The sequence below is a fragment of the Pectinophora gossypiella genome, chromosome 8, assembly GCF_024362695.1.
Source record: "Pectinophora gossypiella chromosome 8, ilPecGoss1.1, whole genome shotgun sequence".
NCBI lineage: Eukaryota > Metazoa > Arthropoda > Insecta > Lepidoptera > Gelechiidae > Pectinophora > Pectinophora gossypiella.
The window spans coordinates 10726564-10870742 of record NC_065411.1 but is presented as its reverse complement, the minus strand read 5'-3'; the positions used below and the strand labels follow the sequence as shown (position 1 = coordinate 10870742).

The 144179-nt window shown below is 36.4% G+C and overlaps 14 protein-coding genes across 20 annotated transcripts; 7 read left to right on the top strand and 7 right to left on the bottom strand.

Moving 5' to 3' along the window:
• Positions 1-7714: 7714 nt before the first annotated feature.
• LOC126368802 (Golgi to ER traffic protein 4 homolog) lies at positions 7715-9769 on the top strand. Its single transcript, XM_050012959.1, has 4 exons — positions 7715-7929; positions 8000-8282; positions 8599-8909; positions 9019-9769. The coding sequence occupies exons 1-4, from the start codon at positions 7817-7819 to the stop codon at positions 9263-9265; spliced, it is 954 nt and encodes a 317-aa protein (XP_049868916.1). The 5' UTR covers positions 7715-7816; the 3' UTR covers positions 9266-9769.
• On the bottom strand, positions 9701-14091 carry LOC126368807 (uncharacterized). The gene is made up of 4 exons (XM_050012966.1): positions 13830-14091; positions 12847-12938; positions 11259-11469; positions 9701-10690 (listed from the first exon to the last, which is right to left on the bottom strand). Exons 1-4 carry the CDS (start codon positions 13933-13935, stop codon positions 10317-10319), a joined length of 783 nt encoding a protein of 260 aa, XP_049868923.1. The 5' UTR covers positions 13936-14091; the 3' UTR covers positions 9701-10316.
• A 13091-nt stretch (positions 14092-27182) lies between these two features.
• Positions 27183-28886, top strand: LOC126368806 (uncharacterized). The gene is made up of 5 exons (XM_050012965.1): positions 27183-27398; positions 27497-27630; positions 27734-27825; positions 27909-28119; positions 28339-28886. Exons 1-5 carry the CDS (start codon positions 27316-27318, stop codon positions 28710-28712), a joined length of 894 nt encoding a protein of 297 aa, XP_049868922.1. The 5' UTR covers positions 27183-27315; the 3' UTR covers positions 28713-28886.
• A 4168-nt stretch (positions 28887-33054) lies between these two features.
• Positions 33055-45192, bottom strand: LOC126368812 (uncharacterized). 3 transcript variants are annotated; one of them, XM_050012972.1, is made up of 3 exons: positions 45021-45192; positions 44086-44169; positions 33055-33178 (listed from the first exon to the last, which is right to left on the bottom strand). In XM_050012972.1, exons 1-3 carry the CDS (start codon positions 45114-45116, stop codon positions 33056-33058), a joined length of 303 nt encoding a protein of 100 aa, XP_049868929.1. In that variant the 5' UTR covers positions 45117-45192; the 3' UTR covers position 33055. The 3 variants fall into 3 exon arrangements, 2 of the variants coding, with proteins under 2 accessions (XP_049868929.1, XP_049868930.1); XM_050012973.1 differs by lacking the exon at positions 33055-33178 and adding an exon at positions 42878-43017; XR_007566634.1 differs by lacking the exons at positions 44086-44169; positions 45021-45192 and adding an exon at positions 37727-37980.
• A 6634-nt stretch (positions 45193-51826) lies between these two features.
• Positions 51827-76443, top strand: LOC126368810 (class A basic helix-loop-helix protein 15-like). Its single transcript, XM_050012970.1, has 5 exons — positions 51827-52009; positions 70457-70634; positions 72059-72297; positions 73233-73372; positions 73756-76443. The coding sequence occupies exons 2-5, from the start codon at positions 70469-70471 to the stop codon at positions 73871-73873; spliced, it is 663 nt and encodes a 220-aa protein (XP_049868927.1). The 5' UTR covers positions 51827-52009; positions 70457-70468; the 3' UTR covers positions 73874-76443.
• Positions 76444-82326: 5883 nt separating this feature from the next.
• LOC126368800 (casein kinase I) lies at positions 82327-90687 on the top strand. Of its 3 annotated transcripts, none has more exons than XM_050012955.1 (8): positions 82327-82682; positions 83082-83192; positions 83935-84127; positions 85045-85187; positions 86028-86230; positions 86470-86629; positions 87394-87474; positions 87644-90687. In XM_050012955.1, the coding sequence occupies exons 1-8, from the start codon at positions 82607-82609 to the stop codon at positions 87700-87702; spliced, it is 1026 nt and encodes a 341-aa protein (XP_049868912.1). In that variant the 5' UTR covers positions 82327-82606; the 3' UTR covers positions 87703-90687. The 3 variants fall into 3 exon arrangements, with proteins under 3 accessions (XP_049868912.1, XP_049868911.1, XP_049868914.1); XM_050012954.1 differs by having other exon boundaries at positions 82328-82682; positions 87641-90687; XM_050012957.1 differs by lacking the exon at positions 82327-82682 and adding an exon at positions 82831-82946 and having other exon boundaries at positions 87641-90687.
• On the bottom strand, positions 90683-93919 carry LOC126368809 (D-erythrulose reductase-like). The gene is made up of 5 exons (XM_050012969.1): positions 93789-93919; positions 93464-93716; positions 92091-92205; positions 91446-91648; positions 90683-90840 (listed from the first exon to the last, which is right to left on the bottom strand). The coding sequence occupies exons 1-5, from the start codon at positions 93838-93840 to the stop codon at positions 90729-90731; spliced, it is 735 nt and encodes a 244-aa protein (XP_049868926.1). The 5' UTR covers positions 93841-93919; the 3' UTR covers positions 90683-90728.
• Positions 93920-94042: 123 nt separating this feature from the next.
• Positions 94043-96473, bottom strand: LOC126368808 (L-xylulose reductase-like). Its single transcript, XM_050012967.1, has 5 exons — positions 96305-96473; positions 95857-96109; positions 95444-95558; positions 94844-95046; positions 94043-94562 (listed from the first exon to the last, which is right to left on the bottom strand). Exons 1-5 carry the CDS (start codon positions 96354-96356, stop codon positions 94451-94453), a joined length of 735 nt encoding a protein of 244 aa, XP_049868924.1. The 5' UTR covers positions 96357-96473; the 3' UTR covers positions 94043-94450.
• Positions 96474-99361: 2888 nt separating this feature from the next.
• Positions 99362-101600, top strand: LOC126369182 (UPF0764 protein C16orf89 homolog). The gene is made up of 4 exons (XM_050013476.1): positions 99362-99552; positions 99937-100072; positions 100455-100615; positions 101158-101600. The coding sequence occupies exons 1-4, from the start codon at positions 99381-99383 to the stop codon at positions 101442-101444; spliced, it is 756 nt and encodes a 251-aa protein (XP_049869433.1). The 5' UTR covers positions 99362-99380; the 3' UTR covers positions 101445-101600.
• Positions 101601-103768: 2168 nt separating this feature from the next.
• Positions 103769-108179, top strand: LOC126369138 (uncharacterized). Its single transcript, XM_050013431.1, has 6 exons — positions 103769-103934; positions 104050-104205; positions 105033-105233; positions 105729-105861; positions 107151-107311; positions 107875-108179. The coding sequence occupies exons 1-6, from the start codon at positions 103769-103771 to the stop codon at positions 108177-108179; spliced, it is 1122 nt and encodes a 373-aa protein (XP_049869388.1).
• Positions 108180-108679: 500 nt separating this feature from the next.
• On the bottom strand, positions 108680-128871 carry LOC126369043 (uncharacterized). The gene is made up of 5 exons (XM_050013328.1): positions 128715-128871; positions 112562-112816; positions 111996-112072; positions 110232-110391; positions 108680-109721 (listed from the first exon to the last, which is right to left on the bottom strand). Exons 2-5 carry the CDS (start codon positions 112746-112748, stop codon positions 109621-109623), a joined length of 525 nt encoding a protein of 174 aa, XP_049869285.1. The 5' UTR covers positions 112749-112816; positions 128715-128871; the 3' UTR covers positions 108680-109620.
• On the top strand, positions 122864-134005 carry LOC126369038 (uncharacterized). 3 transcript variants are annotated; one of them, XM_050013322.1, is made up of 5 exons: positions 122864-122950; positions 130755-130901; positions 131891-132087; positions 132324-132482; positions 132757-134005. In XM_050013322.1, the coding sequence occupies exons 2-5, from the start codon at positions 130764-130766 to the stop codon at positions 133982-133984; spliced, it is 1722 nt and encodes a 573-aa protein (XP_049869279.1). In that variant the 5' UTR covers positions 122864-122950; positions 130755-130763; the 3' UTR covers positions 133985-134005. The 3 variants fall into 3 exon arrangements, with proteins under 3 accessions (XP_049869279.1, XP_049869281.1, XP_049869280.1); XM_050013324.1 differs by lacking the exon at positions 122864-122950 and adding an exon at positions 125143-125388; XM_050013323.1 differs by lacking the exon at positions 122864-122950 and adding an exon at positions 128939-128971.
• Positions 133992-138422, bottom strand: LOC126369040 (protein yellow-like). The gene is made up of 4 exons (XM_050013326.1): positions 138297-138422; positions 136673-136833; positions 135672-135850; positions 133992-135121 (listed from the first exon to the last, which is right to left on the bottom strand). Exons 1-4 carry the CDS (start codon positions 138315-138317, stop codon positions 134217-134219), a joined length of 1266 nt encoding a protein of 421 aa, XP_049869283.1. The 5' UTR covers positions 138318-138422; the 3' UTR covers positions 133992-134216.
• A 399-nt stretch (positions 138423-138821) lies between these two features.
• Positions 138822-143470, bottom strand: LOC126369039 (protein yellow-like). The gene is made up of 4 exons (XM_050013325.1): positions 143366-143470; positions 142041-142212; positions 141141-141322; positions 138822-140190 (listed from the first exon to the last, which is right to left on the bottom strand). The coding sequence occupies exons 1-4, from the start codon at positions 143367-143369 to the stop codon at positions 139241-139243; spliced, it is 1308 nt and encodes a 435-aa protein (XP_049869282.1). The 5' UTR covers positions 143370-143470; the 3' UTR covers positions 138822-139240.
• Between the last annotated feature and the right edge of the window lie 709 nt (positions 143471-144179).

Genomic DNA, 144179 nt, shown 5'->3' with positions numbered 1-144179 from the left:
TGTCAATGCGGACTGCTACAGCGCAATTCATGATCGACTCCCCTGACGAATATAATAATATCTACTATACCGATGATTGCTTTGTCCCATACGATTACAACTATGAGGAAAACTATTTCACCGCGCAAGATGATTTTTCCGAGAACTGCGAGGGCGTTCCTCCCCCTGAATCTGAGCAACAAGCTGAGGGAAGTGAATTGACTCCAATGGACTTGCCAGCTGAAAATTTTCAATTAAAGGCCTCAACAAAACCCCGTCTCAAATAATCCGAATAAATTGCGTAAACGCATTGAAATTACCCCATATTAGAGTACCTGAAATTAACGCTTCATTTATGATCGATACCGGAAGCTCTAGGTCTTTCATAAGTCCCAAAAAGGCAAACGAATTTTTTGCAAAATTCAAAATTCTGGAACCATTCGAGGTTATCAGCACACATGCCCGTAGTTGCCATAATGAAGTAATACAAATTCCCCTTTTAAAGACATTTAAAAGCAAGTTACAACAAAAATTTTATGTCTACGATGTTGATAGTCGCTATGACGGTCTAATCGGCTCAGACTTATTGAAAAAACTGGACGCATCCATAGATATGAAACACCAAGTACTGCGGACCCGTGACACCGAAATACCCATACTATACGAAGCACCACACGAGTTGATTTTAGGACCTCGTACCGAAACTAGGGTTCGCATCCCAACTGATCTACAAAACGGATATGCAATTTTGGACTTTATAGAGTTCACCAAAGGTGTCCGCATGCCAACCGCAATAGTGAACTGTGTAGACTTTATGGCTACGTCAGTTATACAAAACGCTACTGACGACACCATAACAGTGACGTTTAATAAACCTCTGCCTGTAACACCATTCCAAAAGAACGAGATCATAGTAAATTTTACTGATCATAGTTACGACGTTGACGACCTATTGAAACAAAATTTACAGAGACTAAGACTGGACCATATGAACCAAGAAGAGAGAGACAAAATATCAAAATTATGCTACGAGTTTCGAGATATATTCTACAGTGAAGACATCCCGTTAACCTTTACAAATCAAGTAAAACACGAAATTCGCACGACAAATGAAGATCCAATTTATATCAGGCCTTATCGTCACCCACCTGCACAAAACTTAGAAATTCAAAATCAGGTTGAAAAGTTATTGAAAGATAATGTTATTCGAGAGTCGCACTCTCCATGGAGTGCGCCAGTGCATTTGGTCCCCAAAAAACAAGACGCTTCTGGAAAAACCAAATTCCGTATGGTAATTGATTACCGTCGCCTCAACGACATCACAGTCGACGATAAGTATCCACTTCCAAACATCAACGACTTATTTGACAAACTAGGCAAATCTACATACTTCAGTACCATCGACCTAGCGAGTGGATACCACCAAATAGAAGTAGCCGAGAAGGATCGACACAAAACCGCGTTCTCTACGCAAGCCGGTCATTTCGAATTTACCCGAATGCCTTTCGGTCTTAAAACCGCACCCGCGACGTTCCAGCGAGCAATGGACAATGTCCTCCGCGGTTTGCAAGGACTACATTGCTTGGTGTATCTCGACGATATAATCGTCTATTCATCCAGCCTACAAGAACACCTAGAAAAGCTAAGAAAGGTATTTGAAAGGTTAAGAGCAACAAATCTTAAAGTCACACTTGATAAATGCGAGTTTCTTCGTAAAGAAGTACTCTATTTAGGCCATGTAATAACTAAGGAAGGTTTGAAACCAAACGATGACAAAATTAAAGCCGTTTTGAAATTCCCTTTGCCAAAAACAACTACGGAAATTAAAAGCTTTCTTGGTTTAGTCGGATATTATCGAAAGTTTATAAAAGATTTTTCCAAATTAACACGCCCACTCACTAACTGTTTAAAGAAAAGAAATCGGATTCAGATCAATCAAGAATACATCAACGCATTTGAAAAGTGTAAGGAGCTTTTGGTAAATGCCCCTTTGCTACAATTTCCGGATTTCACAAAACCCTTTGTACTTACCACTGATGCCTCAGACTATGCAATAGGTGCAGTCCTATCTCAAGGACCAATCGGTTCGGATAAACCAATCGCATACGCTAGTCGTACTTTAAACGATGCAGAAACCCGATATAGCACAACTGAAAAGGAACTTCTTGCCATTGTGTGGGCCACTAAATACTTCCGTCCATACCTATATGGGAATAAGTTCACCATATATACAGATCATCGCCCACTAACATGGTTAAAGTCCATGAAAGAAACCAATAGTAAATTAACTCGTTGGAAATTACGTTTGGCAGAGTTTGATTACGATGTCGTATATAAAGCAGGAAAACAGAATAACAATGCTGATGCATTATCCAGAATAAGGGTAAACGCAGTAGGTAACGATTCGGAATCCATGCGAGTCAATGTTGACGAAAGTGAACATAGACTCAGATCCTACTTGGATGACGTGGTAAATGAAGTAGTCAGACTAGGAAGCCGACCACAAAATCGACGTAATGAACAAGTAAACACAGATGATATAATAGAACTCTCATCGGACGATGGAAGCGAGACCCCAAGGGCGGGACACAACGAATTGGAGTCCCAATTCCCAATCGTCTCACCATCGGAAAGTACCATTACAATCCCTGAAAACACTAATAGTAACACCGATACGATCCATTCCGCACGCGATATTGATACCAATGGAATCCCCATCTTGAACGAAGCGATCGACAGCAAACCCAATCAAATACTGGTTTATACCTGGAACAGAAATGAAACATCAATTAATAATTTGTCCAATTCAAAGCAAAGAATAATTGAAGTAACCTTACCTTTAAATAGACCGGATCTAGTAAAAGAATTCTTGAAAGGTTATGTAAGACCCAAAATAAAACAATTCATTTACTTCGAGAGTGAAATTCATCGCAAACAGTTTGTACAGGCATTTATATCCCTATTCAAGAAGGGCGCCGTACATCTCATGGAATGTACCAAAAGAGTAATAACCGTCGAAAATGAAGAAGAACAGAGACAGATAGTGCTGAAATACCATGAGGGCTCTACATGTCATCGTGGTATAAAAGAAACTTTAATGAAATTAAAACGTGTCTATTATTGGAACAATATGGACATTACAGTAACCGCTATTATCAATTCCTGTGAAACATGCAAAAAACTTAAATACGATCGGAAACCCTTCAAACCGGAATTACAGTTAACGCAAACTCAGAATAAACCGTTTCAAGAACTTTTTATGGATGTATTCTCTATAGAAGGACAATACTTCCTCACAATAGTAGATGCTTTCAGCAAACTGGGACAAGCTATCCCTATCCCAAGCAAAAACACCCCTGAAATAGTACGCGCATTAATTTCGTACTTTTCTTATTACGGTACCCCTAGAATCATAAATGTAGACCCCGGCACAGAGTTTAACAATACCCTTTTGAAAGAAACCTTATGTTTCTACAAAATAAACCTTCATATCGGAACTCCGCACAACCCAAATTCCATGGGAATAGTAGAGAGGTTTCACTCTACCATTTTAGAAATCTATCGTATCGCAAAGTATGAGCGAAAACTTACCGACGCAGCCTCCGTCATGACGTATGCTATCATGGCATACAACCATACAATACACTCTACTACTGGATTAACCCCATTCGAAGTAGTATTAGGACACACAGATTCCTCAAACGCGTTTGATGTAGACTTTAATAAACATTACACCCAAAAACTAATCAACGATCATGCGAACCGAACAAAATTCTTATATAAATATCTAACAGAGAAAATGATAGACCACAAGGAAAATATTAGGGAAAAGCGAGGAGGTGAGAAAAACATTAACTTAGACGAAGGAGAGACAGTTTACATCAAAGGAGTGAACACTAGACGTAGCAAAGACAAACCACGTTTTGAAAGGGCAATAGTATCTGGAGATATAGTTAGGAACACTGTACCCATCCATGTAAGGAACCGCGAAACTAAGGTAACTATTAAGGATATTCGACGGCCCCCACAGGTTCGCGACCGTGCTGCTGGTAATGAGCATCCAGAGCCAGAGCCAGGCCCTTCAACTGCAGAAGATTGAACGAAACCCTGGAATACTTCCTGTGAGAAAGGGACGCGCCATTATTACCTACGATAAATGGTTAATTTTTAAGACATTAGATTTAAACCTTGTATATGAAGATTTAGAGCTCAATGTTAATCGACTTGCGGATCTAAATGAACATGTGCTACATTACTTTAAACAAAACATTACCTCCGAATGCACTGATATTAAAGTGCAAACTGAACATATAAAGAACATAACCATACAAAAGTTTAGACAACTTATTCCTTCTGTCAGACAAAAACGAGGACTGTTAAACCCAATAGGTTCACTAATTAAAGTTTTAACGGGGAACTTAGACAACGAAGACGCAATAAGGTACGATAGTCAGATCAGTAAATTACAACAACAACAACATAGTGTCTCTATGAAAATCGCCTTGATAACCGAAATTATGGGATCTGTTGCAAATGTAACAAATGCTACGAAGAACAATTTTATCCAGCTCGATAAAGAAATACACGATTTGAAAATACTACTAAATGAATCAATCCAAACAAGCCAAAGTATAAATAAAGTTATCCATGTCTATAGTCTCTTCTTACATAACTTCCAAATGCTCTACATAAAGCTGGACGAAATTGAAACTGCCGTTGCATTTAGTAAGGTAGGAACTTTACATCAATCGATTATTGATACCGATGAATTTATGACTGTACTTAGGAAAATAGAATTAACTGATAAATTGGTTTATCCCGTAGAATTAAATAATTTGATAAGAATTGAACAATGTGTAGAGTTAAAAGCGTTTTCTAAAGAAAATCAGATTACCTTTATTATTGAAGTTCCGTTAGTCAGATCCGAGAGTTATCATTATTATCGAGTCTTGTCATTACCTGTAACAGATAACCTAAATCTAACTACCCTAATAATTCCTAAATATCCTTACCTTATTGTGAATCAGTCGAAAGCTCTGTCGCTCTCCCACTCTTGCCTGGAAATAGAAAGAAGCATCTTCATGTGTCATGAAGACTCCATTGTTCCGGCGACCATGGAAGATGCCTGCATCACCGATCTACTGAAGTTCGTCATTAATACCACCATGTGTTCCCCTATTCACGTGGATATAACAAAATTCAAGTTACAGCCAATAGAGTCAAATCGTTGGATATTCTACTGCAAAACCGCTACCCTAATGACGTCACAATGTGGAGAGGATGTCACTAGAACATATGTAGAAGGAACCTATATACTTACCATTGAAGACGCCTGCGAAATAACAATCCAAAATGTAACTCTGAAACAACACCGATCGAAGGCGGGCAACGTTTTATACGAGAAACTTCCAATAATTGATCTACCATCACTGTCAACGTCAAAGCCAGTCGTCTCGAAGAAACCACTTAACCTGGATGAAATAGATTTACAGACCCTGCAAAGCCTGTCCCATGTCCTGAAAAATAGTGAAAGTGAATTAGTCAGTGAAGTGAGCACATATGGAAGTGTAGTGAACGCAAGAAACATTAGTATAGGGACTCTACTTCTCTATGTAATCATAATTTTAAGTATTTTCATATATTCATTTAAACGTTTTAAGAATTTCATATTATCAGATCGGAATCATCAAAGGGCTGAAAACCACCCCTCCGATAATTCCAATCTTATGGAGGGAGGAGTTATGTATTCCGGACCTACCGCGGGTACTGTAAGAGTCCCGACGTAAGCTTTCTAAGTATTGTATGAAGCGCATTCCCAGACCTCCGGCGCAGACGAACAACATCCGTCCTGCGCATTCAGCTATAGATAAGCCCGAACTACCGGGAGGTATTGTTGTTTGCATAGCTTTCTTAGATCATAGAACTAGCTCATAAGTTTAGTCTTAAGTTGATCACTGTAAAGTACGCATTAAAACTTTAAATTCAAAATTCAATTTTTGCTTTTTAAAAAGAGTCCCTCGCTCCGCGGCAACTTAAGTAGGTATGTTCCTTGTATGTTCCAAAGAAAACAGATAGTACAGGTAAGCTTATCTCTAAACAAAGAGATTTCTTCCAACTGACCTACGTGACAATAGAGACATTCAACGTATAATAATATTATAACAACAACAACGCCATCTGTCGTATTTTTGGGGAACGCCGATTGGAAAGTCCCTTTTTACGTAACGTGATAATACATCGCGGATTCCCATGTTGCCTTAAAGCTAATACGAGTACCTACTTTGGACGAATAAATCATCAAACGTTATGCTTTAGACGATGTGGCAGGCATGGCATGAAATCCCGGCATATCGTGATCTGCCCAGGCAGATCTCAATTAGCCCACGCCACATGTTATAAGCGGTCGCCAGAGACTTTAATCGGCGTATATTATATCTATCTTACTATTGTTACTGTAAAAGCCCGAAGTACGGGTAATCTACATTGTTTTAAGTTTACGCGGTTATTTCGGTTGGATCTACCTACTCCACTCCAATCTCATCAGTCATCCCGTGATCATGGCACTTGCAACAGTGTCGAAATATCGGGAGTCTCATATCCCCATTTAAACGCGGTAAGAACCCGTTATTCTGTGCTTTAAATACGGGTAATCTGTTACCTATATTGTGTTTATTCTACTGATTTGATGAAATATTATAAATAAAAATACGCGCCGCACCTCAGAATAGAAAATATTGATTATAACTAGGATTATTAACACAAGGGTCCTTAACAAATATAATATTATAAGCATTGATGTAGGATTCCGATTGTCATCGGACGCAACACTTTGCTACTGATTTAATCGAATCAGTGAATCAGTACATAGCAAATTTAATGAAGATGACGTCCCTATCAAAAAAATAAAAAAAATGTCTTTGAAGGTTGGCTATGGTTATATGGCTTTTCGGCGGGAAACGGGAACGGGACAGTTGCTTTCTTCATTGAGTAATCTAAATAATTAATACGAAGTGGTGTTTTGTGGTTAATGATCGCATTAAGTTAGTCGGAAGACATTCGCGAGTGTTATTATATTGGAGTATTCAATAAACAAAGTGTATCTGCCTATTTTCGTTTCGTGCCGGGAAGCCGCTTCATAACTCAAAAGTTTATGCGGACTTTTGAGTTAATTCGTTTGGGGTTCGGAGTAGGAGTCTACTCCGAGGGTGGGGGCTTAGGTTTCATCATCATCACCTTTCATCATTTCATTAATCATCAAGAAAAAAAATACGTCAGACATGGCTGTATGGGCATAGTTCCCTTTGCCTTACCCTTCGGGGAAAACTAAAACAAAAAAAAAATGGCTATGGTTAGGCTTTTTGGCGGGAGACGGGAACGGGACAGTTGCTTTCTTCATTGAATAATCTAAATAATTAATACGAAGTGGTGTTTTGTGGTTAATGATCGCATTAAGTTAGTCGGAAGACATTCGCGAGTGTTATTATATTGGAGTATTCAATGAACAAAGTGTATCTGCCTATTTTCGCTTCGTGTCAGGAAGCCGCTTCATAACTCAAAAGTTTATGCGGACTTTTGAGTTAATTCGTTTGGGGTTCCGAGTAGGAGTCTACTCCGTGGGTGGGGGCTTAGGTTTCATCATCATCACCTTTCATCATTTCATTAATCATCAAGAAAAAAATACGTCAGACATGGCTGTATGGGCATAGTTCCCTTTGCCTTACCCTTCGGGGAAAACCAAAACAAAAAAAAATGGCTATGGTTATGGCGTAAATTGACGAATGTGAGTTGTGAAAAAGACCAAAATTGTGGGAAAACAGATACTTCTAGAAGATAAACGATGGCAACAAGAGGAGAAAGAGGCGTCGGGAGAGTCTTAGATAAGCTAGAAGCGTCTGTGAATTCGGGTCAATACTACGAAGCACATCAAATGTACAGAACTCTGTATTTCAGGTAAAGATCAACATTCCTTCGCAAATGTGCTATTTCGGGGACTACTTTACATAATTAATGCTTGTTTCAGGTATCTAAGTCAAAAGAAATACGCAGATCTATTAAATTTATTGTATAAAGGGTCGACACTGCTGTTACAGCGTGACCAGCAAGGCAGTGGCGCAGATTTGGCCATTCTCCTCATAGATGTTTTGACAAAGTCAGATACGAAACCATGTGAAGAATGGATTGACAAACTAGCAAAGTTATTTGAAATCATGAATTCCAGTATCCCAGAGCGGGAAACGTTCCTTACCAATTCTGTAAAATGGTCTATGGATAGTAATAAGAAAGGTCACCCATTATTACACAAGGTAAATAAGACACTAAGCACTATTTAATTAAAAATGTTTATAAGCTACTTTGGTATGTAATTAAACTATGAACTAAGCCTACACGGTGAACAACTATATTTTTTTCTTTCTTTTTTTTATGTGACTGCTTATCAGCAATACCAGACATAAGCATTATATTTGTATTAATATCAAGATTGTATAAATATTAAAGTATCACATTTGATAATGTGTAATAAATATGTCACTTGACATTTCATAAGTAAAATCTACCTTCTTATCAGATAGTATTTCTATTCATGATAAAAATTTAATCACATGTTCTATCAATTTACAGAGAATTGCAGAAGTATATTGGAAAGAAAAGAAGTATACAGCTGCCCACAGGCATTTCTTACACTCTAGTGACGGGAATGCATATGCTAACATGCTGATTGAGCTCCACACCACTAAAGGCCTCAAGTCTGAGATAGATATGTTTATTGCACAAGCTGTTCTGCAGATTCTGTGTCTACGAAACATTCAGATGGCAACAGAGGCTTTCAACAAGTACACGGGCTCACACCCAAGAATAAGGAATGACAAAGGCCCTCCTTACTTATTCCCTCTACTGAATTTTCTGTGGTTTTTATTGAAAGCTATTGAACAGTAAGTTAAAATCTAATATATTGTATTTCTATATTTATATGGAAAATACTTGTGATTGTCAGGATGCTAGTCAAATGTCTTACTCACATGTTTTTGTCAATTGTTGCAGGAAACAATCAAATCAATTTAAGATACTAAGGAACTGGTATGCAATAAGTATAAAACGAGATCCCAACTACTCAGTTTACTTAGACAACATTGGCCGCATTTGGTTTGGTATTGAAATACCACAAGACAACAAGAATACTGGCTCCCTGTTTGGTGGCCTCATCAAGTCCATAATAGGAGATGCTGAAAGTTCTGATGACGAAGGAGACTACCTGGGTGCCAGTGCTTCTGCCCCTGACTTAGATTGAGTTAGTGATTAGACAAAAAAAAAGTTTTTTTTTGACTGACATATCTCAACTCAGTTGGATGAAGTTATTTTGCCTAACATAATAATTTGTTTAATAGTATTCCATATACAATATCAACACTACATCGGGTCTTGGGCCTAATAATTTATAATTTGTTACATGTATGAAATCATTCTATTCTCTAAATAACTGACCATTAAGTTCAATTAATTATCCCATTTCTTTAGCCTTGGAATTTGGAATATTTTAACTAAGGACAAAGTTTTAACATGTTTTATAGGAATCATATAAGTCCCTCATAATTTATTTGACTCTTTTTATAACATTGTATTCATGTGTATTATTACTATTTCCGTATATATTACAAATACCTATCTACCGTCAACTCATAAAACTGATAACATAAAGGTCTGGGTTTGGATGTAAAAGATGTAATGACTTTTTAAAAATGTTTTATTGTCAACAAATCCAGTTAAAATAAAAATAAAACTATTTAAAACAGAATACATTTGTTTGGTGATAAATTACTATACATGGTGTTAGTGATATCGTAACAATACTGAGGGTGATTCAGACCATGATTCTTAACTTGATTTCAAAAATTCATGAAAATTTAAGTTTTTTTTTTTAATTATTTTCAGTTTCATACTTTGCGACGGAAAATTCCACTTGATATCAACACAGAATCTTGGTCATGAATCATCCCTAAGGTTTCGCTACAATGTCACGAACACCTGTATTATTTTATTGGGGGAATGTTATGTCATATGTACATAAAAATATTAAAATTATATAAAAACAATGACTGCACTACTAGATGTAGACTAGGATACAACAACCATTTTATGGTCGTATCTTAATACCTACTAAAACCATTATTTGTACTTGAAACTGGTTATAATAATAACATAACAGTATAAATTAATACTGGTAACAACCACCTATTTACACACTTCCCATAAATTAAATTAATAATTATGAAGGCAAAAAAACCGTTTTACGTAAGTTATACATTGGTGCTACTCAACAGTGTTCCAACTTCAGCCCAACACTATTCAGTATCTTCCAGCACTAGAGCTGTAATTTCCCGCGACCAAGTTGATATCTTTACAGTACTCTTCTGGAGGTTTAGCTTTATATGTCTATTCTTCAAATCCAGAGCTTGATTTACAAGAAACCTGTTAAATTCGTGCACATGGGGATGGTTGAGGAACTCCTCTAAGTCCATCCACTGGCAGGCTTTGATCTCGTCTTCTGACATAGTGATAGCGTCTGAGGTTGCGCGTAGTGTTACTACGACGTAAATATCAGAATTACCGAACATCATGTTGTGGGTGTGTCTCAGAGTCACCATTGACTCGTAAACAGCATCGACGCCAGTCTCCTCTTTTACTTCTCTTACAGCGGCGTCCTTTATGTCTTCTCCTGTGAACATTGATTTATGATTATGGGCTTGTACATTTTGTAGTGCTACATAAACTCGCGGTCAGAATTTATGCTGCCCTAAGTCATCTGTATCTGGTATAGATAGTCAACTACTTTTGCATCTAATGAACATTAATAATACACTACTGAACAGGTTATTGAATAATCAAGCTCGAACTATCGAATAGACATACATACATAAACAGCTTATATACGTCCTACTGCTGGGCACAAGCCTCCCCCCAATCAACCAGAGTGGGTATGGAGCATACTCCATCACGCTGCTCCAATACGGGTTGGTGGAGGTGTTTTTAAGGCTAATAGCCGGGACCAACAGTTTAACGTGCCCTCCGAAGCACGGAATCGTCTTACTTTTTCGGACAATCAGGTGATTCAAGCCTGAAAAGTCCTTACCAAACAGGACAGTCTCACAAAGTGATTTCGACAATGTCCCCGTCGGGAATCGAATCCGGACCTCCAGATCGTGAGCCTAACGCTCTAACCACTAGACCACGGAGGCTATTGGAGGCGAATAGACACAAGTAGTATAAAAAAATACCTTACCTACCTCTTTCGACATAACCTCCAGGCAGCTTCCAGTGTGGATAATCGAAGTGTTTTTCAGTGACTACCAATATTTGGTTCTTATCATTGAATACCATTCCACCGACTCCTAAATTGGTGTGACACGCTGGGGGCAAGTGTGATATGCTATCTGTTGGCAGCCATTTGTACATCATGACGAAATTATCCCGTGAATGATGGAAGTTAAAACCTTCCTGAAATCAACACAAATAACTACCTATTCAATATATTCGGACACAGACAACTTTTCTTATTGGATTCTCCTATCTATTATACCTAATTATAAAGGTCAATACGTCTACACACCTAACCCTATTCGGGCGGGCATTTAATACCTACTCGTACTTTTATTTCTTAACTCGGAATTTAATAACTAGCCAAAGCATCTTAGATCTGTTTATGATCCATTGAATTACTCACCAAAAAAGAATGTTTATTATTTACCTAACTAATTTGATTAAACTCAGTAGGACCTAGGTAAGTAGGTAGTTTTAAATGAAGTACAATGTTCGGGTGTGGCGCGAAGTTCAATCATTAGTCGTTTTTAAAGCTTTGAGTCACGTCAACTTACGTATAGACGTAATGTAGCTCGTATTAAAACTGACCACACCCAAAACCCCCACCCATCTCAATTTAAATAGATAGGTATAACTAGCAACCTAATGTAATGAGTGACTTTCCACGCGACATTCCCCTAAAAAAATACAGATGACGCTGTACAGATTTGCCTGCGTTTAACCTTCTAATTTCATGGATAAGATAATAGACATTATGCATCTTTTATCTTTGTTTTTGGATATATGACCCTTTGTATTACACCCAGACACAATTACATCTTGCAATAATGGTATTATTCTGACCAAAATAAAGAGATAACATAATTTTATACATAATATGATCCAAATATCAAGCAACAATTATTTTTATAACATGCTTCTGCCATTACATTACATTGTATTTTTAAATAATTATATGCCTGCGTAATGAAAAAAATGGTAATTAAAAAACCTTTAATCTCGACAGTGCCATCTATATTACTTTTAGGGAACATAGCCTAGAGAGTCCCTTATTCTAAAGTCAAATGTCATTGCCATGTTGATAAGTATAACACAAATAATTCAAGTCATAAATATATGTATGTACCTATGTATGGTATGATAAATAGATGTTCTACTTGTATTAGGTTCAAGATTGACATAAAAAGGAGACAGTTTAAAATTACCATTATCTGTGTTATTAGGTATTCCATTGATGTACTATCACATTTTAGTTCATATACTTAAAGTGAAAAGATTGTTCACATCTACAATATATTCAGTAAGAAGTAGGTAGGTATGTACTTTTTACACTCATGTTTTCTAAATTTGACCTATTTTATGTAGATAATTTTCATATTTACTTGGTATCTATACTTTATGGTTACAAAAGTAGTGGTAGGTAGTATTTAGTGAAATAGGTATGTTCTGCATTCATTGTAAAATAGGTAGTTGCCCATACCTACAAGCAGTTAACATGGAATACATTTGCATTATGAATACATTTTTTATATTGTTAGATGTGATCTCTCTTACATTTGCTAAAAGAGGCACCCAGACAGCATCTGTTATGTTGACTTTGAACCATATACACCGTCGCTTATCTTCAGACCATTTCTTCATAGATTCTGTAAGGGAATACAAAGAGTGATTGATGTATTGAAGTGTCTTATCAAAGGGTATCAAAGAGCCTTGACTTGAAACATTTTAACAAAAGCCTTTATTGAAAATAACTCCAATGACCTTATGCAGAAACACATACATGAACTCACGCCCTTAATCCCTAATGAGGTGGGCAGAGCTGCAAGTAAACAAAGACAATTTGCACCCAATCTTAGTTAACTTATGCAAATATTTTCTTGTTATCAGGATATATTTATTTAATTAAACTAATGATGATGAAACTAACAAAGCAAATATTTCAAAGAATATAAATATATTTTTAAGTTAATGTATGAAGTAATAAGAAAAAAATAAGTTACAAAACATAAAACAGGTTAAACAGGCAATATTTTGTTTCATTTCTTAATATTTTATGACGAAAATAATTTAGCAGGAAAGTACCTATTTGATATTATTGCCATGTATACTCTTTATATTCATTCCATATCTCGAGACGATAAGTTAATCCAGTTGGTATCCCATCATCTTTTGATTAAAATGTTTTATAGTATAGAGTCAATCAATCATTAATACCTTATTGCACAAGAACATATATAAAGGACATAAACATACGAATAAAACATAAGCACAACAAGAGTCAACTATTCGAATAATAAATATCTACTTCTTCTATCGTGTGGGTTGTGAGGTGCATTACCAACCCCATCAACCTATAGACACTTAATAGATATTTTTAATACATTATTCAATTTAATATAATTATGAATACAATTTAATATTTAAAAAGAAGAAAAAAAAATATGAATACAATAAACAGAAAATAAAAATAAAATATTAACTTAGAATTTTTATAAATGGCACTTACAAATTGACGAAATATTGTTGAAATATCTTACCAGATAACCGTTTTAGGAATTGATTTGTTTCACAAGGTTCTTCCTGTGAGTCCACTGTTATTCCTTTGAATCTATCAACAACACCTTGAAAAGTTTGCGTTGTCATTTTTATTACTAAACTTAAATATAAAAGTGATCCTTTAGGTTGTAATAATATAATGATCGTGTGTTAAATTAAACCACGTAAATTCGATAATAGTTTCTAGCGTTCCTGATCTACGAAGCGCAAACAACGTGAATTGACGTGAATGTGTGTGTAAGTGTGTATGACATGCAGTGTTCGGAAAACCCATTTAAAAAGTTAACCGATATAAAAGGTTAACAGATTCAATCGGTATCCTTTTATTACGGTAACACGTTAATCTGTTAACCTATTGAAACCTGTTAACACATATCAAGGGTTAACCTCGGTTTTATAGGTTATTACTAACGAAGAGTAAAATATTAAAACAAACTCACCTGGAAAGAGAAAGATGGGTATAAACGGGAAACAAGCGTTTTTGAAGAATCGGCTATATTCGACAAAATTGAATGGAATCGTTAAAAATCGGCTAAAATCGTCTGGATTCGAGTAAAATTTACAAAATTGATTGAAATCGATAAGGATGGCTAGATTCCACTTCACTCGACTGGATTCCAGGTTATTCACCTACCTTAATGACACATCGGAGTTGGCAAAGTGGAGTTGGTAATGCGGAATATAGTATCCCTCAACGCAACTTTTTCTTCTGGGGGACTTCAACGCCTGCCATCAAGAGTGTTTGTACCCGTTCCAGCAGACCGACCATGCTGACAAAGAGGTGCAGGCTTTTGCCTTGTCACTAAGTTTCTCACAGCTGGTAAATTGCGCTGCAAGGGTACCTGACGTTGCCAACCATACCGCCAACTGCTTGGACCTTCTGCCGACAACTGATCCGGACCGATATCAAGTATCAGTGACTTTCCTTTAGGAACTTCCGGCCATTGTTTGGTGAGATCTCTATCTGTCTATCCCCCATCTGATCTTAACCGCAGAGAATCCAGGCGAATATGACGATACAAGTTAGCAGACTGGGATGAGATGCGGCACTTCTTCGCGTCCTATCCTTGGAGTGAGGTATGCTTTTCTTCAGAAGACCCGTCGAGCTGCGCAGACCCGCATACCGGGTGTGGGGTGAAGAATATACCTGCAAAGCTCCTAACTCTGAAGAAAACTCCGAATAACGCCGCCAAGTCTTGCAAGAGGACAATACGCGGAGCTCGTTTCGACCATATAAGTAGGCCAAATCGGTGCGAAACTGGCTAAGTACCCAACTGGTATTTATCTAGCTAATTTCTGCCGTCTGTTGTTGCCGCCATTGCTGAAACCTGATGGATCGCTGACCTATACCGCGCACGAGAAGGCAAATTTATTTATCTCCTCACCTGCGACTCTCGTCTAGATGCTGAGAACAATATTCCACCTAGTGTACCTCCTTGTGATCTGGCAATGGCAATACTGGGCTGAAAAAAATTTGAATGCCATCGAAACTACAAGAAGAAGAAGAATGGCAGAGATCTGTATCCGGCAACATGAGGTCCTAAAAATGCTTCACATTCTAGACGTGAATGAGTTCCGTGGTCCAGATGGTATTCCAGCAATCGTACAGCAGAACTGTGCACTTGAGTCGTCTCCAGTACTGACACGGCTCTACCGGCTCTCTTTGGGTTCAGGACTAGTCCCGAACCCATGTAAGCTTGCCTATGTGCAGCTTGTGTCCAAAAAAGGTAGTCGTGCCGTGCCGACCCTGCTAACTACCGCCCCATTTCAGCGAACTTGAACAATTCCCTTCTAGCGTACCTTCACCAACGATCTATTTAGTGACCGCCAATTTGGTTTCCGCCGTAATAGGTCAACTGGCGAATTCTTGTGTACGCTACACACTTGCGAGGCTCTTGCCGTGTCCTTTGATATCACAAAGGTTTTTGATAGGGTTTGGGAGAGTCTTATTGGAAATATAGCCATAGGCTTATTGGAAAGCTTCCGGCATATGGGATCCCTTCTAGCCTGTGTAATTGGATATCTGACTTCCGGAGGAATAGACGGATTTGGGAAGTCGTCGATGGGTGCTCGTCTGATTTACATGGTATTAGTGCCGGAGTCCCTCAGGGATCTGTTCTCTCTCCCACTATCTTCCTGCTCCAGATCAATTATCTGCTGATTTATGTCCTATGGGTATGCAGACGATAGCACAGTGACGGAGAACAAGCACCAGGAATGTCAGCGTTATCAGAACTTGTTATCAGAATCTTATGAATCGTGTGAATTTGACCCTTAAGTCCGTCTCAGAACGGGGTGACAACAACTTGGTCGAATTCAACGCTTCCAAAACCCAGGCATGTCTGTTCACCGCGAAACGAATCTGGCTCCAATGTTCCGGAGTGTACCCATTAGTGATGTAACGAATATTAGCATTCGCGAATATTTTTTGCAGATATTCGTATACGCATTCGCGAATGTCTAAAAATTTACATTCGTTACACCATCACTAATATCCACGTCAATTACCAACTATCTCGAGCTCTATGGTACGGACCTAATTGCCAACCTAAACTTCGGCTGCTACACCGAGTCTATAACAAAATTGCAGCCAAAAATCAGACATCCTTTCTAAAGTCAGATGATATTTTCCCTCAGAGCAGTTGCTCGATCTATACACAGCACAGGTTCGTTGTAGTATGGAGTACTGCTGTCACCTTTGGCAAGGCTCTGCCAGCTCTCGGTTGGCCGCTCTCGACTTGGTGGAGCGTTGAGCATTAAAGCTCGTAGACAATGAGTCGTTAGTGAAGACTCGACTCCAAAGTCTAAAACACAGACGAAGGGTAGCGGTTTTTTATAGGATACACTTCGGTGTGCGGTTCAGTGTGTGCAGGAACTTCATGAGTTAATTCCACCCACACTATTCCATCTTCGAACAACTAGTCGTCGGCAGACATTTCATGTTGTTGATATACCACCAATCCGCACTAAACGTTTTGCCTCTTCCTTTTTGATGCGAATAGCAAAGGACTGGAACTGTTGTCTGCATTTCCAACTCGTTATAATTTGGCATTCATCAAGGCTAGGGTGAATAGGCATTTACTAGGTAAGCGTGATTCACCCTAGACCACATCGTCCCATACCACCAGGTGAGAATGACGCGGTTTTCAAACGTGAGCCTATATTATTAATAAAAAACTGTCGATTTTAGTCGTTTCCAGGCGATTTTGTGGAATCCAGTCTAGTGGAGTGGATTCAAGTCATTTGTGTCAGTTTAAGTCCATTCAAGCTGATTGTGACGATTCTAGGTGCTTGTCAAATCCAGTCCATTTTAATCGATTCTAGTCGAATCCAGTCGATTCCTCGACAAAAAAATAGACTCGATTCAAGTCTTTAAATTAATATACGCATCATACAAAACCGTAACGTACCATACGCCTAAACCATGCGATACGGACTTCATCCTATGGCTACATATTAAGATGCATCCCAATTCCATCTCAGATCAGAGTAATATTCAAGATCACTCAAACAAGTGAGTTAGAGAGCGTTATTATATTGTCTAGATTCCATGACGACTACCTTCCGACTTCATACTAGTAACCACATCTTGCGTCATTTTAAAATGGAGTTCCTATAACCATCTGGTTACCATCAGATCTTGAATACTAACCAGAGCTAGAATGCTCGTCAAGGCAAATTATTTTAACATCGAGTTTCTAAGTTGACAATACAAATGACCACCTGGTCATCATCACACCCTGAGTATCAACCAGCAACAACCACCTAGAGTCAGAGTTCTCATCAAGACAAATCAAACAAACCCAAACTTCCTTTTGGTTATCATCCAATCCTAAATACCAACCACCAATAAAGTTCTCATCAAGACAATTCAAACAAGCCCAAACTCGAAGGTTACGCGTTATTTTAATATCGATTTCCTAACTTATGACCACCTGGTCATCATCAGACGCTGAATACCAACCACCAAAGCCAAGTATAGCTAGAAGGCTCATCAAGACAAATCAAACAAGCCCAAACTCGGAGGTCTAGCGTTATTTTAATATCGAGCTCCTATCCTTATAACCACCTGGTTATCATCACACCCTGAGTATCAACCACCAACAACCACCTAGGGTCAATAGGGTCATCAAGACAAGTCAAACAAACTCAAACTCGGCGATCTTGCGTAATTTTTTTGTCGAGTATATATAATAATATAATATAACCTGGTCATCATCAGACCCTGGATCCTTCCGTCATGTCTACAAATCTTCTCGTAATTATCACCTATCAAACAAAAAAAAACGTAACCAAATCGGATCATGCGTTCTGCAACTACGTTACGACCTTTCCGCGTAGCGTCGCTGGTTAAAAAGTAAACGTCGAAATAGTAAAAAACAAAGCGCGTGGAACGATTAAACGACGCCGACAAGTGCCTGCAGGTTGCTTGGCGCAGCGTTGCCAGCATTCATTTCGCACGACGGAATGGCAACATGCAAAAATAACCGTTTGTAAAGCGGTTAACCTATCATTCCTGTTAACCTTTAATTTCTGTTAACAGTGTTCGCAATAACCCCCTTGATAAAGAATACCGAAATGTTTCGGTATACGCCTGTACTGTTAACACATATTTATTTCGGTTAATAACCGAATTATTTCTGTTATTAACCCTAACCGGAGGAACACTGATGACATGTATGAAATCAGTTTCAGTTAGTGATGGGCAGGGAAAGAAAAAATTGGGTGGGAAAGAAAAAATATCGGGAAAATATGGGAAAATAAAATAAACACCCGAAAAATTCCCGAATCATGGGAAAATATTTTTTATTTCATTATTTTTAATCTTATTATTATTTGTATGTCGTTTCCATGTCTCGGGTCGGGTCTGTCATGGAGTCCCGGACTTTTGGAAGGCGTGCGTGGGGCCGAAGCCAACACGTGGAGTCCCCTTAAGACAATTTACTCTAAATGTGTTGTGACATCAACCGGCGATTATCCCTGTATGCACTATGGGAGTGCACCCAAAGACAATCCCTGCTTCGTGTAGGACTATTGCAGATTATGGGAACAAAAGGAACGGGGCTATTGGGTTGGGGGTTAGTGAACCGGGATACTGGGGCTATGGGGGACTATGGCGCCTGCTCGACCAATTTTAATAACAGAGACACATTGGGCAGGCGGTGACTCGTCACTAACTGGTTGGGTCACCTATCTAGCCGACGCGACTGGACGGCAAGGCAACAACATGGTTGTGAGCATCTCAGGATGTCAAGAGGTGTACACCGCTTTCTGCGAGGCGGTTTACCCGCCTTACCAACTCGCGACTTATGCATCTTTCACTTCCACCCTGCGAGCGTATAGCTCTAACGCCCCACTCTGGCTGGCCAATGAAGGCAAGCCAGAGGTGAGAGTCCTGCGGCCCCCGCTAAGGTCCACTCCGGCCAGCCAGTACTGTCACCATCTTTGTTGCTCTTCTTTGGACTCTCTCGAGTAAAGAGAGATCTCTCTCTAGTAGAGTCCTTCCGATAGTAAAGTCTCCATATTTGAAACCCATGTTCTAACAGCGGTCTGACGTAAGTAAGTTTTGTAAAGCCTAAGAAACAATTCCGTATCTATATGATAAAAAGCTTTTCTAATTATGTATAAGAGGGAGTTATCCTTATTAGTGATTCCAATAATGTGTTCGTCCCACTTTAGATTATGTGTTATCGTTATTATCTGAACATTTTTTACTATGACACCAGAGGTGTATGACCATTAATTTGGCTTTAATTGGATTTTAAAAATCTCGATTTTTCATACATTTTGTAAAAAATAATATTATGTCCGTTGGGAAAAAGAGGTATACAAGCGTATTACAAAGGACCGTTAGAACATTTATTAGTATGGCGCCAAACTTCTATGACCATTATTGGACTTTCAGTTTTGGTTAATATGTTAAAATACCGGCCATCGAAAAAAATATGTCGAATCTGTCTAATAGTTGCTTCTCAATATTTTTTAATAACACCAAACATCTATGACCATTATTTTGACTTTTATTGGAATTTACGTTTTAGTTCGAATGTGAAAAATGCTGACCAGCAAAAATATCATGTTGAGAGTATCGAGTAGATGCCTGTTATATTTTTTTTCTATAGCGCCAAACTTGTATGACCATTAGTTTGGCTTTTAGTGTATTTTAAAAATCTTGATTTCTTATTTATTTTGTATGAAAATAAAGTGCTTTGGGTAAAAAATGCGGTACGGCGGATTACAAAGGACCTTTAGAACATTTAATAATCCGGCGCAAAACATTTTTGACCGTTATGTTGACTTTTTATTCATCTCTCTTTCCGTTTTGGTTCAAATGGGAAAATGTCAGCCAGCGAAACAAATAAGTCAAATCTTTTGGTAAACGACTTGAAACGTATTTTTACGATACTACCAAATGTCGACTTTGGCTTTTATTTGACTTTAAAAAAAACTTGTTTTATACATTTTAACAATGACAACAAGCAGAGCTTTCCCAATGACTAGTTATTAGTCAGATAAATACTTTGTGTTTTTGTTTTGTGTGTTGTTAGGTGAACTTCTATATTAATACTATCTGATTTTAGATATGACGTTGACTGTAGTTTTTGCATTCGACTCAACGTTACGGCCTAAGTTTAGGTTGAATTATGGTATTGATTCACCTTGACCGTAAATGGTTACCACCCTCCAAAGATAAGCTTGCCATCTAGTGACGAAACTCGTATTTTGGCATGACGCCTGAAGTATCTGTTAGGGAAAACAGGAGTCGGGTAGTTGTACTTATAATAAACTTTTTCTATTCTATTCTACTTTGCAAGTATGCCTATCACAATGTCCTGGTGCTACTCGGCCGATAACATAGTACTTACCTCTATCACCCCGCTGTTTATTCCTTGTATACACTTTTCTTTAAAAAAGTAGCTTCTTAAGCGTGTATCACCATCAGGTAAGGTAGTGGTCAAACGTAAACCTATTTTTCAAAAGACGACCACCATATTACGCCTTTAGCAAGATAGTTCCATTATCACTAGATAAAACTTTTTTTTGATTTTTGAAAAATCGAATTAAGTTCAAAATATTGGTCATAGTCGTTTAATGCCATAGTAATAAACATTCTGACGATCCTTTAAATAACGCACCTGTTGTATTTTATTTTTATACAAAATGAATCAAAAATCAAGTTTTTTTTAAATCCCACAAAAGCCAAACTAATTAATGGTCATACACGTTTTTGTCATAGTTAATAATGTCTCGATAGCTTTGACATGTGTTTTTTGCTGACCGGCACTTTTCACATAGAAACTATAACGTAAAGTCCAACAAAAGTCAAAATAATGGTCATAGACGTTTGGTGCCCTAATAATAAATGGTCAAATGGATAAGTTCTAACGGGATATACAAATATTGTTTCATGGCCGGCACTTCACATTTTCACCAAAAATGTATGAAAATTCAGTTTTTTTTAATTCGAATAAAACCGAAAATATTGACCCTACAGCTTTGGTGCCATAGTAATAAATGCTCAGACAGATAAGTTCTAAGAATAATACCATTATTGTTACTTGGCCGGCACTTTACATTTTCACCAAAAATGTATGAAAAATACAGTTTTTTAAAATCGAATAAAACCGAAGATATTGACCCTACAGCTTTGGTGCCATAGTAATAAATGCTCATACGGATAAGATCTAACGGAATATAGCAAAATTATTTTTTGGCCGGCACTTTGACTTCTGGGCCGAAATCCGATGATCTCCTTTAGATAAGTTTTTTAAGAGTTCATACGACACTACGACAGAAAATAAATTGGGCATAAGTAGGCATACATTATATTTAAATGGTCTTTGTTGGAAATCCTTACTTTTAATATAAATATATGCGATAAAAAATATTTTCCCTTGAAATGGGAATTTTTCGGGTTTTTTCCCTCAGAATTGGGAAAATTCCCAAAACGCGGGAATTTTCCGGGTAAGAACCCAACACTAGTTTCAGTATGATACAAACCACAGACTAATAAGAAGATACTGCGTTACAGACTTCCATAAATATTTTTGTAAGGTTAAATGGACTTGGCCTTGGGGAAGAATTGAAATTGGCATCTAGTAGTTTTTTGATTAAACTGAACCTTTAAGCAAAGGCAATAAGCCAAATTCATTCTGCCAATTTCACCCGGTTAATCCGCGTAATAAGGGAAGAAAACTTTTCGCAGCTGTAAATTGTTAAAGAAAACAATATATTTTTTATTTTTAACATGTATTTTTGAATATAATAAATGTTTTTTCTTATATGGCTGACAGTGGCGCAACTGAACTTTTAATCCGTCGTATGTTCTTTATAAGTCTATTTATAATCTTGCTCCAATTATAGCAAGTCTTATTCTTGAATCAAATAATCATCACGAAAAAATAAATCACAAGGTTAGTCTACAGAGACGAAAACACATTAAAGCTTTTGAATATTGTCACTGTATAATCTCGACACAAAGGCGGAGGAGCAAGGCTCAAGACCGCACTAAAGAAAAACCTGAAGTCAACGTCGTCAGTACCACAGACTACTTAGAGAACCTAGTTGTCAATACCACTGAGCTGTCATTGACATTAAATACTACCTTTGTGCAAAAAAATCATAAAATATAAAACAGAATTAAAAAATAAAATGTTAAACAAGTAAACTGCAGGCTTTTTTTATAAATCTTGTTATCAAAATTTAAAGTAGGTTAATGGTAGGGTAATCTAAATAGGTTAAAGCTATCACTACCGCCACGCCGTGCCATATCATGCCATGGCAACCGCACAATTATTTTTGCGCAAAAAAAAGGTGGCAATATGATTTCATATGTTAAATCAAGTGTCAAACTCTAAATTCTGAGGCTTTTTTCTTGTATGAGAGACGTTCGTCTCAACCGCTAGGTTCTCTTAGTAGTCTGTGGGGTTGAAGTTGGGTGCGCGACAAACTTTTAGTATGAGAGTGAATCAGCCGTTGATACAAAGTACTCTCTACTCTGTGTCAGCCAGCCCAGCTGTCAAAGAGAATGACGAGAATGCAACGAGAATGTAATCACTCACTATCACTACAAAGACTCCTTGAAAGATTTCGCAGACCCAAGACTATACTCGTGAGGATGTGTTCGCGTTACCCAAGTGTAGGACGGATATATTGTGGGGATGTTCGATCCGATCCGATACTTATGTGGATCGATACAATGTAATACGATCCACTCGATTTTTGTATCGATACAATGTCATTCGATCCGTAGGCGGATCGATACAGAAGCACGGTGGATCGGATCGAAAAATCGTATTAGGTTGTACCTGTACCAGTACAGCTTCTCTGGAAAATAATTGTTTTAAACTTAAAGGCAGGGTTGCCGATGACTATTGAGTGAACTTCCCACAAATCCAAGACAAATTCCCCAATTTTGGGAGAAAAATCTTTTATCTTCTTTTTACTCACTTGTTTACTACAAAAAGTTGTTGGTCGCGTCAAAAATAGAAGCCAGTTTCTTTCCAGCATTTTATATATAACATAATACTAACACTAAAAAGAGATTCTTATTTCACTAATGTAAACATTTATTTCTCTGGCGGTAGATTTTGATAGATGAGATGTATTATTATATTTAAAAGTACCGTCAATTTCGGCATTTGTTACCGACATTTTATTTTTATGTAAGTAGTACTTTTTAGTCGCTTGGACAACCAATAACTTATTTTGTTTATATAAACCAATTGTGATTTTGCTATGGCTCCGCCTAAAAATCCAATGTATGGTCGTTGTTTGTGAAAACGGATACTGGAGGAAAGTACAAATTATGTCATATCGAGGTGAAAACTAAAAGAAACACCACCAATTTGGCAAAGCACATAAAAAGGCATCATAAAAACACGGAATTTGTGTCAGAAAGTCAGCAAAAACACAACATCTTTTATTTTTCTAAATATTTGATTCGATACTGGATCGATCCAAAATATCGTAACGAGTCAATAGGATCGATACTAGGATCGATACAGTACATTACGATCCATTGCGATCCGGAATATCGATACAACGCTACCGGATCGAACATCCCTATATATTATATTGAAATATGCCCCACTGACGACGGCGCTGAGAATACTCAACGGGGTCTCTAAGGAGATTGATTTGTTTGATTGCTCGTCCACGAGATTCGCAGAAACCACATTATCCTATTTATGTAAAAATCTTTGATAGTTGTAATAAAAGAAAATTGTATCTAATTTTATTATATCTAATTTGATTTAATTCGTAAGATTAGTTTACGATAATTTAAGGATTTGACATTGATTTTTTTTTATTAATTTTTGATTTGATTTTATATGAATGGCATGACATTTTCAAGCATTATCGACTTGGGATTTTACCTGTAATGATAAAGTGTTTGTGATCTTAGTGAATAAATAAATAAAATAAATAAATACATTCCAGATTCCAGCTGTCATCAGCTGATCATTCTTTTTTTTATAAATTTTTTGAGTGTTTTTGACTTGGTTACTTATTTTTTGTGTCTTATCAGTGTCCACAGACCAAGTAGAGATGCCAGTGTCATGCAGTGCAGAAACTAGATATAAATATAAGAAAACCAAAGACCTTGTATAGAATAGACGGATAATATTTTAGAGTGACGATCAAACTATCACAGCTCTCTTTCTTCCCTATGGCAACAATCTCTGTGGAAAAAAGAAACAAACATAGACAAACACCGCTGTCTAGAACGTCAGTGTTTAACGTTTTGAGATGTTGTGGTAGTCAGCTGGATACCAAACCTGCCGTTAGTTTTTTGGTGTTTTGGGACATTATTTTAACTTTTTATATAAACAATCTGTGAAATAGTTATTCATTATGAACCATGGCTTGCGTAGCTATTGGTTGTGAGAGTAGAATGGGTGTTATAATGGAGAACGATCAAACAATGTCTCACCATGGGTAAGTTATCGACCACATAATACATGTTTGTGTGCAAGAAACACATTACCTGGTCTGGTTTTTGTAAAGTTTATTGAGCCCTAAACACGATGCAGACGCATATTTTCAGCAAAGCCGTCACATTTGTACAAATAATTGATTTCACATTTTACGTTAATCAGCTTTGACAGATCATGTACCCAAAGTATTATAAGTAGTGTTGTCCTTTGATATCGATAACATAATATTATGTTTGAATGTAACATCTACATGTTGCGTTATTCTATTCACGTTTAATTTATTTTTCGACCTGTTTCCGATTTGGATGAAGATTACATAAAGATATTGTATTTTCCAGATTTCCTAAATATCCTAATTTACGAAACAAGAAATTAAGAAACAATTAGATTCAGACCATGAAACGAGATAATTCTCTCTTCTGAAGGACGCCTTCTCCTTATTTAAGCCTGTGCTAATTACATTTCGATGTATCTTGCTTTCTATCGAGCAGGATACCAAACAAAAATATTACATAGAGATGCTGTACCAACAATATTCACTCACATATCTCACATAAGGTGAGTTTAAGTTTAGTTATAAGTTTATAGATAAATTTGCAGCTATTTCGTTTTTGTATTCTACATTAGCATGGAAAAAATATTTCAATACAATACAAATATTCTCTATTGCACAAAATAATTAGTATGAATAACTATTTTTGTAATTACCTGTGATTATTCCTTCTATGTGCAATGTGTAAACATGCAATGCTTGTATATTTGTGTGCTCCACGTTAATATGTGCCATTCTTGCAGGTAAAGTTATAACGACCAGAGCCGACACTATACACTTCTAAAGAAAGTGAACAAGAGGAAATATTTTTTTTTATCACCAAAAGTCGGAATTGTTCAGTGCTTCGTAGTCATTGTATTCTAACTATATTGAATAAAAATCTTATAAAAAAAGTATTTGCTTTTATTCTTTAATCGCATCGAGATAATCCCCGAAATATACTAGAAGGTCGTCTACTTCTTGTATCGAGAGCCGATTCGATTTCCGGTCAAGTCAATGAAAAACGTGTATTTAATTTTTATAAAAGGGTAGGTATGTGATTTATAGCAACCAAAGGGTGGCCGCAATGTCGTATTAAAATGATACTATAGTATATGTGGACTAGATGGACCGTCCTCGACCTCCTCGGCCATAACACCTTGCGAAATGACATAGATTCAAAAATGATAAATTGACCTTTAACAAGTTTGTCCATGATAATTACGTTGAATAAGTGGTTCTGAATCTGTCACCGCAACGTACGGTTCTTCTTAGGTATCTTTCTATCAGGGTACAAATAGGTATCATTTTAACTAATTTACTTGTGGTTCTACCCACCCAGGTATGGATACTAGGTCGTTATTTCTGTATTTAATTAATCATTCAATTTGTAATGTATATTTTTTTAGATCTTGGACTAACATGAAATATTTAGCCAATAATAATGTCGATAAAGACATGGAACGGCACTAGTGGTTCTGATACAAAAACATATACTATAGGTACGTTTCTATAACAAACCCGCTACACGAGTACAAAAGACGTTACGACGATAGTATATTTATCTCTTTTTAACTTATGACGGCTCACATGAGTGCGAAAGACAAAACCTATGTTTTTCTTTCGTCTTAAATATGCTCCGTCTATTCTATACAAGGTCTTTGAAGAAAACCGAGTAAACCAGATATATATGCTCAAAACTGACAGCGAACATCTCAAGGTTAGCCCAGCTGACGTCATCCCGCCCTGTATTGCCATTTCATAAGAAATAAATTACCTACGACCAATGTTTTTATATTTACTTTGCAAGGGGCAAATCTACTCGGTATTTTGGGAAAATTCCATGAAACATCTCAATTGAAAAAAGATGCCATAGAGCCACATGGCTGAATGAACTAAGCTTTTTGCATGTATATATATAAAAAAAGTTTTGACAGTGACAGACAGCTGGCATAAATAATGAGTTCAAAATCCAAAAGGCTTTTTGGCGGGAAACGGGAACGGGACAGTTGCTTTCTTCATTGAATAATCTAAATAATTAATACGAAGTGGTGTTTTGTGGTTAATGATCGCATTAAGTTAGTCGGAAGACATTCGCGAGTGTTATTATATTGGAGTATTCAATAAACAAAGTGTATCTGCCTATTTTCGCTTCGTGTCAGGAAGCCGCTTCATAACTCAAAAGTTTATGCGGACTTTTGAGTTAATTCGTTTGGGGTTCGGAGTAGGAGTCTACTCCGAGGGTGGGGGCTTAGGTTTCATCATCATCACCTTTCATCATTTCATTAATCATCAAGAAAAAAAATACGTCAGACATGGCTGTATGGGCATAGTTCCCTTTGCCTTACCCTTCGGGGAAAACAAAAACAAAAAAAAAAAAAATCAAAATCCAAAATCCAATTGAATTTTGGGCGCATTAACTAATTTCTTACTAATTAACATTACACACATATATAATTCTTCATATTTAATTAGTTTACTTGTTTATTATTTATAATGATGTTTTGTAGATTGTATAACCCTTTTACGTTTAAATATGCGATCTTGAGTTCTTCTCAAATGAAGTCAAGAAATATGTTGTGAGTATTATATACCTATTTCTTTTTTATTCTTATCTGTTACTTTATAAGGTCTTTATGATTGAAGTCCATACTATTACGAGTCATTATCTTTACAGAATATCTTGTTATAAATATTCCAATCAAGTTTCGCAAGGAACATTCGTTGGAGCGCCAGATAATTTCAAAGGTGTTATAGTAGACTTGGCTAAGGAGAAGTATGTACAACTAGACTTCAATAAAATGCTGACAGGTATGTTTTTTGTAAATTATTTAAATTAAATCCATTGACCTATTATAGAACCAATCTCAGATGAAAAATAAACAAAAACTTGCTCATCTTTTTATGATTTCAGATTCATTAAACAGATGGCGTAACGAAGGGAGAAGATGTATATGGTTCAAAGTAAACATTAAAGATGCCGAACATATCCCAGTTTTAGCAAAAGTAAGTATAACAAATTTGTACTGAAATAAATTCTACAGCATAAAATTAAGTACCTATATTGTTTAAACGAAAGCTATCTTTAGAAAGGTTTTAATTTTCATCATGCCAGAGATGACTTTGTCATGATGTGCAAATGGCTCCCGACGGACTTCGAGCCCAACCTGCCTCCGTCCAGTCATACAAACCTGGGAGTAGGAGCTATGGTCTTCAATAAAGATAGCAAACTGTTAGCAATTTCGGAAAAAAGCTATGACTACCCACATTGGAAGCTTCCTGGAGGATATGTTGAGAGGGGTAAGACATGTAAACTTTTATAATATAAATTAATTAAATATACAGCTTGTTGCATACTTACAAAGTTATGATTGCATGTTAATAAGATTTTTATTTAAAGAATAACTTTTACAGTCAGAACAGCTACAGTTATTGTCATTTTCTTATCCAATTACGTATAATATGCCACTCATTAAATTCTTTTACTAAAAAAATATATTTTGCAAATATATATTCCAGGTGAAGACATAGTACATGCAGCTATAAGAGAAGTTAAAGAAGAAACCGGTGTTGACTGTGCTTTTGAGTCACTTGTCACATTCAGGCACACACATGACATGACCTTTGGCAACTCTGATATCTATGTCCTTGTAAGAATGAGTGCTTTGTCTGACAAAATACAAATTGCAACCAGAGAAGTGAAGGATTGCAAATGGATGGATGTTGAAGAGTACACCTCTCACCCTCATGTACACAAATTCAATAGACTCATAGTGAAAAAGGCTCTAGAGTACAAAGAACGAAAAATAAAATTCAATTTACAGAAAAAGACAGTTCAGTTTTCTAAGTATGTTAGGGATATGACATTCCTAGTACTAGAAGACATTGAATAAATAACTCTAAAATTATTGTAATACCAGTGTAAATATTTGTATTAAATGTACATTGTTACTTGTACTTATGTTGTTGTCGAATATATTGTATATTATATAAGTTAGTACATAGTATATTATAGTAAGTAAGACATTGAAATAAGTTACATGTAAATACACAAATTTTGAATTAAATTTTTTGAATTTTTATCCCTATAAACTTACATGACATAGCGGCGATATCAGGAGAGCGGGCATTTTGAAATTAAAAAATAAGTTCCAGTTTGTGTGCTACGCCTCGGTACACTGCAGATAATATGCAAAGTTATTTTTTGTTTGACGTCATGTCATGTCCCCATCATCGGGATCAGAACGTCTACCATGGTTGTGAGTTAGACTACCAACCCCACCAACCCAGTCAGGGTTATCATAGAGCCGCCATAGGCCCCTGACATGACTCATATAACAACTACGTACTTACATCAGTAAGTAATAACCGGGACTAATAGCTTAACGTGCCTTCCGAAGCACGGATCATCTTACCTTTGGACAATCAGGTGATCAGCCTGTAATGTCCTAACTAGGGATCACAAAGTGATTTTTTTGATTTGTCCCCACCAGCATTCGAACCCGGGACCTCCGGATCGTGAGCACAACGCTCAACCACTGGACCCCGTAGGCCGTTACCACCGAGGACCGGGATCAGAACATAGGATCTTGGGTTAGTGAGCCCAACGATCTAACTCTGATTTGCGTACAGTTTATTAATTATAGAAGAATAACTCTTCTGCGAATGATATTTCCTGTCCAATATCGTATCTGAATATTGTTCAATGAAAACCCTACTTGAGGTTCCGGGAAACAGCCTTCGAGCTATTTTTAGTGTTTGCCCCGTGCATGCGCAGTTAGTTGCACATCGTCAATATTTAAATCTAGGGCTCAATTGCAACTACAGTGGGGCTATCTAGATTGATAAATTGCTATGACGCTTCTCACAGGGGCTCGAAGATCGCTGACCGCTCTCGTATTCATTGGGCTAAGATGCAAGCTTCGAATGATCGAAGGATTCAAGGGTAATAACAATAGTGATTCAGTTTCCGGACTCAAAATTACCTTTTTGAACATGCTATTGAATATACTACTGTATTTCCGTAAAATGTTTTTCTTTGTACGTATACTTAAGTAAATAAGTACCTAGGTTATTTTTCATAAAGACTTAATCTCTAACAACATAACTCCACGTAATGTAAGCTCACAACTATTTTCTCAGTTGGGGGCTAGTTAGAGGTACCTACCTACATCCTACGCAAGATGAACTTCTTCTTCTATCGTGTGGGTTGTGAAGCGGAGTACCAACCTCATCAACCCTGGTGTCAGGGTTACTATTGAGCCGCCAAAGGCCCCTGACATGGCTCATGTAATGACTACTTACTTACATCTGTAAGTAGGAACCGGGACCAACGGCTTAACGTGCCATCCGAAGCACGGATCAAGATGAACTAAGCACCCACGCTTCACCTGAGTTTGCTGTTAGACCAACGTGATGATAGGTGGTGAGTCGTATCACCGTCATCTAAAATATAAAATTACAAATATCCTAGAAATAAACCGACTTTGTGAAATGCAGTCTTCTAACAGCCTTCTTAGCCGTCTGCACACAAATATACACCTGAGCGGTAACCAGAGTTACGAGTCATTTCCTCTAAACGGCAACTGGTTTCCACTTTGCTATAATACTTTCTTCTAAATAATATAATTTTACTACTTAATAGAGATCTCACCTAGATATTATACATCAATATAAGTAGGTTTAAGGTAATTCAATTTAGACAAATAAGTAAGTAGATTACACCCTTATTTATCTTATAGTAGGTAGTATTTATAGCAACACGGACTTCTGCGTAGGTCCGTGTTGCTCTGGGTGTTATTTATTATACACACCTAGTAACATAATTAATTTTACATTAATGGTCTAAGTTATCTTTATAGTTATATTGTCTATCTATATACAGGGTGTTAGTGTCATCGTAACGAATACTGAGGGGGATGATTCAGACCATGATTCTGAGTTGATATCAAGTGGAATTTTCCGTCGCAAAATTCATGATTTTTTTTTTAGTTTTTTAAAATTATTTTCAATTCTATACTTTTGCGATGAAAAATTCCACTTGATATTAACTCAGAATAATCAGCTGTTTCATCCCCCTCAGTATTCGTTACGATGTCACTTACACCCCGCACAAGTACATACTGTACCCATACAAGTAGGTATGGGTGTTAGTGACACCGTAACGAATACTGAGGGGGATGATCCAGACCATGATTCTGAGTTGATATCAAGTGGAATTTTCAGTCGGAAAATTCATGAAAATTTTTGTTTTTCTTTTTATTATTTTCTGTTCCATACTTTTGCGACGGAAAATTCCACTTCATATCATCTCAGAATCATGGTCTCAATCATCCCTCAAAGTTTTCGTTACGACGTCACTAACACCCTGTATATACACAGATATATAGATAGACAATATAACTATATAGATAACTAGATTGTTGTTGTTTTTTAATGTAAATAAATCTAGGGCTCATGGACCTAATACCATGTACGTAACAGCTAACTGCTTGTAACTTTGCAATGAATATTTGAATATGAAAATAAAATGCATTGGTTATAAAAGGTTTTGTATTGTAGGTATTGTATTGTAAAAGAATACAATACTGAAACCTTTATATCATAAAACATCTTATTCGTCTAGGTCGTGTTAATATCCGTCTGCATAGGTATCAGTTTTCTACGCGTCGTGGTATTTCATGTTCTAACAGACAAATAACGGCGTTTACGCCAGTTTCTGTCGAAAAATAACTGTACGAAAACGTATCACAGTGTATGAAAGATAAGGTTCGATATTTGAGGTTTCGTGTTGCCACTTACTGCGTACTGTTGCCAAACATAGGCAGTAGCTAGGCTCTCGTTACATGCATACACTGCTCACTTGTTGATATTCCTGAATACGAACTACGTGATTGTTGATAGTAGAGTTCAATCCTGCCCTACAAGCATGTAGTTTGAACTCTACAGGCATGTAGTTTGAACTCTTATTGATTGCGACGTGGAGGTATTTAATTGTCTCTTGTAGGTACTTACCTATCTGTTTATCTCGTATCCTATCATTCCCTCACTATTTGAGACTGCCAAAAACGTATTTTTTACTTATTTAGAATCGTTGTGTGTAGAGATACCCATAGGGCTACATTACGATAATAGATAAGTGCGTACTGTGGTAGGTGTAAGGCTTTAATAGAACTTAGTGTGTATGGATATGAATTACATGTGTAATTACCACATTACACACATAAACTCACAACAAATAAACGGAGACTATGGAGTCTCCATAATAAGGATATACACAAAAATACAAAAATATATACATGAACGACATAGTAATAAGTATTTAAAGTTTCGAGAAAATCAAATCACTGATGATGATGATGCTTCACAGTCGATTTCGACTACAGCGACAGCAGCTGATGGATTCATTGACGGTTGTCATTCAAGAGCTTGGAAAGTCTGCTCTCTGGTGTGCTCTGCGATGGCTCGTATAGCCAATTTTATGTGAAAACGTGCGCGCACATTTTGGGCACGTCAGCACACCCCCTACGTAATTATAGGTGATTGCCGCAGGTGATCTTGGCAGGTGGTGGGCTTTCGGATCATCATGTTTTCTGATCTGACCTTCATTCTTTCAAATCACTAACCATTTACTTAGCTGCCTGCTCATCTATTGATCCACAATAAGCTACGTCTACAGATGTAAGCCGGTTTAAAACCATTTAAACCAATCCGTTTAAAATGAAAAAAAAGTTTAAATCGAAATCAACCATTTATTTCGGCTGCTGTTGATGACTGTTTTTCTTAATTATAAGTACATTTTCTTGATTTTACCGAGGTAGGGATATAACGGAGTACCTACTGTGTAAAGAATATTTGAATGTGTAATAAGTATACTGTTATTGATAATAATATACTTAACGTGTTTAGTTCTATAGGTACTTTCTGGTATTGATATTCTATAAACTAATAATACGAAACGTGACGTCAAGTGATCAAAACTTGTCCATAATGAAGTTTAAAACATACTTCTTTTACTGTTGTAGGCGAGTTTTCAACGGTTTAAAACGTTTTATTTGAGGTTTCAAACGGCAAAATTTGGTTTAAAACGTTCTAAATCGGTTGTTTTACATCTATAGCAACATCAAAAATAAAATGCTCCGAGCAATATGAAAACGAAAGTATCCTACTTAGCTTGTACATACTAAGGCGGTACTACTTAGTTATAATTAACGACTATAAAATAAAAGTCATATAATCACTGATAGAGTTTATTGTTTTTACTAGCCTGTTCAGGGCAATACAAGCCTGCTGGCATGAAAACACGCGAGATCTTCTTCCATGATAGAGCCAGAGAGCTGCTGTTTTGCGGCGGATGGTTCTGTAACAAAAAAAGAAAAATAAAAAATCTATACATAGACGCCGTACCGAATAGTGAGGGGGATGATTCAGCTCATAATTCTGAGTTAATATCAAGTGGGATTTTCCGTCGCAATGATTTTTTGTATATTGCAATGATAGAAACCATCTAGTATTAACCCAGAATCATGAGCTGAATCATACTCCTTAGTATTCGTTAGGATGTCACACTGGCCAAGTACGTACAGGTACGTACGGGTACGGTCACGAGCAATAATATGTATACACTTTGGTACCATGTCACATTAACTTTTTGACAAATATGTTAGTGCGACAGAGTCCTAAAGTGGGTACATTATATTGCTCATGACTGTGCGTATAGGTGCTAGAGATATACTATAAACCCATACTTAATAATAATGTAGGTATATCCTATCTTTTGTAGGTTGTGTTGGTAGGTAGAGCAACATGTCCATAGAGAGTTCTAATTTGTGGTCATGATTAATGTATGAATAAGTAGTTTCCGGCAACACACCCACCGCTTAAGAGACAAATCATTTAAGAGACAAACACATCAGTTAAAATCATATTAGACATTAAGATATCTACATTTATTCTTAAAGCAATAATAAAGTGTGAGTTGTGTGTAAGTTGAGACATAATGATCTAAGTCGATTGCTTGCAGTCTCTACTAAGGTTGCTTGTAAGAAATAAGGCCACCTATTCTCTAAAATACATCATCTAATTTGGACAACGGCTGACTTACATCGCAAGTACTTATCACTAGTTCAAATCTCGGCTCGGGCTCAAAACCACTGAATTTGATTCGTTATTAATTCGATTTCGTTCGTCTGCATCACCGTTCGATAACTTAATTTTGTTAAACCTCTGGCGGTTTGTATAAATACTCCTTAAATGTTGAGAATTGAGCAGTGGACTTTTATGTCGGCTCATGGTTTAGGCTGATGATGGGATTCTCTTAAAATGCATAAATGTTTTTGTCATAATTTTAGTTAAGTATCATAATCCTTTTCGCATAACGTTTTAAAGCATAATAGTACTTTCCCATAATAACATCTAAGAATACTGGTTTGTTACATATAACTTATTTTTGGACTAATATTTGTTGGTATAAATTTGATTCGCATATAAATAGGTATCCATAATCCTTTTTTAGACTAAGAGTATTTTGTCATAATTTTTACAAGGCATAACAGTAGGTTAGGGTGCGGCGGGGGTGGCCCTTGGGCCACCCCTACGCCGCCAGTATGTTTATCTTACACACGAAAAGTATACTGAATGATCACCAACAGCATGAAATAGAGTCATAAAATATAAAAAGTCACAATCATGAATCAAATGCAACCAAGGAAAAAGTAAGTTTCGGAAATGTTCAAAGTTGTGCCAAAACTTTTCTTATTCGGAGTATAGTTTTTATGCTTATAATACTTATGCTTATATGTCATTATTTTCATTAATTATTATGCTTATGGTAGTTATGAGTTTCAAAATTATGCTTAAAAAGTTATGACAAATTAATATTATGCGTAACTAATAAAAGAACAAGTAACATTATGCCATGGTAAATTATTACATAAAAAAATATGCGTAAAAATAGAGAACCGCTGATGATCATAAATTATGCAGGTGTATCAGTGACCTTTGAACAGTGACAATTGTGTCTATAAAGATCTACGACGTTTTCGCTAATTTAGCCAAACGTAATCGTGTGAATACCATACTTATTGTTCCTAGAAACGGAATGCCCAATGTCATTGCCCAAACCTACAACATCCAACAAAAACTGTAATTTGACACATCCTGCACGAATCATAGGGTTCCTGTGTTTATCGCTGCATTACAAATGTAGGTAAATGACAAACAAATTGTTTGACTGTTTGTTATTCTTTATAAATAGGTTATATAGCCATGATTCTGAGCCAGACTGGACGCAAATAAAATAAAATAAAGCGCGTTGAATTGCTCCGTAAAAACCAACAGAGGGTATGTGTTACGTTAGACGAAACGAAATTATTTCTTTGCCATTGAGTCAAAGAGAGATTCAGCATTTTGCCGACGTAGTTTATTAGCATTCCAGACTTATATATTTTTTTTATTACTTATTTAAACATTTATTGTAACAAAATATTGGTACAAATGTTATTAATTTAATACGTTAAACCCCGCAAGGGCTTGTCCCACGTCATACCAACAAAGTTCACTGGACATTTTAAGATTTAGACTAAGACTAACTAAAATATCTAACTGTCCTCACAAATATGGCTGAAGGTGGTCTTCTGACTCCTTGCGGCTCTGCTCAACCCATTACGGATTACGGATCTGAGTTTATTGTATGTATTTTAAAAGAGAATATCTAGGTTCGGTTTCGGTCGGTTTCGGTTTCGGACATGTTTGATTTGATAGTTTTAAAACTAAGGTTCTTCAATAAGATTAGTACTTAGTCAATCTTTTTTTTTTACGTGACTTATTGTAGATTTGCCGCAGATGTCATTAATTACTTGGCCGGACAAATGGCTGAAAGCTCTCACCAGGTACAACGTTTAAGACAACAGGCCTGAGGGTGCCCAGTTGAACGCGAACCTCGGCTCAGGGCGTCTGAGAGGAAAAATATTTGAAAGAATTAATCGACCCTAGTGGGTCGATAGCGATAAGCGCTGATTGAGGGAGTAGTCAATCAAGCACCTATTTTTAAATAGGTAATAAATGAGCTTCAGTGATTTTGCTAACTCATTCGCCAGTGGATCAACAAAATTGAAAGGTAGGTACTTCCCGTAGTCCTATGAGATAAAGAAAAATAAATGGACTTTACCGATAAACCTAGACAAAAAAAGTATCTTACGGTCACGGGTAAGCCTTTGATTTGTTATAGGTACCAATGCCACATAGTCAGGTAGGCAGGTAGGTACATATATCATATAGGCAAATATATCAAAATTCCCGTCATCATTTGCGTACATAGTATGCGTATGAGTTTTATGCCATATTGATCACTTTCCTTTGAAGGAATGTGCAACTATCTGACCTTTATAAGATACGTCCCTAGCAGGGATGTTATGGATATGAAATTTCGGATACGGATTTAAGAATGATTATTATACCGGATATGGATACGGATTTAAGAATGACTATTATACCGGACATGATTACGGATACGGTTAATAAATCCTCCTCCTCCTCCTATCGTGTGGGTTGTAAGGTGGATTACCAACCTCATCAACCCTGGTGTCAGAGTTATTATTGAGCCGCCAAAGGCCCCTGACATGGCTCATGTAACGATTACTTACTTACATTAGTAAGTAGTAATCGGGACCTACGGCTCAAAGGCTCAACGGCTTAATAAATTATTTCGGATTATCCGTTAGTTTCGGATAATTTCGGTTACGAATATTATTTTTTTGAAGAATTTTAAAAGGAAAATACAAATTTTAGGATTTATTTAGGTATAACGTCAAGTTATAATAATATAATATTATAACGAAAAAAACAAAGAAAAAAAAAACAATGCGTATCGGCACTGGTGTCTCAATTAAGCTCCACCCCTATCCGATATTATCCGAAACTTTTATTTCGGATTACTTATACTTTTATATACGGTTACGGATGACTTTTTATATCGGATATCCGATAGTTTCGGTTACGGATACGGAGCTCCCTAACATCCCTGCTCCCTAGTATATAACTATGTTTAAAGTATTCATAATTTCTTCTCTCAAACGTGATGCTATGAATAATTTAACGATTATAAATTAACAATAATATATTATGAACACATCGTTTTCGTGTCAGCTCGATTACGCATGTCTTACATGCGTTACTACTTAGTTATGACTTTCCAATAACTTGGGTACGTTCAAGGTGTAACTAGACGGTTTTAGATATATAAGACATCACGGTCCTATCGGGGTAGGCTGAGCGAAAAGTCTTCATTAGACAAACCTGTAGATAACCTCAATGAACTCGATAGTAACGAAATGACAATGATCCGTTATAATTTTCCCTTCAGCTTGTGGAAGAAAGATATTTTTTTGTATAAAAATCGATTAAGTATAGGTACTTACGTAGATGGTCCAAAATTAGATAGATAATAAATAGTTATTAATGAACAACATACGACATTGAAATATCAAAAAAATAAATTAATCTACTTAGTATCAAATAATTTAATGGCATGACATCCTCTTTATTAACCCTGAAAGGTTGTGTGGTAAAGATTGGAAGTAAGTTCCAAAGTTAAATATATAGATATGATTATATCGTAGTCATGATCAATTTGATCTCAGGCATTTCAGTTCACCTTTCTAACAACAATAGAAAATTGTTCTTTTATTTCATTGTTAGACTTCATTACGATAGCGATAGGTACGAAGTTTATGGTTGTTTAGGAATTGTAAATCATTTTCACTTTGATAACGGTAGAGTGCGTTTCGAATCAGGTGATCGTATTTGAACAGCTTCTAAAGTCAAGTCATGGACGCTGTGTATTGTAACCACGATTCTCGATTGCAAAATGTTAAGACTACGGGTACCTATTGCAATAGCTTCCACTTACCTGCACCGCTTTAGGGTTCCTCTGCTTAAGAGTGAAATACAGAGAAAAACTCAGGAAGAGCAACTTAAGGGTTATCGCCACAGACACCACAATTATGAACGCGTAACTCATGTTATTGTTTTAAATATTTATGCGTGTTTAATTAATAATTCTTTCACAAACAAACACTAACAACTGCACAGCCACTACTTACAACACCAACTGACTGTTGATTTTTTTATCGGAGCCGCAACTGGAATGCCCGCGAAGCGAATGCTAACAAACTACTAGATGCGACAGATTTTTTCAACTTCCTGATAAATTGGAATCATGGATGGTCAATCAAAGTCACGTCATTATCTGTGATGAGATAAAATAATTACTAACAATTATTGTATTAGAATTCGCTAGTGTTTTGTGATGATGTTGTTGAAATAATTTTCAAGGCTGTCTGACTGTAAGATGTAAAGCCAACCAAGCGGTTAAAACCGGTTGTTTTCGTTTTCAAACGTCGAACACCATTTTCAACGGGTTGAATTGAAATGGATAAAGACTATTACCATATAATAGTGGAATCGTTTTTAATGGATAGAAAAGACCAATAATATGTATAACTTACGTAGATATAAGTATTATTTGTAAGTAAAAAATGAAATATATGTAGGTACTTCAGCATCGTTAAGTGTTTTTTTTTTCAAATTACTGCTTCTGAATTAAATATGTACGTAGGCACCATATCTATCTCGTGCTTGGAAGTTACAATGTACATCACACACGCCTGAGCACCTTTATTTTGTATTTTATTAAATGTCCTATGGTAATGGTTAGGTATGTTTGTAGTTCTGTCAAGTTTTTCACGCATGGATAATTTAATAAAATTTCGTACTCAGAATGCATGATTGATTTTTATGCGTCTTACTATATTTAATGCAAAGCAACAATAAGTTGACATGCGTGGCCAAAACACCGCAACGAGGAATGTGAAAATATTGGCAAACTCAAAAGAAACTGCAAATAACCTGTTTCTTAATCTTTAACACATTTCAACACATTAATTAAGTACAAGTCAGCGAAACTACTTAAAAAGCAGTTATAATATTTATTGATGTCACTATGCTCGGCAGAATTAATTTGGCTCTCCTTATGCACTGCAAACGAAGTCCGCGAAACGAAAGGCCGCAGCCTTTCAGAACCCCGGTACGGACCCCGCCGGCGTGGTCGACGATTTCCCTCATTCAGCGCTTATCGCTATTGACCCACTAGGGTCGATTAATCGAGATATTATCCTCTCAGACTACGCTCTAAGCTGAGGTTGGCGCCCAACTGGGCACCCTCAGGCCTGTTGTCTTAAATTTTGTACCGGGTGAGAGCCCTCAGCGCTCTCCATTTGTCCGACCAAGTAGTTAACCATTTGCGAGGTTGGTAATCTACCTCACAATCCACACGATAAAAGAAGAATACTTTATGTAAGAAATAACACAGTTACCATAGTTTTTATTACGTACGCGATGTTCGTGTCTATGCATTCATAAGTCATGGATTGTCTCTGGGTTGCGTGGTGGCCTCATAATGACATTCGCCCATTGTCCGCGCCACTTCTACTCCAAAACATTGCTCAAAACTTTGCACAGCTGCCAGTTTCTATCGTCATGGATCTATTACTTTATACTTCACCAAATCAACTAAGTACTTATCGACAGATCGCTTCTCTTGAAATATATTGCATTAAAAAATGCAGCCAGTTTTTGTTTTGTATCATTAAGTATAGTAAGTAGTGAGTAGAATTGTTGGTACAGACTGTTTGGTTGTAAAGAGGACCGTGTAAAAAGTAGGATAACGCGAGGGAGATGGCGAGGAGAAAAAAATAGGTTAGGTTAGGCTAAGTAGGTACAGTCATGAGCAAAATCATGTACCCACTTTAGAACAGTGTCGCACTATCATGTTTGACATTTAATGAGACTTACGGTTTAATTTGTCAACAAAGTTAATGTGACATGGTTTCAAAGTGTGTACATACAGGGTGTTAGTGACATCGTAACGAATACTCAGGGGGATGATTCAGACCATGATTCTGAGTTAATATCAGGTGGAATTTTTCGTCGCAAAATTCATGTTTTTTTTTTAGTTTTTTTAAATTATTTTCAATTCTATACTTTTGCGATGGAAAATTCTGCTTGATATTAACTCAGAATAATCAGCTGAATCATCCCCCTCAGTATTCGTTACGATGTCACTTACACCCCGCACAAGTACATACAGTAGCCATACAAGTAGGTATGGGTGTTAGTGACAACGTAACGAATACTGAGGGGGATGGTTCAGACCATGATTCTGAGTTAATATCAAGTGGAATTTTCAGTCTGAATATTCATTAAAATTTTTGTGTTTTTTTTAATTATTTTCAGTTCCATACTTTTGCGACGGAAAATCCCACTTGATATCATATCAAAATCATGGCCTCAATCACCCATCAAAGTTTTCGTTACGATGTCACTAACACCCTGTATTAGTACTCGTGACCGTACCTATGATAGGTATCTACGTAAATGAGTACCAACTAATCGCGATTATTATACTTTATAAATGCAATAATTTAAAAACTTAAGTAGATTTCATATTTATTCCAAGTTCCGTGGGAAAAATGGAAAGATACACCTAATCGTACTTAACGATTGTTTCGCTATTAACTTTATTGTAGACCATAAACAACATTTTATGTGGACAACCATTGTGGGATTCTACATAAATTTATAAGTTATAAATACTTCCTACCGGTACCTAAATCAATAGTTAAGAATAAAAATGATTAAGCGGGGAGTTGTAATAGGCAAAGTCTCCCTAGACTTTGCCTAAGATGGGTGAAGAGCTCTACATTTTGATTATTTATTACTTAAAACTACTGTACCTATAACTTCTAGTCGTGAATAAAATTTCCATTCGCATCATCACTAATGTAAGAGCCACGCTCTTGTCGGTGTAGCATTCTTCATGCTACTTTTTAAGGAAAAATAAAGCAGTGGTTTCCCTTTTACAAAATAAATTTAAAAAAAAATGTTAATTTTCCATTACATGTTTTTAAATGCTTCATCCCGCACATCCGCAGCGTGTTGGAGTAGGTATGCTTCATAGATATCTACTCCTTGTGTTTGCTCGAAAAAAGATCTGTAGGTATACGCAATAGTAAAAATGTAAAGGCACTTTTTCTGTTGTCAAAGTCAAGGAAAAAGGTAAAAAGTATTCTTTCCTAAGCTTTCCTTGTAAAACAAATATACTTACTTAAATCTAGTTTTCTAGAAAAATCTCCGCCCACGACTGTTTTATCTTACATTTCATTTGCTGTTTTACATTTCCCTTCAATTTTATATGCCTGGAAACTTTTTCCTGCTGGAAATGTTCCGATCAAAGATCAAAAAAAACCTGCACTTAAAATGCTTGTTTATTATTTTTTTGGTATAAACTATACCTAGAGTTAGTGGCAATATTGAGCAAGGTAAGGTGATATAAATCTTCACGAAAAACAGCTGGTACCTATTTTGGAAAATGAGTCTTGTCTTCTGTACGTCCTGTTCTGCATGGATCTTTAGAGATCGCTCTTAGTGGTAAGGCCTCCTTTGGCCACCTTAGAATAAGTTTTTGCTGTAAATGTGTGTTCGATATAAAGTGTTATATTATTATTTGAAATGCATAATGCAATTTCATAGCCTCTGTTGATACCAGTAGGAAATGGGCGTGATATATGTACATACATAAAGTATGTATGTATGGATATTATAGTATGAACTTACGTGACCGGACTTCTCCGCGCTCTGCAGTGAAGAGGAGTTGATTATTGTTTGTTTGTAAATAATTGAATTGTGAGACAGTGGTGGTCCGAAGGCTAGAGGGAAAACGATTTTTCCTCACTAGCGACATCGAGGTTAATAAAAAGTGTTCTACTAGTATTTTATAATTAAATGTTACATTATGTAGGTATGGCTATAATATGTATTATGGTTATAATGGACCTGAAAGGAAAATAATTATAGGGGTGAACAAAATAGGCATCTCGCTCATATGCAACCCGATTGACGTGTGTTGGCAACGTAATTCAGTCGGGTTATTGGCCAATATACAAATTTGGAAGGGCGTTTACGCACACTGTAAGCATTTTATTATAAAGTCTCGTTATAAGATCTATTAGTGCATAAATTGTGTATTCAATCATTTTTTTTCTAGAGTTACCTGAAAATCGTTATCGAAAACTAAGTATTTCCTTTTTTGTTATCATTCATTTCTGTTTTTTGTTTGACGCCAAAGATTAGATAATGACATCGATAATATTTGAATCACTGGAGATAAAGTAAGATAAAATGTACTCATTTCATTCAAATATGACAATCATTACTTTTCGGAGGCCGACAATTTTATGACGTTGATAATTTGTGTTGATTTTAGCAGGTGATGTCGGGAGTCGGGAAGATACTTTTCTCGTTATTGTACATACCTCACGTTCACGTTGTACGTTTCTCAACTAGTTCTTGTATTATTAAAATTGCTTTACAAAGAGAATGAAAATTGCTTCACTTAGTACCTATGTCATAGTATAAAACAGTTTATACGTTCATAATCAAAGTTTTCCGTGTCTTGTGAATGTTTTAGGCTTGATCTGTTGTGTGTGCACACAACCGGGAGTTTTCCGGATTTTTGTGCAGCAACTATTACTTGGGTTAGGAAGAGGTTGAAGTATGAAGTTTCCAATAAATTTTATCTACCAGTAAAGACCTTCGGAGCGAAGACGGACAGTCACAGTGCGACTAGTCCACAAATTCAACGTTGCTCAGCTTTTTTTTTGACGTGACTTATTGTAGATTTGCCCCAGATGGCATTAACTACTTGGCCTGACAAATGGGGAGCGCTGAAGGCTCTCACCCGGTACAATGTTTAAGACAACTGGCCTGAGGGTGCCCAGTTGGGCGCGAACCTTGGCGCAAATGGGGAGCGTTTTTGAAAGAATTAATTGACACTAGAGGGTCGATAGCGATAAGCGCTGATGGGTCGGTTTTGTGGTCCTGAAGTGAAAGTTGCTCAGCGAGCTATGGAGTGGGCTATGCTTGGCGTCTCTCTAAAGGATCGCATCAGTGATGAGGCGATCTGGCAGAGAAGCAAAGTTACCGAGAGGATTAGCAAGCGGAAGTGGCTGGTTACATATTCTGAAGAACCGGCAACCGTTAGGGAAGACGGGTTCTCGAGTGAAGACTGCGTTTTGGAAAAAGTAGTGTAGGACGCCCTTGGACTAGACGGTTTGACGACATCCGTAAGGTGGCTGGCAGCAGCTGGAGGAGAAAAGTCGAGGATCGAGCACAAGAGACCTATGTCCAGCAGTGGATGAGCGTGATGAACTGTTGATAATGATAATATATAGGCACATAGTAATGGATACATAATAATTCAAGCAAGTAATAACAGGTAGGCAAAGCCCAAAATTGTAAGGAAACAACTTGGCTTTTTCATTTGTATACATTTGTATTTTACAATGAAACACAAAATTGAATATTTTTCTGTCGTTTTAATTGTATAAAGAAGAAAGAGAAACTACGTAATTATAACGTTAAGACACTCTTATGGATAATACTCGCGTGCAGAAAAGCTTTCACAGGTGGCATCCTGCAGTAAAGAATGCTCCACACGAAGGGTTAAAAATTCCACATTCAAGCGATTCATCTAAAAAAGCAATATTACATTTTTTCATTTGCGCCTATAAAAGTAAGTGCGCAATGCAAACAAATGTCAAATACCAAATTTGCTTTTTTAGATGGATTGCTTTGATGTGGCCTTTTTGATGCCCAGAACTTTAGTATTGTAGTTGCCAATTTAAAATCTATTATGTGCAATCGGGTAAATTTTACAGAAATTAAAAAAAAAATCTTCCGCCTGATCTTTTTGTATGACTGTGTGTTAACAAATATTAAAGATAATTGATATTTACGTAAGTACGTAAGAGTTTGTACTAAATGTTTTAGGAGCAAAATACTATTCGATCCTGACAAAAAAGAAATTTGGTGAGGGCGACACATAAGAGTTTTTAAATTGGCAACGACGATATGTTGTTTACGTACTTACTAAAATTAAGAAGTAGAAGATGAATCGATCATTATAGACGGCGATACGACTCCGCACCTATCACGTTGGTCTCACAGAAAGCTCGGTGAGGTGTGGGTACTTAGTTCATCTTGCGATGGATGTACCTCTGACTACCCCGATTGGAATAAAATCGTGAGCTTATGTTACGTATGTTGTAAGATGTAGGAAATACATAAGTGTGGTGAATTGGTGGGTTTTCTTGGTACACCTGTGTGTTAATTGTGTTTGCTCAGTCTTGCGATGGAGTCGTAGATGATCACCTGCGGCTGCAGACTGTGCTGGCTGCGGCAGCTCTGTGTGGACAGCACAGATGGCGCTATCGACACCCTAGGGTTCGGTTCCTCCTAAAAAGTAAATAAATACATAACAAGTGAATAACAACGTAACATAGCTCACGAGTATTGTATATATGTATATATCCCAATGGCATAGTCAGAAACACGTTCATCGCAAGATGAACTAAGTACCCATACCTCACCGAGCCTTCTGTTAGACCAACATGATAGGTGGTGAGCCATATCGCCGTCTATAATGGTCGAGCCAACTGTGTTAGTAGAAACTCTATTCTGCTAAATTTATCCTTGTAAAGAAATATTGATTGATTGAAATTTATCTTATTATGTTATGTCTCAGGTTTTAGAATTTCCATAATATGTTCTATGTGGGTGTATATATACTATACTTCTCTGCCTACCTTTTCACGATGCACTACTTATATGAAAAAACCTTCTTTAACGGAAGTATGTCGAATATTCATCATCATCACCAGCCCATTAACGTCCCCACTGCAGGGGCACGGGCCTTCCCTATGGATGGATAGGGAGATCGGGCCTTAAACCACCACGCGGGCCCAGTGCGGATTGGTGGTTATTAACGACTGCTAATGCAACCGGGACCAACGGCTTAACGTGCCTTCCGAAGCACGGAATATTCATCATCGTTCAAAAACGTTCTTATCATCATCCTTCTGCCCTTATCCCACTCTAGGTGGGGTAAGCACAACATGTATTCCTCTTCCATTCATTTCTGACAGTCGTCATCTCAGTACTCATACCTTTCACACACATATCCGTCTTTACATAATCCATCCACATTCATACTAAAAACTATCCTCGTTATATATTACATAGTTTTCTTATAGAAATCAGAATTACCTAACATTTAAAAAATGAAATACTCATATTTAAGTACTTACCTTATCTTTTGAAAGCAAAGTGTGTGCGATTGACGATATGAGAAAAGACAAGTTTATAATTAGAAACGCTAGCGTTATTATTTGAAATGCGTCCATATTTAATATAATAATTAATACTTAGTATAATAGGTAAAAAAACGTATGTGAAACTTTTAAATGAATGACAGACTGATAGCAAATGAGTGTTTAATTATTTATATCCTATTTATATCACTACTTGAAAGACCGATAAGTGATAATTTATCTATTTGTAAAATCCAAGAATCTTACAGATTGATGTATGATCGTCGCTTACAAATAGGTAAGCTGATTACACAGTTAATACATAATCATTGATATCTAGCACACAAAATAAGATTTCGAACTGGTAACTCATTATTTTTTTTGACGTGACTTATTTGTTAGATTTTCCGTAGATGGCATTAACTTCTTGGCCGAACAAATGGGAACCGCGGAGGGCTCTAACAGTGCCGCAATAGAACCGAGACGATGCAACTACTGAAAACCTAATGTGTATTCCACTCCATAATAGTTGCGGTCTGCCACAGTAGAAGGCTTCATAGCATTGTATATTTGTCTAAGTTGGCATTAACTACTTGGATGAACAAATGGAGAGTGCTGAGGGCTCTCACCATGCCATCTGCGGCAAATCTACAATAAGTCACGTCAAAAAAAAAGAGGGCTCTCACCTAGGGCAGAAAGCAGTAAGTATAAAGCGTAGGTCGATGGTACAGGTGGGCGAGGAATGAACAACGAGATTACTCCACACAAAGAACTTCAAAGACGCTTTACATGGAACAGTTCTAAGGGATGTGTAACAAATAAATCTATCAAAGACCGAATAAGAGCTTTATAAAATGTTCAATACATGGTCAAAGCAAAGCTTAAAATGCATTATGCTATTGTGTACAATAATGCACTTTGTTGCGACGGAATATATAGGAACTTTACATGACATAAATAAGGTAGGTTAGAGACATTTACACGACTTTATTAAGTACTTACTTTCATTTAAACTTATTACGATGTAGCAGTAGTACTAATTAAAGTACCTAGCTAAGTAAGTTTAAGATTTTGCACCGTGAAATGACATGTTAAAAGTTGTATTAAGTAGAGTTACTTTTGAAATGGTCATTTTTAAAGATGGATTTTCCAGGATACGTTCTCAAATTATATAATGGCTTTGCTGGGGTACATAATTTATTCAAAAATAAAGGATGTTAGTGACACCGTAACGAATACCGAGGGGGATGATTCAGACCATGATTCTGAGCTGATACATAACATAAATAGCCTATATACGTCCCACTGCTTGGCAAAGGCCTCCTCTCAATCAACCGGAGAGGGTATGGAGCATACTCCACCACGCTGCTCCACTGCGGGTTGGTGGAGGTGTTTTTACGGCTAATAGCCGGGACCAACGGCTTAACGTGCCCTCCGAAGCACGGAATCAACTTACGTTTTCGGACAATCAGGTCACAAAGTGATTTCGACAATGTCCCCATCGGGAATCGAACCCGGACCTCCAAATCGTGAGCCTAACGCTCTTACCACTAGACCACGGAGGCTGTTAACTCCTCCTCTGAGCTGATATCAAGTGGAATTTTCCGTCGCAAAATTATACTTTTTTGAATTATTTTCTTTATACTTTTGCCATGAAAAAATCCACACACAACCGCACTCAGAATAATGAACTGAATCATCCCCCTCAGTAGGTACTCGTTACGACGTCGCTTGCACCTCGTACAAATATGTACAGGTAGCCATACAAGTATATACATACGGGTGTTAGTGTCACCGTAACGTATTTAGTATTCTGAGCGGGATGATTCCGAGTTGAAATTAAGTGGAATTTTCTATCGGAAAATTCATGAAAATGATAGTGTTTTTTAATTATTTTCAGTTCCATACTTTTGTGACGGAAAATTCCACTTCATATCAATTCAAAATCATGGTCTGAATCATCCTTCAAAGTTTTCGTTACGATGTAACTAACACGTGTAAATATGTAGACTTCTCAGTATTTAGATCAGAATAATAATGGGTGGAAAATTTGTTGTGCCTGGTTGTAATAACAAGGGTCATTTATAGCCGTAAACAAAAATAAAAGATGCATAATTATGTCTGTTATCCATGAAATTAGAAGGTTAAACGAAGGCAACTCTGTACAACGCCGTCTTTATTTTATGGGGAACGTAGCCTAGACAGTTGTGTATAAAGAAGAATTTATAACTAAGTAACTACTTCATATACAGGGTGTTAGTGACATCGTAACGAATACTGGGGGGGATGATTCAGACCATGATTCTGAGTTAATATCAAGTGGAAATTTCCGTCGCAAAATTCATAATATTTTTTCAGATTTTTTTAATTATTTTCAATTCTTTACTTTTGCGATGGAAAATTCCACTTGATATTAACTCAGAATAATGTGCTGAATCATCCCTCTCAGTATTCGTTACGATGTCACTTACACCCCGTACAAGTACATACAGTAGGGGTGTTAGTAACACTGTAATTAATACTGAGCCGGATCGTTCAGACCATGATTCTGAGTTATAGATATCAAGTGGAATTTCCTGTCGGATAATTCATGAAAATTCTAGTGCTTTTTTAAATTATTTTCTCTTCCATGCTTTTGCGACAGAAAATTCCACTTGATATCAACTCGCAATCATGGCCTGAATCATCTCACAAAGTTTTCGTTACGATGTCACTAACACCTTGATAGAGATTGTATAGTAGATAGACAACGATACAGCTCACCACCTATCACGTTGGTCTAACAGAAAGCTCGGTGAAGCGTGTGTATTTAGTTCGTCGTGCGATGGAAGTACCTCTGACTAATTGGGAATTTAGAGGTGAACTTGTGTTAGGTAGGTAAGTGTCAATAGGAGAATTGGTGAGTGATAAATAGTGAGAAGGCAAATTGTAGTGAGTTTTATGTAAAGCTACACTTCGATGGTTCGGACGGTGAAAAGGGTTATAAAGTCAGGGGTTATAAATTAGATACCTATAAAGTTAATGTAGAGTCGGAGGAGGAAGGTTTATGTATCAAAATCAATTTGAGGACAAGGCAAAGTCGAAAATAAAATTATGACAATGGATGAGACTATAAGGCTTGCCCTGTCTATGCGTATATGACCTTCTTCCAATGAGTCTTTCCAAATACAACATAAGAGATTAAGGTATATTATAAATATTTTAGTTTCATTTTAAACTGCCGAACTTAACGCCTGGTGTAATTTCTTTGCAATATTCGTGATCCGAGAATTTGTAGTACCTGTAACCGTAGGCGCTTTCACAATAAATTAATTTGGATATTCGGATTTGCATTATTATGCAAAATACCTGTTATATAGTAAATATATTATGTAGAACTAGAATCAGGTCTTGTACTATATACAAGACCTGATTCTAGTGATAATATAGTTATCATGTCTTCTTCTATCGTTGTGAAGTGGATTACCAACCTTATCTACCCTGGTGTCAGGGTTAATATTCACCCGTCAAAGGCCCCTGACGTGACTCATGTAACGATTACGTACTTACATCGGTAAGTAGTAACCGGGATCAATGGCTTAACGTGCTTTCCGAAGCACGAATCATCTTACTTTTGGACAATCAGATGATCAGCCTGCAATGTCCTAACCGAACTAGAGATCATAAATTGATTTTTATTATTTGTCTCCACCGGGATTCGAACCCGGGACCTCCGGATCGTGAGCACAACACACAACCACTGGACCACGGAGGCCGTTTTTATACATTAAATATGTGTATATATTATCATGTTAAATAGTTCTATACAATAATTATACCTACTTACCTGCTAATGTGTTTGAATCTATCCTTAGCTAGGTTAGTAATAGTAACTAAGTAGTTACGTCAGGTGGGATTGTGTTTCGACCAATTGATATTAAACCGAATTTCGAATTTAATATCGATTGGTCCGGTCAGTTAGAAGGGATGGGCAACCGTGCAATTTTCTCTGTTTTTAAGTACCTACCTTTCGTACAACAAGTTCGGATTGTAGTAGAGTCCAAATAGCCAAAAAGCTTTGATAAGTAAACAACTGGTTTGGACTGAATTAGTATCATAGCAAAGTATAAACAGAAATAAAGATTTATCTTAAAATAGACTCCGCACACAGGTTGGCCGAAGTAAAGATAACCTGTCCAGGTGGGGTTTTCTCATCGGATCGGATCTGAGCTGCGTGCGTGGTGTTACGCCACAAACTATGGCTCATCTGATAACTTACCCCGCGTGCCCTGATACCTGCACGCGAGAGGGGCTGATGAGTGCCACCGAGGATGCTGTTCGAGTGGCGGAATACTGGGCTGAATAAATCTAATGCCATCGAAACGACAAGAAGAAGAAGAATAAACAGAAATATATTTTTGAACTCGGCGTGATTTTTCAGTTGGAATATAGAATTTGCGTAATACGTAATAGTTTTATAATAGTAAGGTAGGTCAGCAGCAATCTTAATGGTAAAATCATTGACTGTCATGATGATTCATGATAGAATAAACTGATGATTAATCGATATGATTCCACTGATTTCGCAGCTGTATTTTTGATTGATTCTTTCTCTCAGGTGACGCTCTGAGCCGAGGTTCGCGCCCAACTGGGCACCCTCAGGCCTGTTGTCTTAAATTTTGTACCAGGTGAGAGCCCTCTGTGCTTCCCATTTGTCCGACCAAGTAGTTAATGCCATCTGCGGAAAATCTACAAGTCACGTCAAAAAAAAAAATAGATTTTTTATTTTCTTACGATAAAACCTTGTGCATCCTCGCCTGACCATGTCCAAAACGGCCTTGATCATATGATATCTCTTAGGTATTTGAAAAACAATAATCTGCGATTTATCCTCAAGAACATGGCTAATGTATTCAACCCTGCATACATAAAGTATAATTTATAGTTCACTAGCATGTGCTCGCGTCTTCGCTCGCCTTAAAGTCGGGGTAACACGGGAACCTTTTCCTAAGCCAATTTGTAGCTTTCCACCATGAAAATTAAGGAATGCTCTATAAAAACCTCCACCTCCCCCATTTTAGGGAAGTGGGGGGTTAAAATGAGATAAAAAATAGCCCATGTCACTCTCTATCACTTCAACTACCTCCACTTAAAAAAGTCATGTCAATTCGGACAATCAAACAGACATCACACACATACACTTTCGCATTTATAATATTAGTATGGATTGTATTGTTAGTCGTGTTTAATCAACCTCTCTGTACTTGCTTTTTGAGGAGCTTTCCGGTGGACTCTACTAAGCAGTAATTAGTACGTCATGCGATCCTCATGCGATCAAGTAAAAAAAAGTAGAAATGTAATAGGTTAGCACTGCAACAACTGAACTGGGCACCCTTAGGATTACTGTCTTAAATGTACCGGGTAAGATCCCTCATTGCTCCTTATCTAATGCCATTTGCGGCAAATCTACACGTCACGTCCAAATTAACTATCTAATGCAAGATAGATCCAATCTAAACTTGTAAGTAGGTATGTACATAACATAACATACCTAGAATCTAAAGTCCATAAACAAACTGAATTAGATACATGTAGGTACCTAAGTAATTGTAGGTAGTTCCGCGGAATATTTTAATTTCCAGTCAATGCTTCTAAATACAACTTTTCTTTATCCAATTAGGAGTATAAAATAAAGCGCGAGTGGGTAAAATCGAAAAGATGGCGGGGGTGCGTGCCCACGCCGGACCACTTGTTGCTCTGTCGTCCCAGCAACCGACTCAGGCAGGATTACCTTGGTACTTAGGAACATGTTTACACGACTCAACAAAGGTCGAGCCGTTTCCAAACACCTCTAGCTCTGCTCTTGATACATATCTATCTCTTAGCGGAAACAGTGTATTACTTACAACTTTTGTTCTCGACTGTGTCTTTCTAAGATGCAACAGGTAAGAAAACTTTGGCGAAGTAGAATAGAGAATTTTCTTCATTGAGATTTCACTTTCTTTTGTTTCCGTACAAAAACTAAAAATACTTTTTCCTTGTATTAGGTAATGGATAGGTACCTATATTCCCTCCAAGAAGGATTTTGAGACCTTCTTTTTCTTTGGAAGAAGGAAACTTTTATGTTACAGTATACCTACTTTCTCTTGTTGTGACGTTAGATAGGTAGAATTCAAAACAGGCCCCGATTCCTGCAGACATCTCTTAATTTTACTTTAAGTTATACCTGTCATTTTCTTATCCGCCGAAAAGGAAAGGGACGGATGATTGACAGCTCTTAATTTTAGGAAGAATGAGTAAATAAATGAATAACCCGGGCGAATTTTTAGACGGTTGTTTTAGATTTGTGCTTAAAATTGACGTGTGTTCCATAAATTTTATGCTTGTCGATTACCCGTCCCTTTCCTTTTCGGCGGATAAGAAAATGACAGATATAACCTAAAATAAAATTAGATGGTATTTACAGGAATTAGCACCAATGTTTGTCTAATCGAGTATTTTACTGTATTTAAGTTGCAGTTATTTATAAATTATTTACTGCGACAGAATTTTCCAGTTCCATTCTACTGTAAAGTCAAACAACATTCAAAACGAGCAAATCAGAACAGCGCGCAATATTACGTTGCTTTTGATCCGGCACGGAACTAGGTACATACAGAGAAAATTCTGGGAAATCGAGAGGTTGCATTTATTAAAATCAATACGTGCATCCTGCCCGGGCAGGAAGGGCTGGATTTAATTATAGCATGAGCAGAGAGGTGCATAAGGGCGGGTAGCGGGTCGGGGCACGAGCAGAAGCCGGGCCGGGCGGCTCCGGCGCGCCAGCCAGCACCTCCACTTCGGCACTGACCGTCGCCGCGACAGCGCGCCGCGCTCACGTCTCCCTCTCACCTCTTCTGTCCGGCTCAAACCGCGCCAAACGCGAAAACTTACACAAACTTTCCTCCCATCAACCACCATGTTTATTTAAACTGTGACCATTTCTGGACTTTTATCACCGAACACCGGTAAGTCATCATTACTTAATATTTGATTTGCGATCCGTAACAAAATTAAGACTACGTGTCAGTTTCGAATGCTAAGTGAAAGGCAAATTCTTTGTTAAATTACGTGAATAGGTTGTCAACAGACAAAACGTTTCATCTTATTATTAAATTGCGGTTAATAATGCGCGTTCAAAAAATCCTTACTTGTGTCAAGTGCGAAATATTTTTGGAAAGTTTAAGTTCGTCAGCCAATGTTCCTGTCATCTTCGTGTTTAGAGTTTTAAATGACACACCACCCTTCAATTTCTTTTTCCTTTATCTTGTTTTGAGCGTGTACTTACCTACTCTTCATTAAGTAGCATGCAACTGGTATGTCGGTGTGACCTACATGTTTGGTAAATCTAGATCATTTAGCATGTCCTTGGCATTTCAATGCACTGTACTGATATCGTAAGCGATATTAGTTTGGAAAAAGTTATAAAAACTTTTTACATTCACTGCCTACTTACTTAATTACTTATCAGTAGTTACAAATTAGTAATTGCAGCGAAATTATTTATAAACTAAAAGTTATCTGGTTGCAAATAAGTATCCAATTAAAGATATTTAAAGTGAATGAGAGTTATAAACAAAATAGTGTTTATTGTAACAGAAGTTAATTCGGGTTTGAAGTCGTCAGGAATGGTGCGATAAGTATACTATCGCGTTAGTAATGCTTGTCGTAAATCAATAATACAAGGTTGTCAATACATCTATAACGTACTCTACCTATTTACAAGAATATATAAGATTTTATTCTTAATTATTACCAATAGTAATATTTTTGGGGTTCAGTCTTTCGCTTCGCCTCCCCGCGTTCCTGCGCTGGTCCATTTTACCTAGGCAAGTTCTAGAACAAAATGGCGTCCTAAGACTTAGGTAACAATAGTGAGATGCACCTCTGCGGCGCATGTGCAGTGCCCAGGATAGCGGGGTGAAACTCCCAGCTTCTCCCATTTTTAGCTAGGGCTTACACCATAGTGCATGCGTGCCAGTATCATCATGGTAAAAGTTCACTTTTTTGATTTCACAGCTTCAGATAGAGTGAGTAGATTTTTAACATGTATTTTGACTGTTGTATTTATAGAATAATCAATTGTACAGTCGGGAAGAAAGGTGTTTTTATTATGAGGTCTTAATCTTTTGCGCGGGATTCATCTATATCTCCCGTTTGCGCCTTTGTGATAATTGTCTCAAGTAAAGGCCTTGAACTGCCCTATATCAAATAAAGTGTCTTGTACTGGTGGTTTGTTCTTACTGTTACAACTGTCCAAAACCAATTTTGAAAACTCGTTTCCAGAATTAAACTAACCGGGAATGACACTTGGGGTTTTCTGAACAGCCTTATTAACCACTACACCACATACCTAATTAATCATCTTTCTGATGAGATTGTTAACTTTAAGACACGTTTTTAATCCGACCGTACAACTTACATTGACGTCGTAATAGACCTATTATCAACATTCGTTATAATGACTTTTACTAATTACACGTGGATTAATTCTTCATCACGATTTGTACCGGAATAGCTTAATTTTATTAGTCTTTCTATTTGTCGTATTTTGCATATTATGAAATATTTTACTTATCTATTAGGTATATATAAGCGGATCCTGGATTATGATGTTGTAATGTGTGCGTACAACCAGCGTGAAATACATAGGTACCCAATGGGATAAGTGAAGAAGAAGAAAAAACGAATATATAAAACTTCCGAATTAAATCCGTGTAAGGCCAGGCACCAAAAGGGAAACTTAAAATGTTACATGATTTTTTTATTATTCCTGACATGTAGAACTCAACAAAGGGACGAATGCCCGCCCTGGCTAACAAGATGATTTTTGGTCAATTTACTAAAAGTGGCTGCAAGTATTGTGACCACGTAAATAATTCCATTTTTAACTCACCCTATCGACGGAGACGTTGTAGTCATATCAAGAGAATCCAATACGGACCTAATTATCATTTACTTAATGTTTGTTTTTTATTAAATAACATCGTGACGTTGATACTTTATCAAAGGAAAATCCATTAGTTGTTACAGGAAACCGTATCTCTTCTACATTTCATTTATCTGATACTAACAAGCTGCAATAAAATAACATCAATTTATAATAAAAACAGTAGTGATAAACACAAAATATAATATTCGGAAATAACAACTCGAGCCACAGAATTTTCTCTCCCACTTTACAAAACAAAAGCAAATATAGACTTAATAAACAGTAAGTACTTACTAACTATTATAAAGGCACAACTGTTCCTAAATTCATTATAATCTTGATGAAAATTTAGATAAACAATATCGCTTCAAAACTCAAGACTAGCTGCTGAATAGATAACTGTCATTAGCAATTACTTAATCGTATCTGGAAGTCGATAAAAAATCAAGTCGTATCTCGTCTATCGCTTATAGAAAGTGAGTAGAGTACTATAATGGAACGAACAAAAACCTGAGCGTCTGTACCCCGCGGAAGAGCAGCGAAAGTGTTACCTTCACTTTTAGTATTGATGGTATCAAACCGACTTATGCGTTTGGCAAACTTAAATATGGGTCGTTAGAATCTGCTTGAATGTATCGTTTTAGCATGATGAAATTGGCACATGGTTAATACCCGGAATAAAGATAAACTTGCTTTACATGTCAGTCGATTGCATAAATCTTTTAATGGGCAATGCATACAATGAGAGTATACAATGTCAATGTTTTTACAATAAGATTCCCATTGACTTTAAGAATTTACCTTTCAACAGTTTTAAGACAGTAATTAAACAGAAACTTTGTAAAAATGGTTATTATAAAGGTAGTGATTATTTAGAAGATAATGAATGCATGGGATTAACTGTCTAGGAACTGATATTAGGCAGCCAAATTACTAAACTGTAATATTTTATGATTTTTTTTAAAGAATGTCTAGAGTCCTGTGCCGAGGTTTTGCAGCTTCTTTTCTCCGGCTATACAGGTTGTAAGAAGCTGCAGTAGTTTTAGGCGTTCGTTATGTAAAAATGACGATTCAAAAAACGTTGTTTTAGTGTTGGTTTTAGATGTAGGATTATACTTAGTAAGGTAAATAGGAGCAGCCTTATTATCGATACTTGAGCCCCAATGACATTTGTCTTGGAGGGGGAGAACGGTGTATTTTATCGGATGTTTTGGTAGAAATATAAAACCTTATCTCAAATTCATACAATGAGAGATATAATGCTGCCAATGAATACGCAAAGCATCGAAAAGTTCTCGTAAAATTATTGTACAGATTTTACAAAAAAAAAATCATGTCAATTGTCTGTGTGACAATTTTCAGTTGAAAACAAGGGTTTGAAGTTAGATATAGTCCAGTTCAATTAGCCCCGACGTTACCCACTCGGCTTAGCACATACGCGCAGGTAATCTGAATGAAATAGACCATGATTTTTCCCGTGAAACTTTAATGGAATTGAAATCAAACAAGCGAAGCCTTTCGTGGAACTTTGCTCTGGTTGCACCGGTAGCAGGGGTTATGGAAAGGGAAACGTGAAACTATTGCTAGTAATACTAGGGCTGTTGCGCTTGGTTTTCGGCTGGCTATAGTTGAAGAATATTTGGTGCTATCAAACAAAACGCCGTCGGCGCTACCAGTGAGCTAGCGTGCGTCGGAACACTATATGCTTCGATCTCTGACAGATGCACAAAGCTGGTATTTGTTTGTACGTAACTACATGCATACCTAATGGGAGTTATACAACTTCGTAGCCGGCCGAGTTTCATTTTACTACATCATATACACAGTATACACATGATTATGCCAAAAGTTAGCATCGATTTGATTACTTAATTCATTCTTTGATTTTGACCAAATTTTCCGACAGCTACTTACCTGTGTGATTTCTTTTACTATCACTAAGACAGAGACATGTATAAAAAAACATTATTTTTAAAGAAAGCATCAATAAATCGTAGTATCCTTAGCTAAGTTAGGAAACATTTATACCTGATCTAGTCACAATAATTATTTAAGTGCCAAATATCTATTGAAATATTACTTCATGTAAGACTTTTCAGCACAATAAAGACATTATTGTTATTGTCATGGGAGATAAGATCTGGAAATTACATATTTGGAAGGAAAGCGTAAAATGTAGACTACCTACTATAGAGTGTTATCCACATAACGACTTTACCTTTGCATGCATGTGATGTAGAAAGGAGATCCAATTCAATATTTGCATTAGGGTCATCAGCGCATCCTAGGGGTCTGTAAATTCATTGCTTATAATCCCTTCACTATGACGTACTTAATTATTCTCAACGTATGCATCAGACCGTTTTAAGATCAGACATAATACAATCTACAACCCCTCTCAGGTTACATTATATCAACTATAAATATAGCAAAATAAATTGCATCTCTTACTTGATTCTTTTATAGAATATTAGATAATTTCCAATAGTTTCTCTTAAGCCCTTCGAAAACTCTATTGAGGACGCTTGGAAATAACTAAATAGCATTTCCTTGGAAATCCTCTCTCCACCTGCTACAGAGAAAATATGGAAGGTATGCGAGGAAATCTAGCTACGCTTTGAATTCATATTTCTATGAAAGCATTTATGTTGTTAAACTCTTACGAATGAAAACCATGTTCGGAATTTCACACTAGTTCTTTAATACTTTTATGTGTTACGTCCCATACTCCACAGGAGTTGCATACTTTGTACCTATAGTTTCTATTATATCTCTACGTATAGTTTCTTTGATAATGCTGTGTGAGTTTCAACAATGGGTCTGCAGTGTAGATTTGATACGAGAAAAATAAGTGGGTATTTTTTAAATATACCAATGCAATACCAGTGCACCGATAGCAAATAAACGTATTTCAGAAATACGAAACACAAATAACTCAGACATGCGTATCATCAAAATAAAAGGTTGGATTTAATTTGGGGTTGGAGGCTAACAAATATGGAGGATTGACAACATTCCTATTGATATATGGCACCTACATTAAGGGCTTTTTGTAAAATTAAATTTATTCGGCAATTTTGTGCCGATTCAGCTTTTATTTTGTGTTTGGAATATGCATTGATGATACGTAACTATTTCGAATTATTGATCGTAATTCATTATGAAAATGGCGTCACTAAGTATATAACTACGTGTGTTTGTATTGTATAGGCAGATACCTCTAACAGACAGGAGGCAAAAATATATTTTATTATTTTAATGATTTGAAACTCCTTCTTTTTTGGTCAAGTACTTATATATCCATGCCTACTGATACTACAAGAGACCGCTAGAGCCAGATCCAAGTGCACATATCTACATTACAAGTGCATAATAAAAGAGTACAAAAAATACGTCGTTTAATAACTTACAATGGAACCTTGAGTTACAAACAGAAGCATATACACAATTACTGGTATTGTTTAATGTTTAACCAGCTGATATCGCAGTATACGCACACCTCTCTCAATTAATACACATTGATACACGTCCATATGTATAGCTAAACGTGTTGTCTCGGCGTATTATCGATAGATAAAGCATGTTTATGTCTGAGATGTCATTATTGTTTTGTTGGCGTAGACGACGGCGGTAAGACTGTCTCCAAAAACGCAAATTCAGGGTTACAATAATGACTAAATTTGGTAAGCTAGTTTTACTTTCCACATTTAGGTACATAACATGAATACTATATATATACGTTACTCAGCTAGACACAGGCTTCTCCTCAACCGGAGGGGTATGGAGCATACTCCATCATGATGTTCCAGTACGGGTAGATGGAGGCGTTTGGGCGTGTAGCTCGGGACCAACGGCACACATACACACAAAAAACACACACAAACTTTCACATATATAGAATTGAAATTATCGAGTTATTATAAAGAGTTCATAAAGCCACGCAAACTGTCGCGACAACGCACAGAAAATTGACCGAAATTGATTGGAAAGGACGTCAAAGGGATTATTAAAACCAGCGTCAACACAGAGCGAATCGTGTAATAGGATACTGCAATAGTTCTCTATCATATAATACGTATTGACTAATATGCTAGTATGGGTGTATTAAGTACCTATCTAAATGAATTGGTTTTGGCTAAAATGTTTCGAATTCATGTTTCATTTGCTGTTTTGTTCGAGGAATTTTGAGGATTTATTTAACGAAATAATCTTATTTAAGTAGTTCTAGTAGTTCTAGTTTTCTTTTCCTTTATACACCTTTATTGTAAAATATTGAAAATAAAAGAAAATTAATTATTTCAGTTTGTCTTCATTTTTTGCTATAGGAATTTTATAATTTTACTAATGGAATCAATAAAGCCGAAGCTTCCTAAATAACTTCTACTTTGCCAGGGATAGGTCCGATTTTGAGGATTTTTTCTTTCGTAGGACTAGTTTTTTAACATCTTGAGTGGCGCAAATAAATATTTCGATGTTTTATTCCAACGAAAAATGGATTTAAAGTACTTTTCTGATTCTTTAAAGAGACGGCTTCCTTTATTAGTAGCCCTAAACTGTTTTTGCGTCTGTCAAATTCAAAAATATCTTTATTCAATAGGCAACATAGTGTTACACTTTGAATCGTCAATTTTTACATAACGAACGTCTCATCCACCTAAAACTACTGCAGCTTCTCACAACCTGCATAGCCGGGGAAAAGAAGCTGCAAGACAAACCTCGGCACAGGGCCCTAGACGTTCTTTAAAAAAAACCGTTTGTCTGAGGACCTGTCCCTAGTAAGTTGGAAGTGAAACTCTACTATACCTATAGTAGATAGGTATTTTGTTCCCACGCTTGGCTAGACAAAATAGATCACTATTATAATATTATTATTTTTTCACTGTTTGTTACATAGCCTTTACCTTTAGCTACATTTTAATAAAGAAATGTCACACTTACTTTTTATATTTTCATTGATTACTGATTGATTGCTATTATGAAATAAAAATACTTAATTGATTATTGGGGATATATTGTTGATAGCCATGAAAGAAAGGTTTACTTTTAAAATATAATTTCGAAGGTAACGGACGCTAGAATTTAATAGCACTAAGATTATTTCCATAGAAACAACTGTTATCGTCATCTGGACGGGGAATTACTTTTTATCATAAGCGAAAGTCACGGTTTGTTGAATGTTGTGAATAATTAAGCGAGTCCTACCTTCTTTTCTATACACAAGTAAAGTATTAACAGTTCACGATTTTGTCCGCGTGGAATTTCGGAATAATTTAATTTAAATACATATATACGTCCTATATACGTCCCACTGCTGAGCATAGGTCTTCCCTCAATCAATCGGAGAAGCTATGGAGCATACTTCATCACACTGCTTCAGTGCGGGTTGATTGAGGTGCTTTACATCTAACAGCCGGGACCAACGGCATAACGTGCCCTCCAAAGGAAATCTTGTTACTTTTTTGGACAATCAGGTGATTCAAGCCTGCAATGTCGTTACCAAAGAAAAGACAACCTCACAAAGTCATTTAGACAATGTCCCCTTCGGGAATTGAACCCGGACTCGTGAGTCCAACGCTTAAACCACCAGACCACGGCGCAAATTTAAGTAAAGGAACAGAAAACAAAATTGATCAGCGTGGGCGTTTGGATCATCAACGTGGGAATAAATGACATAATCATCACGCCTATGTCCCCAAGAGGTAGACAGAGGTGTATAATATATACACCCACTCGTCGCTAGCTATGTTTAAGTCCCGTGATTACACGGGGGCGATTGGCATTATCCGGGCACAAATCCTGGAAACCACATGACAATGACAATGACAATTATGATTTATTCAAACAAGAATTCAAACTCATAAAGTTGAGTTCAGTGGTTTAGAGCTCCAGTCGGGATTGATGCATGACACTTCTTCTTCTATCGTGTGGATTGTGAGGTGAATTACTAACCCCATCAACCCTGGTGTCACGGTTATTACTGAGGCGACAAAGGCCCCTGACATGACTTATGTAACGACTACGTACTTACATCAGTAAGTCATAACCGGGACCAACGGCTTAACGTGCCTTCCGACGCACGGAACTTTTTTTACTTTTTGGACAATCAGGTGATCATGACAGTACAATGTACCTAAATCACGCGGTGTCCGAACAGGGTTTTCACGAATTTTACATACTACAGTAATTTTAGCCGGATCAGACGATCGTCATGTAAAAAAATCGATTCAAAGCTATGTTACTGTGTTACCTATTGATAGAAGATATTTTTGAATTTGTACATAAGTATCAAATACATTTTACAGCTTCCTTCTTCAGTTGAATCATCGAGTCTGGAATCAATATTTCGTCTATTAGTGATTCCTTTACATTAAACAAAACTTTATTGTCTACCTTTTACCATTATGAAAAATATTTATTTGAAAAAGATGGGGTACGTATGTATTTTATCTCATTTTTATTAATTATATTAATTTTATTTGATTTATATAATTTAATTTAATTTTAATTTATCTAATCTAATCTGATGTACTTATAATTATGGATATTAATCTGAAAATAAAATAATTTGAATTTGGATTTGAATTAGGCTACTAGTTAGCTACTGAATTGTTTGTCCTAAACCTTCAAAGCAAAGGAATGCGCGAGGTTCAAAGATAACGCACTTATTAATGCCTATCTATGCCGCTATTGCGAAAGATAACACTAGTAAGTACTAATATTATTAAGACCATTTTAGGTATGAATTAAAATATTATCATACTAACGTAGGTATCTATAACGTTTATTTTTAATTCAAAATTATTAGTTATTTTTTATTTCCTTCCTTGCCTATTGTGTCCCATGGCATTCAAAATATTATTCAAAAATAATTGCAGAAAGAAAAATAACTTTCTTACTTTTAAATTTTAACTTCTTCACTTACACATACACATAAGAACTCTCTAAATAAAACATACTTAATAATATTATATTTTACTACTTTTTTTCTAAGTTCCCTGAGAAAAATCTTTTGGAATTCCAATACAAACGTGATAATGATAAGAATGTGGTTATTTAAAAATGCAATAACTTTATTAACACAAAATTTAGTCCCTACGTACTTGCATAGTTTTATGTCTTTATCTAGGTATCATTATGTTCTTTAGTTACATTTTCGTCATTCCTGTAGATTTGAGCAAATATTTTTGCCTTGGACTAAATGTTATTTAAGTACAGTCAGATAACTTTGCTGCTCCTAAGATAACGACCTCTATGGTTCATTGGATGAGTGTGGAGCTCACGATCCGGAGGTACTGAGATCGTATCTCGGTGGGGACATAATCACAAAAATCACTTTGTAATCCTTCAATTATCCGAAAAATTATGAAAGATGAACCGTGCTTCGGAGGACACGTTAACCAGACGGTCGTGGCTAATATTTACCTAACTAAGTAGGTACGAGTACATGTAGTCATTACATGAGTTGTCTTGATGAGATTGGTTATTACGTACAACCCAAAAATTTTATGGAATAAAATTATGTTGCATAACCCGATTTATAAAAGAATGTGATAAAAATAGGCTGTTCATATTATATTTATTTCACCAAAAGGAATAAAATTTCAAAGACATAAAATTAACGTCATGCCAAGTCACATGTTACTTAATAGGTACTTTACTGCACGAGTTACTTAATACTTTTTAAACTTAGGACTTACTTACTAATTATTCGGAAGAGAAAATTATAAAACACTAGCTTTTGCCCGCGACTCCGTCCGCATGGCGTGTTATAAAAGAAAGATCTTTGTGTGTGTGGGAGAAAGGTTAAAAAATGCTTAATTTTATTATTTTTAAATGAGGTTACAGTATAAGTAGCTCAGTTAAATAATGAATTGTTATTAATTTCTAGATTATTAGTTTATGATTTGGTTTGATATTTTAGGAAAATACGATCAGTTTCGAAAATTTAAACAAAATTTATAAATTACAACAGAAATACGCCGTGAAACGTCCGCCTGGAAAATTCAACAGAAAACTACCTACGAAAGATTTGAACCATCCAAGAATAGTGAAAAGTTCGCCCGCAAAATTCAATATTTGACACGACCATCAACGACGTCTGCCCTCACGCGTCTGCCGCGTTCCGGTTGATCACTCGGGTATCTGCCCCCCTCCGCGCCTCGCCACCGCTGTCGCCGCCCCACAAACGCCGCCGCGGCCGCGACGTTTCTTGGTTGCCACTACCGCGAGCTATAAATTTCAAGCCTCTAACTCGCTTCCCGTTCCCAGGGAATTTTTTAACTTTGCATTCACTAAGGTATATAATATATGCATGTCAAATTTCAAGCATCTAACTTATGCAGTTTAGATTTTTTCATACAATTTTTTTTACCCGCCAATTCCCATTTTTCAAAATACAGCCATAACTAAAATTTATATTTACCTACTAAGGTATGCATGCATGCTTTTATTCGTAGCATGCATGCTAGATTGAAAACATCTATCTTACGCGGTTTAGATTTTATCATACAAATGTTTTTTCCCGCAAACTCCCGTTCCCGTAGGAATTTTGCAATATTCAGTTGCAACTAAGCTTTAAGTTAACTATGGTACCTGCATGCCAAATTTCAAGCGTCTAACTTAAGCGGTTTAGATTTTTTATACAAAAGGGTTTTCCCGCTAATTCCTGTTCCCGTGGGAATTTCGGGAATTCCTTTCTTAGTGCACCTCTACGGTACCTAAGCTACGTCCCTTTCTAATTTCAAGTGCCTACGTTTAGCCGTTTAAGCTGTGCGTTGATATGTCAGTCATTCAGTCAGTCAGCCTTTTATATTTAGATATTTCCGTCATACATGATTTCTATGTAACTTTAACCATTAAGGCTGCTCACGCGACGGAAGCTTAAAAAATGGAGTAACTTCTCCCGTTTTCCTAAAATTTCCCTCCACTACTCTGCTCCTATTGATTGTAGCGTGATGAAAAGTATACTATAACCTGCCCAGGAGTATGAAGAATAATTGTACCAAGTTTCATTAAAATCCGTCCAGTAGTTTTTGTTTCTAGGAACATACAGACAGACAGACAGACAAAAATTTTACTGATTGCATTTTTGGCATCAGTATCGATCACTAATCACCCCCTGATAGTTATTTTGAAAATATATTTAATGTACAGAATTGACCTCTCTACAGATTTATTATAAGTATAGATCTGATTTCGCATTTTAATTTCAGTTTACAACATGTTTTAACTACAAGTTCATTAAAAGCGGCGTCACACCACCGTCACTAATTTGTCTTACGTACTTTGTAATAGGATTCGTCACATAAGGGTTTTATTTTATAAACTGTGTCGTTTCTAAAATATACTTTTATAAGTACATAATCGATTTATCAAGTTGTACGCCTCCTCTACACTATCGGCGATTATAGGTGGTGACGGGCGAGCACTATCAACAACCACTGACAATCATAGACCAGAGGCGTAATTTTTGAATCGTTTGCATTCTAGTCACGTTCGAAAATATATACCCATTTCACGTTGCACATCAGAACTTGTCATTTGCAAGATGAGACAGGTATACCTGTCTCTATAATTTTTGTTTTCTGTCTGTATATTTTCGCACGCTAGTTGAAGGCGAGCGATTCAAAAATAAGGCCCCATGATCGGCGAGCACAGTTGAGTATGCTCTCTAATCGCCGATTGTGTATTTAATTACGTATAAAGGCACTCATCTACATACTGAAAGGAAACAATGTACCTACCAAGCTCTTCTTTGCATTCAACTGTGGTGTTTATAGAGCATGCTAATACGATTTAACAACAATTACCGATTGTAAGTCACGCGAAGGTTGTATACGACAACGTCCGAAATAACAATACTTACAGGACACCCATCCAGTTGCTGACCTTGCCCAACATTATATTACATTGACGGTTTTACGTATAGGTCAACGATCTTGTTGATAGTTTTTTCAATAATAAAGTGTAAGAAAGTCGACGCGACATTGTCCCATGAAGTTTGACAATTGTTCTCAGTAGATTATATCGTCGTAGTAGGTTATGCAACAAGTAGAGTATGAGCACAAAGATTGTGATAAGCGGCTGCGAGCAAGGTGAAAGCGAGTGAGCGAAGGTCGCCTCGGCCGGCCCGTGATGACGTATCCACTTGGTATCGTCTAGCCAAGCCACGTATGTGAGCGATATTTATTCTTCTACTCTGATTTAGTGAATTGTATCCCAATCGAAACCGGCAAGTGATATTTATTAATCTACTCTGATTTAGTAGTTTGTATCCCAATCAAAATTGGCAAGCATATAGATTTTTTGATAGTGTATGATAGCAAAGGATTTCCGTTTACCCCTGATCTTATGGACTTATCAGTCTAAAAGCGTAAACTGTTATAGTTGTTCGCTTTCTAAAGGATGAATTTTATTAATTTTCATCATCAGCTCTAGACCTTTAAAACAAAACGTATATTAAGTAAGTATACTACCTACTTAATAATTATAAAATAAAAAGCTCAAAGGACAGTCTAAGAATAATACAAGATAATCAGGATAATATTTTATTGCATTTATTTATTTATTAGGAAATATTATACATTGTAAGCACTCCATAAAAACCATCTTGAGTTGGTCATGGAATGGCAAAAAATATTCAAATACATTCAGAAGCAGAACAAGTTATTGACGCCGCTGCCGTGATCTTTATAGAAAGGAAAAGTAATCAACGCAATCGCTACACTAAAGTGGTTATACATTGCTACTTTATTTGTATAAAACTGTATGTTTTTATTTTTTTATTTTAAGTAAAGTGGATTAATAAAATAAATAATTTATTATAAACAACTTGTTTTTAAATAAATTAATTGTGTACGCTTCGGCACATGCGTAGTCATCGTTACTAACATTACATCCGAAATGTCACGCAAATGTCACATTGATCGTGATTTTATACCGACGCGACGCGGCGAGGTTGACGCCTAAAAATGAAACTTGTTACTTATTTATTATACAAACATAACATAAACAGCTATATACGTCCCCCTGCTGAGCACAAGCCTCCCCTCAATCAACCGGAGAGGGTATGGAGCATACTTCACCACGCTGCTCCACTGCGGGCTAGTGGAGGCATTTGGGCGTGCCTTCCGAAGCACGGAATCATCACTTTTTCGGACAACCAGGTGATTCAAGCCTGCAACCTTACCAAACAAAGGACGATCTCACAAACTGATTTCGACAATGTCCCATCGAGAATCGAACCCGGATCGTGAGCACAACGCTCTAACCACTAGACTACGGAAGCTGTTTGTGTTATTTTATTTATTATATTTACTTACAATTTCATATTTAACTAAATAACTTTACTTATCTATGGCTACTAGTTTATATTCAGTTACTATTAATGATTATTAATGCTGTATAATACCCGAAGAAAATAAAATAAGTAAAAGCGAAATTCAAATTCATAAATACATATCTTTATTCAGTAGGTAACATAGTTACACTTTGAATCGTCAATTTTTACATAACGAACGTCTCATCCGCCTAAAACTACTGCAGCTTCTCACAACCTGTATAACCGGGGAAAAGAAGCTGCAAGAAAAACCTCGGCATAGGGCCCTAGACGTCCTTTAAAAAAAAATTACATAAAATATTATTATATGTAAAATAGTGTATAGTGATATATATATATATATATATATATACTTAGTGTAAAATATTGTATAAAATGTTAAATAAGACTTCGATGAGCATGTGAGAAGCGAAAGTGGTTTGTCAGGATCGTAGTTAGTGGACCTCGGTGGTCTCTGTCTACCTCAATAAATAGGCGTGATCTTTTCTACGTGTGTGTAACTTAATAAAAATCTCTTATATATTTAATGTCTGTAAATATATTCATTTTATGTAAGTGATTCGGGAACTCGTTGATGTCTTTTCCTCTACTTCAAGCCGGTCCTGTTAAAGATGGCAACGCATTCATTTTAAGTTCTTTAAAAACTTAAGTTTCTTATTTTTACGATACTGTTAGGTACCTATAGGTATTGTGAAGAAAGGAAATTACTTATATTATTGTGGCATATATAAAAATACGATTCTATTAATATAATATTTGTTTATCGTCTATTTTTCGTTATACAAGAATGCATGTTAGCCTTCAATGCTGGCTTATATTTTCTCAAACACGCTATAGTGAAAACTGAAATATATTTCATTTATTTATTTAGACAAGTGTACATGACGTGACGCACAATATTGTTTATTAATTAAATACAATATGGCTGCCATAGAATGTTGACAGAATGTATTATGTATAACAATCAATGAATTATTTTTCCTTTCGTTATTAATGGCAGTTTTTGTATTTAATATTATTTATTGTGTTAAATGTATATGGAGATAGGTAATTTTGGAGGAAATTACTTACTAAGTCACAGTGTACAATAAAATACAAAAACGCTTTATTGCACATTTATAACACAACAACATTGAAAACAATTACAAAAGTGTCAAAAAAAAAACACAATAGTAAGTAACTATGAAGTGTTAAATTCCTAACATTAATGTTTAGTCTACTGAAGTACTTATGTTAAATGAAGGAAGAGCCAAGCCTTCTGCCACAGACTTTCTTAGTCTACAAGACGGCTCGAGTCTACTAGATTTTATACAACGTGTACTAAACTGAAATAAAGAATTTTAATTTTATTTTATTTTTTATTTATTGTTTCGCTCCCTGGCGAGTCTATTGCCATAACCGGACACAAACCCGGTTAACTTCCATGTAATGAAAATAGCTGGTGAAAAGTGGGTGTATACCTATACAATATATCTCTGCCTTTGCCTATCCCTTCGAGGGTACATGCTATGTTATATTAAGTTGATGTCAAACGACAAAAAAAGGGTTTACAAACAAGTTTCATAACTTTTTACGCGACTTATTGTAGATTTGCCTGGGAAGACATTCACTTCTTAGACCTTTCTCACTTGGTATAGGCAAAGTACTATTTCAGGTCACAGGAGGTAGTAAAATCTGTACACCGTCAGAAATTAGATTTCGGTGTCGATGACGTCATCAAGACACGTCACACGTGAATTTTGCGTCCATTTGTACCTGCAGCGTCGAGGGTAAAATAACGTAGGGAATATCGCAATATTTTGAACTGGACAAGTAATTTTATTATCGATGCACCGTACTGGGGGATCCAGAGACTTATTAAGTTCGCTTCGCATATTATTTAAGTAATTATTTTTCACTCTGCGGCGCTGGTTTACAAAGCAACGTCACCGCAAGACCACTTAAAATAAAAACAAGCAACCTGTTTGAGCAAAGTTTAGTTACTTACTTTAGTTTTTAATGAAAAGATTTTACATTATTACCAGTGGCGGCTCTAGGGCGGTGCGAGGTGTGCCACCGCACAGGTCGCCGAAATAGGGGGCGCCAAAATCAACCAAGCCTGGTACACCCTGGGCGCTAGTTAACTTCATGGGGATAAATTGCTCATACCGGGTGGCCGTAAACAACATTTTTTATTTTAAGGGTTAAGAGGTGCAACTTCGAGGACTCGCACCACCTAAATATTTTGCTAGGACCGCCACTAATTATCACCAGCTAAGTCGGATGGTTAGGCATCTAACTACTTACCAAAACAAGCAACCTGTTTGAGCAAAGTTAAGTACTTTAGTTTTTAATGAAAAGATTTTACATTATCTTCAGGTAAATAGAAAGGTTAGGTACCTACCTACTTACCAACACCTTACCACTTTTTCCATATATGGATGAAATGCACTCTGGAAGTGGGGATATTTGCTTTTTACCTGTGTATTCTCGACGAACAGATAGTTTCATATTTGCAGGTCCGCCTGTGCTTTCAGTTAAGACTTTAGATATGGGTAGTACGTACTATTATCAAATAAATGATTTTATCTTTAAAGACAAGTTATCATCTTTAAAGACAAGTTAGTAAGTAGTTCAGTTAAAGTGGACATTTTATTGGACAGATATCCTCGTTTCTCTTGGTAGACATTTTAAATTATGTAAGTAAGTACCGACTTAATAATATTACGTTATGTTCTACAATTAACAAGTTGAAAACCGGTTTTTAATTTATTAATCTAGTGTACCACATGTATAAATATAAGTCTCGCTTTTATCGCTTGAGTTATTGTAGCATGGAATTACAGTATTGAAAATGTAGGTACTTATATTATTATTTTCTTTTCGATATCAAATTTAATTATATATAGGTATGCTGTATCGAATATGTGTGGAATGAATTTAAAATCCCTGGCAGTTGCAATACGGTTTGCAATATATAAATTAATAACTATTATATGTCTGCCTCTTCCTTTTTGATGCGAACAGCGAAGGTTTGGAGCTGTTTGACGTCGTCTGTTTTCCCAACTCGTTATAATCTGTGACTCTTCAAGGCTAGAGTGAATAGGCATTTGCTAGGTAACCGTGATCCACCCTAAACCACATTATGCACCATCAAATGAGATTGTGGTCAAATGCGAGCGTATATTATTTAAAAAAAAAAGTGACTAACTTGTTTGCAGTACTTACTTAAAGAGAAAAATGACACAATTTGATTTATATATACTGTTAGTAGATGTTGAAAATGTATTGCTCTTAACTTGGACTTGGTTATGGTCCGCCGGAGGTCCGTGTTGCTCTATGGGACTCTGCCACATTTTAAATTGTAATTTTTTGTAATAGTTACATAATTTCAAGTTAGAAAGGTACTTAGACAAAACAAAAAATCGACGAAACGTTTCGAGAAAAGGGAGGTAGTGCCTGCTCTTGCGCTACGCTTTGCTCGTCTTGGCGGGGGCACTGCCGTGCCCCCAGATACGAGAAATTCGCTGTTTCTGTTCTACTTTGTATTTTATTTATAAATTGACTACTACTACATTTACTACGTTTGGTCCAACAGAAAGCTCAGCTTGCGATGTGCCCTTTGACTGGTCAATTGGCATATAGTTGTGAGCGTAACGTATGAATAAAATGCCACAAGTCAGAAGAAGACGTGTCATGGCCATTATTTCATATTTCAATAACAAGTACCTATAGCATGCAGCGAATCAGCCATGAACGTGATAGTTACTGCATGACGGAGAATTAATATATTTTCGGAGGCTTCAGGCGAGCGGCATCCATCAACGTTTACATATCGAATTTGCGTGTCCGTTTTCTAGACCTCGCTGCTATCTATTGTACCTAGATAGGTCTGGAACACAATTTCTGTTTAGGTACTACCTACTTTGACTGCTGAAATCTGCATGTTTTGTAAGTCTAAATATATGTATAAAAGGAGAAACTGACTGACTGACATATCAACGCACAGCCTAAACGGCTAAACGTAGGCACTTGAAATTTGGAAGGGACGTAGCTTAGGTACCGTAGAGGTGCACTAAGAAAGGTATTCCCGGAATACCCACGGGAACGGGAATTAGCGGGAAAATCCTTTTGTATGAAAAATCTAAACCGCTTAAGTTAGACGCTTGAAATTTGCAAGTACTTTAGTTAACTTAAAGCTTAGTTGCAACAGGATATTGCAAAATTCCCACGGAAACGGGAGTTAGCGGGAAAAAACATTTGTATGAAAAAATCGAAATTTCAAGCATCTATGCTTGAAATTTGATATGCACTCCCACACATACAAAGATCTCTCTTTTATAACACGCCACGCGGACGAAGTCGCGGGCAAAAGCTAGTAAATAATATCGAGATATAAGACATAAGCTCACGACTGAGTATATTACAATTGTGGTAGTCATTGCAAAATAAACTAAGTACCCACACCTCACCGAGCTAAGATCAAGATATCTTACTTAGATATTTTACACTAGGATTCAGTTGTAACTATGTTACCTACAGAATAAAGATATTTTTGAGTTCGATTAAGAAATTGCAGTTTAATACCGCTAACGTTAGCTACTTGTAAGTACGTATGCGTTAGTGCGTATGCGTACGTATGCGTCACTAACGCATAACGGAGACTTTAAAGAGCAGAATAGAGTGCGGGGCATGAACTAACATTCATTGCAATCATATTTAACCAATTTTTAATCTTCCTGGAGATTTTTAATGTTTTATTGACACTTCAAAGTGTAACTATGTTACTTACTGAGTAAAGATCATTTTCAATGTGAATTTGTTATTATGAAACTTCATATATAAACTCCTCTGTAAGTACGCCTATCTATTCTACCTTTGTAAATTATGCGAAAAAAGCATAAAGTTCCTAGCGCGAGATTCGAAAGTAAGTATGTACCTAGTTTATTTAGTGAGGAGCCTATTTGATACTTACACAATGCGCTCCAATCCAGTAGTTTAGTGCTAATGAGTTTTTTTTAGTAATATTGAGCTGGTTACATATATAGGGTGCCTAATGCCATGTGAGCTAAAAGCACTAGAGACTAGTAATATTCCTTATTCTATGCTTTAGTAGTGATGTCGGTAATTTAGTAATGATGTCACGTATTTTTTTTTTTGTTTCAGATTACTTATAGAATGCATGACCTTCAATTTGCGCAGGAGGCAGGCCCTTCATCTCCATCTTATGAGATCCAAAACAACGAAGCTGAAATGTACGAATTCGACTTTTATAACACCGAGAGTCCCAACTATTACAATGATGCTGATCAACGCAATGTAGCTATGGACGCGGAGCAGCAAGGTCAGTTAATTAAATATACTAATATTAGGATTTTTATTTTGAGCAATAGATTCAAAGAGCGATAAATACCTTATCCTTTAGAAGGACTTCATTAGAAGTAGTAGGTATTTATAACTTCTAATAATTTTAAGAAAGTAAGAACTGAGAAAACTAAGAATAGCTTGGTTCATAAAACTAAGAAATTACGCGTGCAGTAGTGTAATTATTATTCAAGATCAAAATTAGAATAGTAAGTAGTAGTGGACGTGTGATTCCGCCGCACAGCATTGATAAGGACGTTACGAAAATCGCCCGAAACCGTGCGTATAGAATCGATTAGTCTGCACTCGCAGTATTACGCAAACGATTTATCAAGCGTGGGGCGGCGTTACGTAACGGCTAAGTTTCGTTGCACAAAGCGTTCGACGTTTGACTCTTCGATTCGTCGTAAATTCAGAGTGATCGTTGCACAAAGCGACTCTCACTCAACGTTGCCAACAATTCGTGACGGAGATAGAGTCCTGACGTGTGTACGGTCACGAGTACTAATATGATACACTTTGAAACCATCTCACATTAACTTTTTTGACAAATTAAACAACAATTCTCATTAAATGTCAAATATGATAATGCGACAGGGTTTTAAAGTGGGTACATGATATTACTCATGACTGTACATTATAGCGAGTTTTCCACTTCGTTAGTTCTATTCCCTGTAAATATAGGGAATACTTACATAAAATACATATTATTATAGCCTATATAAGTCCCAGAGCCGGGCACAGGCCTTCTCTCAATTAACAGGAGGGGGTATGAAGTATATTTACTTAAGTAATACTCAGAAATTAAAGGTAAGTAAGTAAATAAATTGTTGTTTATAAAGTAAATAAAATCTTGAAATGGTATGTGAATCGATAAAAATGACGAATAAGTATATTTTTTCTGTACAAATATTGTTGAATTACCATGAAGAACAAAAACTGTAGTAAATTCACTTTTTTATATTAATCATGTACTTGCCGTTTCATGGAAAAACAACCAAGTTGCACACAAGTCGTGAAAATAATACAAATTATCGATCGCACGTTTCTCGCTCGATGTCTCGTACGGGTAGGTACTTACTCAGTTACTCGTGGCGATGGGCATGACGTGTACATGCATTCTCAATCTGATAATAATTCTACCACAATTGACTATGGTATTACCACATATTTAGCTAAGTACTCTTACGTAATTCTAGATGAGTAAAGTACGTTATGGTTCGAAACATATCAAGTAGGTATATTTGACGAGGAGAAGAAAATCCGAGGACAAGCTCAGTGGCCTGTATCCAGCAGTAGACGAGCTCAGGCTGTTGATGATGCTTTAACAGACATCTACCTTAGTCAAGCATTCGCTATATTACTCTTTAAGTCTTCTGTACCTTGAGCTTCCCTCCCTTCCAGAACAATACGACAGCAGCGGCTCAGACGCGCCGAGCCCCGAAGTCCCGAAGCGCGAACGTGCGAATCGGCCCCGCCGTTCTGCAGCTGGTGGGTCCTCAAGCGGGAGCCCAGGCCCCGCCGCAGGCCCCGGCCGTCGCAGGCGCTGCGGCGGCATATCAGCTCGCGAGAGGAACCTTCGACGGCTCGAGAGCAATGAACGTGAACGTATGCGCATGCATTCGCTCAACCGAGCATTCGAAGTGAGTTTCATGATCTTTGAATTTGTAATCTTCAATTAGGTACAAAAATAGTTGGCTATCGACCATTTCAGATGGAGATAGGATTCACTTGTTTATCACGCGTTGGTCTAATAAAGTTTGGTGAACCGCGGATAGTTAATTCGTGCCATACCTATATCTCTTACTATGTGCAAATATGATTTATATAGTCGAGAGTTAATATTATATTTATTTCATGATCTTGATATATCATCATGACCTTATCGCTGTCAATACTTCTAAAGATTCTATAAAACCATTTTCTATATAATAAGTAAATATCTAATTTAGGGTAGGTAGAAAGCCGGTAAATAAAATTCGCTCCCAGTAAGAATGTAAATTGATTGAAATTCGAATATAAATCGTACCTACCTACTGATAATTCTAATAATTACAAAAATAGTTAATTATGAACAGTATTTTTATGTGGCTTATTATAAGATTTGCCTCGAATGGCATTCAAATTCATATTCAAAAATATCTTTATTCGGGTAACATAGTTACTTAATAACGAACGTCTCATCCGCCTAAAACTACTGCAGCTTCTCACAAACTGTATAGTCGGGGAAAAGAAGCTGCAAGAAAAACTTCAGCACAGGGCCCTAGACGTTCTAAAAACAGTAGAAGGTAAACGGACCCCATGACAAACGGGATGACGCTAGAGAGATGATGACAGGTATATTGACAAATATTTGGATATCTTTTTTCTTTTCTTTTTGGTTTTTCCTTTGCGAGTTGGAAAGTCAGACAGGCAGACGCTTCTATAAAAACCGGACCTGTCAAATCTTCAAGTTAGGTAAGCGGACCCTGTGAAAAACGGGATAATGCTAGGGAGCTGATGTGGAAATTTTCTTTCTGTGAATATGAATTTAATTCATAAAAGAAATATAATGTTCTTTATTTTTTCATATTTTCAGGATCTTAGACGGGTGATTCCGCACGTGAGGAAGGATAATAGAAGTCTGTCAAAGATAGAAACTCTCACTCTAGCCCGGAACTACGTCAAGGCGCTCACCAATCTCATCTGGGTAATGAGAGGAGAAAGCCCTCGGTACAAGTTAGTATAGTTTTTTATTTCATACTGTACTGCCAAGTACCTGATTGCATTTTTCTTTAGTTTCCAAGTCAATTTCTAAATTAGAGAGAACTCTCGCTCATATCTTTAGATTTTCTACGATTCTTACCTGGAATCCGTTTGAGATGAGTATTAGTTTTACCTATAATGAGTAAAACCCGTTTGATATTTTCTGACGTTATAACTATACGAGACAAACAATCTCGTCAATGTAGCATTATCCGATCCAAAGACTAAGTATTTATTCTTTTAACTTCCGCGGAGGCCTGTGTTGCTCTGTATTTATAAGACATACAGAGCTATATATTGTACCACCCTTATTGATTTTTACAAAGATTAAATAATTAAAAATAATAAATTTCCAGCTACACGCAAGACGATGAGTACGTTGAGCCGGCTCGTGTGCTGGCAGACGATTCGCAGTACAGCGGTGAGCAGAATAACAACGAGGTGGAAGACGAGGGTCAGGAGGTGGAGGCCTGACGCCGCAGCCGCAGGTCCACTCAGGCGCGGCCTCACTATCACTGCGCAGCGTGCGAGAAGCACGCCAACTCCAACAAATAAACGCAACTCCGCACGCCGCCCTCCATTTTCTTTTATAGACTATGGAACATTTCCCATAGGCTTCGATTAACCCCCTACTTAATTTTCAATTTGCAGTATTTTTTCAAACGTGAGGCTATGTACAGAGGTGAGCAGAATAACAACGATATTGATGATAAGGATCGGGAAATGAAGACCAGACATAACGGCTCCTAGTTCACACAGGTTCGGTCCTAAAGCTAGGTACTGCGAAAAATGCGAGAAGTATCCAACTCCAACAAATAAATACTACGCTGTTGCAACTATCGTCTCACAAACTTTTTTTCTATCAAAAGGCTTTCATTTATATTGATCTTATCTCATATTATGTTACTTACCAGTCACTCTTGTTTTTCTGGCCACCGAATCTCTTCACCTTTATCTATTATGAGGTCTTCATATTTCTTTGATAAACTATGAAATATTCTGTCAACGCTGCGATTCCGATTTGAAATTGCTGATTTTTCCAAACATGAAACTAATACGTAAAACGCGTAAAATTCAAAGTCTGGTGACGAATTTTGGTAATTTCTACTTTAGTTCAACAGAATTCAAAAATGTTTTTTCAAACCTTTTTATGAAATGAAACCAGATTAATAAAAGTAAGAAGATTATAAGTAAGTAAGTAGATAAGTTAATATAAGTTACAACCTATGATATGATTACTGCTGAGACATAATTACAAAGGTCAATAATAATGGTCCGTAGATCCGTGTATAACTGTATACGATCCGCATGTTATGTTTTTGTAGTTGTTTCATGATTCTGACCATGATTCCGAGTTGATATCAAGTGGAGGATTCCGTCGCAAAAGTATGGACCTGAAAATAATTAAAAAAACACTAAAATTTTCATGTTTTCCGACAAGAAAATTCTACTTGATATCAACTCAGAATCATGGTCAGAATCATCCCCCTGAGTATTTGTTGTTGTCACTAACAACCATACGAACTTGTATGGCTACCTGTACCTATTCGTACGGGGTGTAAGTGACATCGTAACAAATACTGAGAGGGATGATTCAGCTCATTATTCTGATTCATTAACTCAGAATCATTTTCTGAATCATCCCCCTTAGTATTCGTTACGATGTCACACCTTGTATACTTTATTGTTGTTCATTCTTTCTTTCTACGTTTTTGTACAATATTTCTTACGATTACGGAACGTAATACAGCAGCATGGGAAAATTGAAGTAGCATGTAGGTACATAATCTATGTTTGTGGTAGATTTTGTATAATAAAATCAAAAAAGTAATAAAAATTAGTATTTAGCGGATGATATTTATTGAATATTTTTAAACTCTATGCATGTTTATAAACTATTACATAGGATTACTCAGGATGAAAAGAGATATACCTACCTAATAGGTATTTCTTTTTCTACCTGGACGTGAGTAAAATACCTAGTCTTGTAAGAATAGCACTTGAATATATTATAGTAGTGCCAAAATAGATTGTTAGAAATAATTACCTATTGTAAGGATTTAACGGTCTCCGGGGTCCAGTGGTTGAGCGTCTGGTTTTTGATCCGGAGGTCCCGGGTTCAAATCCCGATGGGGATATATCACAAATATCACTTTGTGATCCCTAGTTTGGTTAGGACATTACAGGTTGATCGCCTGACTGTCTAAAAGTAAGATGATCCGTGCTTCGGAAGCACGTAAGGTCTATGGTCCCGGTTACTACTTACTGATGTAAGTAAGTACATGAACATCATTACATGAGCCATGTCAGGGTCCTTTGGCGGCTCAATAATAACCCTGACACCAGGGTTGATGCGGTTGGTAATTCACCTCACAACCCACACGATAGAAGAAGTAAGGATTTATTTTTATACGTTTTTAGTTACTTACCATTGAATGCAGATAGATGCCTACTTACAAAAAAAGTTGAAAACAGGGTTAAATAATAGGTAAATAAATGCAACGTTAGTAACTTTTAAATTGTTATTTAGGTGTTTGTGAGAGTAGGTAGGTACCATATCTAGCGGTTTTGTATCTCATTTCACATCACATGCTTTTTAAAAGAAAGAAAAAAATGTTTACTATTCCCAACGCCTAAACTATAAGTAAGGAGGTAAGTACCTATTTGTAAGACTATCCTCAGCCATAAACACCTTGCGAAATGACGTAGATTCAAAAATGTTAAATTGACCTTCAACAAGTTTATATAGGACAATTACGTTGAAAAAGTACTTCATTTCAGTATTCATTCTTGCAATAGGAATAACTTTGCACCTCTTAGAAAACAGGTAAGTACTTACCTACCATAAACGGTTGTGGCAAAAAAATAGCAGAATAATTGAAATTTTACTTTGTTGTTACTATACTGTACTTGTTGTCTGTACTTCAGTGTTGTGACTTAGCTAGGCAAATTAGTTCTCACATTTGGTCTCCAAAACTGTAGTCAATTAAATATAATTACCTACAAATAGTATGAACTTACACACATACTCGTACGTAGGACTACATGTACATGATGTATAGTCATGAGCAATATACAGGGTGGCCCAGAAGTTCAGGTTCAAAATGAAAAATTAGATAGAGGGGCTCATTAGCTACCAGAAACACCCCCATGTATGTTCAGCAATTATTTACGGTTTAGGAGATATGACCCATTTTGTACCTTTTTCTAGATTTTCTACCTTACTTCAGAAATAATCATTTTGTCGCTATCCCTTTCTTAATAATTATTTTATTTTACTTCACAACTATGCCTAAAGCTGTGTACCGCTCAATCAAAGATAAATCGAAGTCAAATCAAAAATAAAAAAAAAGTTATCGGAAGTCAAAGTGAGAATTCGACCAAAATTGTTACAGTTGTTAAAACTTCGCCGAAGAATAATAAACACATGAGATTGTCATGGACCCTGAAAGTATTTCTAAAAACTGCTCCATTTAATAGGCTTTTAGAAACATACAAAAAAAGTACCCTTAATACGGGCAAAAAACTAAGTAATTTGACCTCAAATATTGCAAGACAGACAGATTTGAAGGAAAATTTGACATTCTCATACAATGTAGCTGCTTCTTTCTAACGTTGTTAAAGGTGCTCAAAGACACATTTTCAGTTAAAAGTAAATAAAAATCACGCTTATAATCGCTAACAGGGTAGACATAGCAACAATCCGAAGAGAAAACTTGCAGTCACTTTTGGTATTCGTATTTTAATGAAGGTACATAGGTAGATTTGAAGGAAAATGTTATCCCCAAACACTGTTGGTGATTCATACTATTGGATACTAAAATAAAATCTGTCTTTGAGCACCTTTAACAACGTTAGAAAGAAGCAGCTACATTGTATGAGAATGTCAAATTTTCCTTCAAATGTGTCTGTCTTGCAAACTTTGAGGGCTAATTACTTAGTTTTATGCCCTTATTAAGGGTACTTTTTTGGATGTTTCTAAAAGCCTATTAAATGGAGCAGTTTTTAGAAATACTTTCAGGGTCCATGACAATCTCATGTGTTTATTATTCTTCGGCGAAGTTTTAACAACTGTAACAATTTTGGTCGAATTCTCACTTTGACTTCCGATAACTTTTTTTTTATTTTTGATTTGACTTCGATTTATCTTTGATTGAGCGGTACACAGCTTTAGGCATAGTTGTGAAGTAAAATAAAATAATTATTAAGAAAGGGATAGCGACAAAATGATTATTTCTGAAGTAAGGTAGAAAATCTAGAAAAAGGTACAAAATGGGTCATATCTCCTAAACCGTAAATAATTGCTGAACATACATGGGGGTGTTTCTGGTAGCTAATGAGCCCCTCTATCTAATTTTTCATTTTGAACCTGAACTTCTGGGCCACCCTGTATTGTACCCAATTTAGAACTCTGTCGCACTAACATTATATTATTTGACATTTAGTGAGAATTACAGTTCAATTTCTTAAAAAAGTTAATGTGACATGGTACCAAAGTGTATACATATTAATGCTCGTGACCGTACTTATATAGGTAGGTAGATATAGATGCATAATTATAATATTAAATGTAGGTACTTTAGTAATAGGTATTATGTTTACTAGGTAATAATTATTTTTTTACTATTATTGTATTAGGTTTAAAAAATCACGTTCTAAACGTGATGTAAAAGAAATCTCAGAACGAAGTTACCTTTAATTTATAAATGTAGCGTGTAAGTAGATGCATATAAAAGATGTTACTTTTCATAGTTAATTAAGTAAGTAGGTACCGACATACATATTATTTTTTTATAATTTAAATATCCCGAGACTTACGAGTAGATTGCATTTCACTGTTATAACTTGCTTGACGATATTTAAAAATGTAATCTTACAGATATACCTATCTTTATTGTATTTCAGATTGGTCATAGGGATCATAAAGAGTAGCCTGTATTATAACGGTGTTTGATGTTGCATGTTTTATTTCCATGTCATTTAATTCATATTATTATTAAGACCTAACCAATAATTATCGTTGTCTGTATTTGTCGATGTTGTGGATCCGTATTTTATGTACTTATTAATAGACAACTTTAACACCCGTATTCTAAGATCTCCGTCCTAAGTTGAGGCGACTTCGAGGTCTACCTGGACCTTGTTCACAATCGTCTTAAACGGCGCCTCAACCTTAACTCGTGTTACTCCAGTAAAGCATGACGTTATTAATTTCGTGTTTCTGTTGGCAGTATGATGTGCTCGACTCCAGTGAGAAATGTCACCCCGATACGTGCCGATACCAACCCCGCCGGCGTGGTCGACGATTTCCCTCATTCAGCGCTTATCGCTATCGACCCACTAGGGTCGATTAATTCTTTCAAATATTTTTCCTCTTAGACGACGCCCTGAGCCGAGGTTCGCGCCCAACTGGGCACCCTCAGGCCTGTTGTCTTAAACGTTGTACCGGGTGAGAGCCTTCAGCGCTCCCCATTTGTCCGGCCAAGTAGTTAATACCATCTGCGGCAAATCTACAATAAGTCACGTCAAAAAAGAAAAAAGTGAGTAATGTCCTCAAGTCGCGGACATAAATGTCAAATTAAAATACCGAAATGGCCAGATGAGGCCAAGTCGAGAGGAGGAAGAGTCGAGTGGAGGAGTGAGTCTTACAATACGGATGTAAATATTTATTGTTGTGCTCTACGTGTTATAGGAATGTTAAAGTAAGCAATGTAAGATAAGGCAATAGAATCATTTCGCACAACAAACTTGATCATATATCTACTTATTAAGTACTGCTCGATTAATTCACGTTACATTCCTGCGATAGAAAACAAGTAGTAGACACAGATAAAATAAAAGAACATGTGAGAACAGCTGAAAGTCAAAAACCGTTTTACCTATTCAAATAAAGGAGACCGGATGTCAAATTTAAGATTAAATACATAAGTGTATTACATGCTGTATTAGTTTTACACCCTGGTGTGCAGTCCAGGGCTGTGTCTATTTCTTAAGTGCGTTAAAAGCATTCTTCAGCCCTTATCCCACTTTAAGTGGAGTCAGCACAATGTTCTTTTCCTAAATAGGAGAAGAATATCTCCCATTCAACCTCTGTCAGTCGTCATCTCAGTACCTACTCACACCTTCCATTCACATATCATTCTTCACACAATCCATTTACACTTTTGTGGGTCATCCCCTACTTACTTCTATAGTCATACATACATATTCACTCACTCCATACAATGCAAATGCCATCTTCGGGCGCATGAGCGTCGTGCCGACTAGGAGTCGAAGTGGTCGCCATGGCCGAAATCGGTCGGAGATCGTCATCATCATCATCATCATCATCACAATGCAAATACACAATGTATAAGTAATTACATCTATTGAGCTTATTATCAAGTCTGAATGTTATAAGGCAAAGGCATATTCGTTAAGCACGTATTTAAAATTACATCGTGACATTTTAATGTCTACTTATTTGTAAATATCTAAATAAATAATGTTTTTCTGTTAGTTTCCTTTTTTTATCTTATCTAAAGCCCTTCAGGATGGAACCGTCCGTTTTGTTATAAACCGGATAAAGTTAAGAAACTTTTCTATCGTATGTGATCGTTTGTATTTATCCAACCATATACCTAATTTACTAAGTAACAGTGTACCTAATTCGTAACATAGGTTAGGTACCTATATAGGTACCTAAAATGTAATATTTTAATGTTCGTATGGTGTCTTTTTATCTACTTATTTATTTTGCCTATAAGTATATCTACTATATTAATTATAAAGCACTTATACTTATAAACCTACATAGATATTTACATTACAGGGGGACGTAAAAGCTCCCTCTCGATTTGTTCAGACCCAGGTTTTCTACAGGGTAATTATTTTTGCTCTATCGTTTACATAATGTACTTATTAATATCAGCGTTTAATAGATGTTTGATGTTACAGTGAAATAAATGTGATTACGAATAATCGAGTACTAATCGTTTTCTTATAGTTATAAAGTAATGAATAATCCCACTATGTACTCGTACCTACCTAGAGTACCGTACACCTACCTACTTTTTTTTATAATAATATACCTAGTGATCGCCGTGGCCGAAATCGGTCGGAGATCATCATCATCATCATCAATAATATAGGCTCCGGCTTGATCACAATCTCACGTGATGGTAAGTGACGATGTGGTCTAGGGTGGATCACGCTTAACGAGCAAATACTATACACTCTAGCCTTGAAAACTTCTAGATTATAACGAGTTGGACAAACAGACGATGACAGGCAGTTCATTCCAATCCTTCGCTGTTGGCATCAAAAAGGAAGAGGCGAAACTTTAAGTGCGGTTTGGTGGTATATCCACAACATAAGGATCAAATTCCCACCGACACCTATAAAGTCGTCCGTAGATGGAATGAAGTGGATGAAATTAACTCGTGAAATTCATGTGCACACTCACCGAAGTGTATCCTATAAAAGACCGACAGACAAGCTACCATTCGTCTGTGGTCTACGCTGTGGAGTGAAGTCTCACAAGTTTCTTAGAGCTTTATTGCTCGTCGCTCCACCGAGTCGAGAGCGGCGAACTGAAAGTTGGCAGAGCCTTGCCAAAGGTGACTGCAGTACTCCATACAAGAACGAACCTGTGCTGCGTATAGATCGAGTAACTGCTCTGGGTTGAAATATCGTCAGACCTTAAAAACTCGCTCGATGTAGCGGCGGAAGTTGGCAGTTAGGTCCAGACCCCAGAGCTCAAGATGGTCGGTAATTGATGTCATCAATTAGAAATAACCACCGCCATGGTGGGAAATAGACGAACTTTCTAACGAAGAACAGTAGGTACTTACATAAAAAAAACTAAATTAACAGTTCTAACCCTCTGTCTAGTTCTAGAACTCAAAGTCAATTAGTCACAAAATGTTTAGAAACTTCTTCTTGAGCGCGGGTTAGGCGATAGACTGATGAACTGTGTGTGTACATAACACAATTTTACTTAGCAACCACAAGAGAAGGCAATGAATAATAACGGCACAACGGACTTTATATTTACCTACTTGCTCAGCCTGCTCATCCCGATAGAGATACTTACACGCAAAGTTTTGTATTTCATAATATTTATGTATGTATTTAATTTTTTGTAATATTATTTATTCTAGGTAAAGGTTCTGTTATACATAATATTATAAGATGCATTGGATCCATTGGCCGCGATGCATCATGTAAATGGCGTTATACAGATTTAACGTAATATAAAATATAAAATATATCTATTGCTTTTCTTTATTTTGATCAGAATAATAATTGGTGAAAGATGTGTGGCGCCTGGGTGTAATAACAAAGGACAATTATAAATATAGGTACCCAAAAACAAAGATAAAAGACGCACAAATAGACTGTTATCATCTGTTATAAGCTTAAACGAAGGCAACACTGTATAGCGCCATCTATTTTTTTATTTTGGGACCGTAGCATAGAAAGTTCTTCATTAAATAATATGTAACGAAATCATGGTCCCGCCCGATGTAATATTTTAACATCGCCCGTTCCTGATCCAGCGTGCGCGTAATGTTATAGGACCAGACTTGTAGCTTTGCTGCTTAGATTCCGATAGGAATAATTCGTATAGCCACACGAACATTATTATAATTTTGAAAGTAATCGCTGTGGATGTATGTCAAAAGGTCTTTTGTCAACTTTGTCAATATTGAAAAAAGATTTTTACTTAAGTATTGCCAGTTTGAAAAAAATGTGTTTAAAATTACTCCGTGCTGTAATGAAGTGTAGAAAAACAATAATATTAAAATCGAACGTTAGTATTCCTAATAATAATTTAAGTAAATTGCCAAAGAAAGTTAACTAACTTTGTTTCTTATATACTATATAAAGCAAATTTGTTGATAACCTCAAACCTTTAATTTTTTTTGGTGCTGGCAGCACCGAATTGAAAAAAAAGAAAAGAAAATTCTTCATGTGCGTGTGTAGCTAGAATACGATTTTTTATAAATTTTTGTGTAAGAAAGAAGATTTATGTGCATTTAAACATAACCGATTACTTATTATAAAGAAATTGAAAGCTGTGAAAACATATACTTTGTTACAAAGCTTAACCATAGTTGTAGATTTCACTTAAATACAGATCTGCGTCTATCGCAATATGGCCGTCCTGTAATGATTCGGTGGTCAGTGATATTATTGTGATTTCATCTCTTACACATTATCAAAATGGAGCTTCGCGTCGGTAATAAATACCGGCTGGGTCGTAAAATCGGCTCAGGATCCTTTGGAGACATTTACTTAGGTGAGTAAGAAGTGATATCGTTGTAAACAAAGAAAGATGGTCACTTATTGTAGGCCAGCTGCGATTTTTTGTTTCGAAATAGCTTGCCTATTTCTTTTTGTGTCAGAAGCCTGGTATTTTTTACACTATTCCTATTGCACGAATCACATTTTCTCATTAGTGGGATGTGTCATGACATAAATGTCGTGCACATTTAGGAACATGTGATATCTGACTTTAGTCCTTAGATGTTGATTGTATTTCTAACACATTTCGTGTGATCTTGTGAGTTTGTATAGAGATAAAATTTATTACAATATGTGCAATATACTTTAAACAGTCTTAAATAGAGCTAAAATATAATTTTGAGAAACATTGTTTAAGTTTTAAAGCTAAAACAATGTGATGTTAATATTGCAGGAACCAACATTGTGACCAGAGAAGAAGTAGCTATCAAATTAGAATGCATAAAGACAAGGCACCCGCAGTTACACATAGAGAGCAAATTTTACAAACTTATGCAAGGAGGAGGTGAGTGAAACTGGCATGTTTGTCAATAGTGACAAACTCAACACTTGCCTGGGGTGTGGTCCTTATATTGTTTTTACTTTTCTTCTAAGGGCTGCTTTTTATGTATTCTATGATATTAACAAAACCATTTGTTGTATTTTATCTCCTATTGAAAACTTAGGTGATAATACTAGCAATTAGTGGCTATCTTGAGAAATTAAAAAGGGCATTGATGTGTTCGAACAATTCTGTTAATAATATAAGTTAGTAGGTTAAAAACTTAAAAATCCTAATACTTTAAATTTTACACACTGAATCATTATTCAACCAGTGATCAGATATTTGGGTGCTTAAGTGTGTTAAGTTCATAAATACTATGATAGTATGAAAGCAATTTTTTATGATAATAATAAAGGCTAGGGTCGAATAAAAAATTACAATGCTTTAAAATTTTGTAGGTTTCCTTAAAACACATTATTGGTTTTTGTCAATCCTGGTTTCATGGGATTTTTTCAATACAAAAGTACTATCCATGTATTATTATTAATCAACCAGTGCAACTTAGACAAATAAGCACCCGACTATCTGATCACTGCACATGACTAGGATAATTTTTTAAATGGAATTTTGCCATCTTTAAATACATAAAAATTTTAATAACTATTAGTAGGGATTTTCCTCAAGTTCGTTCATATTTAATTGCTCTCTATTCTTAGAGTACAGTTATATTGTTTGCAGTTACAATGTTGTATTTGTTTGCCAGTTGGTATTCCGGCAATCAAATGGTGTGGCTCGGAAGGAGACTACAATGTAATGGTAATGGAATTGCTGGGTCCATCTTTGGAAGATTTGTTCAACTTCTGTTCGCGCCGCTTCTCCCTCAAGACTGTGCTACTTCTCGCTGACCAGCTTATCACACGCATTGAAGACATTCATTACAGGAACTTCATCCATAGGTAAGTTGTGTAATCCCTTCATGAACCATATTTTTTCCACATCACTAATGTTCCTCATATGAGCCCCGGGTTTGTAACTCCACATGTGTGCAACACAATAGTATATGTTTTTGTATATTGATATTTGCCTAATGCATGATAATTACACTGTTTAAAAGTACAGGTCTTGAAGTGAATATCATACAAAATAGTAATTAGTATAATCTACAGTGAAGCTTTACCTTTATTGAGTAGGTATAGGCAAAATTTTCGTAAACAATATTGTAAGTGATTTCATATCTTGATCTCTGCTATTGTTAGTAGGATTATTCTTTTGTTGTATTTTATTACACATTTCATGTATACAATGCTAAAGCGCAATTTGCTTCAATGGTTAACAAAAGAAGTGTGTGTGTACCTACTATGTATTTGAATTGACATTCACCAGTATTCTGTAGAGAAAGTCAGGTTGTCCTCAAGACTTGACTTAGTTTATCAATTGTATGACAATTTCATATTGATTGATGTAGGTTGTAGGTCAAAATGGCCACAGATAACAGTGACCATATTCACATCTATCACTTGATATGAATTTATACAAGATAATTATGATGTGCATCTGTTAATATCTGCATGAAGTGTCTTTAAAATTTACCTGTGTTGCTATTTGTTATTATACCACTTACAAATACAATGCATAAATAGTGTATTACTCACATAAGGCAAAAAGCTAATCTTAATTGCTGTTAGGTATCTGGTGTGGTCTGGTATAATACAAGAAATATGTACACAATTATATTACAATATATTCACATGTTGTATTTGTATTCAATGTATTTAAATCTTCAGGTAAGGTAAACAGACCCTGTGAAAAAAAACGGGATAATGTTAGGAGGATGATAGTCTGATGGTATTTAAATTGTACCTTTTTGTTTCAGAGATATCAAGCCAGATAACTTCCTTATGGGTTTAGGTAAAAAAGGGAACTTAGTGTACATAATAGATTTTGGGTTAGCAAAGAAGTACAAAGATCCACGCTCTCTGCAACACATACCATACAGAGAAAACAAGAATTTAACAGGTAAGTTGATTCCATTTAAATATTCTTGTTGATACTATGTTAAAGGGAATCTGTGACCCTTGGAGTCTGTAGTTATAACTTATGTATGTTGGCCTCATTTTAAATTGTTATTTATCCAGAATGTTGATGCATACTCTGCACGAACATGTTTAGTTTAGTAACAATTTCAAGGAATCATAACACATGTTTTCAAAACAGTGTATCCCAGATTCAGTGTGAAAACCGATATTGTTTTTTTATAGGAATGGTAGCTTCATTTATATTTATATGCTTATAAATATAAACATCCAAGTCAGTTTGATTCATAACAAACGGCCTATACAGGGTGTAAATGACATCGTAACGAAGTCCTTGAGGGATGATTCAGACCTTAATTCTGAGTTGATATCAAGTGGAATTTCCTGTCGAAATATTCATGAAAAATTTCCCTACCACCCTGTATACGTCCTATTGCTGGGCACAGGCCTCCCTTTATTTAACGGGAGGGGGTAAGGAGCATACTCCACTAAGCTGCTCCACTCTCGGTTAGTGGAGGTGTTTTACGGCTAATAGCCGTACCAATAACGGTTTAGTGTGCCCTTCCGAAGCACGGAATCATCTTACTTTTTCGGACAATCAGGTGATACAAGCCTGCAATGTCTTTACCACACAAAGGACAGTTTTACAAAGTGATTTCGACAATCTCCCCATCGGGAATGGAACCCGGATCTCCAGATCGTGAGCCCAACGCCTTAACCATTAAACCACCGAAGTTGTGTTGTGGAGTTTGATCCATACATATAAAAATATACCACATCTATAAATTAAAGAGTCATAATGGTTATTTGTTATATTTTCCAGGTACAGCAAGGTATGCATCAATCAACACTCATTTAGGCATCGAACAATCGCGTCGTGACGACTTGGAGTCTTTGGGATACGTACTGATGTATTTCAACCGCGGCAGTCTCCCATGGCAGGGCTTGAAGGCCGCTACTAAACGCCAGAAGTATGAAAGGATATCAGAAAAGAAACTATCCACGCCCTTTGACGAACTTTGTAAAGTAAGTACAAATTTCAATGCCCATATCTACTTTAAACGTAATTAAAATTAAATATATTTGTGTAAGTAGCATTACCTGAACTCACGACCTCTGCAGGAAGTCTTTCGTCATAATGATGATATAGTAGGTTTGACATATTGTTTTAGGTGTTGTACCCTTTTTATGGAGATGCCCTGTCTCTTATATTTTGCTTTTGCTCTCCTCATTATCGCTCTAATCGATTGTGACATTTATTCCAGAATCACCCAATCGAGTTCCAGCTGTACCTCAAGTACTGCCGCCGGCTGCGCTTTGAGGAGCGCCCGGACTACAGCCACTTGCGACAACTGTTCCGCACGCTCTTTCACCGGCAGGGGTTCACTTACGACTACGTGTTCGACTGGAATATGCTCAAATTTGGTGCGTAATACTTGCCGACTCCCGCCTTTTTCTCACCGATTCGGAGTAAGCTACTTCGATCCTGCTATACTTTTCTTGCTTCTTCCACATTCATTATTTCATCACGCGCCGGTTCAGAATAGAATATACTATAACTTGTTAATGACATCCCCATTTGAGCAATGCACATCTTTCTAGTTCTACCCCTGCCAGCCCTAACTTTCTCGTATACACCGCTTTCGTAATCCTCCTCTATTGAACTTAATTTTTTATTTTGACTACCTAACCTCATACGAGTGGTGTGGGTTGGGTAATAGCCCGGGACCGACGGCTTAACGTGCTGTTCGATGCATGGAACCATCTTATATTTTCAGACACTCAGGTGATTCAGCCTGAAATGCCCTAGCCAATCAGAAAGGCTACCACCACTCTACTCTCTCTATTTACACGGTGCGACGTAAGGTTTTGCTACCAAAAACACATAAGTGTAGTTTTATACAATACAGTAGTGACATAACTTATATTTATTTATTAATCTTTAATTTAGACACGACGAATTTGTTAAAAACATAGAAGGAAAGCTACAAGGAAAAAGAAGAAGGGGAAAACCAAGAGAAGTTTACATGGAACAGATCAAAGAGAAGGTGAATGTCGTGTTTTATCAGGAAGTGAAGGAATTGGCCTTTGATAAACATGAATGGAGAATGCTACACCGACAAGAGCGTGGCTCTTAAATTAGTGATGATGAATCTTTAATTTATCAAATATGGGACGTGTCATTTCAGGAGGACAACGCGGCAACTACCAGGCGGGAGCAAACGACCGCACGCTCAGGCGCCACGAACAAACCCAAGAACAAGAAACCAGTAAGTACTTGTTTAATTAACTGATGTGAGAGTGATCGTTAAAGACGAGAAATGCAATTTTAACCGATAAAATACCTGAATTATTATGTCTCATTGGTCGTATAATTTTGGAGCATTATTGCATCCTAAAATATGCCATTTGATTGAGGTGTAACGTTTGTTGCAGCAGCGGCAGGCGCAGCGGGGCAGCCGAGCACCACGGTGGCGGCCATCTCGGAGTGGCGGTGAGGGAGCTCCGCGCAGCCGCGTATGCGCCCACAGCGTGCGGCACCGTGAGCTCGCCGCTGCGCCGGCGCCGTGAGCTCACAGCTGCGCCGGCGCCGTGAGGTCGCCACTGCGCCGCCGCCGGGAAGTCGCCGCTGAGCCGGCACCAGGAGCTCGCCGGCGTCGGCGCCGCGGGCACGCGCCGACCAGGAATTGAGGCAGGAGCGTTGACCTCACCGGATGGTCCCCTAACGCAGACTCTTGTGTTTATGTAAGAAAATTTTGTATGCATTCATGTTAACGTTCATATATTGTAAATTATTTAATTTTAGGCTAAATAAGATGATGAGTGGGCCGTGGACTAATTAAAAAGAAATAACATTCTCGTCGTTTTAATGTGACTCATATAAGCATAGCTGATAATTAGGCCTACCCATACATCCATTGTACTTTATGCTCAGTTATATTTAGATGTAAGACAGATAGGTAGTCAATTGTGAAGAAATATTTTTTTCACTTATCTTTCATTATGGAACATTAAAAATGACCCAAACATACTTCTCTGCCGAAGGCTATGTTGGATCATTGAGTTGACGAGTTTGATAGCAGAGACACAAATCGGACATGTTATTTCTTTGAAATCACAATGAGTTGGTGGGTACTGGTGATTGAACTGTTGATTTCGGCTTTTGGGTTTATTGAACTTGTTTATAATTTAGTTAAAGTAAAATGTGCAATAATATTGATTTGATTATTTTAGCTTTGTTATTTGTGATCTTGCAGCCTAAAATTGTCTTCCACTTTTATTTACCTTGTTTACTGAACTTATATCGATGCAGGCTTCTTGTGTCTGTACTTGTTCAGTTGACAAATTGACATGTCCAACCACTGCCATAATTGTAACTAGGTAAGTTCTCTAATATTCTGAGAAGTTAACATTTCCTCTTACAAAATGCTTGTCCCAGATTAGTTGAGATTATTTTATTGTCTTTTATATTGGTGGAATAGATGATCACTTTATTATCAAGTCTTTTGTTTTAGTTACTCTCCCTTGAAATGTAGATATACATTCCTGTTTACATTTTCTATTAAATCTATTTCATTTTAGCAAACTTTGATCTCATGTAAATTACCAAAATCTTCAACTTAATGCACTTATCGTGTAGGTGAACTTTATCAGTATGATTGATTGGTTACCATTTCTATATTGCATGTAACGAAGGTGAAGCTATTTATATTTACAGAATATTCCACCACATCGAAATATATATAACTATTTGTGTCGATGTCTATAAAAATAAAGTTGTATATACTTTTGTCGTAGGATCTGTATGTTTTTTCTTGAAGTTGTAACAAATCTTAATTGCAATCGTAATTCACACAGTACAAAGTTATCTTGCTGCATGTTTGATGTACTACGCTTGGTTATTGTGTTGATACTATATTAGTATGGAGCTCGGTACATCACTGACATGGGGGTAGTATTGTTTGTAGTGTGTGTCCTGCAGTTTCTGAGGGGAGCATTGTTCACCACCTCACCTATGATCACTGACTGGAATGGACCATCCATCTCTAATATGACTGAGAATAGGTTCAATTTTTATTGTGTAAATATATCTCATAAGTTTTTGTTAAGGACTTGCATTGCAATGGCTCCTGGGATTATAAATCATCCTGTTGTCAGTATGTATAAGGTATAAGTTTTGTTTCGGTACACATAGTGATTTGTTTGGAATCAAGCACGTCAAAATATTATTTTTAAATTGCGACGATGACATATTTTGTACTAATCTAGCACTTCTCCCTGTCCAGTTTAATGATAGTGGTAGCACTTTGGGGTTTTGCATGTTAAATTCAAGTAGTCGAGAGTTAAGTTTTTAGTCAACAGGGTAATTAACTAGCATTTGTATCTATCATTATATTTTAATTCCAATCAGATTGTATCGAATCAGAAGTCGCAATCATTCTTTTTCTATCGCTAAGTGCCAACTCGTTTTGGTATGATTAAATCATAATGTTGAAGTGTGATTTACTTACTTCCAATTTTAGCTCTGCCGGTTTACGAATACCCAAACGTGTTTTTATGATATTGTGTTACTAATTCTTACGGACTTATGTTAATTATATGTATGTTAGCTGAAGTTTATGTGTCCAAATACTTGGGAATGGCAGTGTTGTCGTGAATAGTGCGGCGCGGAGCTCGAAGTGTCGCGGAGCGCGGCCTGGGTCGCCGTGTGTCGCCTCGTGTCAGTGCCGCCTCGTGACAGGCAGTCGAGACGTGCGGCTTGCTCCTAACGTTAAGTGTACGCTCTAACCGACGAAAGACTTTATGGACTTAATTTGTATATAATAAATTATAAGGTAATTAGATAAGCCGACACTGTTTTTTACAATATCCTAGGTAATGGAAATAAATACATACATAACTGTTGTAGTGTTAATGTCATTCGAATTATTTTGCTGTTATTCTATATGTATTTTGGGAGGTATTAATAAACTGAAATAGTCTCAGCTGAGATTAATTTATTAATACCATCCTTAGTCTTGATTGCGTCGATTTGAGTAGCGGCGTGTCACATACTCCATATTGTAACGAAAATATATTATTGATCGTGCTTGAGCAGTTGACGAATTGTAAATTTTTCTTTGATATTTACTTGTTACAGTGGAGGGAATGAATCAATTGTAGTGGTAGAGATAATGATTAATAAATTTAGAAAAGGATGTGAATTTTAATACATGTTCGCGAATTCTAAATTTAAGGATTTGGATGAGTTTGTTCCCTCCTCCCGCGAGTAACCGCACCGATAACATGGACGAACATTTTAGTAGTTTCATTATTATTTACCTTCTTGATGTGGTATATTTTTCTTTACACGCATTCATCTATGCTAGCCTGTATAGCTTAGCATAATATGCATTATATACAATCGTTATGCTTGCATTGTTTCCTATGTCCAGTATGATATGTATTAATTCCTTTGGCACAATAAACTGAGTAAAATAAAATATATTTTTCTTTATTTCATAACCTATTTATGTATAAATATTTATGTGGCAAGGAATCCTCCGTCGACGGGCAGTTCGACTCCACTGATCATGCTTGAACCATCGCTGAGTAGAAACAGAACTGTGTTCACTACCTCTGGCACTTCACCGAATCTGAAAAAGTTGCAGACATATTTATTTATTAACTATTCCCAAAAGGAATTTTGTCAAAAAGTTACACAAAATTGCACTTGATATTGTCTACTAATTATTGTTACTTCATTCAGAAAATGGTTGATTTTTATTAACACTCAACATTCCTTGTTAAACGGTCAATATTTTTTTATTGGTGCTTATTCTTTACATGGGATTATTTATATCATACCTACTATTCGCTGGGACGTTTTAAAACAATAACTTTGCATAACAATCATCACATAATATTTCTTAATGTAGTTAAGTGAAATTTGTTTTTTTCGCATGTTTTTTCTAAAGTATTGTCTACAAATAAGGGTCTCATAAAACATTTAAGTTGATGACGGTATCCTAACACGCAATTACGGTTGCTTGCGCTACCGAAATAACGTGTAGGTACAATAAATTTACACCTTTTGCATGGTGCAAACATGCAAGCACGGGCCTCCTGCGGACCGGAGGGCGCATAGGATAGCTGTCAGAATGGTACACTTTCTTAGTAGGTATGTCTCTTTCGCACTAGGCAGTACTCTTATATTTCTGCCTTGCTATCTTGGGCAATAGTAAAAATTGACATAACAAACCTCCCGAGCGGTATCTTGGCCAACATTGGCTGCGACTTAGCGGGTTCAGACCACACCTTGCGCCCCATGTCGGTCATAATGACCGTCGGGTTGACAGCATTCACGCGGATGCCGAGCGGGCCCAACTCTAGCGCCATCACTCGCGTCATAGCGTCAACCGCGCCTTTGGACGCACAGTAAGCTATGTGATCTTGAAGAGCTGCCTGTAAAAAATATTTTATTCTATTCGCAACTTAGTCGATTTCCTACTTTCTTCCTACCTCGTGTGAGTTATGAGGTCATGAACTTTCTCAACTTCCTCAGATGTAGTGTAGGGTTAGTACTAGTATTGAGCCCACAAAAGCCCGTACACATAGGTCATGCAACGATAGTAGCTGGGAACCAACAGTGCTTTACGGTGATCACCATGATCGAAGATGATCGTGATCTTACTTTCGAACCAACCAGGAAGCTATTTTTGATTGTCATGTCATGAGTTATTGATTTGTCGCATAATCGTATTATAGCATTAAGTACCTAACTACTCGGCCAGAGAGTGGTCTATTAAATAACTGATAAATTATAAACCAAACCAGGGATCACAATGCGAATTTCGTGATATACCTACCAGAAGTTTTATAGGATGAAGAAATTAAGAGCACTTACTTTTGAAGCTTGGGAAGAAATATTGACGATGGAACCCTTAATGCCGTTTTCTATCATCTTCTTTGCGACTATTTGGCTTACATTAAGAATGGCTTTGGCGTTAACAGTCATTGTCCTGGAAAGATAATCTGATGAAAATAGATGAACCAGCTTGAACAGACAGGACCTACCTAAACGCGTTTTGAGACCATGATTATGATGACCATGTTTTTTATGATTTCGTCTTTGATGACAGTGGAAAAAGCGAAAGTGATGTGTCGGGATCGTAGTAAGTGGAATTCCATGGGTTCTGTCTACCCTAATGGGAAATAGGCGTGATCTTATGTATGCCTCATGTGTGATTCCATCAAGTTACCTAAAGGTCAGATACTCAGATCAGCGCGTGTCGATATTACACGTTAATTTTTGCTTAAGAATAGCTACTAAATAATATAAAAATATTTTTTCTTTCTTCTACTGCCGAATAGCTACGTAAGAACTTCACGCCCATAATTCTTATCAGTGTGGCTAGAGCCACGAAGCTCAACTTTCTTGGTGTTTTCATTACTCCCAGTCCAACAGAGACGTAACTTACTACCTAGGTAATGTCATGTAGAAAAAAATAATTGCAAAATAGTTACCTAAGTATTATTGATTACTTATGGTATTTTGCGTACTTCAGTTTTTGATTTCCTTCATGCGCATGAATCAGGAGAATAATTAAGTGTAGCCGTGTCTAATAGCCGTGGTGTATAGACAGTTATATTATACATAATGAAAGTGACCTCATTTCATGTGTAAGTAAGGCTGCGTTTTCTATTAAACGAACATAAGCGGAGCGGATAACACTTAAATGTCAAGTCTGATTTAAACTATGAAAGACGAATAAGGTACCTAATTACTTTCTGCCAGTAGGTTGGCATCTCTTGGGTTTTAATAGGCATACACCTAACGCAAAGGTACCTAAACAAATGAATTGCCCTCTTTGCCTTACCTGCAAGAGACATAACGTGACGACAGCGACAGTGACATGAGTTAATAAGCATTTACTATATCCGGTGAGGAGCTCGGTGGCACAGCGGTAAACACGCTCGGTCTGCGATTGTTGAGTTAAGCAACTTTCACAAAGGCCGGCCATAGGATGGGTGACCACAAAAAAAATTCATCTCGAGCTCCTCCGTGCTTCGGAAGGCACGTTTAGCCGTTGGTCCCGGCTGCATTAGCAGTCGTTAATAACCACCAATCCGCACTGGGCCCGCGTGGTTTAAGGCCCGATCTCCCTATCCATCCATAGGGAAGGCCCGTGCTCCAGCAGTGGGGACGTTAATGGGTTGATGATGATGATATCCGGTGACAGTAAACAGTAATAAAATTGAAAATAAAACAAGTCATACTCATCAAAACTGCTGGGTTTGCATTGCAGGAACGGTTCGATAATAGCAACGCCAGCATTGTTAACTAAAGCGTCGAAGACTCCCAAGGAATCTACTACAGCAGCCGTTTTATCCCAGTCTCTCAGGTCTACAGACACCACTTCTATCGACGGATATTCCATTTTAAGATTTTTCAGGTTTTCTGGTTGGTTCGATAGAGTAACCACGTTCGCACCTTGCCTCCATAACTCTACAACTATGCCGCGACCAATGCCTATAATATAAAAATGTTGAATGTTGCAGTTGAACTGTAAAGTTTCACTACATATAAGTAAAGGAATCCTACCTTGACATCCTCCAGTTACCAAAATTCGTTTTCCTTTAAAATATTTATCCATGTTGAGCTACTAGTCCGTATCAAGTGGTTGTTTATAAAGAAATGTTACCATTTATCGAATCATAAACACACATATCTAACCAAAGCATATGTCGTGGCCGCGATAACACAGTTGTTATGGATAACAGGCTCGGTATTGACGAATTATGTAACTGAAGTAGATAACTAGAGTACCTATCAATTTTATTAATTAAACTGCTCTCTTAATAAGTATTGCTTTTATTTAACAAAATAATATCAATTTATACACACGGCGTTATGGAAAATCGTTGGAAATATTATTAATACAAGCAGACTCGTGTTCATGGAAGCTTTCCTTCTGATATGGCAACTAATAAAAGGGTTTACAAACTCATTGTAATTAAGTATCAAAAAATTGTATGACTAAAAAAAATAAATGTTTCTTTGGTACCTTCATATAGAAAATTTTCACATACAAAAGCGTTGATCTTATAAAATAAAGAATATTGATAGATATAGAAAAGTGTTTTTTACAAATAGTAAAGTTAAATGCAAATCTTTTTGTAGTTTTCATTCTATTTTGTTGATAAGGCTATATAAATTAGCGAGCTATTTCTCGAGCCCTATGTCTTTGGTATAGGAATGTGTCCCTATGTGGCAAGGAAACCTCCATCAATGGGCAGCTCAACACCATTGATCATACTGGATCTCTCACTTAGTAGGAAGACCACCGCATCTACCACTTCCTTTACTTCACCAAATCTGAAAACAAATAATATAGCACTTAAAACAATTAAAAAAAAACATATTTCAAAGAGGTTAGAGTACTTAAATTTTTCATATATAGAAATATTTTTTCATTTAAAAATATTATGTTCATGCATGATTTGTGGCATGGCAACAGAGGGGAAAATTTATTTTGCTTATCAGTTATGTCTTAAATGTTATGTTTAACATTATAACATTTAAATGACCATTGACATGAAGATAAGGAGTTATTTTCATATTTGCTAACCTTTTCTAGTATTAAATTAAATGATTACCTTCTAAGGGGGATTTTTGATAACATTTCATTAGCTTTGGCAGGATCTGACCACCCTACTTTGCCCATCTCTGTCATAATAACAGTCGGATTGACAGCATTTACTCTAATTCCATGAGGTCCCAATTCCAAAGCCATAGCACGTGTCATGGCATCAAGAGCAGCTTTTGAGGCACTGTAGATGGTGTGGTCCTTAAGTGCAGCCTGTAAATATATGCATAAAATTATCATATAAAAAAATAAGTGCATAACACAAGAGCCCATACCTCAACTTTTATTAGAGTCACAATTCATTATTTTGGATTACTAGAATCTCTCCTTTATATGTCCCTTGTTTGGAGGTGATCTATAGGTATTAGAAATTCATTTTATATTTATAATCTGGGAGGATAATAAAGTAGGTAAGAATAACTAAGATTTTCTTATGCCTTAGATAATATAAGACATTTGAAAATAAAGTGATAAGATCTCTACATGTGTAATCAGGGATAACAAATCATATAACATACAGATAACAAGTAATTAGATAGATAAAGTTACAGTAATCTTCATGTTACTGTATACAAGTTTCATAAATAATACATCTATTTTAATAACATACCTTAGAAGCTTGTGACGATATGTTTACAATGGCACCATGTGTTTTGTTCTCAACCATTTTTCTTGCTACTATTTGGCTGACATTCAAGACTGCTTTAACGTTGACATTAAAATGTCTGGAAAAATTCACATATGCTACGAAATTCATGTTTGTAATGTACAAATGAAAAAAGAACATCTTTTTAGTTTTAGCAATCAAACTATCATCATGCTTCTTAGTAGCAGAATTTTTATTTATATACATACATACATACATAAACTCACGCCCGTAATCCCAAATGGGGTTACGGGCGGCCGGGTGGGGTGGGGTTTTATTTATATCTATTTCATTTATTATTAATTTAGCTGTACAATAGAGTATACTGTGGCAATTGTGGTATATTATTATAGAATGTAATAATAAGCGATGTGTACCTGTCAAATTCAGCTGTGGTGCATTCCAGGAAGGGTTCACAGCTGGCATAAGCAGCATTGTTGACCAAGGCGTCGAAGTGTCCCAGAGATTCAACAACTTGTCTAGTCTTCTCCCAGTTGCCTATGTCTACGTCCACAATGTCAATAGAGGGATATTCGCTCTGCAGGGCCTCCAGGTTAGCCCTAGTTTTAGAGAGAGCGACAACATCTGCGCCTGCACGCCATAACTCCACAGCAATACCTCGGCCGATGCCTGAAAAGTTTGAAAACTATTAAACAATAAAACAAACAAAAGGACTATTATAAATCTTGTGTTAATATTTCCGAGTTTCGATAACGTCCCATAAGTTGTTATTACAATATAGCAATGTTTCTCGGGTAATATTATAATTACCACGCTTCGTACATTTAATTAAAACAAACGAACAACGTAAAAAACAAAACTAACCTTGTCCTGCCCCAGTCACCAGTATTCTCTTGCCTTTGAATGAAATTTCCATTTTTGTACTTAAAATTGAAGAATTAATTTAATAAGAGAAGACTGTAGACGCTGTAGTAAATAGGTGATATGACATGAATAAACTCAATAAACTGATTCTATATCGGTTATCCAGCCGACGAATAGTGTTGCCGATCGATAGCGCCATATCGATAGTTTTCGATCGAACTATCGATAGTTTACCAAATAACGATAGTATCGATAATTAATCGATAGTATCGATACTATCGATAGTATCGATAGTATCGATAGCTCATTTTTGGCGATACTATTGATAAGCAACGATAGTATCGATACTATCGATAGTATCGATAGTTAAAAGATGAAAAACTATCGATAGTATCGATACTATCGATGGTATCGATAGTTGAAAAACAAAAAACTATCAATACTATCGATACTATCGATAGTATCGCTCTTCGATATTGAGCAAGCTATCGATACTATCGATAGTATCGATACTATCGATAGTTTTGTACGATCGATAGTGACCTTAATTTCGATAGTATTGTAAAAAAAATCCTATCCACTAACTTAACAGTGTCTCTTTAAAGTTTAGAGAATTGCCTACTTCAAAACCAAACGTCCACTGCAAAAACACCCACGTAACATAAAATATATTAAATACGAGCTTTAAATGGTGTGAATTGTTTCACACAATGCTACATTCAATACTATCGAAATTAAGGGCCCTATCGATCGTACAAAACTATCGATAGTATCGATACTATCGATAGTATCGATAGCTTGCGCAATATCGAAGAGCGATACTATCGATAGTATCGATAGTATTGATAGTTTTTCGTTTTTCAACTATCGATACTATCGATAGTATCGATACTATCGATAGTTTTTCTTCTTTTAACTATCGATACTATCGATAGTATCGATACTATCGTTACTTATCAATAGTATCGCCAAAAAAGAGCTATCGATACTATCGATACTATCGATAGTATCGATACTATCGATAGGCCTATCGATTGGGTAGATGATTTTGGCTGTTTACTATCGATAGTAAAACTATCGATTTTTCGGCAACACTAGACGAAAGAAGGACTGACTTTGGGTAGTTTGGGTTGGCCTTTGCTTGCTGCTGTTGACGTTTGACAGTGACAGCCCGATGACAATAATTATGACATCTGACACTGACAGCCTTTTGTTTTTCAATTTGAGATTCTGGTCTGGATGCAAAAACTTTTAGGTCAAACCAAATACTTTGATCAAAACAATTTCTTTTTAAACAGTTTGTAACATAGTATACAAATATGGAGTATTTTTGTAGTTAAAAAACCACAAAACTAACTTAGTTTATATCACATTAACGCGCAATTCCAAGCGGTCATGCTCTTTTTTCATCTTATCTTCACTCACGTTACCTACCTAGTAGGTAGGCGGCGGAATCGATGGCTTAACGTGCCTTCAGTGACAATTAAATTTCGCGTCACGTCACGGTTACGGGGTAGGCAGAGCCAAAAGTTCTAAATAATATGTTCGGGGATAAAAGTCAGATAGGTATTATGTTTCATTGCAATTCGAAATGTTTTTTTTAAAGTTACTAAGTGTAGGTACTGTTTCACAAAGATAAAATTAAATAAGTAAGTAGATAGAAAATCTCTTACTCGAACGGGGTCGGGTGGCTAAATAGACATAGCAAAGTAAGAAAAATAAAAAAGCAATTTCTGTTATCAACAGTTGGATGTAAGATTTATACTGACATGAAAGCATGTAATTAGGACGTGAAAAAATAGTCGATATGGAAGTGCTACGAAAATACAAAGTATTAATTCAAGTTAGTTTATTCAAGTTTCATTTGCAAATATGTTGTTCTTGAAAACGTTACTCTTATGTATTTTAATCCTTTTAATTGATGAAGGCTTTAATGAGGTCATACAATTATATGAGACTGATGAATATGCGGGAGAGAAATTTCCTAAAAAGTATCTGGAGGCAGAAGATTATGTGCCGACGATAACGGATTTGTACATGTATCTTAATGCTCTACGGAACACTATGAGTTACTTTTCGAGTAAAAATACGACTTGTAGTAACATAGGTTTGGCCGTATTTTTCATAAGAGGTAGGTAAGTTAATTTGAGTATAATGTAACAACCTTATATATATTATACTACTGTCTAAATATCTTAATATTTAGACAGTAGTAAGAGACACAAGCGCGCTCTACCGGCGAAATAAGCGAAACCTCGGCCAACCCATAGAGGAGCAGCGTGGTGGAGTGGAGTACCTACGTTCCGTAGCCCATCTGGTTGATTGAGAAAAGGCATGTTCCCCCTATGGGACTTAGAAGTAGTATATTCTACCTATTCGTATCCCATACGCCTAATATAATACGCCATTTCCTTCGATCCTGCCACACTTCTCTTGCTTCCTCCGCATTCAACAATCGTTTCAGGCACGCACGCTGGGTCAGAGTAGCTCCTACATATATTCGTATCCCATATAGGCATTATAATAAATACATTTAAATGTGATATGGATATCTTTCAGTGTGGTTTATAATTAGTGATCGACGATATTAATTTCCTTCCAGGAATATTGAAACGAGCTCTTCGCGACGATAGTACGAAAGTCAATCAAGAATGCAAAGGTCTCATAAAAGAAATAATTAAAATGGCAGAAGACCATGTATCACTTTTTGCACATGTAAATATACAGTACGCGACAGTGCATGGAATAGATAAGGTATATAGACGTACGTATCTAATAGAAATATAGGTACCTACTTATATATTTACTTATCTACTTATAGCTACACCTTTGGCTCAATATATTATAAACTGATGCACGGGTTCAGTTTTTATCCTTATTAGGTATTTATGGGAAGACCACTAGTTAACCAGACATTATGAAAACATAAACTAAGTACCTACAAATATGAAAGAAGTGCCAAACGATAGGCCTAGTGGTGATTTCTTTAACATTCTACTGAATAAATTATGTTTTTACTGCTTTATTTAAAATTTCAGTATCAAAAGTAATGTCTCAAACGAGTGGAGATTTAATCATGGAATCGTTACCGAATTTTAATGAAAAGCGCCTACAAAAATGGATTCTTGATAAAAGAAAATTGCATAATTACCTAGAAGAAATGGACACAGCTGAGCTGCCTAAAGAAAAATACGTTGAGCTAGTCGAAGACAGTTTTAGAAATGGTTTCCTTCAAGCTGAAATGTCTGGTAAGCATAATAGATATTGGAATAGTCAACTCAGGAATTGCAATAGAGATTTAAATCAAGTTTTCCTTTTGCTCAGTGAGAAACTGAAAAGCTTTCAGTTCAAATGGTTTCCGCTAAGTCGAGCTTAGTTTGACAAATACAATTTTGATGCGGGATAAATGAAAAGATACGCAAGACTTGTTGTCTTTTCATCCGTCCACAAGCGATGAGTGAGGCTACAGTTGTATACTTACAAGAACAAGATGATCAAAATGATACTTAAGATGAAATTCTATTCTGCCTGTGCCTGGTTGTACCTAGATTTTACGTTGTGTCTGATTGAGATCTACGTCCCCACAGATCAAGTGTTAAATGCTAAATGTGTGTTAAATGTTCGTGTTTTAGATACCTGCATGTCACGAGTGGAATCCAACATAGAGCCGTTGTCAGGTCAAATAAAACTTCACCGATGTCGGCGAGACTCCTACTGCAAGAAGTGCCTTCACTCTTCGCCTTCAGTAGCATACGGTGTCAGCCATAGGTGACTATTCTTTCCATTATGAAATAATCTTGTATTCATACGTATTTCAGCTTGTAAGTAGACCAGTGTGCAGCATACATACTTTACATACTTTAGGTATACTCCCTATGGTTTGACGGTGGTAGGCGTTTATGCCTTTGCTACTGCCTCGTATTAGGTCGAGTATAATGTGTCTATGTGTGATTGTGTATACTTATGTTACATTTCACATGACTCGCTTAGCACAGGAGGGTTATATGTAGTAATTAATGTATTAAAACAAACGTAGCCAGAATAATGAAGATGTTCCACGGAAAAAGGGAGTTGATTTCATCCACCCAAGTTACTCGTGACCATATTCCTATCAAAAGAGATTATTAATTATTCAACTGATATGTTGCAGGATGCTGAACATGATAATGTATCGGTTCACACGCCACTGCTATTGGGTGTCTCCGGAAGATGACGCTCATCTGATCGATCAGCTGTGTGCCACCATGTATAGGGAAGCCGTGTACATCGCGCGTCGCGGATACTTTGCCCGGGATCTTTTCTTGGAACATGGTAACAACCTGTATATCTATCTACATAGCTGGATAAGCCTGTATACACCCGCTGCTGGGTATAGGCCTTCTCTTTTTCGCGACACTATTTCCGGCCCCGTGCAGGTCTCATCCATTGCCATATCTAACAACCGACCTCATCATACGAGCCTCTAGCTGATGGTATGTGGAGTATTCTCCCGTTTCCATGTAAACATATACATACATATAAGTTCTTCACATAGAGTTCTTACTACGTATATGATTTGTGGTTCTTCAGAATAATAATATAAATAATTGGGTTAGCCCCATTCGGTCGATCTGCACCTTGTAAGTCATTACTATGGATGACTTAAAGTTTTAGTTCCCTAATACATTATATTTTAACAACCTCCTGATTTTTTGCCAACCTGTAGAACACTGTATTGTAGTGTAATAAAGTAGTGTCGTTAGTTACACAAAAGACATGTTAGGACCGTATTCGCAGCTCAAAATAATACTGACACTATCGATTTAATGAACTTTAAATTAAACTTCTACTTCGCTAATAAAACAATTTTGCAGGGGCTTTGTGTCTAATGATGGGCTACAAAGAATTCTATCGTCGGAAATGGTTTCACAAGGCATTAAGCTGGATAGACGAAGAAGGTTGTATAAAAGAGTTTGTCAATTTCGAGTTCAATCGTACCAAACTAGTCATCAGCAGAGTACTAGATGAGAAAACTAAAAAACGGCTGCTAAAAGGATTCAAAAAGTTCTTGAAGACCAACTGTGACAAACATCCTATGGCTGTTTTCACCGTTTTTTTGGCGAATGCAGTCAGATATGCACTACATTTTCTTGGTGGATAATAATATTATGGAACCGACTTAATTCCACAGAGATATGGGGCCTATTTCATAAAACTTAAAATTGTACTTAATAAATTCAAAAGACAATTCAATGTGCATTACGGAGCGTGTGATAAGAATATTTTGCATCTTTATATCACGCAATGAACTCCAAAATGTTGTAATTTATGAAATAGTTCCTAGCTCTGTGCTTAACAAGCTCAAATATAATTTGCATTTTACATGTAGTCATTATAATTGCCTATTACCTACCTAGATTGTGTGAGTAGTGGCGTACTTTAATATTTAAGTACTTACTTACCTAAATAACTTAGATTTTTTCACTATACCTACTTAGATTACACTTACTTAGTTAGGTACTTACCGATGATACGTTACATTAATAATTGTGTTATGTCGTTCTATGTACTTAAGTAAATAAAATAAATAACAGAAGATCTAATTGGGACGCTTTATTTATCATATTGTATTTTCTACCCTCATTAGGCTTGGCTGAGAAATAATGTTACTGACATGCATCGTAACGAATATTGAGGGGGATGATTCAGCACATCAAGTGGAAGTTTCTGGCAAAATTTAATGTTTTTTTGTGTGTTTTTTTATTATTATTTTTTTATATTAACTCGGAATAATAAGCTGAATCACCCTCCTCAGTATCCGTTGCGATGTTATTCACATCCCATACAGTACGTAGCCATACGAGTCCGGATGGGTGTTTACGACACCGTAACGAATACTGAGGAGAATGATTTAGACCATGATTCTGAGTTGATAACAAGTCTTATCGGAAAATTCCCAAAAAAATAAATAATTCAGTTCCATTTTTTTTGCGATGGAAAATTCCAATTGATATCAACTCAAAAACATGGTCTGAATTTATTATCCCTCAAAGTTTTCCTTTATTCCCATCTGCCCCCTTTAGGCTTGCCACCGGGGTGGTGGTTGGCACTAATTAGGTGCCGTTTACCACCCCGGTGGTCGATGGCACTTAATTAGTTTCATCTGCCCCCTTTACAGTTATAGTACGGGGGTTCATTCTCATGTTGTACTGGACATTAAATAAAAAAACGTTCAAAATGATAATATTTTCAAAAAAATATATGTAAATTTACAATAATGGACTAGTTTAATACTTACATAAAAAATAAAATAAGCGATTGGTTTTCATAACAATGTACCTAACACTAGTTAACGAAAATCTAACCAAGATTTTTTTAAGTTTTAAAAAGTATTTTTCAATTATCTACTAAGATCACAGTTTTAATCACTGTGATATCTATTATGTATTAAAGTAGTCCATTATTGTAAATTTTTTTTTGAAAATATTATCATTTCGAACGTTTTTTTAAACAAAAAAAAATACTAGATAATTTTAATTATATTGTGATTAAAACCTGGATCATAACTGTTTAAAAACTTGGTTAGGATTTTGTTAGTGTTACGTTGTTAAGAAAACCAATTTCTTACTTTTTATGTATTACCTAGTCAATTATTGTAAATTATTCTGTGATTAAAAAGTGTGATTCCAGCTACTTATTGAAAATATTAAAGTATTTTTTTCTGATTACATTTTGTGAAAATATATTACGCCCATCAGTTACGTTGGTGTACCTAATAAAACTGTGATTTTATCCAATAAAGAAACGGAAAAATTAAATTAATATTGCTAAATTTACATTTTTTTATTTAATGTCCAGTACGACATGAGAATAAACCCCCGTACTATAACTGTAAAGGGGCAGATGAAACTAATTAAGTGCCATCGACCACCGGGGTGGTAAACGGCACCTAATTAGTGCCAACCACCACCCCGGTGGCAAGCCTAAAGGGGGCAGATGGGAATAAAGGAATGTTTTCGTTACGATATCATTAACATCCTGTATATAGTAAATAGAAATCTATCTAGATATCTAGCAGTTTTTTGTGCATTCATGTTTTGCTCTAGCACTAGTTGTGTTTAATATGTATTTGTATGTATTTGTATACTCTCTATACCCATGCCTAAATATTGATGTCAGTCAAACGAAATTTGTAGTTAAAGTGGCTTAGGTAGGTACTACTTACTCAGGACCTACCAGTGTTTAAATATGGTTGTAAAGTAAGTTAAATGAGATATTGTCAATTACAATGTAAAATAATGGTAATTTAATAGAAACGAGCCAACGACAAAATCAATTTTTACACTATAATTGATTCGGCGTGTCCTTTATTACCGTATGTATACGCTCGTCACGACGTACTAAGTTGGCAAAATTTAATTAAAAATGATTTACTTTTTAATTTATTTTATTAGTATACCAGTATTAAATGTGAAATGTGTATATATGGGGGAGCATTTTCCAGTTAATTATTTGGCACTAGATGTCGAATTCCCTACTGAAGCCGACCTCCGTAATTATATGGACAAAATGATGAGAATTATAGACAATTTTCTGGAAAATGCTAATAACACCGACGTCAATCAAGCTATGGGATCATTTCTTTCTAAAGGTAAGTGGAAAAAAAACAGTGAAAATAACTCTATTTTCTGATAAGAAAATTTTAATCTTATTCAAAAAAATCTATGTCGAAACAATTAAAAATTCGGAATTTATTTATCTTATAGCGGTCCTAAAGAGAACTCTTCGAGATTACAGCAAGGGGTTACCTAAATACAAAAACACAATAAAGAGTATTGCAAGTAAATGTGATTATGTGGTGTCTCATTATACTTATGTTTTGGAAAGGTCAGCCGAGGAGCGACCAGATGCAGAAATAAATAGTGAGTGCGATTGATTTCTTTTAATTGTTTAATACATATTTATTTTGATTACCAACCCTAACACTGTGAGGATAGCGTTTTTTCTGACTGTAGTTTTGTGGTATGGTATTTTCTACTACTTCGCCGCACAAAGCAATCTGCTTCAGGGCCTATAGTCTTAAAAAACTCGTGGATTAAGAAGGAAGAAAGGAAGTTACTTTATTAAACGGTTTTTTTTTGTACATAATATGGCCTATTTTACCTACATAGGCGGGTGTCGGCCTATCTACATGTACACGTCATAGCGCCGTAACTTTACAATTAAGTAACGTGATAATTCACATTCACGATTACGATACAAATCGCGTGCGCACCTCGTATAACAAATAGACAACCAATCTCTTTAAAAAAGTGCCCGCGGCGTATCTTGTCACAAGCGACGGCGTGTATCGACACTGTACAGTCATGAGCAATATCATGTACCCACTTTAGGACTCTGTCGTACTAACATATTTGACATTTAGTGAGACTTACAGTTCAATTTGTCAAAAAATTTAATGTGACATGGTACCAAAGTGTATAGATACATATTAATGCTCGTGACCGTACAACCGATATAGCATTTTATTTGAATAGCCATAACATCTTAATTTGAGGAAAAGAACTTATACTGTTATATACTAATTTGTACGTATTTACAACATGGTTTGGGCGCTCTTTTAGAAGAACTCCTTAGCGAATATGAGTCTATTTGTTTATGGATTTCGGCACCGTCCACGTGGACAGGCCCTATGCATACCTATATATATGTTTCTCTCAGTGTGTCTTATCAAAGTTTGCTATTTCAGTTGGTAAAGTTATAAAAGACGACACCGCACATGTTTTTTCTATAAGCGATTTCAACAGACACAAAATGCGACACTGGATTCTTCGCCCCGGAGCGATTAACAAATTCATTGCAAAAATGGATACTTTGGAATTGCCCAAGGAAAACTACGTAGACCTAGTTGAAGATTCTGACAAATACGATATTACGGCTTTCGATTCAGGTAATATTTATTGATAAAATATGTGCCACATTATTCTTTTAGACCCACAACCTGTGTTTTTTTCTTTTATTTTGGAGCCGTGGTTGTCCAGTATGTAGGACGCTTGCCTCTCACTCGGAGGTCGCAGATTCGAATCCCGCTCAGGCCTAAACTTTTCAAAAAAAAAATGATTGTCAAATGTGTTTTCGAATTCATGTTTGGATAAATTATTATTACGTGCTCAGCGGTGAAGGACAACATCGTGAGGAAACCCACATACCCGGGAAATGCACTTTCGGAGGTTTGTGACCTAACCTGTATTGGGCGGAATCGGCCTGCTTGTCACATCTTGACGACCTCATGAATGGACAGGGTCAATGACCAGCCTCAAGACACTGCTGAAACGGGGATAGTGTTGTAGATAACAATCTAATTACCTATTGTTATAGTATAGGTACTTAGTAGATAAGCAAGTTTTCTATAAATCTTACTTAACATACTAATCTTAATCGCCAGATCGCTGCCTATCACGAGTGCATGAAAACATCGACCCGTACGATATCACTTCGCTACGCCGTTGTAACTTAGATGAATATTGCATGGAGAAAATATTTCTTTCCCCGTCTGTGGCTTATACAATTAGTCATAGGTGAGTAACAATTATGAAAAGTTGAAGTAGATATTTCTTTGCTAAAATAACTAATAGATATAAGTACCTAAGGTCTATGCTTATTCTATAATAAGGAATAATAACTATTAAGTATTATCGAAGGCAACGATCCGCTTCCCACCAGCGGCTTACTTACAAAGCGATCTTACTTTAGTACGTAATATTATTCCTTATTCTATGCTTTAGTCTTCAATCGTCTAGGCGTCAGACGTCACACCCGAGATACGTTAAAATAATAATAGGTATGTATCGTCTGTGTAAAATGAGGTTTTTTGTATGAAGTGTCCGGGGTGTGCCTGTAGGCAACAGAAATGGACATGAAACCAATTGTGTCTGATATGAGGTGCTTATAATATTAATAACACAGAACAGTACAAAGGTCATCTTGCGATGCATGTACCTCTGAACTCTCCAATTGGGATATACTCGTAGCCTTAATGTTATGTAGTACGAAGATTACTCAAAAAAATACCCCACTGTGAATGCCACCGCTATGAATTACTACCAGGGGGGTTAAAATGGCCACATCGAAGCAAGTCATCTAAGAAAGCAATATTGCTATTTGACATTTGCGCATTTAAAGGTAAGTGCGCAATGTAAGCAATATTGCTTTCTTAGATGAATTGCTTCGATGTGGCCATTTTAACCCCCCAGTAATCCCTCTATTGCAGTCTCCTAGGGTTTTTGCGTTTTTTTCCTACATGTTATAGACCAGTTGTCTTCAAATTTGAAACGTTTTGGTAAAATTGAATTTTATAACTAATACAGTTGACTCGACCATAATAAACGACGGCTCAGCACCTATCACGGTGGTATAACAGATAGTTCAGTGAGGCCTGGGTACTTAGTTCATCTTGTGATTAATTCGGATTTCAATTTGGATATAGTCGTGAGCCTATGTTATGTTTTGTGTAAAGAACCATCAACACATTGTTATTTAAATTATTTTACCACCTTTTTGTATTCTATGTGTTCTCGCAAATAAATTGATGGATTTGATTTGATTTGATTTGAAGAATTTTGAAAAAAAAAATGCTAGACGTGCATACATACATACATACATACATAAACTCACGCCCGTAATCCCTAATGGGGTGGGCAGAGCCACAAGTAATCAAAGACAACTTGCAGCCACTGTTGATACGAAGTCCTAAGATGGATATGATGAACCTTATGGTGATAAGGGATCAGCCTATCACCATAAGGTACTAGACGTTAGATGCGGGTGCTAGACGTGCAAATATAATAATATTAATAAAATTTCATAGATTGTTGAACAACATGATGTACCTACACAACCGAAGGTGCTATTTGTACTCGATGGAGTACGACAACATGCACATGGACATGCTGTGCTCAGAGATGTACCGGGAGACCGTGTACCTAGCTCGCCGCGGGTACTTCTACAGGGACCTGTTCATGGAACATGGTGAGTAACATCGCACTTCCCTTTATCCCGGCCAGTAGTGAATGCCATACGAGGTAAGTCTACTAATTACACACGTCAGAACAGAGCACCTACCACTTTGTTACTCGAATGTTACAAGTATTAGATTTTATGTATCTTTACGTCGGTTGATTGAGGGGAGGCCTGTGCCCATTATAAATATGCTGTTTATGTTGTGTGTATATATACCTACGTATTTTAAATAAGTATATCTGGTTGCCTATATTGCCTAGCCTATATTGTCCCACTGCTGTGTGGACGGATGAAGGGTATGCCTATGCCCATCATAGAGTCTAAGAATGAAATTTCGCAATGTTTTGTAGTAAATTGTAGTGTACAGCCGGGACAAACAAATTGGATGTAACAGCTACTCCTTTGCAACTGTTAACGGTATTAGTTGCAGCAGATGCGACATTTGCATTTGCAATTCTTAAAAATCAGGTTGGTGCTAGGGGCTTAAAGGATAATTACATATTACTTTGGTTGGATCTTCGAAATATCAGTAGGTACTCGTACCTATATTTAACAACTTTGATGACTTGCAGTTGGTCTTTGCGGTATGTTGGGCTATGAAGAGTTCCACCGCCCGCGTTGGTTCCGCAAAGCCGCCAGCTGGGTAGACGACGAAGGCTGTATAGCTGAGTTCCCAAACTTTGAAGTTAATCGCACGAGAAGGATGTTGAAAGACACAACGGATCCAAAAGAGGCGAAAAAAATTAGGAAATATTTGAGTGAAGTGCTGATAGAAGAATGTCATCCGCATCAGATGTCAGTGGCGTTGATGGTTCTTGCAAACGGTATCCGACACGCAGCTCACTACATAGTTAATATGTCGGAGAAGGAACTTTAACGTATGCTACGGGCTAATGCCTCCGAAGGCTAAAAACTCTCTGATATTTTTATTTGCATTATATTTTTGTACTATTATTTTAATATATTTCTTTTTGTTTATTGAATTACTTACATTAATTTATGTTCCTGGCGATTTTATCTTTGACTATGACAATCACGATGCAGTGATGAAAACATCGAACCCGATAGAGGCATCTGCAGCGTATGACGATGCAGTAATTTGCTAATACTTACATTGTTAGACATAATGTCAGACGTTACTATGCCAATATTTTATGGCCGTTTGCGGCCAGTCGGCAGTTTGTGTACTGATTTAGTTGTGGCCCTGTTCATTCTACTATTGGGGATTTTGAGCGTGAATTTATTTCGTATAAGATTTGGTCTATACTTTTAAGTAGGTAGTAGTTAAAATAGTTTTATAAATGCTGCTGTCTTCGTCAGTTTTAATAAGTTTTCCGCTGAAATGAGGAGGGGGATAATAATGACTTTATTATTGAGTATTTGTGTTCTTTAAAATGTATTAAATTTGTGTAAAAATAAGTTAATAACAAATTAATAAATTACATTACACATGAATTAATAATATTTGGTAACTTATTTTCTACCTTAACATACTGACATGCATTTGATTTTTATGATACATACGAGTACGACTACACATATGCACTTAGTTACAAATTATTGTAGACAAAATTACATTTATAATTAATATGGTTGACTGTAGAGTATGTTTAAAATTTATATTTTTTTTTAGAAAAATTGTACATATTAGACATTTTGAAATAACAAGTTTTCGAAACTCGCCGAATGCCACGTTTAAAGATTTGTTTCTAAATGGTTAGGTTAGGTTATATTTTGGTGTTGGTACACTTTCTATGAAGTAACGAACATTAAAATTATGATAGTTTATTATACAATCATACGAAAATATCATTCATACAATACCATTAAATACTACTTACTTAAGTATAATAATGTTTTTTTTATGTTCAATTTTGAAATGAACTAGTTTCAATTTAACGACATTAAATCGTAATAAAGTTATAAAAATGTGTGCATTGAAAATTTTGTATGAATTTATTCAAATTGAATGTGTACTCATGAGTATTTAAAATAACCCTGTTACACGCTGTAAAAATTGGATTATATCTAGAAGGCACTGCGAATTTTTATTTTTGTGCTATATTTGTAACTCATTGAAAATAAAAATATTCAAAGGCATTTTGGAAAATATCCATCATTAGAGCAGCTGCTGATTATGTCACACCAGATTTGGTCATCAGTTATAATAGAGACAACTTGTGGAACTCACATATTATACATTTTCATATTGCCAAGCGATTATATCGACAGAAGAACAATCCACCATAAATCTAAACGTAACCGCCCATAGGTCCATAATACCTACACAAGTGGTCCCTTTTACAGAAAGCAGAAGTCTACCGCCTGTAAGGTGCCTTGCGGTACCTGCCTCGTTCCTCCTCATCACGTACATCCAGGTAGTGACTGAACACCACCGTCCATAAGTACAAGTACAAACCTGCAAATAGAAACATTTATTTTTAAGGTTACTTTTCATTCAAGCAAGGTGGTGTTATTCAAATGAATAGTACAGTCAGTGCACTAACATGAAATATACACTTATATTGGCACACTGTTAGAGTAAGTGTTGGCTTATATTAAGGTCTATTTTTCCAAAGACCTTATTTTATGGAGTGTGAAAAAGACAATTATATTAAGTTACTCCGGTTGAAAAGGAATGCAACAGCTAAAGCGCTAATATGTCCCATCACTTAGAAGATTTCGTGAAAATGAATTAGCGCTGAAATTGATTTGTATAAATCTTATTATATTCGTACTTCACCGGAATGTTCGTTTCCGATTCATACAGTAAACCTTATCAAACAGACGGTACTAGTACTGTCTTTACCACAAAAAACCGTCTATTTGGAAGAATGATAATCAGGAAAATTTGTTTAACCTCACTAATTTAAAGTGCTAAATCGTTTTGTGGTAAAGCCACAGCCGTAGGGTTATAAATAGTACTCACATAAATATAAGAGTCCTCCAATAAGAATGCAGGTGGCAATGAGGAAGTGGTCATTCTCATCCAGGTAGTAAGTGATGGAGGTGTGAAGGATGCTGATGAGCAGTCCGATAGCCAGCACGATACCTAGCACCACCCACGGTAGCATCATCCATGACCGTCGCTGGAAATTACAACATAAAGATTATTAATTTGTAAGTTTTAGAAGAATGTTCAAATTTTAAATTTTCAATTGGTAAGAATGCAAGCTTTTTCCGTTTCGTTTCCCAATCTTTTAATACTTGACATTGGCACAAAGCAACACTAGTGCCATAAAAAAAAGGTTTTTCCTGTTCAGCACATCTGCTATCTGGATATGTGATGTGGAACCGCAGCTAGTTTGATCGGTAAGTTTTTGACGGAATCGATTTTTGAATTTGATTACGCCACATTTAATTGCGATTTATTTTATACATAGGGTACTTGACTGGGGCAAGGATAAAGTACAAAATGCTAAACTAGTAATAGAAGCCTGTCTTTCTCATTATACTTTTCGACTTATTTTCGAATTTTATTCGAACGCTTATATTGATGACGTCACAGGACAGTATTTCCACACACACTCCAAAGAAAATGTTAGTAAAAAATATTTCATTTGTCTAGGCTGTCAAGTAACCTATTGGTGTAACTTGTGAGGATTTCGATGATATTGTTAAGAAGTTTAATTTTGAATTCTGTATTTGATTAATTCATCAAGATGAACAATGCCTATTTAATATCATCTTCATCGTAGTTAGTTATAGGTATCATAATCTGTCAAACACCCCTTGTATCACATTTATTGTTTATTATTTTTACCCAAACCAGGTCCATACGTAAGTTATCAAATATTTGAAAGGAACATATCGTATAAATAAATCATGCATCTCATTCGGGAATGTTATAGAAGTTATCACGTTCTATGTGACGCATTCATACATTCCAGCTTATAAAGATTGACCTAACCTGTCCATATTATCTTCATGACACAAATACCAATCCCTGATTGATTATAAACAATATATCTACATGCTCGAGTAATGAAATATACCAATACATTTACTGATAAATAGTAATAAATCATGCAGACAATTTATTAGACCGAAAGTTAATATACAGGATGTTAGTGACATCGTAACGAATACTGAGGGGGATGATTCAGACCATGATTCTGATTTGATATCAAGTGGAATTTCCTATCGGAAGATAAATGAAAATTTTTGTTTTTTTTTTAATTATTTTCAATTCCATACTTTTGCGACGGAAAATTCCACTTGATATCAACTCAGAAACATGGTCTGAATCATCCCCCCTCAGTAGTCGTTACGATGTCACTAACACCCTATTTAGTATTCAAATTTGTGCAAGTAATAATATGTTTACTTTCGTGCGTGTGTACCTTGATATCTAACAGGATAGTCTAAAATTAATAAGTTTTCGACTTGTCATATAAAAATAAACTAGTATAATGATTTGATTCATTCAATGACATAATATAATTATATAATTATGGTATAGGTACTAAGATTAGTTAGGTATATATAAAGTGCAATACGGTGCGATAACATTCCTACATAGGTACGAGTGATATATTAAAATATAGAGATATTATAATAAACGCACTCGCTTACCGACAATTTTTTCTAGTCAGCGTGAAACAAGAAATCAGAATAAGTAAATATTAAAAATAATACACAAATATACGATGTATTAAATTAAAGTAAGTAATATAAAAAGTTTAAAATATACCTTTTTCACTGCCACTATTAGAAGTGCGCAAATGAGTATCGTGAAGCATAGATTCAACGTCAATATTATTCGTGGAACTGAAAAAGAAATTAAATCACTTGTTAAATTTAATGGAAAAAGAAATATTTTTTATAAATAAAAAAAAATAAATATACGTGTTGCAGTCAATTATTTTAATGTAAGTACTCCACTAATGTCAACCCTTTTCAGATAATTTATTGCCGATAATGTTTGTGTATGGTGTATTTATAAGTAGCACTCCAGAACAAAGTGTCAAAAAGTGAGTATTTAAATCTAAAATTGTAACTGAATATTCAACAAGTTAATTTGCCTGGGAAATTGACAAATCATCATCGACGTTCTAACAGAAAGCTCGGTGAGGTGTGGGTACCTAGTTCATCTTATGATGGATGTACCTCTGACTTGTTACGTTATAGGGTTATGTTTAGTTTTGTTTGACGTAATTCATTATTGATTTCCGCAGATGGTATCAACTACTTGGCTGGACAAATCGGGAGCGCTGAGGGCTCTTATGTTGTTATGTTATTGATAAATCATCTACTCACTTTCCATGTCTGAAAGCTTCTTATCGAACTCCTTGTCAAATATGAAGGTGCTGAAGGATACTTGGTGTCTTGGCGCCACCCATAGCACGATGATGGTGATGATGGACAGTATGATGCCCAGGGTGGCTATGATAAGCGAGCCGGTCCGCGTCGACGCGCAACAACAGCATTTCTGGAGTCGCTTCATCTTGTGTGTTCCTCTACGACTATTAACTTCCGATAGACGATAGAACAGTGTTTCACCGACTCATATTCCTGAAACAAGACATAGAGTTTTCTTAAAAAAATAAGAATAAGTATAAGTACTGTACTGTAGGGGTTCGAAACCCGGCTCTCACTAACCACTGAATTCCACTTTATGAGTTTGAATTCATGCTTGGATCATATATAATATAATTGATATCACGTATTTCCAGGATTGGTGTCCGGATAATTGTAATAGGCTCGTCCCCTATTACATGGGACTTAAACATAATCGGCCGGGAAGTGGGTGTATAGTATATACATACTATACACCTCTGCCTACCCCTTCGGGGATACTGGCGTAATGCAATGTATGTAGGTATACTGTACTTTAGTTATAATCCGCGCCACGAAAGAAGTCACGCGGATTTTAATGGAACTAATTGACAAGTTATAATAATTCTATGCAGATTCTGCGATACTAGCGCGGTGGCCGTGGACTTTCTTGGCGCGGAATCTACTAGAGGTAGTTGTACCTCTACTTCGCAGTGCTACGCAGAGTTAGCAACTGCCTTATCTATCGTATTTTATCCAAATATTTAACGCAGTAGGTAACTCAATCCTATTTCACTAACATTAAGGTAAATAATTAAGTAAAACCAAAAACTCGTACAAAGAGTTTTACGAAGATCCGACAGAACTGTATTTTGCTGGGAACCGAATTTCTTTGACCCTATATCGCTTTGTTTGTTTCTGCTACTCCGGAAGTTTGACCAAGGTTAAACAAGTCAAATTCTTGGAAAGGTGTGGTTGCAGTATGTCATGTTTTCTTGTATGGATGCATTGGGAAACTCGTCTAGTGGAGCGTAGGCGCAGAACAGTCGACCCGTTATGTCCCCGCCATTGACACGAGTTTGTGCTTTGTCTAGGCCAGTGGTGCTCAATGTTTGGGTGTAAAATAAACTATGAGTCGTAGTATAGAATAAGGAATAATACTACGTATAGAACGGCAACTCTCCGCTTCCTACCAGTGGCTAAACTATGATCCCCTCCCCCCGCGGTTTTATTTAAGAAGTGTCCGGGGACAGAAAGTTTGGTAGGCTCAGGTTTCAACAAATTCTCAAATAGATAGCATCGGTCACATTATCTCGTTAAACCCGTTCGCCTGAGATGTCGCAACCTCCAATCAAGCGGTATCAGTGTCATGTTCCAGTAATTAATATGTGCTTGTTCTGATACACTGAGCCGATATTGCGGTTTCTTAAATTCTATCTTACTTTATACAATACCCTACCCATTCTAGCGTCGACCAAGCCTCGTTGTTCAGCATTGTGATTAGAATTTATTAGATTACTTATATGGGGTTGTTTAGCACGTATTACATAAGATAATAAAAAAGAAAATATAAAACTTTGATTGTCAATTAATAGAATACAATGTAGGTATGGACCCTCAATGGCCCCGCACACATTCTATTGTGTTTTGACAGCGACGCTTAATTACAATACAATGCCACAAAATTGCATTTACAGCTCATTTCATTTTATTCAGCTTTCATCTACAAAAAGCTTACATAAAAACTATCCACAACAATCGCTTTAAGATATTTGTCTTGAGATCATAATTTTTTTTTAACTCTTTTTTAAATGAGTAGATGGTTTTACTAAAAGGAAAGCTTCTCTATTCCGAAAGAGAAACTTAACTTAAATAATTCTTTAAATAGCACACAGGTGATAGAGTGGTGATTTTTTAAGTAATTTTTCATGTGGTTCTATATTTAGTTGTTGTCGCCGGTGTGGCCACTTCCGTCGGCGCAGGCGCAGGTCGTTATCGACCGTCTCACTGCGGCTATTTTTGCTCCCACACGTGCCCAACTAACTGCCACCGGTGAACGGTGAATCTAAGGGAAACTGTTTATTATCTGCCGTAAAAATATATTTAGTGAAAATAAACTCAATGGAACTTTTAGCGGATGATGGTAGACATGCGTTTTGTGTCTTCATAATGAATATAATAAGTATTAAACGGAGACGATAATTATAAAGATTATTAATAATTATTTGTAGTTTCAATATCTAAACTTGACATTCTAATGAGTTAGGTATTTTTTTACAGATTGTGCCATACAAAAAAGCAAAGCGTTCTTATCAGCTTGACAATGCTTAACCAAAACAATGGGCATTTCATTACCTATAACATTTTTTATATATATATATATATATATATATATATATATATATTCATCTGCAGTCTGTAATAGGATTAATAAGATCTACTTACATCTTTTTCATACGTTCAGTACACGCATGTACCATTGCCAAGGTAATATGAACTGTGTAATTACAGATTCATCGCATAATAATTATTCCATCATGTTAGACAAGAGTTGAGAGTACCTACGATCTATGACATGGCTCGTTTGTAACTAGTGTAATTACTCCATTACATACTTACTAAAAGCACACAGTAAATCATTATAGATAATCAGCATTGCTCAACCATGCGCACGCAATATGGGTGTATCATTTCCATCCGAAATTCCAGATCGGTATTGGCTAATGTTCTAAATTTGAACACCATACGTTCCAGTGCGTCAATCAGTGTTGCCATTGCGAAATTTTTAATGCAACCCGTCCATAGTTAATGGATACTTACACGTAAATCGTACATACAAAATACGGTATGATTAAAATTTTTGAAGTGTGGCCACTACAATTTATGGAGACTAAAGGTGGTTTATTGGTGATTTATGCATACGTGGAACGTAGTTTTTATAAAACCATGTCTTTTTATTAGTACAAGGGGTGGTATAAATAAACTAATCTCAGCTTCGAGACTGCCCTCAAGATCATGTCAATGTGACAGTTCTTATATAAAAACAGGGGCTTGAGCATGATCCTGAGGGCCGTCTCAGGTGAGATTAGTTAATTAATACCACCCTAAGTATATTTAGTATCTACCGGTATATCAAGAAATACAATTTTCATAAAAGGAACATCTATAATATGTATAGCTCTTCCATTGTTTATTAACGCTGTTGTAGGTATTTCAATGAATCTTTGCGGGATCTTATAGGACTTTGTATAAAGGGCGTTACTGTGTAATAAAATTAGGTCACGTTGGCTTCCTAACGGGTAATATGGCTGGAACAATACCACCATAAAACCAGCTGCATCAAACAGTAACAGTACCCGCTACCTACGAGCACTGAAATAACTTTATTGGCACCTATAACGTTATTTTGTGCCTATTACAAAATGGTGAACTAAACGTGACGAAATATTGTGAAAACTAAAAACCAAAAACCAATTTCGCACTAAATTTGAATACCTATAACATAATTTTAGTGAAGGGACTATGATTCTATGTACAATTAGCCTATAACATGCCGATTTGACTATAGTGGCAACTTTTGTAGCAGGTATAATAGGTAAGACAAGTAAGTACAAATTGAAAATATTTTTTCGGCGGTTTTCTTTCTACTCTAACGACGAATCGGACTCGGTGATCGAAGTTTACCATTATAGATGACAATATAAACCAATAAGAAGGAGAATAAAATTTCATTAGGTACCCAGTTGAATCCATGTCGGGTTTGGGCAATGAGACCAAAAGGGTAGAGAGAGGCCTTGGTAACTGTCACAGTCAGGGATGACCCTCGCTACCCCAGTTTCACCTGGCATTGGCCTCACTGTCTGACCTAATTCGCTCAATTGTTTCAAGCGTTACTACGCTTTACTAAGTTGTAGGTAATAGGTTACGGTTGTTAGGTGAGCCGTGGTAGCCCAGTTGGTAGAACGCTTGGACCTCACTTTGAGGTGGCAGGTTCGAATCCAGCACAGGCCTAAACCAATGATTGTCGAATTTGTTTTCGAGTTTATGTTTGGATTACGTGCTCAGCAGTGAAGGAAAACATCGTGAGGAAACCCACATTCCCGAGAAATGCATTTTCGGAGGTATGTGACTTGTATTGGGCTGGTTTTCCTTTCGCGAGTTGGAAGGTCAGACAGGCAGTCGCTTCTGTAAAAACTGGACCTGTCAAGATGATGTTAGGTCAGAACGTATTACGGATTTTACTACCCGTACAACTTTCAATTATATATGTATTATACGATCATAAGCAGAGATATTCCTTAGCTTAGGTAGCTTATGGTTAATAATTGCGGCCTCGAAAGGGTTCCATTTTGCAGGTGCTCCATTAGAACTGCAAATGCCGCACCCACGCCATCAACTTTGTTAGCTCCACGCCGGCACTGATTTGCAAGCCTAACCCTGGAAAGCTTTTAGCATAACCAAATGTTAGTTAACATATAGCCATGTAGGTACTGTGATGTGTGTTACTGGCCATGAGTTATTCTATGGTGGGTTCATTTGAATATTCGTACCTATTTTGAATTCCTCTCAAAGAATTCAAAATGCGAAAATTCAAATAAAAAAAAATATAGAAAATTATAGTAAATTCTTAGGTAAGTACACGTAAAATCCTTAGACTCACCATTACACTCATCACAGTATCTTATGCGCTGTAGATATATTTCATCATGTTTTTAGGTCTGGTCTCGATAGTTACTATTACGTAGCCGCAGAGAATCGTTCATCAGTAAAATGTTCATATCTTTTTCTTATATCGTGTGGGTTTGTGAGGTGGATTACCAACCCCATCAACCCTGGTGTCAGGGTTATTATTGAGCCGCTATAAGCCCCTGACATGACTCAAGTAACGACTACGTACTTACATCAGTAAGTAGTAACCGGGACCTACGGCTTAACGTGCCTTCCGAAGCACGGATCATCTTAATGTTCATATTATTCTGCTCTATTCTATTTCATTATGTGTGTTATAATGCACCAATTCAATCGTCTGTATTTACATCTGTTTAGGATGCAGCCTGTAATGCTTCTTACTCATATATAAAATACTTAGGATCCTATTTGTATAACCTATGTACATTATTGTAATGATAACAAACAGTTTAGCGTTGAATGAAGTGAGGAGCATGAAATGAGAGCATTATATTTTTAAAATTAGTACGTAACAATTTTATAAAAACGGACATAGGATATTCACTTAACTGGCGGGAACTGATTAAACCTCTGTTTAACTGTTCATACAGCCAACACACCACCTACTATGAATACAATATTAATGTGTAGATTATCATTAGGGAATGAAAGTAGTACTGGCTACTGCCACCATTATAATATTACAATTTGTTACACAACAACGCATAATGGACTCTATACAATAATATAGGTACAAACTATGCTGACTACACTGATGTGACTAAAGATAAAGGCGCACAGGCACATAATACTAATTTTATCAGATTCTACTGCTGGCGATAAAACGAAAGAGCCAATTTCAAAAAAGCTGATTTTCTTTTTAATTGGCTACTTGACAATCTAGTCAAATGAGATACTTTTTCGAAACGTCAAAACGAAAGTTTCTTTCGGAATTTCGGAGTATGTATGGTATGGAAATGCTATCCTGTGACGTCATCAATAAAAGCGGTCAAACGACGTACTCATTGTTACTTAATTCATAAATAAAATTAGAAAATAAGTCGAAAAGTAAAATTAAGTACATTGATTATTCAGCATCTTAGACTGGCTTCTTTTTCTAGATAAGCATTTTATAATTTATCTTTGACCCAGTCAAATACTCTATTCAACATTTTATTAAAATTCGAACGCATCCTTTGACGGTACGCATATTCTTCCTGTCAATAGAAACAAGGAAAGCTACCATACATTTTAGTAAGACTAAAAGACATCATAACTGTTACGTTTGTTGTTTACTTTCTGTATTTTGGTATTCAAATCAAATCAAATCAAATATACTTTATTGCACAGAACTAAAATTTCAACAATCAAACATAACACATGAAAACAGTACAATTTGGGCGGCCTTATTGCTCTAGAGCAATTTCTTCCAGGCAACCACCAAAAGGAAACAAACATTTACAAACAACTTGGATGCGGGACGTATTCCTTCATTTAAAAAAATAAAAAAGAACTACCTACTGTAAGATATATCGTCTAGTAGAAAGCACGTAAGCGCCTTTTTAAAAAATCACATTATAATGTGGTACTTATATATATAATATATTATTTTCATATTTTTTTTTCAATTAATTTCAATACTTACGGGTTAAAATTGCGACCACATTGTTTTACTTGGTTTGAAACTGGCTTGTCTATTCCAAAGTTTTGTTAAAAAAGATCATACCCGAATGTGATTATACAAAAGGGCGCTTACGCGTGGTTTTTACTATAAGGCGACCATATTTTACTTTCCATTCAATTTTCATGTTACACGCTAATCTCCGGTAGTTGGACGAGTTCGTAAATAACACGTCGGATGCGCGGGCGCACGTTGCGTAACACTTGATGCCCGTGACAGATGTCATTGTGGCCCCTCCTCGTGTCATTACCGTTAATGTCCTACGCCGCTTCAGTTCCCTTGATACATATTTCATGAGGCTACTGTTTGTTTACATTGTATTTTAAAGAATTGATTGTGTTTGCGACGGTTTCGTATTTAAATAGTTAATTAATCACCTCTAGTTTTGACTATATAATGACGATTAAAAATAATTAAAATAAAAATGATGGTATACAAATACATACATAAAAGGTCCCGGTTACTATTACTTACTTAGGGTAGGCAGAGACCATGGAATTCTCAATACAATAAATATGGATTGAATTGGTTCACAATCCTAAAATACTATTTTTCAAAGATGTAATTAATACTCGTATTTTTATTATATTAGAAATCAAATAGATAAAGACCAGGTAGGTATATATATATATATATATATATATATATGAAAGAAAGTCTTCAAAAACAAATGACAAATATTTTCCAAATAGAAAGTTCATTGACAGTAACCAAACACCACTTTATTGATAAAGATCTCAGTAGCATGAGCGTGCTTGATGTAGAGTCGTGACTTTGTCGGCCGCGGATCAATCTTCACAGAATTTAGACGACGACTTACTTTATTGACAAGAGTCTTTCAACACAACACTGACTAGTACAGATCAGGGGGGTTAAAAAGGCCACATCGAAGCAATTCATCTAGAAAAGCAATACTACTATTTGACATTTATTTGCATTGTGCACTTATTTTTATATGCGCAAATGTCAAATTACCCCCCGAGCTCTAAAACCTAGCACAACTCTTACGTAATCTTAAGCCTTTTTTTTCTTAAGCTTATCTGTACTATGTGTTTTATATGTATGCTTCTTGTGTCTGTTTTATTGCGTACAAATAAATAAACTTTAAGTAGATTGAATGTAAAATTGAAAAGTTTTGGATACTTACTTAAATTAAAAGTAGAGTAGTGATCGGACGCACGTCGCGAATGTTATCGTTTACTTCATTGATGAATAATGTGTTATTACTTGTAACACGTTTAATTTGTAAAATATTTTGTTGCCTAAAATGTACTACTTACGTCAATACATTCTTCTGGTTTCTGTACGATACATTCAACACACATAGTACGACGAAGTGGATCTACTAGAAAGTAACAATACATCGAAACAAATGCGTTCACATTTGAATGAATTTAAACTTTGTCGCTTACAATACTAAGTCACATACAGAACAGAGATACGATTAACGGAATCAAGTCGGTTCTCTACTTCTCTAGAACAATAAAGGCACACATTGTGAGCCTTACAATAATGGTATTGATGCAGGGACCGATGACCCGTTACATCATGCATGTTAATATGGATATACCTGTGAATTTATGCCACGTAATAGATAACATAGAAACTACGTATAGTTAAAGGCAGCTGACGAAACTGTAACAACAGTAAAACGTATTTTTTTCAAATAGTATTAGGATTACTGGCATAGTTATCGTCTGCATCGTCACCTATAACATTGAAACAGTTATTCCTTAGTGGACATACCTGGAATGATCATTCCTTTCATTTTCATTAGCTGTGCACATCGTAAAGAGTGTTGGTACCTATATGGTAGGTACGTAAAAGTCGTCAAACGTTGGCACACGTTTGACTATCAGTCATTAAATACATGAGGCCGAACTTTATTCAGAGCTGTAAACTTTCTGTGTCAATGCCACTACACTACACTAGCATGTGAGTCTCATCTCATCATCTCATCATCTAAATATAATCTGAAATTACTAGTGCTAGAAATTACTAGTAGTAGGAAAAGTCTACTAAAATTCTAGACCTATTTACATCCCGTTGAAGGTCGCAGTGATCGCGAACTTCCTACTGGCCTACTTTACAAATAATCATTTCATTCGAACGGAATTAAAAATTAGATTTAATTTATTTTAAAATAGGTTGATGATAATTATACATTTGAAATAAAGCATATTTTTTACAACTACGCTGATAAACACTGCCTTAACTCACGTCTATTATATCGGGGTAAAACTAAGCCGTAAATTACTAGAAGAGAATTTGCATTCACAATATAATATTGTAATTCGCAGATTGACCCAACAGTTGTTATTCTACGAATTTAGTAAAACTAATTATAAGCAAAACAATAACACGAAACGTTCTGTTTGAATTGGAAACGCTGTGTGAGTAAGTAGTGAAGAGACAAAGTAATCAAAATCACATTGTTTCAAAACATTCAAACTAAACTCAATTATGTTGTGTATCATATCGAGTCATCAGTCACAATAAAGTACTAAACGACTTCGAGTCAACGAATGTCAAGTAAGAAATGTACCTACTCTAGGGCAAGTATGTGAAGGCAATTGAACCAGATGCATGAGATTGAATATGTAGAGCTTAGAAGCATTAGACACACTTGTCTTGAAGTAATCCGTTTTCGATTCAATGATTTTACATTTGTCTACCATTACATGATTATGGTCAGCATGTTTGAAGTAACTATCTACAGGATTACACTGTATTTTAAAGCAAAATGAAGGTTACACTTAAAAAAAAGGGTAAAGGAAAATATAATGTGATTTGTAATTTTATATAAAGGATCCCTGCGTTCACATTACAAAATAAAACTGACCACCGTGGTAGCACCGCCCTGTAGCAACAGATACTTACATCAGCACAAAAATTACACATGCGTAAGACTGAACGTGAAGCACCCAGCTGTGTTTCATTCGATACACTTGACTTCAACCCACACAACAGTTTTTTATACTTACAGAATATAAAGAAAGATTTCGGCCATTTATTTGGGAGGAATTAATTGAATTCGAGGCAAATGTACAATATAACACGTTATAATAAGTATGATAACACATTCTACGAAACATTATTACGGAACAGCATTTGATTACAATTTGAATGCATAAAGCATTATGCTGTGCGGATCCCAGCTGGGTTGCATTCGACACACTTGAATCCACATGGCTTGTAAACGAACACATCATGTGTGGCACTTTAGTACAATACCATTCAATATTTAACCATTTTCTTAGTGTATTTGACATGCTTACTCTACTAAAAACGGATATTTTACTAGAATTACTTATGTGTCGCTTAATAAGTATAAAAAAAATATCATATAACCCCGCACATTATGTAGGAGAGTAGGCAGCGCCTTAAAAATGTCGGGATCAAATCGGTTAATCAACACAGATATCGTAGTGGACAGGACGTCAGAAAAGAGATGTAATCCTTTATACTCTCTTTGGATAATCCAGAGAGAAAGTAATTCAAGAGAGGCATGTTATCGTTGGTGTACAATACGACGCGGGTTTGACGGCCTGGAGGGCACCGTACCGATATCAAACATACACAAAAGAACTAATACAAAGTACTCGACCCTCAAACAGCCAGTAAGCAACTATACTATAGAAGTAGTCGTTACATGAGCCATGTCAGGGAGTTGATGAGGTTGGTAATTCACCTCACAACCCACACGATAGAAGAAGATCGACTATACACATTCTACGTTTTTTCACAGACCCACTCCAGCAAAAAAAAGTTATATCAATAGTAAGTACAAAATTATCCCAGGAACGAAAACAAAACACGCAGAAAACGATAGGCAGAGTTGTATGCAAACTAGCTTGATAAGACGATAACAGTCGGTTATACAACTAAGTAAACAGCCATTAAGGTCATTGAAGGACAAACTGCGAACTCAATCACCACAATAATACGTAGTACGTGAACTCATTCCTGTAATTCCTACTGGGACTTCTGCTACAAGACTGTGATGTCTAGCATTGACATAGGTAAGTATTCTATTACTTGTTATCGGCCCTAGCATGCATTCTGCCTAAATTATGTTAACTAATAACATAATATAAATGATGGAGTCATACCTACAAATTATATTTTTAGACCATGTTGTGTGGTATTTCGGACGATTGCATCTGTTTTTTGTTGTTGACGTAATCTTTAAAACGATTCGTTTTCAAATGTTTTACGATCTCTATAGCCGAAACGTTTTCTTTACAATGAGATTAGCTATATAAATCGGTAATTAAGACGATATTTTAATGAATATAGTTATAGATATTAACACCTATATGGCGACATTTTTTAAGACTTACAACTGGACGTCGGTAGCCGTAAGTTTTCGTCCCATATTCCCGTTTAATTACAAAACAGACACACAATAAGTATCAAGTTTAAAAGAAGATGATTATTCACAAGGTTAGTGTATGTCACCCACGTCTGGTTTACCGCGGTGGCCCGAAGGTCGGCGCTCGCGCAAGTGACGTCATTACCACGCGTCGTACGCTCCACAATTATGTAAATTGTAAACAATACGCGGCCAATAAAGATTAGATGGACTTGAGTCCTGACTTCCTGAGCTTAGTTGGTCTTATAACCAGAACAGACAAAATTGCTAAACTTTCCTTGTCACTCTTGTAGCTTTTGGAAGTACATTCTTAAGTAAGTAATAGGTAAATAACGGTAGATAGTTAATATTTGAATGTGTTTCAGCATCGAATCATACCAAGAAACAAAAAACAGAAAAAAATGACATAAAAAAGAAAAAAAAAGAATGACAAAAAAAGAAAAAATAATTAATTAATTTGGCGAAGAAAGAATGGCACAGATAGGTACTTCTGATTGAATAGAGTTGTATGACCTCCATCTAGAAAAATATTAACAATAATTATAAATATACAACCAACCATATACAACACAACAGTAACACAATTAACAATTGTTATACGTTATGATACCTAATACACTCCCTAAGAGCTTAATAAACAATTTTAAATATAACCATCGAACCGCAGTAACAACAATATGATCGTATTGCCTGCGGTTTTGATGACGAGAGAAATGTTTAAGTAATAACAAAATGAGTAATCGCCCGGTCATCAATGTCAATGTCAGAGAACGTTCTGCGAATCGAGATGTGGCCTTACATTGAGAAGTGGTCCAGTAGCGGCCGAGCAGTGGTGCAGCTAGCAAACAAAAGGCCCCAGAGCAAAAATAACTTGGATTCCTTTTTAAACTACAATACAATACAAAACTTTATTGCTCTTAAAACATATTAAAAATACATTATTATAATTGGATAGGTAGTACAACAGGCGGCCTTATTGCTAGGGTAGCGATCTCTTCCAGGTAACCTTTAGTATACGAAATGAATAACTAATTATTATAAACTAACTAACTAATTATTAGATAGATTTTATCCAGTAAAATTATAAATTGAATACTTCACATTATAAATACAATGCCTTAAAAAGTGGCCCGCTAGTCAAAAGATAAATACTTAGGAACTAATATTAGGGTCCACGGCTCCTTGAATTTAGGGCCTCGAATAGGTCCTGGGCATAAGTAAAATATAAGTAGGTTACATAATAATATTTCCCAACTATGCGTTAGAAAGTGGTTCACTACATCCCCATTTAAACGCGGTAAGAACCCGTTATTATGTGTTTTAATTAAGTGGTTCATTAGTTAAGAGATAAATAATGATAATATGGGGGCCCGAGGGCCCTCCTGAATTTGGGGCCCCAACACACGGTGCCACCTAGATCTCAAGTGCTACGCCAATTAATGGTCGAGTAATGGCAAAGACTTGACTGTTTATGGTCATGGACCTCGTGTTGGAAGAGACCAAGGCCGCCTGGTCCACTTTTATATAAGGATCCAGTTGCCACCGTGTCGCTAGCACGAATATTTAGTTCCGCGTTGCTGTTTCATTTCAAAATTAAAGATCAGAATAAAAAATATGGAGGTAATTTTAACTTGTAGATTTTATATTGCAAACACTTTGGAATATAGTCCACAATAAATTCAAATAAGAATTACGAGATTGCACTTTCTATTTAAGACGTTTGACAATATATAAAATAAGAAGTAGCGTTATTTGATCTCATGACATCAACACGAATGTAATACCTACTCGTGTGACTTTAAATTATTCACGACAACGGTACTTAAGTATACAAATAAACCCAATAGTTACGCTGTAAATAAAGCCACAACTTTATAGAAAATGTTTACGATTCTGGCCTTACTCCAATTAGAACAACAGGCTTCACTTAAATCCAGATTCCCAATAAAACGATTGTAAGTGCTATGACATCATCGCCCACAGCATGTTATTGTAGTGCGTAATACGATGCAAGGTGACTCATACAAGTTACGATTGAGTAAAGCTACCACTCATCCCACGGGCGGAATCATTCGATAAAACTTTGTGAGTAACCGTAACCATCTGGCATAATACTAAAAACATGTTATACTTATTATAAATTCTGGCATCGACGACATTGTATCATGTTTGCTGTTTGACCACCCATAACGTGTATCGCCAACGCGAAATTGTTTACAATATAAACAATCATTTGAAATCCATTCAGAATCCGAATAAATTAAGATTAATGATAAATTTAATATCGTACTTTAATATTATCTTCTTTATTATTAAGCTGACTAAGGATCATGTACATTATTGAATAATTCTGATAAATATCTACTTACTAAGATCTTAGTAAGCACTGAAATGGTCAAAGAATGGAGTGAATAAAATATCACGACTGTAACTCAAAAGAAGCTCATTAGTAACTCAAAAAGGTATCAACAATTAGGTGTTCGGTTTAACCCGTTCTTAACAAAGAGTGATTCATGAGTACGTGTGCCTTTACAATTATGTGCTACAGTTCCAACAAAGAGTTTCTGAACTCTAGACGAAACACCGCTAATGACTCTAACAAACTTAATGACGGTGTTAATAAGAAAAGCAAATGAGAAAGTTCTTTGGCCCAGATAACATTGCTTGCTCTGTTTAAGTTAAGAATGAATTTGAAAATTATATTGAGCTAGTTAACCTTTTTTTTGTCTAAAAAATTTCCAATAAATAGTTGTCAATTCTAAGTCAAAAGTTAAACCAAATCTGAGATTCACTAGTAAGAAAATGATAATAATATGAGATAATAGAGACATAAAAAAATCAATAAACTGTAGTCTAAATTGTTGTGTACTTAAATCAAAACAGAATGTTTGTTATAAATTACCAGCATACTCTACAAACACAACTAACTGTACCTGCCACAAACAAGAAAAAGTGCTCACGATCATCAAGGAAAGACTACATACTTCACTCAACACAAACACCACTGAAGGATTGAAAAACAGTAAAAACTTACCACTACCGTGAATCCATAGGTGCGTATGAGCACTTAAGTAGAAAGCGCGGGAAATCGAGACCCTATGTCTGTTCGTACCATATCCAGTCGATCCATGTAAGGATGGAGAGACACGCGTTCTCACGTACATCAAGAATGCCACCAGCTAAGACATCGTACTGTTTTCTATTAGATACAAGGTAGCCGGTACTGACTTTGAACGAAAAAGTTATAACAGGACTGTCTTCGGAAAAAACAATTCTTGGAGTTCATTGAACTTCAAGTCGATGTCCAACTTGATTGATTGATAGCGTCCGTAGACAAAATACGAAGATATAATGTTATTGTAGTTAAGTACTCCATGTTATAATAATTGACGTTTGACTTACGATTTGTTAGATGTATTTTTACGATATTCGAAAATGAAAAATGATGCTCACTTCTGTTTGTTGTTGTATGAAGAATTTGTATATCATCAGCTTAGAAGACAAGGAAGTATTATTAGCAGTATATTAAAAATAGTATACTCCGGGAAATTATGTTTCGACTGTCGTTTCGGTGTCTCGTCCGTTGCACATGCGTGTTTCCGTTCGTCGCATTTCGTCATACGTTCATAAGAAATAACTTTTTATCGCCAGCTCTTTATGACGCATAAAATTTAGTAGTTAATAGTTAAAATTAATGTACCTATGATAACGAGTTTTTCCTCATAGAAAGAATTGCTTTCGATTATTTCATTTCGCTAATAACTACATAGGCACTTATTTAACAACACGACTATATCTACCTAAATAACCTAAATAACCCTACAGTCCATACATAATATAAGTATTACATAAGACAAATTCGTTGACAAATGTGAAATGAACAAAATTTATAAGTAAATAAAAAAAAAACAAATGAAGATCAGCGGCGTGTTTGAACACTTAAAAGTAAAGTCATGTAAAGTCGTCTGTTGCCTTCAAAAGATCTTGTTTAAAACCAAAGAGAAAAAAGCAAGAATGCAGTACAATGTAGAGATAGGAAGACAAAGGGCCCGTGTTTTGGAGTTGTGCCACTAATTGGGCAGTGTTTACCACCAAGCGTGGGCTAGCGGGCTCTCCCACACTTATCATCCCACATGATTCAACGTTTCCAGACCCGATACCAACTAGTTCAACCGATAATACTGGTATGTCCTTAATACCGCGTATTAATTCCACATTTTTCGTCCAACAATCGATTTGGGACTAGTTTTTGAACTTAGTTCTTTCACTGAAACCATGCTAAGGCTATCGACATATATAACAGCATATCCTTTATTTATTTCATAGAAAAGATACGATTCTCGTAAATATACCTAAAAAATAACACACACACACACCTACTATCATCTCACAACAATGCACATCCCTATAATAAATGTTGAATAACAAGATAAAATTGCTTCTTCTACATTTGTAACCAATCAATAATTCTTTATTGCACAAAAACATAAACTCAGGACATGTACAGTCGAATAAAATAAGCACAATTGGCGGCCTTACTGCTAAACAGTAATTTCTGCAAGGCATTCTTAGTAGCAATTTTCTGAAGTATGCAAGACGCAATCTTTATAAATAGATTTGTTTATAGGATTCGCATTTATTTTTTACATGCACGATTGATATAGTTGTTAAGTATAGATGTTTCTCGCAAATGTAATGGAGGAAATTATTACCGGTGATTTTTAACCGACTTCAAAAAAGGAGGAGCTTCTCAATCATCGGGATCTTTTTTATTTTCCATATGTTCCCCGATTAATCGAAGACGCCTGGACCTATTTGGAAAATTCTTTTTTATGTTTGTAATAAGGTACCTATCTAGGTAGGTACTCCTAATACACATACCTATGTATATAGAAGTACTTAAATATCGTTCGTCTTATTACTTATATGCCTATAGAAGTGACCATGGTTATAGTACGATAAAGGTAACTACTGAAACTTTGTATAGGTATTTACTTAACTACCAGGAAAATGTTCAGGCTAAAGCCTTTATAAAGGATAAAACTTATCACACACATCTACAAACCAACGTATCTAATAAACCTGCTTAGTTATTTAGTTACTTAAGTTGTTTTGTTTTTTAGTTATCTAGGTATATTTATTTGTATTTAGTTGTGTCATATTAATGTACCTGTATGTGTGTCGTAGTTTATCCGAAATAAACGTATTATTATTATTACGGTTCCGTTTTTGTTATTATCTGATGTAATATTATAAACAAGGTGCGAAGCGTCTTTACGTTATTTATCAAAAATAACTTGCGACTCACAGCTCAAGGTAAGGACGCAGCCTAAATATATTCTGAAACAAAATCAAGGCCTTCACCCGCCGATTTTATGAACACTTTGAATCTGGATTGGTTCAAAATTTACCTTATAAATGCTCCTTTGGATAGTTGTACAACTTAACACTTAGTTGGTCACTTGGTTCGATCACTTGGTACTAAACTTCACGGCACAAGATCGCGTGTAGTTCGTAATATGGGGAGCGGTCGCGCGCGTTCGTCACTGCGTCTCGGATATGTCTGTTCCGTTCGCTTGTAGTAGAGTTGCTGAGCGGTGACTCTACTGCGTTACGTCGTCGCGTCGTACTAACTGACGCAAGTCGCGGTGATGACAACGCTAATAAGGTATGCCGGTCATTATTTCCAGATGTTATTCAGATCCAGATTCTATATTCGATAGATCGAAAAGTATGTGATCTTAGTAAGATGTAGAACAAGGTAGGTAGATAGAAGAAAGTAAGTAAGAAAACGGTACTTGTCAAATGAAATAGAAAATTGTTTTTAAATTAGATAGGTAACTTAACTCAATTTACTTATTTTAAATAATTTTTAGTTAGAGCAGATAGTCTACTTTCATTAACTGCTGGTAAAGTTAATACGTTCTATAAGGCACGATTATTTACGTGGTACCTAATAGACAAGTATGGGCCTACTAATTTTGCTGACATATGCCTAGTGGCTTAAGAGCGCCCGTAAACTTTAATAGGGTTGGCAGAGCTACAAGTTATCAGAAGTTAATTTGCAGGTTTTGATACTAAGTCCTAAGATAAAATAAGACAGAACTAGTCAGCCAGCAGTCTTGTAAATTTTGCGACGGAAAATTCCACTCGACTTTAACTCAGAACTAACACCCTGTGTAGGTTAGGTATCAAATGTACGCATGTTTGTCCATGCACATCTCAGAAACTACAAATCGTACCTACGAAGATTGCTATCTATAAGTATTTTCATACAATCCTTCTGTCGGTTTTCACGACATAACCGGGAAGATAAGCTAAACGCGTTTAATGTTTTTTTTTATTCTCTCTCACTCCAACTCTATAATTATAGAAAATTGAGAACTAAAATAAAAGCAAGCTTTTATGTAAAACATACTTGGTTAAAAACCTTATTTGGTTTCAGGTTGATAGGTACTCTATGATGCCCATAAGTTTCCCTGACAGTAAGTATGTCAAAATTTACGTCAAAACATTCAAGCTCAAACCAAAACAGCAAAAATATGTAATATTTTACTATGTAAATATGTTCAAAACCAAGTCCTATTTCCTTCAAATAAAAAAAAGATGATCATTTGGTGAACCGGCGGTGTCAAACACTGTCGACCGGGTTACGATGTTGAACCTTCTTTCGTATATTGGCGTCAACTTGCAGTCAGAGCTTTGTATGTGGACATTACTAGGTTTGCTGAGAACCATATTCGATGCGACACTCTTCAAAGTTAACTCTAACTTGAAGCAGGTACTTCCAACTGTAATTTCATATGACATTTGAATACCTACATTTTTTTTAATTAAAATTGGAAATGGTAATACCTATCGTGACGTTAACTTTACTTAGTATTAATATGGCAATAGGCAAATATTCTATGATATTATATAACTATACCTACCGCCGGCCTTATGCCGCTGGTCCCGATTGCTACTTATTGTTGTAAGTACGTAGTCGTTACATGAGTCATGTCAGGGGCCTATGGCGGCTCCATAATAACCCTGATACCAGGGTTGATGAGGTTGGTAATCCACCTCACAACCCACACGATAGAAGAAGACTTACTTATGTAATTTATGTATATGGCCTCCGTAGTCCAGTGGTTGAGCGTTGTACTTCTCCAGTGGACCCGGTTCAAATCCCGGTGGGGTTCACAAAAATCACTTGTTAGGACATTACAGGACATTCCTATTATCCTTCATCGGCTCTCCGTGTCCAAACCAATTTAAGATCTAACTTCACATCTAATTTAACTTCATAACTTTTTTAGATAAGCTATGAAATATGTCACTTCTAAAATTACACTTATAAAAATAAACAACTATTCACATTTACTATTTTCCAGTTTTATTAATATACTCTATCAAATGTATCACAACATAAGGCTTCCGTATATTTCACTGTGTATGTCGTTTGGCAGGTATGGCAGATGTCGATGCCGCCCGAGCTATCGATGCCGGTGCAGCGTGGCCTGCGGACCATGATTTCCGGAGTTATGTTGGTCCAGTGCTTCACCGTCTACGTCTACCTCGCCACTTATATCGTCTTGCTCTATCCTGTTTTCCTGGTACTTCTTATTCTTTCGTATAGTTTGTAAGGTATAATTACCACCAGCCATACCAGCACCAGACATGTTAAAAAGGGTGACACGTCTTTACAATTAATTTGCTCTGGATTTGGCTTAGACGCTCTAAGCTTACGCAAGGAGTTTGATTGTGGAAGCTATGGTATAGATATATAATGAAAAAATGATCTGAGAAACATTATGCTGGTGAAAGGTGTGGGTACTGAGATAAACAGAAGAAGATAATTATATTGTGACAGATTCCACCAAGAGTGAAAAAGGGCAAGACCACGATGGAGCGCTTTCTAACGAAACCTCGAACCGTAGACGCCATTTATTGGTGGCTGTGACTGTCTAATTATAACTCTTACTGTCGATTTAAGTTGGTCATAGTTCCAATAACACGTAATGATTTGCATCTACATCTATATGTAGATTTCTTACGCATGCACGCTTATGAAATGGTCCAGCCTAGAAATTGCAATAATTAGTGCCCGACATTCATCACTACTGTATTATTACCATTATTTACCTACAGATATTGTGTACTGTACGCATATCAACCAATTAACAATAGAAATAAAACAAGATATGTATGTGTCATACTAAGTATTTCACGATACTCAAATAAGTATAAACTTTACGGTGAACGATTATTCAATTCTGTTAGATGGACCTATCTGGTATCCAGAGATCAAATAAGGAATGTATCATTGACAATGAGTTGGTTCCAGCCAAAATATAACTCAATATCAACCATAGTTTTAAACGAATAAACCTTTCACCGTCGATATCTTAAGTCCATCATATTTACCTAACTCGGAATCATCATCTCCCTAGCGTTATCCCGTTTTTCACAGGGTCCGCTTTCCTAACCTGAATACAAAAACCTAAAAGTGGTACCACCACGTTAAAATTTCTAGTTCAGTTCACTATTAACCAACCAACTAGAGACAATGAACATGAAACTATGTTGTTGTTATATCCAATAGGAAGAACGACCTAACCTTCTGTTGCCTTGGCTGTTGCTTGCTGCAATACGAAAGTTCCTGTGCGAGCTAACGAGCCTGGCTCTAGGACTCGGCACTTGCGTGTTGCTCGGCCCGGCGCGGCCGCCCTGCATCAAATTCGTCGTGTTTAAGATAGCTTCTATCACACCCGCCTTCTATATGTGGATGCTTGTCCTCAGGTAAATAAATTAAATTTTGTAATTATCATCTATCACTTAGATATGGAAGATGTTCCAGTCTTGTTCGTTTGATATTATTGTTTACAAATATAATATCATTAATTTTTTAGTCTCAATTCTAAACATTTAACTAAGGTTTCACGAGCATGTCGATTGCAAATGAGTTAGGGTATAATACCTACAGACTTACAAAATGACTTGTCCAATTCCAAAAAAAAAAGATTATTTGTTGTCAGTTACTACAACACGTTGAAAGTGGCAGCAGCGTTCAAGCGGTTCCCGACAGTGATGCAGTCGAGCGACCACGATTATGGGCTGGAACTGGCCGTGCGCCGGCGCCGTACCAAGTCCCTGCAAGACGAGGAGCAGCTCCGCAGAAAACTTGTCGCTTCCTTGTACGTACTACGGAGTATACAACACGTCGGTGTCCAAACCACGTATGAGAATAACAGTGAAGAACGTATGCGCAGGAGTCTTAGTCGTGACTTGCATGAACTAAGTCTTAAAAAGTATATATATACATGACTGCATTTACGACTGTTGTAAATAGAAGAAATTCAAATTATTACAGTAACTAGAGCAAAAGATTTGCATTAAAAATTAGCAACACATACCTTACGTGACTTTGTTTCTATCTCCCGTAAATAGAAGAAATTAAAATTGTTACAGTAACTACGGGGACAGAACTGCAACACCACAAATATCTACAGCGCCCCGGCTAAAATCCGAGATTGCGTCACGCATGGCTCATTCAACGCATGTGGATTTTGAAAATATGAAAGCAGAGTTGGAAGAAGCACTTGGTCCACCTATAATAATACCTGGACCGACAGACCGGGTGATGGCGGACCTGGGTTCATACGAAGACTGGTGTGGTAGTGAAATGATAGTACCTCGTGACACTGACCGCATTCTGGAACAATTTGCTATAATGATGTTGCGGATTGGATCATTCCTAAAAGTAGAAGGATCTTACGCAATAAAAAGATTTACCTCACAAACAAATGCTGAGAATCCTCCAGATAACATGGATTGCACGGCAATGCAGAGCCAGAATTCAGATACACCACCTCTAGTTGGAACTAGCAAACAGAATACTGCTGCGTATCTACAAGATTATCCGCAAATATTTATGAAAAAGCCTTACGAAACTGATCAACTTAACGTTAACGACCCTGAATCGACTAAATTAAAAGAACCAACATTAATTAGCCAAACACAATCACATAAAACTACCGAAAATAATGCGACATCGTTAAGTCCAAGAATATTACTTGAAAATTATGATATTGACTCAATAACATTAAATCGAAAATCATCACTTGACAAATATCACAATAATGAGATACCCGAAAATCAAAACGGCACGATGACACCGAAATCTGAACAAAAATCTGAAACGAACAATTCTACAGACGCCTTAAAGATTAATTCAAAATCTTTAGTAAGTCAATATTTTGATCAAAATGTAGGCTTAGAGATGCAATACAGCAATCCATCGGTTTCAAAAAATTATACGAAAGAAGCGCCAGACACGTTACAAGATAATATAAATACTGTACTGCCTTTAGAAGAACAAACTATATACACTGTGGATTTAGATAATAAACCTGAAACACATACTACTATGACGGAGAGAGATATCAAACAGATGTCGGATGAATTATACCCAACTTCATTGATTTCATTTCAAACAGATCTAAATACAAGAAGGTCTATTACTATTTTATCTTCATCTTTAGAGAGTTTAGAAAAATATGAAAAAAATATTGAAGAAAATCAACATAAAAACGAGAATCTTACAAAAGATACAGAAAATGAAGCAGATAATCCTTCTTCAACCCAAGCAAATCAGCGTTCTTCAAATAGTGTTACAGAATCTAAGAAAGAAAAATAAATAGCTAACTCAAGATTTTTAATAAAGTCATTATGATTTTCGTTAGATTTTTTATTTCTAAATGCTTCGAAGAATATTTTTTACTTTTTAAATTTTCTCATTTATTGGGGACATCATATAACTGGGGGTTTTGTAACAACTATTTTTAATGTACTTACAGGTAAGTATACAATGTAAATATTTCATCAGGTCCCACTATCGAGTGCAATTACTTTATTTTCTTGATAACAAGTTAATGACTTGTTTGAGGTTGGCACACATTGTGTTCAACTGCCGCTGCTGGATCTAGGTACATTACTCTAAAATTATATTCATTAGGATTTAGCAAGTTAAATTGATACATTGGCAATCTGTTGGTGATGATCCAAGCGTACTGTGGTACTTCATGATCCATTCTTAAGTCATTAGGGAACACTATAGTGTTGTTGTTTTGTGCCACGATCGCCAGATTGTCAAGTTTATACGGCTTGCGTGTGTCCCAACATGCGATACTGTCTTGTAGAACAAGGTTAAAGAACATGACGCCACTGCGGTCTACAGACGCTGCTGACACCTGCCCCAATGCTCCACGACGTTCTCCAAGAAGCTTAAAATCATCCACTGAATCACTCACTCTTGCTGGATCGCGAATCACAGAAGTTGACACTACAAATTCAAGTGAACTTGACATAGAATGATAATATAACAATCGTTCACCAGCTTGATTAACTTTGCTTAAAGACATGCCAAAGATGCCATCAGCCCATTGAAAATTCACTCCATGCAATGTATAATTCGAGAACAATGGTTCAGGATAGAAGGTGTAGTGGCTGAATCTCCAGAATTTGGAATCTGAGTCTCGGAAAACGATAAGACCAAAACGTCTTGCGTCGGCTATGTAGACATGGAGATCCCTGCAGCGAGCATCTCTCGAGTCGATTAAGATGTTGGTGATGAGAGAGTCTTGCAGGACGAATTCATCTGGTAGTGGGTTCCTGGCAATGACGGTGTCCGTTGCCAAGTCGATGGCGTATAGCGTCGGTGGGCAGATCTGTCGTGGGGTCTCGAAGCCTTCCACTTGTCCGGAGTCCAGCACCCACATTACTCCACAGTGGTCGATGTTCATGCGAAACACCGATGTAAAGCCGGTGCAGTTAGCTGGAAATTACATACAGTTTTATATTTATTAAGAACAATAATTTAAATAAATAGAATGCTTACGCCATACATGTACATTTTTAAGATACTGACCCTCATGCATTGACTTATAGATTTCACTTCGAAAACATTCACACTTTAATATTGTTCGATCTGTTTAATTCCAAGACATAAATACTCGTCGTGTCGGTACCTCTTCGATTAAAAAAAAATCTGTCTATCATGTTGTATAAAAAAGTAAAGTAAGTGGAACTGAAGATTTTTACGTTAGGGATTTACTTTTTTATTATATATTATACAGGGTGTTAACGACATCGTAACGAATACTAAGGGGGATGATTCAGACCATGATTCTGAGTTAATATCAAGTGGATTTTCCTGTTGGAAAATTCATGAAAATTTTTGTGTTTTTTTATTTTTTCTTTTCCATACTTTCGCGACGGTAATTTCCACTTTATATCAACTCAGAAATATTATGGCTTGAACCATCTCTTAAAGTTTTCGTTACGATGTCATTAACAACCTGTATAATAAATAACAACATACTAACCAGCATTATGCCAGTCCCAGTTCGGGTAGGGAGTCAGCAGCGGGGAATCAGGCTGGGCATCAATAGGAAGCACCGACAACGTCGCTGGGACCCCTTTCTTCCAAGCCGGAGTACTCACAAACACTCTGTTCTTCCACCGTTCCACGCCCAGCGGTATTACATTCGGTTGGATAAACCACCTGAAACGTTATCAGTAACACATCAACTCATTAATCATTATGTCTGTTAGAAACTCGGAAAACCGGTAGATTTTGTAATCGGTTACGCCTTTTCTACCTTCACATTCAATAGATATAAGTATTTATTATAACATGTCTAACTGTAAATGCAGCTAAAAGTTATTTAAGTAATCATACCATTTTCATGCTGTAATATTTTCTGCCACTCAGTAGCTTAGACTCAGAAAAAGGGTACTATTCTGTCGTAAATCAATGGCCATTCTTTACTACAAAGATAAGTCAGTATGTTTTCTTTAGATATCTACTTACATTTTATCTATACTTACATTATAGAAAATCTTTATGTAAGTAAGTAAGTATTATAAAGTATCTTATTAATCAAGAATAATATATTTTTATGTTCACAGCAGAATAAGCGAATGCTAAACTGCTTGTAAAATGCAGTCCTAGGTATGACTGACTGATATGCAAGTTTTCTAGACATCATTTTGCCTATAGTAGTAAATAATTCAAAATTTCTTACGTCTTACTAGTATGTAGGAACCATTAGAAGGAGACGTTCACCCTGATTCCTGCAGACACCACATAGTTTTATTTTATTTGAGCGAGATGCCTATTTGATTCGCCTGGATTATTCATTAATTCAATCATTCATTTTAAAACTAACAGCTGTCTGTCATCCGTCCCTTTCTTTTTCGACCGATAAGAAAATGACAGGTTGAAATAAAATGAGATGATGTATACTTACTAGAAACAGCATCATTATTAAACTAATGTTTATTGTCGTGCAAAATATCAATAAGTACCTTCAAAGTTACTAACCCATTATCAATAGCAGCCTGTCGATGTTGTGGTGTGGGGAACACAAAGTCTATCTGTTTCCATCGGAACATAGTGCCCATCACCTTTTTAAGACCAGACTGTGAAGTCTCCAGACATGGCGCCAACACACTTAGCAATACTACACTCAATAGAATTTTCATCTGTGAATAAAAACGTTTATTAGATATATAAATAATATAATAAAATAATAATAATATATATGATATATAATTTTAGTTCTGTGCAATAAAGTATATTTGATTTTGATTTTTAAATACTAACTAAACTAAATAAAGCTAATTTGACTACGACTTCTTATTCCTGATCCCGAAGTATTTTTCAGTTCTCACAAAATTCTGTTTTATTCTAATCTATCACGTTTGTCTAGCAGAAAGCTCGATAAAGTGTGAGTACTTAGTTCATTATGCGATGCATCCGTTACCTCAATTAGAAATATACACGTGAGCTTATGTTATATAAGATAAACATAAACAGCCTATACACGTCCCACTGCTGGGAGCAGGCCTCCCCTAGCTACTTATTAATATTTCACATATATTATTATGACTCCATTAGTAAGAGTACATGACAACGCCAACGTCTAAAAAAATACACGGTCCAAAAAAACCGGAGCTCCACTCTAAATTTTGTAATTTCCACGTCATTACCTACATCCTACCCACTCGAGCGAGTATGTGCTAAGTATGTCCGCAATTTGAACACGACCGCAAATAACGACATTTCGTACTTGAAACAACATTGGGGTTGATTTATAAAGTTTGATTGTTGAGGTCAACCAGTTACGTTGCTTAATCAAATGAATGAAATATTATCATGGCCATTGGCCATCGACTACAATAAAAAAATATGACACTTGCTATTGTTATGAGATGTGGACCTATACTGAAGCTTGTTAAAGCTCATAGTCTTGACGTTGACGTTAGCAGAAGTATGACAGTCTAAATACTATTTAAAGGAAAGTCCTTGAATGTTCTTATTCAATGCTTGCGTACGGTGTTTGTCTGTTCGCAAATTTTTGGTTTTGGTGCCTTCAAAGAAAGGAAAGCTCATTCCCTTTTTTGATAATGAAACTTGATGTGTGTGTCTCTATGACTATGTCAGAGGAATCGTTGTGCCTTAAAATATTTAGCCTTATGCGTGTACGTAACTAGATTAGGTCTTAGGAATTAGTAGGTGGTTGTCCTCTCAAGCTAATAATATACATAATTGTACATAACTTAGTAGTAGTACCTACTGATTAGAGAAAATAAGAACTCCACTTTGGTACCTAGTAAAGTATGCGGAAGATTTAAAAAGCACGTTAGTGTAATATTATGACACTTAGGTACTTCAAAACATTGGATGTTATTTTAAAATTGCTTAAAGAAAATGAAAGAAAATATTTATAAAAAAAAAAATAATTTTTAAAAGAAGATATTTTAAAAAGTGAACATTGACTCTTTGCGTACATAGTTTTAAATAAAATATAGTTTACGAAATATTTTTGACAGCATTAACTGTATATTTTAACATTTAAAAATAAGTGCCTTATTGAATTACTCTATTAACTAAATTCGTTCTACCAACAAGAAGTTAGAAACCGCATAATAAGTTGAACTCTTACCTTAGCTTTACCGCATGTCATATCATTAACGCGCTGCAATATTTCCTCACGGGTCACGGTATTATGTATGACACAATGTGTGTATGACAGTACCACTCCTTTATATAAACCACGTCCACTCTACAAGGTGGCTGCAACTGTTATGATTTCAAACTCTAGTTCTGAAGGCAACGCGTTTGTTGCATAATTTAATCCTACATATCCGCTGCTAAAAAGTGATTTGATAATGGCTATACGTCTTATTTGAATACACACAACATACGCATGATTAAACTAGCTGATATGCGTTTCAAAAAAGGGATAAAATATCATGAAAAATTTCATGAATGTTGATACTTATTCACTTTCGGCCATGTTCTGTACTTAGGTACAGACGTGAAGAAAACGTGAAAAGTGGATATGCATAGCCATAAATTATAAGAAATCAATAGATATTTTCATTTTATAATTATTTTATTAAAGTACAAATTTGCAAATAACAACAAAGTTGTTTAGAATTATAACAGTTATAAGAAAATCCAACGCTCAAAACGTTTTGTACAAAATTCATAGTTAATACCACCGCGCACTGCCTTAAAACTCAACGCCTTAAACTTTACGCATTGCAATTGGGATGTCTTGAATCTTAACGTTTACTTATTCGCCTTCTCCTAGGCTCTTAATATACGTACGAACTAATATAATAATAAATAAAATTATTGTATCATACAAAATGAGATACATGTACGAATAGAACTCCCATATTGGACTATTACGTCTTACGCTCTAATCAGTGTCTTCGCACCCATGACATGACTACGATGGTAACTTTGACTTCAATTAAATGGCCTAAACACTATTGATAACAAAAGTAATAACAGACTTTTACCCTGATCAAACTATTTTATATACATTTTAGTATGGCAATTTTAATTTTCATATTGGTCACATTATAACTCAATCATTCAATGAACCCAGCCGTGTAAAAATGATTTGGGTACGATAGGAGGTCCTTCGGGGTCGCATACTGTTCCTCTGACTGCTTCTTCGGTGTCTGCATATAAAATACGATAGTTGTAGTCATCGGAATCTAACGACCCTGCTTGGAACATCGGAAGTCGGTTCGATATCACCCATACACTTTGCTTCTGTTCCTGATCCACCTTTATGTCATTAGGGAAAACCAACGTCTCCATATTTTTTGCCACTATCCCCATTGTTGACTTTTCGTACCGCTTTTTCGTGTCCCAACATCCAACACTATCCTGTGTCACAAGTCCGTAGTACATGACTCCACGTTTGTCTATATACGAAGCAGAAGACTGCCCGAAGTCACCTCTACTATCACCGACAAGATGGAATTCTGTGCCGCTAATATTGACTCGATACGGATTTTTCAGTATATCCGTTGATACGTAGAACTCTCTGTAACTTGACATCGAATGGAAAAATAATATTCGTTCTTCAGTCTCGCGTACAGGGGAAAGTGCCAGACCGAAGATGCCATCAGCCCATTGGAAATTGAGGCCGTGGAGTGTGTAGTTGGACGCTAAGGGGTCCGGGTAGAACAGGTGATGAGAGAATCGCCAAAATTTCTCGTCGCTTTCTCTGAAGACTATCAACCCAAAACGCCAAGTATCTGCTACATACACATGCAAATCGGAGCAATCTTCTTTTCTTGTGTCGATTATTATTGTAGAAAACAAGGAATCTTGTAAGACGTACTTCGGCGGGATCACAAAACGTGTGATGAGCTGATCCGTTCGCAAGTCAAACAGAGCTATACTGGGCGGACAGATTTGCTTCGGGTTATCCTGAGAATCTATTTGGCCAGAATCCAGAACCCAAAGTCGGCCGCAAGGGTCGGCATTTACTCTAAAAACTGAAGTCAATCCGGAACAATTCTTCCCCTCACCTGAAATAACAAAACATGTTTGGTCAGTGTGAGATATATAACGCCTGCATTTATCTACTTTCAAATCAGTCGCAAAGAATAAAATATATAAGTTTTGTTTTGTTTGTGGTGTGTGTGTTAATGATCTCTTTAAAGTAAACCAAACGCTCGATGGTACGTCCAGTTGGAGTACGGTTTGAGGGAGGCGAGAGGAAGCCTCAGATGCGCGGCACGGAGGAGAGCATGACTGGTAAGTACGCGCCCGAGTTTAGGTATGTATATATGCATGTGGTTACCAAACGCTCGATGGTACGTCCAGTTGGAGTACGGTTTGAGGGGGGCGAGAGGAAGCCTCAGATGCGCGGCATGGAGGAGAGCATGACTGGTAAATACGCGCCCGAGTTTAGGTATGTATATACGCATGTGGTTACCAAACGCTCGATGGTACGTCCAGTTGGAATACGGTTTGAGGGAGGCGAGAGGAAGCCTCAGATGCGCGGCACGGAGGAGAGCATGACTGGTAAGTACGCGCCCGAGTTTAGGTATGTATATATGCATGTGGTTACCAAACGCTCGATGGTACGTCCAGTTGGAGTACGGTTTGAGGGGGGCGAGAGGAAGCCTCAGATGCGCGGCACGGAGGAGAGCATGACTGGTAAGTACGCGCCCGAGTTTAGGTATGTATATACGCATGTGGTTACCAAACGCTCGATGGTACGTCCAGTTGGAGTACGGTTTGAGGGAGGCGAGAGGAAGCCTCAGATGCGCGGCACGGAGGAGAGCATGACTGGTAAGTACGCGCCCGAGTTTAGGTATGTATATATGCATGTGGTTACCAAACGCTCGATGGTATGTCCAGTTGGAGTACGGTTTGAGGGGGGCGAGAGGAAGCCTCAGATGCGCGGCACGGAGGAGAGCATGACTGGTAAGTACGCGCCCGAGTTTAGGTATGTACATATGCATGTGGTTACCAAACGCTCGATGGTAGCCCCAGTTGGGGTACGGCTTGAGTGGCGGCGAGGGCAGGCCGCCGATGCGCGGCACAGTGGCTAGCGTGGCCGGTACGCCACGCCGCCAGCTCGGCAGCGTCACGAACACGCGCGAGCCCCACACCTCAAGGCCCAGTGGTAGCACGTTCGCTGCTACGTATTTACTGAAAAATTAATGCAAAATAATTAATTCTTCTTCTTTTTTTATGGAAGGTAGGCAAGCGTATAACCACTATCTCACCTAATGGTAAGTGACGTGGCCTTGAAAACACCCAGATTGTACTTATAATTAGCGGGAGAGAATTCTAGAGCCTAGCCGTTCTTCTTTCTTATGAGTTGTATAATAAGTGAAAAAAAAAAACTAAACTAACACCGAACTAAATAAAACTAACACACACACACACCACACTAACCAACACTAACACTAACCTAACACTAACTGAATAAAAGAGAAGGTGCAGGTCGTGTCGTATCGGGAGGTGAAGGTTTTGGCGGGAAGAAGAGAGGAATGGCGATTACTCCACCGACAAGAGCGCAGCTCTTAAATAGAGAGAGAGAGAATAACTGACATGGCTACCCCTCAGAGTCATTCTTGAACCACCCGAGACATGGTGTATGTAACGAGTACGTAGAGTACTTGCGTGCTTGCTTCAGTAAGTAGTAGCCAAGAATATTCCAAAGCGCGGAGTCATCTTATTTTGGGGAAAATCTGTTGATTTCAACTTGCAATGTCCTAATCAAACAAAAGACAGTCTCAGAAAGTACTTTTGACTCCGGACTTCTAGATCATCAGCCGATCGCTGTATCCAATAGACCAAGAAGGTTGTTACAGTATTACATGAATTGAAAACTGTCGATAGAGGAACGTATAAGATTACATACCCAGTAGCAACGGCATGCTTGCGATGCCTGAGCGTGGGGAACTCGAAGTCGATCTGCTTCCACTTGTAGAGCGTGCTGAAGGGCGGCGTGTCGATATCCGCCGGCACCGACTGCGCCTGCGCCAGGCCCAGCATCGCCAGCCATAGAGTCACTCCCGCCGCGCGTGCGCCTTCTGCAACCAAATACAAATTTATAATTCGTTTACTTTCAATGGAGGATAATTTTCCGTCAGTCAGGTGAATTCAATCTATAATGGACTGTCTCACAGTGTTTTGTTTCATATATCTCCACAGGGTATCTGTACCATTGATGCCGTAGGTCTCCCCACATAATTACGTCCAGTCACAATAACTTTGAAACTGATTCGTAAGAGTGTCAGAGTTGTCAGAGTACGCATACCTATTGTTATGAATCGTACTACAACTGCAACATTGTGATATATAAACAAATTCTTACAACGAGTGAGTGATTACATAATATTGTCAATATTACAGTTTTGGTACTTTATACATAAATATACGAGTTATCAAATTCTTGACGAGATACTTGTAATTTCTTCTCAGATAAGAACATTGGACATGCGTTTAAGAAAGTATTCCACATACTATTACCAAATAACTTTATCTTTATTCAGATTTGTCTAATCAACACTAAACTACAAGAGAAGTGTGTCAGGATCGAAGCAAATGGAATTCTATAGTCTCTGCTTACCCCGGTAGGAAATAGGCGTGAGTTTATGTATGTATGTATGTGTAACACTAAACTACCCAAGAAAATGTTTCAGTGAAATAAAATATGTATTTATGTGCTGTAAATGTATGAATGAATGCTTCTTAATGAACCAGACACCCAGACACAATGTAAAATCTATTGAGTCTGGTATCTCAACATATCAGAGGTGATGGTGGTGGTGTGGTGGTGTGTTTGTCAGACAATGGTGAATCATCTGATAAAGATGTAAAGTCCTGAAATCATTATGGTTTACGAGCAACATAAATAAACAATGAGAACATTCCCACCTAATACTGTCACCCTGAAAAAAATAATAAAGAATGCTAAAACACACTATTAAATGATTAAGGAAATTAAATGACACGTAGAAATATCAGATCTACTTAGGTATTTATAAAACAAGTACACGTACCAACTGTAGTCTAAATAGAATTAGACAATAGATCAGTATTTAATACTTTTAAAAAGGAGGTACTAGTAATTTAAGCAGTATTATAAGAATTAGATATTTAATATTGAGATTATTATATATTTTTTTTTAAATTTCGAAATATTTTAAATGTAAAATAGATATTAGTAAATATTGCACTCACTCATAATGCAGAAAAGTCTAAAAACACTGCACTACTAATGAGACGACTTAATAATTATGTCGTTGTACTATTACTTATTCCACTGAGACCGGAGTGCTCTTTCGCGGATGAACCCGCAATGACTGTATGACAAACGAATACCCATATAGTGTTGACACGATGTTTTAATACTGAATCATTATCACAATCACAATTAAGAGAACAATGATATTTTATAAGTAACGACTAAACATTCCTTGAGATTTTGCGCATTCCATGAGATAGCAAGTTTTGGGAACTTGCAATTGTTAAGTGCGTTACTTCAAGAATTAATTGATTCACATCGATAAAACGAATGTTCTATAGCCATCAATAGTACATTTTAGACGAATATAATAATTAGGTAGAATGGGCTATAAGGTCTTCAAAAATTGAGCGGCCAAAGGCATGACATGGCTAAAGTAACGACTATCTATAGTTTACGGGTAAGACAACCTGCATACTCCATTATTCGTTCTCCGATATGGATACGGATAAGATGATATCTTTATATGTATACATATAATAGTACCTTTGTATGTAAATTGAGCTAAAAGAAGGTTTTAAATATACTTAATAACAAAATTTGTGCAGGAACTTACTCTACCAAACTGCTCTATTTTCTGTCAGTTAGTCAACTGTTTCGCCGGTATAATTAGTTTCATGTCTAAGTTCTGAGTTGCTTTTCATTATTGTGAAGCTTGCTGTGGCAGTTTACCTATATCACTTGACGTGACAAGATAGTATCTACTAGATAATATGCATAGCTTTCTATTCAGAGCTGATTTACTTACTT

What these genes read in the sequence shown, in the direction of transcription:
- LOC126369040 (XM_050013326.1), bottom strand. Translation starts at nt 138,317, where the DNA reads ATGACATGCGGTAAAGCTAAG. An exon ending in TGACATGCGGTAAAGCTAAG is followed by an intron (nt 136,834 to 138,296) that starts GTAAGAGTTCAA and finishes TTTTATTCACAG; the next exon opens with ATGAAAATTCTATTGAGTGT. An exon ending in CTGGGACTGGCATAATGCTG is followed by an intron (nt 135,122 to 135,671) that starts GTTAGTATGTTG and finishes TGTAATTTCCAG; the next exon opens with CTAACTGCACCGGCTTTACA.
- LOC126368810 (XM_050012970.1), top strand. Translation starts at nt 70,469, where the DNA reads ATGCATGACCTTCAATTTGCGCAGGAGGCAGGCCCTTCATCTCCATCT. An exon ending in TATGGACGCGGAGCAGCAAG is followed by an intron (nt 70,635 to 72,058) that starts GTCAGTTAATTA and finishes CCTCCCTTCCAG; the next exon opens with AACAATACGACAGCAGCGGC. An exon ending in CGCTCAACCGAGCATTCGAA is followed by an intron (nt 72,298 to 73,232) that starts GTGAGTTTCATG and finishes TCATATTTTCAG; the next exon opens with GATCTTAGACGGGTGATTCC.
- LOC126369138 (XM_050013431.1), top strand. Translation starts at nt 103,769, where the DNA reads ATGGGGGAGCATTTTCCAGTTAATTATTTGGCACTAGATGTCGAATTC. An exon ending in TATTACGGCTTTCGATTCAG is followed by an intron (nt 105,234 to 105,728) that starts GTAATATTTATT and finishes CTTAATCGCCAG; the next exon opens with ATCGCTGCCTATCACGAGTG. An exon ending in GGACCTGTTCATGGAACATG is followed by an intron (nt 107,312 to 107,874) that starts GTGAGTAACATC and finishes GATGACTTGCAG; the next exon opens with TTGGTCTTTGCGGTATGTTG.
- LOC126368812 (XM_050012972.1), bottom strand. Translation starts at nt 45,116, where the DNA reads ATGGACGCATTTCAAATAATAACGCTAGCGTTTCTAATTATAAACTTG. An exon ending in CTTTGCTTTCAAAAGATAAG is followed by an intron (nt 44,170 to 45,020) that starts GTAAGTACTTAA and finishes TTTACTTTTTAG; the next exon opens with GAGGAACCGAACCCTAGGGT. An exon ending in AGCACAGTCTGCAGCCGCAG is followed by an intron (nt 33,179 to 44,085) that starts GTGATCATCTAC and finishes TTTTTGTTACAG; the next exon opens with AACCATCCGCCGCAAAACAG.
- LOC126369039 (XM_050013325.1), bottom strand. An exon ending in AAGCATGCCGTTGCTACTGG is followed by an intron (nt 141,323 to 142,040) that starts GTATGTAATCTT and finishes TTAATTTTTCAG; the next exon opens with TAAATACGTAGCAGCGAACG. An exon ending in GGGCTACCATCGAGCGTTTG is followed by an intron (nt 140,191 to 141,140) that starts GTAACCACATGC and finishes TTGTTATTTCAG; the next exon opens with GTGAGGGGAAGAATTGTTCC.
- LOC126369182 (XM_050013476.1), top strand. Translation starts at nt 99,381, where the DNA reads ATGGAATCGTTACCGAATTTTAATGAAAAGCGCCTACAAAAATGGATT. An exon ending in CCTTCAAGCTGAAATGTCTG is followed by an intron (nt 99,553 to 99,936) that starts GTAAGCATAATA and finishes TTCGTGTTTTAG; the next exon opens with ATACCTGCATGTCACGAGTG. An exon ending in GGATCTTTTCTTGGAACATG is followed by an intron (nt 100,616 to 101,157) that starts GTAACAACCTGT and finishes ACAATTTTGCAG; the next exon opens with GGGCTTTGTGTCTAATGATG.
- LOC126368807 (XM_050012966.1), bottom strand. Translation starts at nt 13,935, where the DNA reads ATGACAACGCAAACTTTTCAAGGTGTTGTTGATAGATTCAAAGGAATA. An exon ending in ATTCCTAAAACGGTTATCTG is followed by an intron (nt 12,939 to 13,829) that starts GTAAGATATTTC and finishes ATTCCCTTACAG; the next exon opens with AATCTATGAAGAAATGGTCT. An exon ending in TGGAGGTTATGTCGAAAGAG is followed by an intron (nt 10,691 to 11,258) that starts GTAGGTAAGGTA and finishes CAATGTTCACAG; the next exon opens with GAGAAGACATAAAGGACGCC.
- LOC126369038 (XM_050013322.1), top strand. Translation starts at nt 130,764, where the DNA reads ATGTCGATGCCGCCCGAGCTATCGATGCCGGTGCAGCGTGGCCTGCGG. An exon ending in ATGTGGATGCTTGTCCTCAG is followed by an intron (nt 132,088 to 132,323) that starts GTAAATAAATTA and finishes ATTTGTTGTCAG; the next exon opens with TTACTACAACACGTTGAAAG. An exon ending in AGAAAACTTGTCGCTTCCTT is followed by an intron (nt 132,483 to 132,756) that starts GTACGTACTACG and finishes AAATTGTTACAG; the next exon opens with TAACTACGGGGACAGAACTG.
- LOC126368809 (XM_050012969.1), bottom strand. Translation starts at nt 93,840, where the DNA reads ATGGATAAATATTTTAAAGGAAAACGAATTTTGGTAACTGGAGGATGT. An exon ending in TTTCTTCCCAAGCTTCAAAA is followed by an intron (nt 91,649 to 92,090) that starts GTAAGTGCTCTT and finishes TATTTTTTACAG; the next exon opens with GCAGCTCTTCAAGATCACAT. An exon ending in GCCAAGATACCGCTCGGGAG is followed by an intron (nt 90,841 to 91,445) that starts GTTTGTTATGTC and finishes CAACTTTTTCAG; the next exon opens with ATTCGGTGAAGTGCCAGAGG.
- LOC126368808 (XM_050012967.1), bottom strand. Translation starts at nt 96,356, where the DNA reads ATGGAAATTTCATTCAAAGGCAAGAGAATACTGGTGACTGGGGCAGGA. An exon ending in GGTGACTGGGGCAGGACAAG is followed by an intron (nt 96,110 to 96,304) that starts GTTAGTTTTGTT and finishes CAAACTTTTCAG; the next exon opens with GCATCGGCCGAGGTATTGCT. An exon ending in TATCGTCACAAGCTTCTAAG is followed by an intron (nt 95,047 to 95,443) that starts GTATGTTATTAA and finishes ATATATTTACAG; the next exon opens with GCTGCACTTAAGGACCACAC.
- LOC126368802 (XM_050012959.1), top strand. Translation starts at nt 7,817, where the DNA reads ATGGCAACAAGAGGAGAAAGAGGCGTCGGGAGAGTCTTAGATAAGCTA. An exon ending in GTCACCCATTATTACACAAG is followed by an intron (nt 8,283 to 8,598) that starts GTAAATAAGACA and finishes ATCAATTTACAG; the next exon opens with AGAATTGCAGAAGTATATTG. An exon ending in TTATTGAAAGCTATTGAACA is followed by an intron (nt 8,910 to 9,018) that starts GTAAGTTAAAAT and finishes CAATTGTTGCAG; the next exon opens with GAAACAATCAAATCAATTTA.
- LOC126369043 (XM_050013328.1), bottom strand. Translation starts at nt 112,748, where the DNA reads ATGAAGCGACTCCAGAAATGCTGTTGTTGCGCGTCGACGCGGACCGGC. An exon ending in GAAGCTTTCAGACATGGAAA is followed by an intron (nt 112,073 to 112,561) that starts GTGAGTAGATGA and finishes TTTCTTTTTCAG; the next exon opens with TTCCACGAATAATATTGACG. An exon ending in TAATAGTGGCAGTGAAAAAG is followed by an intron (nt 110,392 to 111,995) that starts GTATATTTTAAA and finishes TGTAATTTCCAG; the next exon opens with CGACGGTCATGGATGATGCT.
- LOC126368806 (XM_050012965.1), top strand. Translation starts at nt 27,316, where the DNA reads ATGATGTTTTGTAGATTGTATAACCCTTTTACGTTTAAATATGCGATC. An exon ending in CTTCAATAAAATGCTGACAG is followed by an intron (nt 27,631 to 27,733) that starts GTATGTTTTTTG and finishes TTATGATTTCAG; the next exon opens with ATTCATTAAACAGATGGCGT. An exon ending in TGGAGGATATGTTGAGAGGG is followed by an intron (nt 28,120 to 28,338) that starts GTAAGACATGTA and finishes TATATATTCCAG; the next exon opens with GTGAAGACATAGTACATGCA.
- LOC126368800 (XM_050012954.1), top strand. Translation starts at nt 82,607, where the DNA reads ATGGAGCTTCGCGTCGGTAATAAATACCGGCTGGGTCGTAAAATCGGC. An exon ending in AGAAAACAAGAATTTAACAG is followed by an intron (nt 85,188 to 86,027) that starts GTAAGTTGATTC and finishes TATATTTTCCAG; the next exon opens with GTACAGCAAGGTATGCATCA. An exon ending in CTGGAATATGCTCAAATTTG is followed by an intron (nt 86,630 to 87,393) that starts GTGCGTAATACT and finishes GTGTCATTTCAG; the next exon opens with GAGGACAACGCGGCAACTAC.